This window comes from Pan troglodytes, chromosome 5 (genome assembly GCF_028858775.2).
Source record: "Pan troglodytes isolate AG18354 chromosome 5, NHGRI_mPanTro3-v2.0_pri, whole genome shotgun sequence".
Taxonomy (NCBI): Eukaryota; Metazoa; Chordata; class Mammalia; order Primates; family Hominidae; genus Pan; species Pan troglodytes.
Genome location: NC_072403.2, coordinates 145,853,817 through 145,969,048, shown reverse-complemented (window position 1 = coordinate 145,969,048; position 115,232 = coordinate 145,853,817). Strand labels below are relative to the sequence as shown.

At 41.2% G+C, this 115,232-nt stretch overlaps 1 protein-coding gene across 2 annotated transcripts; it reads left to right on the top strand.

The window, feature by feature from the left end:
* Positions 1-50,357: 50,357 nt before the first annotated feature.
* SLC2A12 (solute carrier family 2 member 12) lies at positions 50,358-112,483 on the top strand. 2 transcript variants are annotated; one of them, XM_527510.9, is made up of 5 exons: positions 50,359-50,639; positions 73,275-74,615; positions 96,032-96,154; positions 100,837-100,969; positions 111,662-112,483. In XM_527510.9, the coding sequence occupies exons 1-5, from the start codon at positions 50,537-50,539 to the stop codon at positions 111,813-111,815; spliced, it is 1,854 nt and encodes a 617-aa protein (XP_527510.2). In that variant the 5' UTR covers positions 50,359-50,536; the 3' UTR covers positions 111,816-112,483. The 2 variants fall into 2 exon arrangements, with proteins under 2 accessions (XP_016811810.2, XP_527510.2); XM_016956321.4 differs by lacking the exons at positions 96,032-96,154; positions 100,837-100,969; positions 111,662-112,483 and adding an exon at positions 86,697-88,309 and having other exon boundaries at positions 50,358-50,639.
* The last annotated feature ends 2,749 nt before the right edge of the window (positions 112,484-115,232 follow it).

Sequence of the window (115,232 nt, the reverse complement as noted above, 5' to 3'; positions counted from 1 at the left end):
CTTGGGAGGCTGAGGCAGAAGAATTGTTCTAGCCTGGGAGTTTGAGCATGCAGTGAGCCATAATCCCGCCACTGCACTTCAGCCTGGGTAACAGAGCGAAACCCTGTCTCAAAAAAATAAAAAACAAAATAAAACAAAAATAAATAAAAATTAAAACATATTTCCACAACCCCAAAACAGCTCTCAAAGATAAGTGGGTTTCTGCTCTAGAGAGCTCCCACATGGAGGCCAACAGATGCAGATGACAGCCCAAGGTAACTTCCAACTTGACCACAGGGCCCGGTGGGAATAAAAGTTAAGTTTGCTTCTCCTGAAAATGAAATGCAGCAAAGGCCTCCACTTCAGGAAAGTCTTTCCTTGGCAACAGTGAGGATTTGTTATGGCCTGCTCACTACCCATAAAGGCATCATAGGGTCTGTCTGACTGTCTGCCCAGCTTCTCCTCTCACACAGCTCTGGAGTTGGCTTCTCATTGAGACTGTTCTGTTCTATGATTTATAATTTACATTAAAAAATTTATTGGTATATAATAGCTGTACAGATTTTGGGGGTACATGTGATGTTTTGATACATGTATACAATGTGTAATGATCAAATCAGGGTAATCAGGATAGCTATCACTTCAATTATTTGTATTTTCTTTGTGTTGGGGACATAACAATTCTTATTTTTAGCTATTTTGAAATATACAATAAATTACTGTTAACTATAATTTCCCTACTGTACTATCAATTACCAGACTTATTCCTTCTATCTAAATATATTTTGGTACCCCTTAATCAACTTCTCTTTATCCCTCCCTCCCTCTTTCCTTCCCAGCTTCTGGTAACCACCATTTTACTCTCTACCTCCATGAGATCCAGGATTTAGCTCCCCCATATTAATGAGGATATGCGATATTTGTCTTTCTGTGCCTGGCTTATTTCACTTAACATAATGACCTCCAGTTCTATTCATGTTGTTGCAAATGAAGGATTTTGTTCTTTTTTGTGGCTGAATAATATTCCACTGTCTTTATCCATTCATCTGCTGATGGACACTTGGGTTGATTCCATATCTTGGCTATTGTGAGTAGGGCTGCAATAAACATGCAAGTGCCCACGGGTCTGAGAAACTTGCCGGGCAGCAATCTCGGCTGGGAACCCAACATCAAGCTGATGGATGAGACGGTGATGATCATAGGGGGCAAGATGGAGGCCACAACTTTCAAGTGGTTCATGGAGATGTGTGTCTGCGGCTACCTGGCTGTGCGGTGAGATATCTCTTTGATATACTGATTTCCTTTCTTTTGGATATATATTCAGCAGTGGGATTGATGGATCATATGGTAGGTATAGTTTTAGTTCTTTGAGGAACCTCCATACTGTTTCCCATAATAGCTGCACTACTTTACATCCCCACCAACAGTGTACAAGTGTTCCCCTGTCTCCACATTCTCACCAGCATTTGTCATTTTTTGTCTTTTTCATAATAGTCATTCTAACTAGAATGAGATGATATCTCATTGTGGTTTTGATTTGAGTTTTCCTGATGATTAGTGACACTGAGCATTTTTTATATACTTGGACATTTCTATGACTTCTTTTGAGAAATGTATTTTGCCCATTTTAATGGGATTATTATTATATTATTATTATTATTATTTTGCTATTGAGTTGTTGGAATTCCTTATATATTCCAGTTATTAATTTCTTTTTTTTCTTTTTTTGACGGAGTCTTGCTTTGTTGCCCAGGCTGGAGTGCAGTGATGCGATCTCGGCTTACTGCAAGCTCTGCCTCCCGGGTTCACGCCGTTCTCTCGCCTCAGCCTCCTGAGTAGCTGGGACTACAGGCGCCCACCACCACGCCCAGCTAATTTTTTTGTATTTTTAGTAGAGACAGTGTTTCACCATGTTAGCCAGGATGGTCTCGATCTCCTGACCTCGTGATCCACCTGCCTCGGCCTCCCAAAGTGCTGAGATTACAGGCGTGAGCCACCGCACCCGGCCCAGTTATTAATTTCTTGTCAGATGAATAGTTTGCAAATATTTTCTTACTTAAACTTGGACAGTGTGATATATATATGAAGTGTGAAGGCCCTAGGATAGGTTATTTGACATCTGAAGCATGTTTTCCCTAATCAAGAATACATGCTCCAGAAGTGGTTAGCATTTGAAACATCTAATCAGGCAGCCTCCCTGCAGAGGCTACTCCTACAGGCTTCGGTGATTTCCATCTGCACTATAAGGATTGTTTACCAGCATAAGAGCTGTTAGAATTCATTTTTTAATTGTTGAAATGAATGGTGTTCAAGTTATATGATTTGCTAAAAAATATTATGCAAGAATGGTTGCCCTTGCATGAGCTGGGATATCAGAATCCAATGAGTGCAGCTTCCCATACCTTTCAAATTTCTTGTTCTAGGGCTCCAAAGAAAACCTGATCATGCTACTTTAAAATCTCACTAGGTTAGTTCAATCTTCCTACTAAAATATTGTCACATTCAATGAAGTTTTTATGCAAGGTAGTCACAGAGCTTGTAAAAACAGATTATATAGCTGTTATTGGGCCAGCTTGCTAAAAGCTATTTGTTTGAGCCATAATTCAACCTGAAACTTGCTTTCATCATAACATATACCTGATAGTAAGGTTGTGTGGGAACACCTCTCACTCTCTACTACCTTTAGTCACTGGAGACTACTGACGTGTCCCAGCAATGATCTGTTTCTAATGGTTGGACTAGCTTAAGCCAGTTTAAATCCAGGGAAAAGGCTTGTTTTGGAAATGTATCTACACAATGTCTGAGAAAATCTATGCTACTTATTTGTATTGATGAAGCACTTTCTTTTTCCTTTCCTTTCTCAGTAGTTTATAATAAGAACTTTCTTAACTTTTGAAAATGAATGGATAACCAGGGTCACCAGGCAATTGAAGAAAACACATTCAATTCAGTAATTCTTTTGGCATTACTATGAGGATTAAGTTAGATAATGTGTGTTAAATGCTTAGTATTTATCACTTAGCACGTACTCTATAAGTGATAATTATTACTTTAGATAATTAAATGTAAAATCTGAGAAAAAGTCAATAGAGCCCCTAAAGTTTCATTTTTTTCAATAATTCTCACACAGACTCAATAAATTTTAGAAAATTCCTCCTATCTGGTAGGCACTGGGAGTATAGTTGTGAAGAACTGGCAAAGACCCCACCTTGATGAAGTAGACATCTTAGGGCAGAGGCATACCACCAACAAATAAATCCATAATATCATGGAGTGACTGGTGCTCCAAATTAACATAGGGCTGAGCTGGTTCAGGGATGGAGTGTAATGGGATGGAGTGAGGAAGGGGATGGCTGCCTTTGTTAGCATGTTTCGGGGAGCCCTGGATGTAGAAGTCACATTTAAGCAGAGGTTCTGAGTGATATGAGGAAGCAAGTCATTGCAACATCTGGGAAGAGCGCTCCAGGTGGGTAAAACAGCAAGTGCGAAGACTAAAGTGGGAATGTTCAGGCAGAGTTAGAAGTCTTGTGAGACTGGGCACAGTGTGGAAGAAGAAGGCCCAAAGAAATAAGGTCATTCCTGCCCGGTTTCTGTGCAGCCTGGAGGCCATTCTAAGGACTTTGGATGGAATCTGAAATATGAGATGGAGACATTGAGGAGTTAGAAGAGAGAAGGCTCATGATCTGGTTGACACTTATCAAAAATGAATTAGAAGACATTTCAGTAGTCCTGGGAAAGAAGATGGCAGCTTGCCTAGGGTATTAGCGGTGGTGGAGATGAAAAAGGTCAGACGAGGGCTGTATTTTGAATGCAGAGCTGTTGAGTTGTCTATGGACTGAGTTTGAGATGTGAGACAAAAGAGAAGCTAAAGATGGCTTCAACCTGAGTAATGCGATGAAAGGCCATGTGGTTTGCTAAGGATCATCCTTAGTGGGATGAGAGCACCAAGGAGCAGGCTGGGAGGACTTGAAGGCGTGTGATCGTTAAACACTAGTGTTAGATGTGTTGCAGCAGTTCTCTGTAATTAGTCTAAAAGCCCTCATGTAAGAAAAGTGACCATTCAGATTTAACAAGATTGGGATTCAGAAAAGGAGACAATGACTAGAAAATTGGATTCTAATAGAGTTAAGACAGAAACATCTGGTAACAGTTTCCCCACATCTCTGGCACTGGGGAATAGGGGTTATTAATTGAATTGCACTGTGTGTTCATTGTGATTTGTAGCATATGTATGTGACTGAGACACAGATATTAATATGGAAGCATTTCCTCCTGCTCATGACCTTCTGAGGACTTCAAGGGGCCTGCTTTACTCTTGGGCCTTTTTGGTATTGATTAGGGTAATTGATGAAGAGAAGATTTGGCAGCAGCTGAGAAAAGATAGGCAAATTTACACCGGAAAGGGCATGATCCTACAGAAAAAAATTGTAAAGTGAAGAAAGGGGAACAAGAGGCTGAGGGGAGACAAGAAACAGTGTGGGAATGTCACAGTGAATTCCGGCTCAGGGACTATGTGATCTGGGAATGGCTCGGCCATTTGTCTTCTATAATAATATTCACATTCTAGAAGCTGTTTTTAGTAATTATATGCTGCATTTTTAAAAGCATTATCCATTTTTTATTTGCTTATAGACATATGTTTCAAATCTTGGCACCATAATAAATTGGATTTGTAGAAACATGTGAACATTCAAGATAGAAATACTGCTTTAAAAAGGGTTATAACTTGAAATGACCCTCAATTAAACATATTTTAAGGTCTTAAATAATTTCAAGAAGTAAAAATTAAAACTTTAGTAAAATTTCAGACTTTCCATTATGTTTTGCTATTGTAAGATTATGAAAACAAACAGATTAATATCTTAGAAATCAGAAGTGTTCCAAAATAACCAAGAAGCTTTCTTTCATGTCTACCTTAGGAAAAAATATTAATAATAATAACAACTAATATTCACTGAGCACATATTGTGTGCCAAGCACTGTTCTGAGTATGTCTATTTTATGGATGAGAAAGCAAAGGTACAGAGAGCTTATCAAGGTCACACAGGTAGGAAACAGCACAGCCATGCATATCCGTGCTCTTAGTCTCTGCAGCAAATTGTGAAATTCTTTCAGGAAACCAATTTGAATAAAATTCATAAGAATTTTAGTTCTTAAAGAATTTTAGTTTCTCTTTTGCTTTAGTTAAAATCTCACTAGGTTAGTTAAATTCTGCTACTAAAATATTGTTACATTCAATGAACTTTTTATGCAAGGTAGTGTAAAACAAAAGCTAAAATAAAGCCTCCGCTCTCCATCCATCACTTCATTTTATAAGCTGTTATAGCAACTTCACCAGCAGATGGCAATGTTGGCTTGGAAAAGTCTCGTGAGCCCACTGCAAATGATTCAAGGGCCAGAATTTTCTGGCACTGGAGAAAAAAGGAGCTGCTTAAGGCTTTTTGAAAGAAGATTTTTGTTTTTGTTGATATAATGATACTGTTGCTTTATTATTTTATGACTTCTCTCTAACCTTCAAGCATTAGCGTTAGACTTGTAGCAAAGGAAAATTCTAGAAACCTTAAAATCACAAGATTTCTGAAACAACACTTTGGACTCATTTTATCAGAGACAAACAATGTCTGCATGACAACAGACATTAAGTATGCTTACTTGCCTTTTTTTTTTCTTTCTTTTTTGAGACAGAATCTCGCTCTGATCCCCGCTCCCCCACCACCCGGGTGGAGTGCAGTGGTGTGATGTGGGCTTACTGCAACCTCCGCCTCCTGGGTTCAAGCAATTCTCCTGCCTCAACCTCTTGAGTAGCTGGGATTACAGGTGTGCACCACCACACCCAGCTAATTTTTTATATTTTTGGTAGAGACAGGGTTTTGCCATGTTGGCCAGGCTGGTCTCAAACTCCTGACCTCAAATGATCCGCCCGCCTCGGCCTCCCAAAGTGCTGGGATTACAGGTGTGAGCCACCGCACCTGCCCTCTTACTTGTTTTTCAAAAATGAAGACAACATTTTAAATTGTAGTTACTTAAAAAGAGAAGCAAAACATGTTTTCCCCAGGACTGAAGTACTATAAGATCATAAGATTTAAAAGCTAAAAGGTAATTAGAATTTTAAGCTCATTAATTATATTGCAGTTTCACTGAAGTCGTATAAACACCATAAAATAAGATAAATAAGATCATTTAATAGAAAAAAATCCCTTAAATCATTTGTCTTATGTAACGTAAATGTCGTTTGTAAATATTTACTTGCCTGATTTTCCCAAGGTACTTGATTTTCTCGCTCACTCTATGTTTTCCATAGTAGTAGCTAAAATCACTTTTGTAATGAACAAATGTCAGCAATGCCATAAATGCTGAATATTTCAGGGAGTCCTTATATTAAAATTAAAAGAAACTTCTCTAAGCAACTTTGTTGGGGCTCAAGTACTAATTTATATGGAATTATCTGCTATTAGTGCCTGTCACGATTTTTAAAATCATGAACAAGTTTAGACAGGGAATATCTCCTTCAACTTACTAATCTCTTATAAACTGATTATACTCATTTTGAGATTAATCATTCTGAGGTTTTCATTACCTGTGTTGGTGCCACAAAATGATAAACTTGTACTGAGACTTATTAGTTCCAAACACAAATAATAAGAACCAGTAGACAATTTTCCAAAGTGGATGGCTGAAAGTTTGGCTCTGTGTGACTTAATTTGTTCATTTACTCATTCATTCCTAATTTATTTTTTTCAATAAATGCATACCAAGCACTAAGATATTAGGGCTATAGGGTTGATGAAAACTGTTAAAGTCCTGCCTTGAAGGAACTTACTTTCTAAGAGGCTTATAATAAAAGCTCAGTTTATTAACTGTAAGACATACTGTTATAGTGACATTATACTGACTACTGTAAGCAATACTCTTATTTAATCTTCATAATAAATGCATGAGTTTGGGGCTGGGTGTGGTGGCTCATGCCTGCAATCCCAGCACTTTGGGAGGCTGAGGCCAGCAGATCACCTGAGGCCAGGAGTTAGAGACCAGCCTGCACAACATGGCAAAACCCTGTCTCTACTAAAAAATACAAAAATTACCCGGGCATGGTGGCATGTGCCTGTAGTCCCAGCTACTCAGGAGGCTGAGACAGGAGAATTGCTTGAACCCAGGAGGCAGAGGTTGCAGTGAGCTGAGATTGTACCACTGCACTCCAGCCTGGGAGATAGAGCGAGACTCCATCTCAAAAGAAAAAAAAATAATAATAAAAAAAAGCATATGAGTTTGGTTCTAATTTACATCAAATGAATAAATATCAAGTAACTTGATATCTTACAGCATGATAGTTTTACCTTGGAAATGGGTGTAAAATTTATTTTTTGGTTGTCAAAAAATGCCATTTGGATAATAAGGGATTGTCTATGGTTTAGATGAAAGTGATTTGATCCATCAAAAAAATTTACTGAACAATTACTATGTGCCTAGTACTCTGCTATAAATTAGTTAAGAAATGGAAAATTATTCCCTTCCTATAAGCCACATATATTCTAGTTACATAGCTGTATTCATTTTTATTCCATTATTTAAGATGGCACCCCGTGAGAAGTCTCTGACCCATCCTCTTCCTACTTCTTATTAAAATTCTTGGGAAAAGAGTATCCAACAGAGCCAGTTACACAGGAGGTTGACAAGTGGCAGGCATGGGAGCAATGGTGCAGGGACTCAGGGTTTCAATCTGAGACCTCCTATTGAAAAAATAAATAAATAAAAAAATAAAATTCTGAGGAAAAGAGAAATATATAAAAACTTGCAGCACTGAAAATCAAGACTGGTAATATTCTAGACCCTAAGAGAAATGTTTCTTAACTCTCAGGAATGGCCTGGGTTGAAATGCCCAGGCTGTGCTGTGACACAGGAAACTGAACAGCCTTAATACCTCCCAAACCGTCTGCCCCTGTTCCAGAAATGCAAGGACTGGACTGGAAGGAAAAATGAAAACAAAAAAAACTCAGGCATCTCTTCCTCCCTGCTGTGACTGCAACTCCCAGAAGACAATTGAACTAGTAGAGAATGCATTGAATCTTGGGCTATGTAATCTCCTAAGTAAAGTACTCTAAGCAGAAAGTGCCAGCTCTGGAAGGAATCGCTTTTCATATTCTCTTTGTGTTCAGTGTCAGAGAAATAGTAGAAGAGGTAAAATACAATCCCATTGGTTCCACAGAACAAAGCTAGATGTAAGCAATTGGTTAGCTGCTAGAATTTGGGCTAGGAGCTGAGTATACTAACCTATTAAACAGTTATAGATCTAAAGAGAACATTTAACCCACATCCAATTGTCAGACAGTAAAACCAAAAACATCATCCACGCTCTGGCAAATTCCAGGTCTGTTAGGTAACCCCTCATGGGACTATGAATAGGCAAAGAAATAAGAAAACATAGTGTATCCATTAGCAAACGATGCATAGCAAGGCATAGGTTTTTCCCCAAGGCCTATCTCATGATCTTAGGGACATACAACAATAAATATTTATTCTTATAAATGTTTGAGTCAGGTAGGGTTTGGTTAATCTAGGCTGGCTCAGTTGAATATATTTCTCCATAGAGGTGAATACTTTCTAACAGTAATCTGTGATACTACACATAAACAAAAAACATGGGAGATTTTGAAAATGTATTACCGAACCAAAGAAGAGATTCCAGATATTGGAACCCCCCCCCCGCCCCCACCAAAAGCAAGCAAACAAACTAAACCCTCTAAAAAATATATAAAAATGATTATAGAATCCAGAAGAAAAATTGAGAGGTTAGAAAATGCTTTGAAATTTTCGAGAGGATTCAAAATGATATTCCTATGTAAAATAAGACCAGCAAGTTATAAGACAAAAGACTGAACAGATTTCAAAAGTGCACTAAGACAATGAAAGTAGAAAGATTATGAAATATTTTAAATGAATTTCAAAATGCAGAAATCAAATTAAAAATCCACATTTGAAGCAATAAAGAGCAGACTTGAAATTGGATAAAAATCAGTTATGATGTATAAAAGCCTTTTCATAAAGAAGAGAAGATATTAGAGAATAGATATCTATGATATGAAGTTAAGAGTTCCCCAAGAAAAACTCAAGCAGTTGAAAGAGCAAAAACTATACACATTATTGAGGAAAAAAGTTATCTGAGTTGTGTCAATGCCCTCTAGCCAAAGGCTACCGGGAGCACACTGGTAACTAAACAAGGGTGGTTTTATTGACTTTTCATAACAAAGGAGAAGTGAAATACCATACCATGCTGTGTATGGGGAACTGTGGGGCATGTCAGTAGAGGGTGTGAGAGGACTTACATGATTTTGGCTTGTGTTAGGTGATTCTGGGGAGGGTTCAAACAAGTAAGATTTTTCCCCAAGGTTGGTCTCATGATTGGGTATGTATTAGTTTCTCAGGGCTGCTGTAACAAAGTACTACAAACTGAGTGGCTTCAACAACAGAGATTTATTCTCTTAGAGTTCTGGAGGCTGGAAGCCCAAGATCAAGGTGTGGGCAGGGCCATGCCTCTGAAAGTGGTAGGAGAATATCCATCCTAAGCCTCTCTCCCAGCTTCTGGTAGTTCCTTGGTTTGTGTAGCATAACTCCAGCCTTCACATGGTGTTCTTTCTGTGCATATATGTCTGTGTCCAAATTTACCCTCCCTATAATTATGGACACCAGCCATACCGATTTAGGGACCCATCCTATAGACGAACCCATCTCAACTTAACTATTTCTGGGGCAATGACTCTATTTTGAAACAAGGTCACATTCTGCAGTCCTGAGGGTTAGGACTTCAATATATAAACTTGAGGATGAGGGGAAGGGACAGAATTCAGTGTATAACAGGTATCCTAGTGACCTTATCAAGAAAGAGAGAATAGAATGATGTCAAAGCTGTAATTGGTAAAGAAGTTGTCACTTAGCTTAGGGAGATATTCTTTCACTTTCAGGTTAGGGAGAGATTTGGTCATTTTTGTGGTTTGGAGAACGTTTCTGGTTTTGTCGGTGTTCAGGCATGATTACAGTAGAGTGGCCTTGTTATTGTCCTGATCCGTCTTGGTCACAGAATGATGTCTGTGTCTAGTGTCAGTGTTCTGTGAAATTGTTTTTGTTCAACAGAAGAGGACAAAACTTAGCCATGAGTACCATCCGTGAGTACTCGCAAAGCCAAGACCTAATTGATGGGACAGGGCCAGCTTCCTGCTCTCAGGGTTGCTTTTTACATTCTCAGTCACCTACTTTGATCCAGGGCAGATGAAGTCCAAATCACAGGACATGAATATATGGTTTCTAGGCTGAAATTTTGCTGATTAGGAGGCTTTCCAGAGAACATAGTCTCTATTTCTGTATTTGAACTCTTTTTTTTTTTTTTTTTTTTTTTTTTTGAGACGGAGTCTCGCTCTGTCGCCCAGGCTGGAGTGCAGTGGCGCGATCTCGGCTCACTGCAAGCTCCGCCTCCCGGGTTCACGCCATTCTCCTGCCTCAGCCTCCCGAGTAGCTGGGACTACAGGCACCCTCCACTACGCCCGGCAATTTTTTTTGCATTTTTAGTAGAGACGGGGTTTCACCGTGTTAGCCAGGATGGTCTCGATTTCCTGACCTCGTGATCCTCCCGCCTCGGCCTCCCAAAGTGGATTACAGGCGTGAGCCACCGCGCCCGGCGTATTTGAACTCTTTAAGACTCCAAATTTCACCCTTTTAGAACTCTCTTTTTTGTTTCCTGTTATCTCAGTAATTGAAAAAAATAAAAATAAAATATAACTCTCCTTTGAGCAGTGTGAAGTTCTTTTTCGTTTCTCCAAAACAAATACCAACCTTACCCTGGTTTCAGAATCACCAGTAGAAAGATAAACTAGAAAATGTACTTTCAAAATATATGAGGTGGTCAATCCCTATGTTTCACAGAGAGAGAAAGCCCGATTCCTTTCCACGGAGAGTCAAGGGCAGGGAGCTGCCCTTAGCTTTGCTTAGATGGATATATGGAGCTGCGGAAAGCTGGTTTCATTAAAGAAGTTCTGAATTACAGTGACAGCGAGGACTGTTTCTTTCTTGTGTTTCAGCAAGGGGGAAGGGATAGATTCTGAGTTTGGTCATTGCTGAGAAACTTTTAAATCAAAGCTGTGCAAAGCTCCAGATTTATCAATGGCCAAAGGACATATAAATCTATTCTAAATCAGGGTTTGGGGAATGAATTCTATTTTATTACTAGGTGCTGAATCAGCTGCCTTATCACATTTCTGCTATAGATTGGATAGAAATATTTCTGAAAAAGTCATCTAGTTTGATCAAGAGATTTAAAAACATGGAACATATTATGAACAATCGCAATGTTTAGGATTAAAGGAAACTTATTGTTTCTAGAGTAAATTTTATTGCTTTGTAGATGTATATCTCATATCCTCTTAAAATATGTAACTACTGTGGACTTTACTAAGCTTTAAAATTCAGTTCCCAGGCCTCTTCACTTATGTTGTAGTCCTTTCACATTACTGCTAAGAACCTGGCACCACTTTAGTAAAATGTAAAATGATGGCTTGTCTATCTGTTTAATCCCACCCCTCCTCCACTCCCTCTTCCCCAGGCCTCTAAAGAAGTTCTGTAAAAGGGCTTAGAGAAACCAAACTGCTTCTTAATCCTCTAATATGTATTAAAATAGTTCTGTGCTTAATGAGTTTAAATTCCAAAAAACAAAATAAGGTTCTACAAGTCTTAACTTTAGGCACCTCCTTCTCTTCTGGGCAAACTTTTAACTTCTTTTTTTTTTTTTTTTTGAGATGGGGTCTCACTCTGTGAGGCTGGAGTGAAGTGGCACAATCATGGCTCACTGCAACCTCCGCCTCACAGGCTCCAGCAGTCCTCCCACCTCAGCCTCCCCAGTAGCTGAGACTACAGGCACCCACCACCACACCCAGCTAAAGCTTCTTATCAGTAATTGACACATGGTCAATTCTGATTCTGGGACCAGGATGCACATTCGTTTTGCCATTGGCCTGAGTCAAATACAATTGGGATAGTTAATATTCTGTAGAAATTTTAAAAATCATACGCTATTAATAGCCTAAACCTACACATCAGCAATTTTGTACTTTGCTATGTTTTGGATAGCCTCAGCACTGAAGTAGTGTGGTGCAGCTGAAAGACTATGTCTTTGGTTTCAGTAGGCTTTCCTCCTTCACAGACTCTGTGGCCTTAAATAGCTCTTTACATACTCATGTTTCTCTCCTTTAAAGTGAGGGTGAAAAGGTAGTTTGTTAGAAGCCAATGAGATAATGGATGCCAGACATCAAATATTAGTGTTCTTCTTTTCATTTTCTTCCATTATATAATTATGAGTGCGGTATATTAGTCTTATCACAGAAAACACATATAATGCTCATTGCACTAAGCATTGTGACACACACACACACACACACGTATATAAAATTCATTTAAGTAGTCAGAGGTCATACAAAGGAAGAGGATTGAAGAACTCTTTAATTCTCCCTTTCACCAGCTCTCTTCTGCTCTTTCCATCTGCCTCTCTGATATGGTTTGGCTGTGTCCCCACCCAAATCTCATCTTAAATTCCCACATGTTGTGGGAGGAACCCAGTGGGAGGTGATTCAGTCATGGGGGTGGGTCTTTCCTGTGCTGTTCTCATGATATTGAGTAAGTCTCACAAGATCTGATGGTTTGAAAAAGGGGAGTTTCCCTGCACAAGCCTTTTCTCTTGTCTGCCACCGTGAGAGACATGACTTTCACCTTCCACCATAATTGTGAGGCCTCCCCAGCCATATGGAACTGTAAGTCCAATAAACCTCTTTCTTTTGTAAGTTGCCCAGTCTCAGGTATGTCTTTATCAGCACCATGAAAATGGACTAACATACTCTCCATCTTTCTGTCTTAGCTTCTTAGCTTTTCTCTGTTTTCATGCCTTCCCCTTTCTGCTGGAGCTTCCCAACCCTTAGTCTCAACATGGGTCCTTCTGGTCCTATGCATTCTAGGGCCTTGACTTATTCTACTGTGAAGTGGTTCTTAAATCTTGGACCTTATGGATTATACATCTTTTTTTTTTTTAATAGAGTGGACCATAATAAGTTGTCTAGTTTCTTTTAAAAAATTTCAAATAGAGAAATTACAAAAAACAAAAAACTAAGCAACTACTCTCTATCACCACTTTCATGTTTTCTGTTTGTTTGTTTGTTTGCTTCTTTGTTTTTGTTTTGTTTTGAGACAGAGTCTCACCCTGTCGCCCAGGCTGGAGTGCAATGGCGCAATCTCAGCTCACTGCAACCTCCAACTCCTGGGTTCAAGCGATTCTCATGTCTCAGCCTCCCAAGTAGCTGGGACTACAGGCGACTGCCACCATGCCCATCTATTATTTGTATTTTTAGTAGAGATGGGGTTTCACCATATTGGTCAAGCTGGTCTTGAACTCCTGACCTCAAGTGATCAGCCTGTCTAGGCCTCCCAAAGTCCTGGGATTACAGACATGAGCCACTGTGCCCGGCCCAAATTCATGTTTTTAAAAAATGATTCATATTTTAATATCAAAAAATAGTTGGAAGAACCTAATCTCAAAATAAAAGGAAGTCCTTTACATTGAATGATTTACCATTATAAAAAATTCTCTGGATAGCTTTTCTTTTTCTCAGTCTCTTTTAATCTGGTAAAAATTTGAATCCAGAGGCTGGCTTTAAAAATTACTTTCTGTTTTTCTTTATCTTTCTCTTCTTCTTCCTTTTTGTCTTTTTCCCTCACCCCTCTTATCAAAATGTATTTTCCTTGTGCTCTACTTCTTGAAAGCCTGCCTAGTGACAAGAATTAATTTAAAAAGCCAAATTTATGGTGAAAAATAGCGCAAGATGTTACTGTTCCTTTCTAAGTGTTTCTATCTGTTGACTTTTCAGCTCAAATAATAAAGATATTTTGTAAGCTCATGTCACTCAAAATTTCAGAGGTCAGATAGGATTGGTTTGATTTGTAAGTTTTTAAAGATGTTATTAAAGACCCAGCATATCTGCCTCCTCTCATTGTTCTAATCACATAAATCTGGCTCTCCCTCATGCTCATAAGATTGTGGCAAACAGTATCTGAGGGATGTTTCCTCAACCACATCCAGAGAGAAAGCCTGTCCATGGTTATATTTATCGTTATATTTTGATGCTGGCCTTTCTGGTAGCAGAACTGTTTTGAAAGCCATAGTGAGCCAAACAGATCTTTCAGCAGGCAGCTGCCTGTACCACCAGAAGTCCCACTTGCAGGGGGAACATTAAGAATTGACTGTTTTGTAATTGGCCAGAGTCCCATCTTTCCAAGACTTCTTTCTGTCAACATATAATTATTGAGTTCCTGCGCTAAGTCTTCAATGAAGCATGAGGGGAAGGACGAGTTAAACTGTATGCTGTATTTCCTCTCCATTATCAATGCTGAATTTTAAACCAAACCACCAAAATGCCTATTATTTAAATTACAAATGCTATTTTATCCTGGGGAGCAGAATAAATTATTGGAATATTTATTCGCATTTAAAAAAAATTTTGTAGGGAACCTGAAGAATGGGATTGTTTTTTCCTCCTTTCACACCCTAAGAAATTAGATTCTGACTCTGTTCTCCCTGACGTCAGGATATTTTTATTGTTGAACTAAAAACAGAAGGTAGAACATGCTCAGAGTAAGCCCTTCCCTGCCTCACCAATCCTCCAGCTTGGCTTTTGTTCCAGGAATAGAGGACCATCAAGGGAGGCCTGTACTGTGGGTGGAGGAGCCAGAACTGACCAGACAAGGATGCAGGAGTATTGGTTCCAGAACCTGAGGAGAAACTGGCATTTAGGGGGTTCATGCTGAGTGGGTCCTTGTGCCCCAAGAGGACCTAAGACCTTCCTTATGAGGTGGCTCGTAACTGATAAAGGAACTGAATACTAATAATGAATATTAATACTAATGTCAAGGGGAGTGTACTTATGTCAAGGGGAGTGTTTCCTGATGTTTCCTCCCACATGGAGGGATCTCCATGAGTCAAACACCTAATCTCTCTCCACCCATAACTGTTGGTCCTCCCAGGCAAGGAGAAGCCACTGCTCTGATGAATAGGTTGGCGGAAGGAACCAGGTCTGCACATCCCAGGTCTATTCCATTCTTCCTTGATCTCTTCTGCTATCAATTCTCCAGGCTCTGCCCTAAGGAACAAGGACTGCAGTTGCAGCCTTGGCTGGGCAGGTGAACCAGTCTATCTCTGGGGTTTGGTATTAGCAAACCATTCAGTCATCCTCCCCAGCCTAGTTTTCTCAGTATCTAAAGTGATATTTTGATCTCCACCTGCACTGTTCCCGCACCTGTCTCTCAATGGGTCCTTAACTCAAGTAGCAGAGAAAAGGAAGTGCCATGTATTGACCCCTTCAGACACCAACAACTAAGGATCATGGCCTTGGACACTGAGGTAACAATTCTTCCTGCCCACTTTGAATAAACCATTCAAGCATTCGTTTATTTATTCAACAAATATGAATTGACTGCCCGAGATGTGCTAGGCACAGTTCTCAGCAGTAGAAATATGCCAGATGGGTGTCTCAACCCCAGCAATGATATAGTGAAGACAAGATGCCTTTTATGTGTTTGGGGGGCATCATGTAAGTCCTCAGATCCCTAATGACACTCCCAAAACATGACTGAGGTATGTAATTTAGAATAAATAATACAATCGTTTGCACATATAAGTACTGTAGATCAAATTCATAACCACTACTAATAATTTAAATTTATTTAGAAAGGGTAGCTGTTCATTGAGGGAGCTAGAGGGCAGGATAGGAAGGGAAAAGATAGGACCTTTCCTTGAACTATACAGCGGTTATACGAACAACATAAAAATTGATAATCTTTTCACCCACATCTATTCTATCACATGGAGAAAAGATAGGACCTTTCCTTGAACTATACAGCGGTTATACGAACAACATAAAAATTGATAATCTTTTCACCCACATCTATTCTATCACATGGAGAAAAAAATTCTAACCTCAAGTAAACTGGGTTCAAAATGAGAAAAGTAAAATGTTAAAAACAAAAAAGGCTAAGATACATCACTCTTTTCTCTTCATACAAAAATTTTTAAAGTTATTGCACAGAAAAATAAATTCATATATGTTGATTCAACACTTGTCAGATTTAAAGTAGTCTTTAAATAACTGGATGGCCAAAATACCATATTTCTAAGAAGGCTGTGTATTAGTGTGTTCTCACACTGCTAATAAAGACATACCCAAGACTGGGTAATTTATAAAGGAAAGAGGTTTAATGGACTCACAGTTCCACGTGGCTGGGGAAGCCTCACAATCATGGCAGAAGGCGAATGAGGAGCAAAGTCATGTCTTACATGGTGGCAGGCAAGAGGACATGTGCCAGGGACCTCCCTTTTATAAAACCATCAGTTCTCATGAGACTTATTCACTATCATGAGAAAAGTATGGGAAATACCTGCTCCCATGATACAATTACCCCCTACCGCATCCCTTCCACAACATTTGGGAATTATGGGAGCTACAATTCAAGATGAGATTTGGGCAGGGACACAGCTAAACCATATCAGGAATATTAATCGGACAGAATAACAAAAACCCCATAATCTCCTTCAAGATCTTTAAATGATCTATTGCAGTCCCCATACCTTGCTTATTTCGAAAACTCTAAAGGAAAAAGATTTTGAACCACAAAATAATAAAGATTATTATTATTCTCATTTAAATTCCTTTTTTTAGAAACAGGGTCTTGCTCTGTTGCCCAGGCTGGAGTGCAGTGGGACAATCAGAGTTCACTGTAAACCTTGAACTTCTGGGCTCAAGTGATCCTCCCACCTCAGCCTCCAGAGTAGCTGGGACTACAGGCATGCACCACCATGCCCTCCTAATTTTTTTAATTTTTTGTAGAGATGGGGTCTCATTGTGTTGGCCAGACTGGTCTTGAACTCCTAGCCTGTATTAGTCAGGGTTCTCTAGAGGGACAGGACTGATAGGATAGATGTATATACGAAAGAGAGTTTATTAAGGAGTATCGACTCACACAGTCACGAGGTGAAGTTCCACAATAGGCCGTCTGCAAGCTGAGGAGCAGAGAAGCCAGTCCGAGTCCCCAAATCTCAAAAGCAGGGAAGCTAACAGTGCAGCCTTCAGTCTGTGGCAAAGGCCCGAGAGCCCCTGGCAAACCACTGGTGTAGGTCCAAGAGTCCAAAAGCTGAAGAACCTGGAGTCCAGTGATCGAGGGTATGAAGCATCCAGCACTGGAGAAAAATGGAGGCCAGAAGATTTAGCCAGTCTAGTCTTTCCATGTTCTTCTGCCCGCTTTTATTCTAGCTGTGCTGGCAGCTGATTGCATTGTGCCCACCCAGATTGAGGGTGGGTCTGCCTCTCCCAGTCCACTGACTCAAATGTTAATCTCCTTTGGCAACACCCTCACAGACACACCCAGTAACAATACTTTGCATCATTCAATCCAATCAAGTTGACACTTAATATTAACCATCACATGGCCTCAAGTAATTCTCCTGCCTCTGCCTCCCCAGGTGCTGAGATTACAGGTGTGAGCCACCACGCCTAGCTCATTTTTAATTTTTGTCTGTGACTAAAGCCATGCACCAGAAGCATTTAAAAATTATCCATTTTCTTCTCATTTACCATGTTTGCCAAATCCAAATGTGAAATGCAAGAAATAGCTTTAGTTTAGTTAAGATTTTTAAAATACGTGTAAGAAAAAGACATGTTACCATGCCAAATTTCTACCATGCTCTAATCACAGAAAGTTGGATTTAATTTACATAATAGCTATTGCAAAACTTGTTCCTTGGCAAGTAGCTCTGGCTCTCAGCAAAGTCATGAAGTGGGTAAATTCTCTTTTGGTCCACCTAATTCAAACTTCTTTTTTTGGGGAGTGGGGAACAGAGTTTTGCTCTTGCTGCACAAGCTGGAGTGCAATGGTGCAATCTCAGCTCACTGCAACCTCAGCCTCCCAGGTTCAAGCGATTCTCCTGCCTCAGCCTCCTAAATAGCTGGGATTACAGGCACCTGCCACTACACCTGACTAATTTTTATATTTTTAGTAGAGACAGGGTTTCACCATGTTGGCCATGATTGTCTCAAATTCCTGACCTCAAGTGATCCGCCCGCTTTGGCCTCCCAATGTGCTGGGATTACAGGCGTGAGCCACTGCGTCCGGCCTCCAATTCACACTTCTTAATGCCCAGGCCTCACTCCACCCACTATTCCACTGTGGTCTTCTGATTTCCCTACTAGAAAATTTCAAATTTCGGTAGATAGCTCTCTTAAAAAAAATTAATTTTAAGAATATGCAGATAAGAAATACAAGTGAGCAAAATGAGATATGAGAAGGCTTCAATATAATTCTGCATATACATCTGAATTATGATGTCACATTGGACTATACTTTGTTTACATGTCTGACTCTCACACCGGATTAATAATTCTGTAGCATAGACTCACTCTTGTTCACATTTGAATCTCCCCTCCCTAGCACAGGCCATGACACACAATAGGTGATCAATTTATTTTTGTTAATAATGAATGAAGGTTTATCACGTTTGGCAACATATTTGTTGTCCCTATTCATCTAAATTGCTACCTCTAATTCCCATTTCATCTTTTCTCAAAAGGCATTTTGAAATTGGATGAGTGAGCAGAATAGAAATGTGACTTCCATGGAGGGCAAGCAGAAAACAACTTTATTATTTCTCTTCATTGCCCTTTCAAACCTGTTCTATAAAGGTATTTTTTTCTCTGCTTGTTGGATAAAATCCAAAACAGGCCTCAAGAATCTTATAATACTCTCAGAAGATAAAAAAGACCTTCAGTTCCTTCTAGTCATATCAGCTTTATTTCAATAATCGATATATCTAGTTCCATGTAGAGCAATAAATCCAAACTTAAGTTAAGACTTCTTCCTTACCCAGTTCAGGCCTCCTCTGGGCTGGAAACTTGCAGTGGGAAAGAGGAATGTGGTAGTTTCCTTTCGATTTCCTTGATTTTCTCTTCTTTCCCAGCTGATCTGAGGCCCTAATTGAGGATGGGGTATGGAGGCTCCAAGCTGACTTTTTTCCTTTGAGTGCACTTGTGGGTTCTTCAGAGGTCTCTGTGAGACTTCACATTGCCCAGTTTTCTCATGAGGGACTCATTCTCTAGCTGAACTGTTGTAACAACCCTCACCTTCAGCACCTGACCCTTGTTCCCTTGCCCTGATACTGATGGGATCCCCTCACTCAGCTGCTCTCCTATGTAGGATTCCTTCCAGATGGATCCAGTTACAATCCTCATTGCCCATGTGGTTCATGGCAATCTCAAGCTTTTCTGCCCTCATACATGGCATCAGCTTAGCCTTTTAGCTTTGGCTCCATGCATAAGAGCCAAACACATTACCAACTCTAAGCCACACTCATCAACCTTTCCAAGTGTGTCTCCGAAGCCCTTCTCACTACACTTGGGGTAAAGGTCCCAGAGTCTCTCCCCTCCGCAATGTCTGGGGTTAGGGGGAGAAAAAGACATCAGCTTGCCAATAATTTTTTCAACATGAACTCTTACTCAATCTCAACCTCTTAACCCTTTGGTGGATGTTAGGATGGCAGAGGTTTTTGATCACCTTCTTTGCTAGCTCCATATAGGAGGCTAAGCACTTCACTTGGGAATCTGGGAACATTTACCATCTATGATTTTTGACTCAACCTTTGGAGACAGCAGTCAATATCAAGAGCAAAGGTGTCCTATATTAATATCCTATGCAAACACAAAAGGCAGGGTTCATAGTAGCCTATTGTTTCGAACCCAGACTCTTTTAAAAATATAGTGGTTAGGTTTTAGTGCAAAATGCTGAATGAGTATATGTTACCAATAAAGAAATATAGGGTGAAAACAACCACAGCAGGCAATGAATGGACTGGAGATTTTGACTGTTTCTAGAATACGGAAAGAAGATCGTGTAGTATTGAATAAGAAGACAAGCAACCTGAGTGCCTTCAAGAGAAGGCTACAGTGGAGGTGGCAGCTGTTCTCCTGTGCAAGCTCCAGGGACCCCTAAGCTCAGGATTGGCCAAAACAAAAGCAAGAGTAGGCAGCAGGCATTTAAGGCATTAAATGCTAGTGGGTACCTTGACATCTATCTTTTCTAACCCTACATTTATCAAGGAACCAGTTCTACCGTGCTTAGTCCCCAGTGTGGGGACAAAAATGACTCCATTTTGGGTGCTAATCCACCATGTTGACTTCTGACAAGCCCTAGTCTCATGAATGCCTCCTGCTTCCTACTTTATTTACCGCCCTTAGTGTAAGAAGAGGTCAAAAATGATGCTGTCACACAAGTTATGGGCTATGACGCACATGGCATTCCTGCCTGTTCTGGAGGGTTGTCTTTAATTATCTTGCTGCAACATGTCCACTCTTTCCCTATTGTATATGAGCTTTGGGTCTGGGAGGTAACTGTGTGGAAATCTATGTGTCTTGTGACCACTCAAGATCACGCTTACATCTATAAGTTTCTGCAATAAACCACCCTTTACCGACAAACTGAATTTGTCTAGTTTTGTTCTTTGATGTATTGACTCCTTTGGCATCTGGGGACCGCTTTGCATATATGGCCCTTTTAGGAACATCAGGGAAAAACCCCACAGAGGTGTGGTTTCTAAAGAAAGTCAATGACCTATGACTCTTGGGCTTAGGGCCGCAGGAGTGGATGTTGGCACACCAGAGTAAAGCTCTAGCCTTTTTGACAACAAAATTGGTCTACATGTTCCCTACAGGGCTTCCACCCCAAAGTAGATAGACCCTGTGATTCAGTGCATGTGCATGCATGCATAAGCACACACACACACACACACACACACACACACCCCACCCCCATGACAACTTGCCTGTTTCAGGAAAAGCTGTGTTGGGAGAACAGACCTATGCAGTTGCTTTGGGAAGCATAACAACCACATGCATTAGTCAGTCTAGCCCTTCATGTAGATATAAGAGACCATCAAGGATCATCAGACAATTGCCAAAGGGGTCAGGGTAAACACCAGAGGCTACAAATGGTGGAGGTTGGGAGCAAAAAGTACTTGGGACTCATGCCACCCACATCCTGTAGAGAGAGGCATGCTTGATTCAGGGAGCTGCTGAACACAAGGGTCTCCTGCTGGAGACCCTGAATTCCTGTTGCACTCCCTGTGTGTAAAGTGAGCCCAACAATGGCCTTGAATGTGAGAAATAAACATTTTGACCTCAAGTACTAAGAAGTCTGAGCTTAGGCACCAATTACCCCTGGAAAATACCAGCTTTCAGCATCTGGAGAATTGGACAGTGCCTACTACTGTGAGAAGCCGAATTCTGGTAGAAGCCATCCCAGTGGATGCAGGGCAGCACTTGAGCACATGGGAAAACTCAGGCTCTTTCTCTGGGAAACATGAGCCATCAGTCTCAACAAGCTTGTTGCCAGGTAACCAAGAGCAATTTCCCAAAATTAGTGATTGAAAGAGAAGGACCAATAGGAATAAACAGAATGACTAAATCTAGAGAAATCAAAGTTTATCCAGGGAGCCAAAGAGAATTTTTTTTTTAAGTCTAGAGAAGATATTGTGTATACCACACTCCCACAATGACATCTGCCCACCTACCTGCCTTAAGAGTAGAAGGGCAGGCAGGCGCGGTGGCTCATGCCTGTAATCCCAGCACTTTGGGAGGCCGAGGAGGGTGGATCACCTGAGGTTAGGAATTCAAGACCAGCCTGATCAACACGGTGAAACTCTGTCTCTACTAAAAATGCAAAATTAGCCAGGTATGGTGGTGCATGCCTGTAGTCCCAGCTACTTGGGAGGCTGAGGCAGAAGAATCGCTTGAGCCCGAGAGGCGGAGGTGGCAGTGAGCCGAGATCATGTCACTGCGCTCCAGCCTGGGTGACAGAGTGAGACTCCATCTAAAAAAAAAAAAAAAAAAAAGTAGAAGGGCAGAATTGTCAAAGCAGCCACACTTGAATGGTAGATCTTACCCAGCACCAAACTTCACTAATAATTCAAAGACTACAGGCAAGAACCAGACCATGGACAGATGTGGCATTTCTTTTGAGAGGAGCAGGAATCTGTCAGACTCCAGTTTAAAAAACAATATCTCTGTCTCCCTTATGAGTATACATTTTGTTTTCAGATTAACAATTGTCTTCTGAACAATGTATGTGAAATCATTGTTTTCAAAGTGTCAGTTGAAGAATCATGAGGGAGGTTCATAAATTTGGAAAGAAAAGCCATATTTCTCATAAAGGGTTGCAGCCTGCAGGTGGCCATTCTGACAGGCTGGGAAGGAAACACACTTCAAGAGAGGGGTGAAGGGAACAGGAATTTATGCTGAGTCAGTTGGCTAAGTATACATATTCAACAGGTTAAAGGAGGAGCTATGGATATTCAAGAAGAGAAGGCACAGGTGTGTGTAGTGGGAAGGCTGACACGCATGCAGCATGCATCCCATGTTCACTTTGGGGTGGACACTTAACATTTAAATATATTACAATTAGACCCTATCCATCAAAAGGTGAAGCAGAGGACAGGAAGGCCCTCTGTGTGCAGCCTCTGCTATCCACTCCATGGCCAGTGGTCTCTTATCAGGAAGGAATGTTGATCAGTTGTTCTGTCAAAACCACAACAGGGAGGGGCAGCATCAGGTGGTTGGTTTCAAAAGGACTGGTTTCTGTTTATCCCTTAGGGAAGAAAGCCTAGCAGTAGTCAGTGGAGGAGGAGCTCTAATGAGGCGTGTCCAGCATCACATTCTGTCATGACCGAGGACTTGGTTTTTAAGGTTTTTCTGGGGTCCCGTTGGCCAAGAAGGTGTCTGTTCAGTTAGCTGGGGGACTTAGAGTTTTATTTTTATTTCTCAAAGGAAGATATTTAGTTGTGTGCCATCCATTCACCAACCAGTCATGTTACATAACTCCATAAATTCTAGGCTAACTTACAATAAGCAATCTTGACTTGATTCTTCTTCTTCCTTATGAAACGGCACTGTTGTCTCGTGTAAATGCACAGGGCTTGTCATCTCACACCAAGAAGATTAAGGACACAGACACAAACAAGGAGTGATTTTAGGAGTGGAGATTTAATAGGAAAAAGAAAGAGAAAGGAGAACAGCTCTCTCTCTTGTAAGAGAGAGGGTCTCCCGAATGAGAATTCGAGCCTGGAATGGGAGTGCACCAGATTTTACAGACAGGCTTGAGGAGGTGGTGTCTGATTTACATAGGGCCCACAGAATGGTTGGACCAGGTGTAACATTTATATAGCACAGGGGGAAGGCTGGCCATCCCACCTTAATCTTATTATGCAAATGGGCTTTCCACTTGGCTGGGGCCAAGTTGTCTTCTCCTTACTGTACACGTGGCTGGCAAAGAGAAAGAAAGATGGAGCCACCAGTTTGAACATGCCTAGTCCCAGGTAGCCTTTTCCTACTTGTACAGCTGCCAGCATTCACCTGTGCAAGCTTCCAGCTTGCTTGTCTATGTCTGCAGCTCGATTTTACAGGCTGTTCTTTGTTAGAAAAGAAAATGATTTGGAGCCTGTTTTTCATTAAAAAGAAAACCTTACTGAGGACTTCCTTACCCTCACTATCTGCCTAAATAATTTTTTTTTAACTCCTATATCACTTATATTCTTTTTTTTTTTTTTTTTTTTTGGCAGAGTCTCACTCTGTTGCCTAGGCTGGAGTTTAATGGTGCAATCTTGGCTCACTGCAACCTCTGCCTTCCGGGTTCAAGTGAGTCTCCTGCCTCAGCCTTCTGAGTAGGTGGGACTGCAGACATGTGCCACCATGACTGGCTAATTTTGTAGTAGAGATGAGGTTTCACCATGTTGGCCAGACTGATCTGGAACTCCTGACCTCAAGTGATCCACCCACCTTGGTGGGATTATAGACGTGAGCCACCACACCCAGCCCCTTATATTTATTTTAGATTCTGCTGAGGAATAGCCTCAATATTTTATTTTCAGAAGGATGAATGACAGAAAACCTCTGAGCTAATGTGATATTGTGATATAATAAGAATTTATATTTTGTTCATTGTCTTTGGGTCGTGGCATAGAGCTTCTAAAATCCTTGTAATTTCCTAAGTGATAGGGCTGATGAAGGAGAATCTTTTGTTATTTATCACAAGCCCCTTTCAATTACATCTGAGTTTATGTTAATGGGGTAAGTTTCTGAGGGTGGGGCTTGGTTTGTCAAGGGAACCAACCATGTGATTAGAGGGTTGAAACTTGCAGCCCCACTCCCTGACCTTTAGGGAGGCGAGGGACTGGAGAGTGACTGAATCACCAATGACCAAGGGTTTAGCCAGTGCTGCCTATGTAAAGAAGCCTCCGTAAAAACCCAGAAGGATGGGGTCTGGAATGTTCCCAGGTTGTGGAATACATGGAGGTGCTGGGAGAATGGCATGTCTGGAGAGGCGTGAAAGCTGTGTGCCACTTTCCACATACCTTGCTTGTCCTATACTTCTCTTTCCTCTGTCCTATACTGTTCCTGAGTTGTATCTTTTTAATAAACCAGTAATCTAATAAGTAAATTGCTTTCCTGAGTTCTGTGAGCCATTCTAGCAAATAATTGAACCTGAGGAGGGGGGTTGTGGGAACCTCCAATTTATGGACCTGGACTTGAGACAGGCATGAAGTGGGGGCGGTGTTGTGGGACTGGACTCTTAACCTATGAAGTCTGCATCAATTCCAGGAAGATAGGGTCAGAACTGAATTGTCGGACACCCAATTAGTGTCTCTAAAATATTAGAGAATTGCTTGATGTGGGGAATAAAACCCACACATCTGATGTCAGAAGTGAAGAAAGAGTAGTAGTAGAGTAGTAGAGGAAAAACAGATTTCCCATTCAGCAATGCATGCCTGAAAATGCCTTTATTTTGCCTTCATGCTGGAGTAATGGTGTGGGTTGTTATATAACTCTAGGTTGTCTTAACTGATGACAGTAAATATCATTAACATATTTACAAGGAGGTCTAGTCAAGGTCAATCATGCCCCCTGGCCAATGTCCCCCCAGGGGAGATAGGCCTCATTCCTGCTGTTAACCTTTCCCTTCTTGGTTATCCTTCTTCATCTTATCATGGATAACCTATCTATGCTGCTATCTATGGTCAACCTTTTCCCTTGGATGCCAGATCCTGTTTCTTCTTATTTATTAAAGGTCATTGCTCCAGCTATTGTCCCCTTTCTCTCCTGTATCACATTATTTTTTGCTCCTTCTCTCCTGGATTATTAATGCCTGCACACAAATGTGCAATGACTTCTCCCGTCTTAAAGAATCTCTCTTTTGATCCTGCACCCTTGTCCAACACTGCCCCATGGTCTGTGTTTCTCGTAGTAGAAAAACTCCTCCAGAGAGTTGTCCATAGCTTCTGACTCTAGTTGCTCTCCTCTCATTCTCTATGGAACCCACTCTAAACAGGCTTCTACTGCTAGCATTCCACTGAAACTGTTCTTGCCAAGGTCATAATTATTCCATGTCACTAAATTCAGTGGTGAATGATCAGTCCTTATCTTTCATGACTCATCAGCAAACTATAGTTTTAACATTGTTTACCACTTCCTCTCCCTTGAAATATGTCCATTACTAGACTTCCAGGATATCACACTACTGTATTGTCATTTTCTCCTTACTTCAAAAAAAGAGGAAATCTTATGGGGCATGGATTAAAGGGTAGAAAAGTTTAAAAATGAAAACTAGGTGCATAGGTTAGGGATGAGGGAGGCGACTGGGAGACATGGGGTACAGTATATACACTCTATGGTGGCCCTTCCATGATTCCTACCTCCTGGTGTTCATACCCTTGTATAATCCCTTCTTCTTGAGTGTGGGCAGAACCTGTGACTTCTTCTTTGATGTACTTATTTATAATTGACAAATAAAATTGTATATATTTATCATGTACAACATGATGTTCTGAAATATTTAAACACTGTGGAATGTCCAAGTCAACCTATGTACTACCTCACATACTTAAGCTTTTTTGTTGACATTTAAAATGTACTCTCAGTCTTTTTTTTTTTTTTTGAGATTGAGTTTTGCTCTTATTGCCCAGGCTGGAGTACAGAGGCACGATCTTGACTCACTGCAACCTCCACCTCCCGGGTTCAAGCTATTCTCCTGCCTCAGCCTCCTGAGTGGCTGGGATTACAAGTGCCTGCCACCACGCCGGGCTAATTTTTGTATTTTTAGTAGAGACAGGGTTTCACCATGTTGGCCAGTCTTGTCTCGAACTCCTGACCGCAGGTGATCCACCCGCCTCGTCCTCCCAAAGTGCTGGGGTTACAGGCATGAGCCATCATGCCCGGCCCACTCTCAGTAATTTTTAGGAGTGCAATACATTGGTATTAACTATAGCCACTGTGTTGTATGAGAGCTCTCTTGAACATGACTTTCTTCTATTTAATGGATTGTGACAAAGATGATAGAATGTCACTTTTGTGATTATATTACATTATACAAGACCCTTTCTCACTAGAAGACAAGAACAAAGGATTCCCTTTCCTGAGCTGGCTTTGAAGAAGTGGACAGCCATGTTGATAGGCCCATCTGGGGGTGGCCTCCAGGAGCTGAGGGCAGCTGCTAGTCAATAATCTCCAATGAACTAGGGCCATTGTAGCTGTAGGGAAATAAATTCTGCCAAGCTTGGAAGCAGATTCTTCCCCAGTCAGGCCTTCATATGAAACTGCAGCCCAGGTTATATCTTCATTGCAGCCTTTTGGGACCCTCAGCAGAGGACCCAGCTAACAGAAACCATGAGACAATAAGTGTGTTTGTGTGTGTGCGCGCGCACATGTTTTTAAGCTGCTAAGTTTGTCATAATTCGTTATGCAGCAATAGATAACTAACATATGGAGGATCAACCCAAAATCTGTTCAAGGGGAGTTCCAGAAATAGAAAATAAGAAAATAAAGGAGATAAAATAGTAAACTAAATTATACAATAACATTTCTAAAGTGTAAAGAAAAATCTAACAACTCATATTGAAAAGTATTGAGAAAGATTAGTAGATGGGGAAAGATTAATATCAAGATATGAAATTTCAGAATACCATAGATAAATAAAATGGCTTAAGAGATTTTGAGAGCCAGAGCAGGGAAGGTATATCATTTTTCTAAAAGGAATGAAAATCAGGTGGGCATCCAATTTCCTGTCCTTATGGCTAGATGCTTTGTTTCAAAGTTCTGAGGAAAAGTTATTTTCAACTTAGAGTTATATGCCAACCCACATCATTACTCAAACATGAAGACAATATAAAGGTATTCTCAGACATGCATAGCTCAGAAGGTCTTCTACCAATCACTCTTCTAAAAAAGTATTGAGCATCTACTTCATCAAAACTTAAAATGAATCCAAAGAAGAAGGTATAAGAACAAGAAAGGGGAGACAAACCCATGAAGATTATGCAGCAAATCTAAAAAGCAACCTGCTCAAATTAAACAAGAAGTCAAAGATCAGTGGATTCACCTTGACAAATATCACTAAGAAGCTAAATGACATTAGTGAAAAGGTAAAGCCCTATGCTTCTCCTAGGAAAAAACAAAGGCAATTAGAAACTATAAGAAAAACAAACTTATCTAAAAGAAAGTCAGGGTTCAAATATAAAGCAATCTATTATAAAATGTGGCATAATTTTGTGCAATTGATATAGTATAAGAAAATATATTGTTGACTTTAAAATTTGGACATATTTTTTCTTCTAGTGTCACAGCTTTTAGTCACAAGTGAGTACATTTCCTTATTTATCCAACAGCGTTACTTTAGTTCTGCAGTGAATCCTAGATTTATAATCATACTATTGTAAATGCTGCATGGTGAATCCTGGTTTTAAAAATAAATATATATACATGACATGAATAAATTAATTAGAGCTAGAGTGACTAAACCCATAAAGGCTATAAACATTGAGAATATAAAAATAAATTTAGTTATAGAAGTCAGGAGGTGGTATAGTGAGAACTGGAGGCATGTTGAAAAATCCCACAGAAGAATAAAAAATAACTCCAATGAGTTAGGTGGAGAGAAGTGGGCTGATGAGGTTTGTGTAAGTGAAGGATTCAGTGGGAACAGAAATCTAGGCTTCAGTCCGCTCACCCACCCCTGTGTGTGAGGGGGCCAGCTTAAGGCTTCCTTTTCTAATTTCTACTAGGACTGGGTGAGGAGTGGAGGGGCAGCCATTCTGCATGAACCCAGAATGCAATCTTCCGTGATTCTGCCATCTTCCACCCCCAAACACTCAAGATATGTTGGGGAAAGCGTTGCTCTCTAGGTGTGGAAATCACAGAAGCCCCATTCCCTTCTTAGTTCCAGAGGAGAGCTCTTGAAAACCTCCCTCCCCTACAGCTGCGTGGGTCTTTTCAACCCTGAGCACTCACTCATTCTCTGTCCCTCTCAGGCAGCACAATTCCCCTCCAACAGCCCAGGCCTAGGCAAAACAAAAGCCAGGAGGAGGGGTGTCTTCTGGGTGCCTGGCAACGGATACTTCCTGCAGAGCCACACAAAGCGTCCCTCATGCTGGCTGGGAACACAAAGGCCAGGCTATCTTCTGGGAGGGAGGAGAGGAAAACGTACTGTAGCAGCAAGACCTAAACGCAAACTGATATTTTCAAACAGAGATCTCGCATCTTTCCCTCCCACCTCCCAAAGGATCTTTGAGTCTCTGAAAAGAAAATGTATTCCCCACCCTGATGTCCCTCCAAGAGGGCCAGGCCCCGGTTTCCCAGGATGCTCACCCCCACCACCTGAAGCCACCTGTTGGTTGGTGAGGGATCTTCTCCAGATGTCCTCAGGACCAGGCATGGGAGACAGGGTCTGCAGCAAGTGAGCCGAGTCCCAGATTGGGGAGGCAACCCCTAAGCTCACTGTGCATCTCAGTCTTGGAATCTTCTTAGTCTGGTCAAGTGCCTAAAAAGCCCCAGCTTTTGGGGAGCAGTGTTTGGTTTAAAGGCATCAGGAGAGGAAAAACGTCAATTTTTGACCAAAATAAATCTGGTCCTCTAACTAGGCCAGTACCCTCTTCCTTCTCACCATTCTCCTCCCCATTTTAGGACTTCTGTAGTTTGGAGTAAAAGGGGAAACTAAAGGAGCCAGCAAAGCCTCATTTGGAGTGTTATTTGGAGTGCCACTCCCTGCCCCTCCCTGATTTTCCAGGATCACCATAAACACACCTCATCTCCCCAATCTAGCTGCCGGTTCATCAGTGGATGCAGTCTACCATCAGAAGAGCAAAAACAAGGCCATTGTGCTTCTGTAAACCTTCAGTGGCTTGCTCTGAATCTTCCTACTAAACTGGGCTCCTGGTCTCCATTGGAACCACTGGAGGCCTCCTCCACGGTGCAGTTGCTTCACTTGGGTTCCAGGCCACTTTTTCAAGGACCAAGTGGGATTCACATCTGGGCCAGACCAGAGGGTACCCAGCCTTAAATGCTCAGCTTCCAGGCCTATGGAAGGATGTCCACATCAAGCTCCCCAAGGCCTGCACAAGGACAGTCAGGGCTTTTTGTTGCTGTGGTAAATTCCCATCTATCACAGCAAGCAAGACATGGACTACTGAAGTTAACCCATCCATGTCTAGCTCCTGTATTCATGGAAGTGAGTAATAGCTTCCTTGCCCTGCTCTTCCCACTCTCCTTCACCTGCTTTGGTGGAAAGGAGAGCCATGGGGGTGGAGAGGGAATACATAGAGTTGAGGGAGGGTGAGTGTGCAGTAGAGTGAGACACTCAGTGTTGATGAGCCCATGCCTGCTTTACACAAGCCTGGTCTACAGCTCCCAGGCCAGTTCCTTCTGTACCAAAGACTTGAATCCGAGTGTAAATACAGACCCCATCCTTTCTGAAAACCTTTTAGGTAGATGCTTAGGGAGGTGACCTTAAGTGTCTTCTGGTTTTCAGTGGACCCTAAATCCTCTTCTATTTCTAAAGTTCTCAGAGAGTCAGGTGCAGTGTCTGAGAAAGATCGTCCTAAGCAAAGACACTCAAACTGTGTCTCTGCAGAATCCATACATTGAAGTCTGATGCCCAGTACCTCAGAATGTGACCTTATTGGACATAGAATCTATATAGACACAATTAGTTAAGAAGAGGGAATCACTGGGTTAGGGTGGGTCTCTCATCCAATATGACGGACGTTCTTAAGTAGAAATTTGGAGATAGATACATGCAGGGAGAACACCATGGGGAGGTTGGAATTATGCTGCCACAAGCCAAGGAACTACCTGAAGACAGGAGAGATCTGGAAGCCTTCCTTAGCACCCTCCAAGGGAGTGTGGCTCTGCTGACACCTGGATCTTGGAATTGTAGCCCTAGAACTGTGAGACAATAAATGTCTATTTTATAAGCTGCTCAGTTTGTAGTGCTTTGTTACAACAGTCCTAAGGAAACTAATCTATCTGAGATATTTCATCAGTTGGCATCATTTCTGGACCTAATTATCTGTCACTGTGGTACCATCTACTTAATATTCACACTTCCCCCAGCCTGGAACCTGCAGTGGCTTATTTTCTGATTGATTTCCACCTTGGGCTTCCCTGACCACCAATTCCTGCTGCTTGGCCTGCAACTTCAACAGCGTGCCCACGTTGAAAGACACTGGGGCTACCCTTGCATTCCTGGAGAAGTGTTCATTTTTTAAGAGACATTCAGAATCTGAGATAGTGGCCTTAAAGATCGCCCCTGTGTCATTTCCTTTTCATGACGCTCTCCTGGGATAAATAGCAAAATCACTCCAATAAACTCAAGTAAATTTGTCTTTGGGTTTTCTGACATGTTTGTTAATATCTCACTCAGTGCTTGCCCAGGAGTCCTAAAGCATTTTACAGGTTTTTAAAAAGTGTTGTTTCAAAATCCACTGGTTTGTCCCAACTCAACACTTAAGAAAATCCTAACTCAGCCCTGTCAATCAATTCTCCAAAAGAGTTAAGGCCTTGTCAAAACAATCTATGGCATACAATTTTATGGATTTTGACCAGCCACGAATTGCCCAAGAATGCACATAAATCCTGGAACTATTCCTCTTGTGTAGTTGTTATGAATTTTGTTCCACATCATGTGGTATAAGAAATGTCACATTTCTTGAATTCCTATAAATCAACCACATAAACTCTGGTTGACAGCAAATTCAGTCTCAGCCATCTGGGGCTCTATTTCTCCCAGGTTTGCGGAATGATGTGGAGGTTTCACATGGTTCACAATGTTGAGAAGCAGCCTCTGGTCATGGATCTACAGTGGTCACGGTGGAGCTGTCTACATTACATATTTCATGGTCCCTTTATGGGGTGGTTTTGTTTCTTTGGTGCCATACTTGGGCCCAGGGATTTTTGCTGAGGTGGTAGTCATGTGCTTTGTGTCCAAGCCCCTCTAGTGCATCAGATAGCCACGGTAACCCAGGCCCTGGCACCTCCAGGGCCCCATGGGGAACACGGTTGGAGTCCTTGGGGATTGTGGTACCACAAAACCCTTAGTCTTCTACCTAAATCCTCAAAGCCCCGTTTGTCAAGGGGTTGCTTCTGACTCTTTAGCTCTAACACTGGATTGAATCGTTGTATTAGTCTGTTCTCATGCTGCTAATAAAGACATACCCAAGACTGTGTAATTTATAAAGGAAAAAGGTTTAATTGACTCACAGTTCAGCATGGCTGGGGTGGCCTCAGGAAACTTACGAACATGATGGAAGGGGAAGCAAACATGTCCTTCTTCACATGGCAGCAGCAAGGAAAAGTGCTGAGCAAAAGGGGGAAAAGCCTCTTATAAAACCATCAGATCTCGTGAGAACTCACTCACTCTCACAAGAACAGCATGGGAAAAACCCACCGTCATGATTCAATTACCTCTCACTGGGTCCCTCCCATGGCATGCGAGGATTATGGGAGCTACAATTCAAGATGAGATTTGGGTAGGGACACAGCCAAACCATATCAATCATGTCCCTCAGAATTCATGTATTCCCTAAAACTTCAGAATAAAACCATATTTATAAATTGAGTCTTTGCAGATGTAATTAGGTAAAATGTCATACTGCAGGCAGGTGGGCTCTACTCCAGTGTGACTGGCATCGTTATGAGAAGAGGAGGAGAAACAGACATAGGAGAGAAAGCCAAGTGACAACGAAGGTAGCAATTGAAGGGATGTGTCTACAAGCCAGGAAATGCCAAGGACAGCCAGCAAACACCAGAAGCGGAAAAGGCAAGGAAGGGGTCTTCCCTGGGATTTTCAGAGAGAGCAGGGCCCTTCTGACATCTTTAATCTATACTTCCAGCCTCCAGAATCATGACAGAATACATTGCAGTTGTTTTAAGACACCCAGAGTGTGGTGCGTTGTTATGCAGCCCTTGGAAACGAACACAAACCCAAGCACTGGCCTCTCTTCCCCCCGTCAGTCGGACAATCCAGAGCAATCCCACTCCATCAGTCTGGACTTTGGCAAAACAAAAGCCAGGAGGAGATGTGTTTTCTCAGCACCAGGTCACTGCTGCTTCCCATCTGCTGCTCAATGCCCCGAGGCAGGGCACACTAAGCCCTGGTTTCCCCGTGAGCCCGGGAGGGCAGCACACTCAATGTCTACATAAACTATCCATGTGGAATTTATACGATATTCATGAAGTTGATGAGGGAAAAATGTTCTTCGATGAGTCTTTATATTCAAATGTTTCAATCTCCAGATATATTTGAACCACATATGTCTGGTGCTGTCACCCACTCATGAAAGACCTGAAATCAGAAATTAAGCAAAAAATATTGCTTTGGCTACTGAAAAGTGCAAGTATGGGTCTGTGTGTTTTACTCACCAGGGGAAGGGCTGACACCCCTTCCTCAGGCACAGAGCCTACCTAATTATACAGGTGATTTTGATTTATCTGTCTTTCTTTAAAGGCCTTATGTTCCTACCTAGGTTTCAAGTGGGGACTGGGGAGTAGACAACATGGAGTACAGGAAAAAGAGGGGTGAAAAGCTGCAGTCTGTGGAGCCCTTCTGTGAGTCAGCGGGCTGGCCAGCAGGAATCACTTACAGAGGGGGAGAGAGGGCCTGCCCTCTTGAAGGAGAGAGGTCCTTCAAGGCAGGGCAGCTGCTCAACTCTCTGAGCTTTTGTCCTGAGGACCTGCACAGACCCTTGCCTTACCTCCATTTGCTTTGGCAAATCTACATCCAGTGTAGACACAGAGAACAACTTACAGCAGCTCTCAGTTCAGAGACTCAGGGCTGGCCTCATGTTACCTTCCCTGCAGCCACTCACCTGCCTCCACGTCCAGGAGCCAGCTCCTCTCACTGCTGGGCTCCCAGCAGCAGTTCCCTGGGCGAAACCTTGACCCTGATTCTTGAACCCTTCTTCTCTAAAGTCCCAAAGAATGAAACATTTCTCTCCCTTCCCACCCAGTTTCTTCCCCCAACCTTGAAATTTTCATTTGTGCTTTTCAGATCTGCCCCTTCTCAGGAAGATCATGGCAATTGCCACTTGCTGCATGGAGCTGCATCCCCAATCCAGAGGGGTTGGCCTTCTTATTTGGTGCCAGCAAGACGATGGTGTCTACTATGTGCAGCAGAGTAGACAGAGTATACTGAGTAGTCTCCTGTGATAGACACCATTGTCTTACTGGCACTATAGTACATTATTGTAGTTCCCCAGGCCAGAGTGATTTAGTCTGGTATCACACCACCTGCAAGACATCGATGGACTAGTTCAGATTGAGCCTGGTCAAATCTAGTCCAGTTTTTTTGTTTTTTTAAATACACTTTATTTTTTTGGAGTAGTTTTAGGTTCACAACAAAATCTAGCTAAAAGTACAAAGATTTTCCATATACCACCCACCCCAACTACACATGCACAATCTCTTTTATTAATCTCCCCCACCGGAGAAGTCCTTTTTTTTACAAGATGGAGTTTCGCTCTTGTTGCCCAGGCTTGAGTGCAATAGTGCAATCTCGGCTTACCGCAAACTCCGCCTCCCGGGTTCAAGCGATTCTCCTGCCTCAGCCTCCCCGGTAGCTGGGATTACAGGCATGCGCCACCATGCCCGGCTAATTTTGTATTTTTTGGTAGAAATGGGGTTTCTCCATGTTGGTCAGGCTGGTCTCGAACTCCCGACCTCAGGTGATCTGCCCGCCTCAGCCTCCCAAAGTGCTGGGATTATAGGCGTGAGCCACCACTCCCAGTCGTCCATTTGTTAACATTAGTGAGCCCACATTGATGCATCATTATCATCCAGAGTCCAGAGCTCACATTAGGGTTCACCCTTGGTGTTGTATATTTTGTGGATTTTGACAAATGTTTAAACACATGTATCCACCATTATAGTATCATCCAGAGTAGTTTCACTGCCCTAAAAATCCCCTGTGATCTGCCTTTCCATCCCACCCTCCTCCCTTGTCCCAGCAACCACTCATCCTTTTAACCTCTCCATGGTTTTACTTGATCCAGAATGTCATCTTTGGAACAATACAGTATGTAGCCTTTCCGGATTTGCTTCTTTCACTTAGCAATATGCACTTAGGGTCCCTCCATGTTTTTCATAGATTGATAGATCTAGTTGCTTTCTCACCATTTTTCAGTGTAAGTTGGGGATTGGGCCTGTTTGCTTCTCCTGCAAACTTCAGATCTCAAATTCTAACTCATAGCGAGTCTCCCTCCCTCCCTCCCTCCATCCCTTCCTTCCTTCCTTCCAGCTATAATCAATTTATTTTAGAGTAAGAATTCAAAAATGAGAATACTGTCACAGAAGATGCACATGTATGTTTTTATCTGAACTTAAAAATTTGCTGGTGGAAAATAAGTATTATTTGACATTTGGTTTGACACTGAGGCCGATTAGCATATGTAGCAGATGTTATCTACAGATTGGATCTGTAGTTCCTTGCTTTGATGCATATAATAAAGGAATATGCATTATACAGTACCTTGGAAAATATAGACTCTGCAACTATTTTAACTTATGGTAAAATATTTAGATGCCATCTTTAAAATGTGTGAAGAGGTGTGGAGTTTTTAAAGAGTTTTTTGGGGCCGGGCGCGGTGGCTCACGCCTGTAATACCAACACTTTGGGAGGCTGAGTGGGGCGGATCATGAGGTCAGGAGACCAAGACCATCCTGGCTAACACGGTGAAACCCCATCTCTACTAAAAATACAAAAAAATTAGCCGGGCATGGTGTTGGGCGCCTGTAGTCCCAGCTACTTGGGAGGTTGAGGCAGGAGAATGGCGTGAACCCAGGAGGCGGAGCTTGCAGTGAGCCGAGATCTCGCCACTGCACTCCAGCCTGGGCGACAGAGCAAGACTCCGTCTCAAAAAAAAAAAAGAGTTTTTTGGCCAGGTGTGGTGGCTCACGCTTGTAATCTCAGCATTTTGGGAGGCCGAGGTGGGTGGATCACTTGAGGCCAGGAGTTTGAGACCAGCCTGGCCAACATTGTGAAACCCTGTGTCTACCAAAAATACAAAAATTAGCCGGGGGTGGTGGTGTGTGCCTGTAATCCCAGCTACTCAGGAGGCTGAGGTAGGAGAATTGCTTGAACCAAGGAGGCGGAGGTTGCTGTGAGCCAAGACTACACCACTGTTCTCCAGCCTGGGCAACAGAGTGAGACTCCATCTCTAAAAGAAAAAAAAAGAGAGAAAAAAGAGAGTTTTTCAAGTTCTTTCATGGTGTAAATAAGCACAATGTTGAGGACTGTATTAGTCAGTGTTCTTTAGAGGGACAGAACTAATGGAATAGATATATATAAAGGGGAGTTTATTAAGTATTAACTCACATGATCACAAGGTCCCACAATAGGCTGCCTGCAGGCTGAGGAGCAAGGAGAGCCAATCCAAGTTCCAGAACTAAAGACTGGAGGCCAACGTTTGAGGGCAGGAAGCATCCAGCATGGGAGAAAGATGTAGGCTGGGAGGCTAGGCCAGTCTCTCTTTTCACATTTTTCCGCCTGCTTATATTCTTGCTGCATTGGCAGCTGATTGGATTGTGCTCACCCAGATTAAGGGTGGGTCTGCCTTTCCCAGCCCACTGACTCAAATGTTAATCTCCTTTGACAACACCCACACAGACACACCTAGGATCAATACTTTGTATCCTTCAATCCAATCAAGTTGACACGCAATATTAACCATCACAAGGACCATCAGCCAGAAGCAACTGAGAGAAGGAGCAAAGGTGACTGTATTTGACACATCAGTTACTCTTCAGGACATCATTGTATGACAACACAATATACTCACTACTCAGAGTAATCCAGAAGATATTCATTCTGGTTCCTACCTTATGTTAACTAAGGCATATTAATTAGAATAGTTAAAATAAAATTTCAGAGTGGTCATCAAAAAATTAACTCATTATCTAGTTCCCTGATGGTGGCAAATGTGAATATACTATACATTTTTAACTGCCTACTACGGTGTATAAATGTTTTGCCATGTACAGAAGAAAATGGAAAGTATCATTGAGGATAAGGAATGATAAGATTATATTTTATATTTAGTGGTGTTTGATACTCATCTTTGTCCTTTTTTTTTTTTTTTTTTGAGATGGAGTCTCGCTCTGTCTCACCCAGTCTGGAGTGCAGTGGCATGATCTCGGCTCACTTCAGCCTCCGCCTCCCGGGTACAAGCGATTCTTCTGTCTCAGCCCTCCGAGTAGGTGGATCTACAGGTGTGTGTCACCACTCCTGGCTAATTTTGTATTTTTAGTAGAGACAGAGTTTCACCACGTTGGCCAGGCTGGTATTGAACTCCTGACCTCAGGTGATCCACCCACTTAGGCTTTTGAAAGTGCTGGGATTACAGGCGTGAGCCACCGTGCCCGGCCTTTGTCCTATTCTTCACCAACCCCTCGAACTTGGACAAGCAGATTCCCTTGTCGGTCCTGTCTCAGGGTGGGGCAATGTGAGAATTGCATCTGTAGGGCCCAGGCCACAGCAGCACCTGTTCAGGTTCTGCAGCACCAGTGATACAGACTTAACTAATCTTTTTGATAATTTTAAAAATTAAAGATAACATGAAAGTAGTAATTCTACTACCTAATAGTTAGCGGTTTGCTTTGTAAACTAAAGCCACTGAGTAAGTCACTATGTGGCCAACCACTTAACCATGGAGGGGGCTCAATTTCTCTACCTGTCAAAAGGGGGCGCTGAACTAGAGTCTCTGAGGTCACTTTCAGTCCTTACATGTTGTGATTCCTAGTGATGTCATTATAAAGCTGAAGAGAAGAAATGATCAGGAATCATTTTATTTATTCAATTATGACTGCACATCAGAAAAAAAATATTTCAAAGCCCTAGGGTGGTTAGGCTGTGGGTAGAAGACTTTAGAAAAATGCAAATCTCCTCTTCCCAGAAATAGTCTTCTGGAATCCAATCAAGAAAGGTATCTGAATGTTGCGCTTCCGAAAAGTGCTCACTCTTTGATTAACATGTTTACTAACTCCTTTTCCTTAGGTTTCTTAGACTTAACAATCTTTGAACCTGGATTTTCTCTTCTTTCACTCTCAAATGTTTAATTAAGGGGTAGAAGGATCATTCTGAGAAGAGGAAAGTGCAGTTTGCATGAGATCAAATTATTATCCGTTAAGTAGATCTAGAGTTGATTGGGTTGTGGAAGGGCTTAAAATGAATTGTGATGAAGGTGAAGTTTGGGGAGAGCCTAGACTCTGATTGCTGGTGAGTTTGTTGGTGGAGCACTCGGGACAGGGTCCAGGGGAGGCCACTGCCACTGCCGAGCTGTCCAGCATGGTGGATGGGTCCCAGTTCTTCTACCTTTTTCAGAAGGCAGATATAAGGTGTTGCTTACGCCTGTCTAGCAGACATTCAGAAAGCAATAAAAAGAACTGTTTTCATCCAGCCAGTGAGTCCTAGATAGGAGCTCCAACAGTGAGGAATTTAAAAGGCTCAACTGCACATCAGAGCTTCCAGAACCCCAGAATCAGTAAGTTGTTTTGAGAACAGATTGTGAGAATACATTCATTTTCAAGTGCCCAGGATAACAGAAAAATTTTTTTTTCTTCTACCACTTTACTTCTCATCAGTAAATACCATAGATTAATGATGACTGAAGCGGCAAAGTACCTCAGCCTGTCTAGGCCACTCTATGTTGCTCTGAAGTGGGGCAAGACTCTGGAATTAGGAAAAAGTGCTTAATTGCCACTTAAAAGTACCTGTAAAGTTAGAGCAGCCAGGAAAGGGATGGAAGTACTAAAAACTGCCTCATGACATTTTCCTTTTTTTCTGTAGAAATTTTTAAGTGTTCCATTTCTTGTGAACCATCACAGGATAACGACAGCTCTAGATATCAAAAATTCCATTAAAATTTCTTCCCCAAGTGAATACCCTTCCATGTCCAGGGTAACCCCTAGTGGTGTATTCTGTGACACAGACTCTGCCTCCAATGTCAGCACAAAACAGAATAAAATAAGAATTCTGGACATAGTGAAAATATGAACCTGAAGAGGTCATTTATAACAAAAAACAAAAAAAACCCAAGTGTCCTTGCTAAACAGAATTTGGGATCTGGGAAGCTGTGAAAAGTTGGTTGTTGGATGTGATGTGATAAGAAAGTAGTCTTAGATCAAAGACTTCAGTCTTTAAGATTCACATTTAGAAAGGAAGAATCTTAGAGTCAAAGAAAGGTCAGGCACGAGTGTAATGAATATAGTCAGGCTGGAAGAGTGTCTGGTCCTTCGATAAGAATGCCTCACTTATCTTCCTCTTCGTATCACCCTGCATTGCACCAGGCACACGGTAAGCATCCAATATTTGGACGGAGGGATAAGTTTCTAAATGAACGCCTGTGCTCCCTTCGCTCTAGGGCCCAAACACACCTGGGCAGGCGTAGATAGAGTGCAAACAAGCAGCTAATAAGTCACAAAAACTGCACAGAGCAGTTGACAGGAGCAGCTCTGAGGATTCAAGTGACTCTCTCTTTCCCTAATAGACTCTGTTACCGACTTGCAGGCTCCCTCTTCTGTCCACTGCACTGGAAGCCTGCTCTTCCCTCCATCTATCAAAAGGGGGCAGCAGACAAGAGAAAATTCAGGTTCGTGGCCTACTGTGAGCTGAGCAACCCCACTCCCACGAAGGACTTAACGCAGATTTCCCAAACTGTGTTCGTTTAAACGTTAGCAGCTTTTTTTTTTTTGGGGGGGGGGGCAGGGGGGACAGGGAAATTAAGAATCCAAAATTTAAAAGTGCGAGGAAATCTACGCTAAAACTGTTTACACATGTATACAGCAAAATTTCTTAGACATGAAACTTTTTTTATGTCCTGAGAACAGCATATAATGTGAAGAATTTCTCAAAACTTTTTGAATGATGAAACAGCCTCCTCATTTTTTAATTCCACAGAATATCTATTAACATCTCAATGGTCATACAAGCTCTGCAGAAGATGAGTTTGGAAGCTCTGTCCTAGCAAGTCCCGTCCTATTTTCATGCTGAAGCTGATTCTCTCAGCTTTCCAGTATCGGCTCTCTTTCCCAACAGGGAGAGAAGAATCGCAACTTTGACAAATGCCATTTCATGGAGTAGCCTCTCTGAAGATGGAGCTTGAAGAATGGAAATATACCTCAATCCTTTACACTTCCCCTTTCTTCTCCTGGCAGCTATCTCACCACTCCTGGGAGGTAAGGGCAGCCCCCAGATTTTCACCTGGGAGTTAAAAGATCTCACCAGGGGGCTCCAGTTGTGTATGGGCCTCTATGAAATGCTGAGTCAGGCCATGCTATTGTAACTAGAGATGCCTGGACCTTTCTGGTTTTTCACCGCTGTTTCAGTTGCCAGTCTCCTGTCATATGCTGCTTCTATCCTTATTTAGAAAGGGAGAGCATGGTTTGAATGGATAAACAAATGGACTAAGCATTAACTTGATTCTCTTCTACAGTTGCTGTTGCTGTTGCCTTGGTGAACGGTTCATATTTATATAGCACCTTAATAGTTTTTAAGATGTTTTCAAATACTTCAACTGATCTTCTCTTAACTAAAATCCTTTGAGAGAGTTTATGTTAGGGAATCTTTGCACTCTGGGTAACACTAGCTAAAAATGAATTTGTTGCTTGGCCTTTGGTTCATAGAACTGAAATAAGAAGAACTGTCTCGGGGAAAAAACAGAATAGCTCAGGAGAAACATGACATAGAAACTGATAAATAGATGGTCTTTTTTGAGTTCTGCCATTGGGAATGGCTGTTCTATTCGGGTGTAGTCTAATGCTACCTCTCAAGACTGACATTTTAGGGATAGAATATCTAATTGTCATTGCAGGTAGAGAGTGGTAAACATTAATTGACAAGTACATCAAATCCGCATGCAATATGCAATCCCCCCTGCCCCGACCCTGATAAAAAAGATTACAGGAATATTGCCAAGAGGAGAAAGCTTTGCTTCTGGGCAAGCAGTTGACAGCTTTGTATGAGGCAAGTATATGTCTCCCTGTGTTAGAGATGATGAAACTGGACCTAAAGGGATTATAAGACTTGCCCAAAGTCATGGATAATAACGTTCCAACATTAGAATTTATATTCTCTTACTCCTGAACCAATATTTTTTCTCTTTCTCTTTTTTTTTTTTTTTTTTTGACACAGGGTCTCACTCTTGCCCAGGCTGGAGTGCAGTGGTGCAATCTCGGCTCATCGCAACCTCTGTCTCCCAGGCTCAAGTGATCCTCCCACCTCAGCCTCCTGAGTAGCTGGAAATACAGGCATGCACCACCACAACTGGCTAATTTTTGTATTTTTTGTAGAGATGGGGTTTCACTATGTTGTCCAGCCTGATCTTGAACTCCTGGGCTCAAGTGATCCACTTACCTCAACCTCCTAAAATGCTGGGATTACAGGTGTGAGCCACTGTGCCCTGTCCCAGCATTTTTTCTATTATTACTATATACTTCTATGGAGTCCCTTGGATGCAGCAACAGCTATCATTTACTGCAGATGACTATGGTCAGATACTGTTCTAATTACTTTCTATATATTAATTCATTTAATCATCACAAGAAGCTTATGAGATGGCTGCTATTGTTGTCCTTATCTATTAGAAAAAAGGAAACTGAGGCATTAAAGAGGTTCTAGAGCTTGTAAGTGGTACAGCCAGAATTAGAACCAAGACTAGTCCTAGAACCTACTTTCAAAAGGATGCTGTAATGAAACAACATAAGGTTGATCAGAAGTTTGATTGTGTATACCCTTTTCTTCTTCCTCCTTTTCCCCTGGATTTCTTTAAATACATATTTAGTGAGCAACTCAAGGTTTCAGACACCATGCCAAACTCTGAAGGAGTATGAACAAGGTGGTCACGACCTTGTGCTCACGGTGTTGACACACTAATAGGGAAAACAGATTAGTGAATTATCACAGCACTCTCTGTTTAATGCTCCGTCTGTGAGAGCAATATGTGCCCTGGGAGCAGAGAGGAGAGCACTTGGCCCAGCCCCGGGGGAGGGAAGGTCAGAGAAGACAGAAGTGCCTTGCAAATGGGGATGGATAGGGAGTGAGGGGGGATAGAAAAGAGGATATCAGTCAGTCCCTCAGCATAGAAGGGCAAGTGTAAAACACAGCCAGGGCCGGATGTGGTGGCTTATGCCTGTAGTCTTAGCATTCTGGGAGGCCGAGATGGGTGAATCACCTGAGGTCAGGAGTTCGAGACCAGCCTGGCCAACATGGTGAAACCCCGTCTCTATTAAAAATACAAAAAATTAGCCAGGTGTGGATGCGGTGGTGGGCACCTGTAATCCCAGCTACTTGGGAGGCTGAGGCAGAAGAATTGCTTGAATCCCAGAGGCAGGGGTTGCAGTGAGCTGAGAATCCGCCATTGCACTCCAGCCTGGGCAACAAGAGTGAAACTCTGTCAAAAAACAAACAAACAAACAAAAAACACCACAGCTAGGCCTCATAGAAAACCCAAAGCCAAGACCCTTGTCGTGGGGCCATAGAGTCCTGCTTCTGCTTCATTCTGTGAGTTTCCATTGTCTAGCACTCACCCTTCTTTTATTATGCATGTCCCTTTTGCTCCTGCTATTACAACTTCAGCTTTGGCCTGCTAGGGCCCAGACCTGAAGCCCCAGCTCATATGATCTATTGACACAAACATTCACTATGATGCTGGATACAGCAGCGTGGCCCTCTCAACTTCCATCCTGCCTTCCCTCCCACTGGAGAGATTGATTAGAAAGCTACATTTCCCAGGTTTCCTTGCAGTAGGGGTGTAGATATCAGTTAGATGCACCTGCACGAAGATGAATATGAAGGGAGTGTGTTTGTTTTCTTTTTGTTTTCCTCTTTGGGGAGTTTCTGCTATCCTAGGGAATCAGGCAGATACAAGATTTTCCTGAGGTGACATTCCAGTATCTATAGCTTCCTAGAGAATGCAGGTATGGGAGCAGAAATGGTCTGCTCTCTGGGTTTAAACAATGCATTCCTGAACTCATGGCTCCATTGGGCAGCTCAGATGTAGGAGCCCAGCTGATGAGTCAGCTCTGTATTATTCTGGGAGTCATTCCTGAATGCTTGGAATCTTTCAGGCTTTCCAATGAAAATATAAGCACCCAATTCTCTGTGCTAAATTTCTTCCTACTTGAAGTTCCTGCACTGAACTACAATCGATATAACAACCCCTAACCTAATCAGAGAGAAAAAGGATCTGAAAGAGAGGACCCTAGCCTGTCCTATCGGCTCCCTGAGCATGAGACATCTACTCCTGGTTAATTTAATTTTGCTGGAGGCTGGTGGGGGACAGGAGCGGGTGGGGAGATGGGAACCACAATAAAGTGTGAGACAAGACTGTCTAAAAGAATATCAGGTCAAGGAGGCGATGATTGGCATCTCCACCATATAGTTCATGATGGGACCAGATTGCAGAGGTCGAGTCAGGAAGTGGCAAGAGATGGACCTGGAGGGATCAGCCCATGCAAGACCCTGTGGGGCGTTTTAAGCCTCATGAAGAAATTTAGATCAACCCTAAGAACAACTAGAAGTTGGAGAAAAGTTTAAAACAACTGAAAGCCATTTAAGTTTTTAGATTTTAGAAAAAATCTTGGCACCACTGTGGAGAATGGGCTTAGGAAAGCAAGAATGCCCACAGGAAGACCTGTTAGAGGCTATTGCAGCTCTCCCCGTGGGAGATTATAAGGTGGCCCGGATTTAGAGGGTGGTAATGGGGATGAGGAGGACTGAATGGAGGTACAAGGTTTTTAGTAAACATGGTCATCTGGAAAGAACTATACTTCTCCAACATATTCTTAGGGGCAGAACCAAGTTTTGTGGGGCCTGATGTTTATAAAATTTGGGGGCTCTGTTTTAAAAAATAAGAATACAGGCCAGGTGCAGTGGCTCACACCTGTAATTCCAGCTTTTTGGGAGGCCGAGGCGGGCGGATCACGAGGTCAGGAGATGGAGACCATCCTGGCTAACATGGTGAAACCCTGTCTCTACTAAAAATACAAAAATTTGGCCGGGCATGGTGGCGGGTGACTGCAGTCCCAGCTACTTGGGAGGCTGAGGCAGGAAAATGGCGTGAACCCGGGAGCTGGCAGTAAGCCAAGATTACACCACTGCACTCCAGCCTGGGCGACAGAGTGAGACTCTGTCTCAAAAAAGAAAAAAAAAAAAAAAAAAAAAAAAAAGGTGAATATTTATTTTGATAAATTACAATTTTTAAAAAATTTAGACAGGGTCTATCTAGCTCTGCCACCCAGGCTGAGGTACAGTGGTGTGATCTCAGCTCAGTGGCATGATCTCAGCTCACTGAAACCTCTGCCTCCCAGGCTCAGGCAATCCTACTTCAGCCTCCCAAGCAGCTGGGACTACAGACATGTGCCACCATGCCTAGCTAATTTTTGTATTTTTTGTAGAGAAAGAGTTTCACCATATTGTCCAGGCTGGTTTCAAACTCCTGGGCTCAAACGATCTGTCCGTCTTGGTCTCCCAAAGTGCTGGGATTACAGGCATGAGCTATCATGCCTGGCAGTAAATTACAAATGATAAAAAGCTGCCAAGCATTACGAAAATTGCATAATCCAGGAATTACCTGATACACTTCCATAATACTTTTTTCCTTTCATTTTTTTATTGCACACATTTTGATCTTTTTTTTGTAACACAATTTTTTTGTGACATTACTTTCTATATAAAGAAAATAAAACAACCCAGTCTATCCTCTAGCATGGCCCTCTGCCATGGCCCTGGGAGCTGTAGGACAAGTTCACACTGAGAGATAGCCTCTAGCCCTGTGCTTTTCCATCTTTGTGCCACGTGAGTGATAATGTGGGATATGCACGGCATGAGATGGCATAGTGAGGAGCAAGAGAATTCCTGGAAGTCTTTTCTATACCAAGAGAGCTAGTGAGGGCTTAACTCTATATTAGTTAAGTGCTTGTGAACCATCCATGAGAAACCAAAACCAGGCCCAGTACAGTGGCTCACGCTTGTAATTCCAGCACTTTGGGAGGCCGGGGCAGGTGGATCACTTGAGGTCAGGAGTTTGAGAATGGCCTGGCCAACATGGTGAAACCTCATCTCTACTAAAAATACAAAAAAAAAAAAAATTAGCTGGGCATGGTGGTGTGCACCTGTAATCTCAGCTACTCAGGAGGCTGAGGGAGGAGAACCACTTGAACCCGGGAGGCAGAGGTTGCAGTGAGCCAAGATTGTGCCACTGCACTCCAGCCTGAGTGACAGAGTGAGACTCTGTCTAAAAAAAAAAATACAAAAAAAAATTTTTTTTCTAACTTCACTGATCTTAAGTCAGATCCCAAATATTCCATGGCCACCCTTATGTCACGTGACACAAAGGAAACAAGATGTTGCTGGCCAGGTGCAAAGCATTAGTGGTCTTAACTGATTGCAGTTATTTCATTTTAGCAAATTTTACAAAACATATCATTATATAAATGCATTGCTGGGTGCCTCCCAGGGTCTTGGAAGGGCTGGTGTGGGTGAGGGGCCCTACAGCTTAAACTTCATTAGCTTCCTGATTAATCTGCTTCTGCACACATGAAAAAGGACTTATCTAGTTGAGTCTGGTGTCATTCCTAGTTCTGGGTTTAAAGCAACAGAAACCAACTCCAACTTGGAAACTGTAGTCAAGAATAACTCCCCAAATCCTGCTTTGAGCTAAACTAGCCACCCCTGAGCACATACCTAACAGTGTATATCTAGCAACTCTGACATTAAATATTTTGGCCAGAGCCACTGCCACCATCCTCACTGGAAGGTGGGGCCTGTAGATCCTGCTACTTTGTGCTACAGCTTCTGATGCAAAATCCAGGGTGTATGAACTGCTTGGCAGAGCCTGGTCCTAAGAGAAAAGGGAGTATCAGGCCTTTCCAGCTTCTGTTTAGGAGACAGGTTCTTCCTTGCAGAGGGGGATTCCCAACACAGGAAGGATCTTCTGATCCTGGGCAGCCTAGAAGAAAATAAAAGCCCGTGACAAGCTCTCACATGTCCACCTGAGCTGAAATGTAATGAGTTCATCTTCAGAAGCTGAGCACAAGGTTTCGCATTTCAGTAAGCTTTCTGCTCCAGATTTTCCCTGAGTTATTCAGATTATTTAAACTTGGAAAGTAGTCATTTTCTGTGCAGTGCCCTCCTTATTGTCTGGCAAACAAGGGACATGTAATGAAAGCAGACCAGAGTTCCCAACCCAATAACTACTGCTTGTTGTCATGTATGATCAAGCAACTTTTTCTGACTTCATGGTATCAAAGGCAGGTTAATCTCAAGGAAAGGGTTAATCATTGAACAGCTTTTTGTTAATGCCCTCCATCCAAGGGTCATGGCAATCGGACTGAGAGAGATTTTTAAGTTAAAAATACTTTATTTGGAAGAATAGCTAATCAAAGGAAGAACAGTGCTCATTCCACGTAGCTGGGCAGTACAAAGACAGACATGGGCCAAACTAATAGATACGACGTTGGTGTGATTTAAAGGGAGATGATAATTTGAACAGCCCCATCAGTTGCCCAAATGTACCTTTGAGCAAATTAGAAAAAGCTGCCCTTTCTTCAGGTTAGTATTGTCATATTCTGGAAGATTTGCTTTATAAATAAGCAAACTTCTGCTGTCTGCAAATGAGAATGACCCACTTAGAGTTGTACTGTGTCCAAATTGCACAATGGTATATGGCAGCCCTAAGTATGAAGAAGTTTTCTTCAAATTTATATTTATTATATATACAATCTGATAGAAGCATTAAGCAAACAACTTTTAAGACAGTACTTTTTACACATGATTTACCACCTCAACCTATTAGTTATTTTCAGTTGTTCCAAGTTTCCTTCCAGTCTCTACCAATAGGCGCATATATTTTAAGAAAGTATTGTAATAGTAATGAGTATGCAACTTTCTGTATGCCACTTTGATTCTCCCACTTAAAATAATTGGAAAAACATTTTCTTGCATTGCTACATTGTCTTTCTTTTAATGATTTATCACATGTTATATCAAGTGAACATACCATAATAAATTTAACCTCACTTACTTTGTAATTTGAGGAACTTTAATCAACATGTTATAAGTGATAATATTCTACACCTAAGGAAAGAAGTCATAATGAAAACTTTCAGATAGAGAAGTTATTTAGATAGTATAAACAGTGAAATAATAAACATCCTTCCAAACAATCATACCAAGATGAATATTTTATTGCAATTAGGCTAAACAAGAAGTGAATTTGTATTTGGAATTTTTTTGTTTGCATAAAGACCATATTTTCCCATTTGTGTTTACACTGTAATGAACCATTGTAGAAGGTGCATTCCACATCAATGTGCACTGCAGGGTGCACTGCAGGGAAACAATAGGGTGTAGTGAAAAGCATTTGGGTTTTGAAATCAAATGGACTTGAACTGCTGTGCTCTGAAATGTTATGTTCTGCATAAAAAGACTTGTGCAAGAGTGCTCATAACAGTTTTACGTGTAATAGCAAAGAATTGGAAACAGCCCAGATGTCCATCAATAGGAAAATGGATAAACTGTGGTGTATTCACCCATATAACACTATTCAGCAATAAACAAAATGAACTACTAATATACATAAAAACATGGATGGATATCAAAACTATGCTCAGTGAAAGACTCCTTACACAAGGCTGCATTCTCTGTGGTTCCATTATATGAATTAAGGTTTAGAACAAGCAAAGGTAATCTATGTGGAAAAATATCAGAAAATTGGTTGCTTCCGGAGCTTTTTTGTCTCGAAAAAAAGAACCTAGTATTGAACTCTATTTAATAATATGCATTCTGAAGTATTTCAACTTACTTTGATATGTATAAAAACTAATATGGATCGACTGATGGATGGAAGAATTGTTACATATAGAGGTGAATGAGCAAGCATGGTAAAATGTCGAGTGTAGGTTTTCCTGTGGGATTCAAATTTTTATAATTCAACATTGGAAAATGTTTTGATCTTAGAAATGTTTCATAAACTTCTCGGTTTCAGTTTCTGCAAAATGGAAGTAACGGTATTTACTTCACAAGGTTTTTGTGAAGCTTTTAAAAAATTGCCATGAAAATAGGCATGCTGTATGGTAGATGTTTATGAGCCCTGTGAAGCTGCTTGTCTTTCATCCCCTCTTCCCCGCTGTGCCAGTTTATAAGTCAGGATAGGTGTTTTTGGATTTGGTAGCATTGCCTATGAGCAGTGGTCCAAAGTGATATGTGGCAAAATTATTGGGGTTATGAAGAATGAACTGTCTGCTGTCTGCTGATTATGAATTCCTTGAGTGGAGGAACAGATTTTAATAATGGAAGTGGCTCAAACTCCAGGGAAGATGGATAGCCTGTGGTTATACTTGGTCTAAAGGAATTGGCAGAAACAGAGAGGAAGGACAAAATGTCATAGGCAATCATCATATGGATTTTAACATTTAAAAACTAAATAGTTATTTAGTCACTAAAAGCTCTATTTGTGAGCACTCATTTATCTAACAAATATTTATTAAGTGTCTACTGCATGCCTGGCATTGTGCTAGGAGCTGGACGAATGTGCAAGATAGAAATAGGTGCCTGCCCTCTTGGAGCATACATTCTAGTGTTGCTAAAGTTTATTGGATTTACAGGGATCAGTCTGTTAGCCAGCAAATACTTACTGAGTATTTGCTGAGTGCCAGACACGCAGAATACTATAATAAACTAAACAAACATAGTCCATACTCTCATAGAGTTTGCAATCTAGCAGAAAAGGCAGATTTAATTGAATCAACGCATTTAACTGTATTAAATACATTATAGTGTACAAAAGGCTGGGAAGGAGAAGTACAGGGTTCGTAACAGAATTGAGGCAGAGTTTCCCCCCTCTAGTCTGGGTGAAAAAAATTTTCTCCCCTAAACTTTTCTCTGAGTTAAGAGATTGAGGTAAGTACAAACAGAGCTTGAGATAGTCAGTGGCCCAGGTCAGGTCACCAGCAGAATAAAGAACAGAATTAGGAGCACCAGGAGGTGATGTTGTCAGTTGCATTGCTGAGCATTCTTTTTGACTCCTGGTTGGCTTCCTATGCCTGTGGATCTCCTGTATGGTTTGGCTACACAAAACAGAGTGAGAACTGTTGAACTGCTTTTAACCATAGTAAAGTATTCTGGAATTAGTTTTGTCTTCTGTCTAGTCAAGCACTATAGCAAACACTCTAACACTCCCATGGGGCCAAGAAGCTGCTAGAAACACAGGTTGTGGGATCGCGAAACAAAGCAATGATACAACTAACCCATTGCAAGAACGTTTTCCCCCTAATGAGGTCATTGATTCTGAGCAGGAAGAAGTTAGAAGCCAAGAGAATATAGAGAACTTATGGGAAACATATGTGTCTCACAGATAGAAACTGGGACTCCTATATAATTATAATGCACCCTGGGAACAAATAAAATGAGTTGTTTCAAACCATGGTTGCGTTACACATTCTTTAGTGGGGACACTGATGTGTGGGATTCTGAACTTCTCACCCTCTTAATCAGAAGGGGCCTGGATTATGCCTGGAGGACTTCCATTTTCTAGCACTATCAGCAGACATACAACGGGTACATAATAAAGACTAGTTGAATTATTATAGGTTTGTTTCCATTTGCTACCTGTTTCCCTGAAAGATAAGAAAAATATAGAATTATTTAGTGACAAGCAAAGGAAATGTACAAATAAGTGAATTTAGAGCTTTGAAGTGATTCAGTTAAAATGTTGAAAAGAAGTAACAAAAATTTAGCTTCTGCTTATACAAGCACAAATTTGTTTTCCTGTCCAGAGAAATGCCTATGACTAAAAGCCATATTTCACGGCATCTTCTTAAAGTCGAGTAGGTCTGAAACCATAGGAAGCCAAGAAAATAAGAGAAGGACAAGGCTGGGAAGTTAGAATATAGGAGAGTTACAGCTTTAGACCTCCTGGATTCATAATCTCAGCTCTACCACTGATTAGCTGTGAGACTGTAGCCAAGTTACCCAACCTCTATTTCCTCTTCTATAATGTTGGTACCTGCCTCAAAGTCATCATCTGCGTTATTGCGCTTAGCACAATTTCTGGCACATAAGTGCTCCATACATGTTAGTTTTTATTCCAAATGATTTTTAAGATGATCTCAATTTCCTCTATAAGGCTTTTTTTTTTTAATAAACATGATTTGTTGAATGAATAACTGAAGGTAAAATGTCATAACCCTGTAAGACTTTTTTATAAATATGTTCACAAATCAGAAAAAGATCCTCTCTCATGACCTGATTTTGTTTGAGATTACATGACCACCACACGCACACAATGGGCCACTTAGTCTGGCCTCTCTGAGTGAGGAGTATCCTCCTCCTACCTAGGCAAACATGAAACCTAACAGAGGATTCAGTGTTAATTCGTCTCTTAAAGAGAATTCTGCATTAAGAAATGGATTACTTTGCTATAACCTCAGCATATAAAAAGTCTAAAGAATCTGCGCATTCTGAGTTTGTGTATTTTTGGTCTCAGGCTGTGATTTATCTGACAGGCCTTGGAGAGAAAGATATAGGCCTTTACCTAGATCAAAATCAGGTTGAAACAATAAAGGTATTTTATGCTTTGTGTAAGCTGGTAAATACCATGACTTTTGGAATAACAGTCTTGCTGAAAAATTGACACACTTTTCCTTCTGGTATGTCTTTGCATAAATTGTTCCTCTTTCTGCAAGATTAACTGATACCATCTGTGAGTATTCTATCCCCACTCTCAGCTTGCATTTAAATCTGCATGTTTCCTTTCTCTGCCTCTTTTCAAAGGTGCTAGAATACAAGAGCTACCCTTAGCTAATGGCCAAACACTCCGTCTGAGCTCCCTTTCTTTTAACCCCTTGCTTCCAACTCTGCATCTAAAGGCAAAAACAATCCTCTGACTCACGGCCCTCCCCCTGCCTGTGATAGGCTGCTTGGAATAGCAACAGCCTGTGTCACCGAAAAGGGCAAAGCCTTCGGAAATAGAAACAAAGTTGGTCACAAATCACATTAGCTTTGCCTGAAGTTTTTCCCCACACTCTTCTTTAGCATGCTATTATGGGGAAAGTGACCACTCCTGGGAGCGGGGGTGGTCGGGGCGGTTTGGTGGCGGGGAAGCGGCTGTAACTTCTACGTGACCATGGTACCTGTTGAAAACACGGAGGGCCCCAGTCTGCTGAACCAGAAGGGGACAGCCGTGGAGACCGAGGGCAGCGGCAGCCGGCATCCTCCCTGGGCGAGAGGTAAAGTGAGCCTGCAGTGCTCGGGTGACCGCAGAGAAGCAAGCTGTACTCATCTCCCGAGTGTACTGTCTCTTGAGTCCCGTGTGTGTGTGTGTGTGTGTGTGTGTGTGTGTGTGTGTGTGTGTGTGTGTGTGTGTATGCGCGCGCGCGCATGTGGGCGCGCTGGATGTGTGGAGAGAAGGGGACAGGGTCTGGTGGGACGTGGGACAGCTCGGAGCTGTAATGTTGTGAAGATCGAAGTCTTGGTGGAACCTTATGTGCCAAGAAAATACAGGTTACACATCCACCACTGGTATGATGGGTCCCCTTGATTGTGTTTACATAATACAATGTATGGATGTTTTTCATATTGGAACGGTCCACCGGCAAAGATAGTCTCATTTGTAAACACACACAAGCACACGCTTGCTTACACTTTTTCATTTATTGTCACAAATGGACACTGTGTAACCAGCTGACATTATAACCACTGTTTTAAAAATCAGTATTTTAAACAGGCTTCATAAAATTATTAGTTATGTAATCAATGAGAACACAAACTTCCTTTTTAAATTCCCAGCACGTTTGTGATGAATTTGAGCGTTATTCAGAGCCTGAAACGCTTGCTTTGCTGGGTTCTGCCTTCTTTAAAACTGGCCTTGCAAACTGAGGTTTGTTTGCTATGATGACCTTCTGAAGGTGAAATTCGGAAAAGTTTTAATTCATTTAATGATCTTTGATAAATCAGAGGCTGGTCTTCACTTCCACATTTACAATTCCCACAAATACATTGTACGCTTTTTGCTGCCTCTTCCTGCTCATTTAGTTTGTGCTGAAAGGAATAGAAAGTAATTGTAATATGAAATGACAACAAACACAAAAAATCTTCTCTTTCCTACTACTTTCCTCAGCTGTGTATTCTTAATCAGATATTACATTCCCAAGCAGCATACAGAAATTTCATGCAAAATCCAATACACTAAATGATACAAAAAACATCTGCCTTTCTCTTGGGAATGGTCCTAATACTGACGTTTGCCTTGTGGGTTTGTCTGATCTTGGGGAATCGAACCTGTGACCCCTAACATCGAGGTATGAAGCGGCCCTCTTCAGGAGTGGAGAAGCCCTCCATCTTCCATGTCCTGATCTCTTCTCTTGCTTTCACACTTCTCGTCAAGAATGAGGCTGGGCGTGGTGGCTCATGCCTGTAATCTCAGCACTTTGGGAGGCCAAGGTGGGCAGATCACTTGAGGCCAGGAGTTCAAGACAAGCCTGGCCAACAGAGCGGAAACCCTATCTCTACTAAAAATACAGAAAAATAAAAAAATTAGCTGGGCATAGTGGCACATGCCTGTAAGCTACTCAGGAGGCTGAGGTACAAGAATCACTTGGAGGTTACAGTGAGCTGAGATCATGACACTGCACTCCAGCCTGGGTGACAGAGTGAAACTCTGTCTAAAATAATAATAATAATAATAATAATGATAATAATAAAAGAATATCTGGGGTCATCTTTCAATATGGCCTGTCCTCTCCTATGCAGAAGTACCCTTTTCCCTAAGCACTTGCTGCTCATTGGCCCACAAGTTCCCTAAGAGCAGGCAAGGGAAACTTATATTTGGAGATAAAGGGAAAGAGTTGCAAAGTTCTTTTCTCCAAATTCCTGGGAACATGAGCTGCAGTCTAGACTGCAGAGCAAGCTGAGGTGGTGATGTTAACAAAAGGGCTCACTAAATACAGTCAGTGATAATGTCACAAAGAAGATGAAAAGAAACTGCCTAGGAAGGGCCTTTGTAGTAACCATTAAAAATGGACTGTTTATTTTGATATGGCTTTGAAGGTACAATGTGCTCTTAATAGCTTATATTGTACAAATTCACAATTATCCAGAAGAAAGATAATGTGTATTTACATTTGCAATAGTTGGTTACATGCACAAAATTCAACTTAAAGTGCAACTGTTTATGTTGTTGTAAAGAAATAATAAATGAATAAGTACCATAAATTATCTTTCAAATTTAATTTTAAATTAACTTTCATTATGTAGAAGAGAAAGCCTAAATGTTTCCTTAAAATGTCAGATGAATACAACTTTGATTTGTGCTATACATAATCTGCATTTAGATGAATGCAAACCTTTTATTTTCTACTTTTGTAAATTTTCTTAACTTATCTTAAACATCTTTTGGCACCCAAAAGCAATTATACATACATATGTATAAATGAATGCATAGTGCAGACTTGCTGTATGGTTTTCTTAAGTTACTTAAAGTCTCCATTCATTAATACTGGGATTGTATCTTCATCTATTTTATGAAGGTGTTGAGATTTAATGAGGTAATATTTGTCAAATACTCCTTTTGGCTTCTTCATATTTTCAACTTCTATAGTTTTCATTTAAGACATTCAGAGTATTTAAATTGTGCTCAACAATTATCATAATATGTCTGCATTTGAAGGTAGCAAGCTTTTCTACATTCCTAGATGGAAAAATCAAAGCACAAAGAGGAATGAGTTATATAACTCAGGACAAGGTAATTAAATCATGTGAGATACTGAAAAACAAAACAAAACCAACCCCCTAAGGTCTGCAGTTGAACTCCCTTGATGCTACTGTGCACAGTGAAAAATTCTGGCAGGTCTTTCTTGACTAACCCTCTTTAACTGAAAAGAATGCTTTGTTCCAATGACTAGAAGCTAATGAACTTAATTCATTTTCAATAAGCTATGACTCAAAGTGGTTACATTTTTAGTAAATTTTTTCAGCTTTCATGGACATGTTCCAATCCATCTTAATATAGGACAGGATTAAGCTCAGTTTGAAATTCTGGTGCCTAGAGTTGACAACAGATATAAGTGAAGTGAGATATTAGACGGATGGAGCAACTCACACAAGGGAAATCTGAGGTCAGAAGATGTGTGATCGGCCCACGGTCACACAGAGGATGGTGCAGAACTGACCCTGGTGGCCTCTAGCCCAGGAGATTCAATACTGACTTCTACTTCAGCTCCCAGGCTTCCTTTATTTCATGATCCAAACAATTGGCTGGGGACAGAGTCCTCTTAAGTTTCCCTTCACCCCCAACTGTCCAAAGGTTCAGAAACCAAGAACAATATTTACTGTATGAGTGCAAGTTGTCAGCACTGCAGAACTCTCTGGCACTGGGACCCAGAACATGAAGAACGGGACTCACGAACTCAGCTGAAAGGACTGTCCTTTATCCCCTCTGAAGATGCCACAGTCTGGAATTTAAGAAATACACGCTTCTGCTCAGCAGATGAACATTCTAAGGCAGTTGTTCTCAAAACACTTTTAAAGCTGTGAACTCCTTTTTCGTAAATGGAAGCTGGGCAGGTGGTGAGTATGTAAGATGTAACTGTAACTAAGTTCCTACTGAGTGCTGTTCTCCCGGGTTTAGCTTAAACTGGGCCCCCTGGAATTTCGTCAGGCCTGGCTTTCTCAGGCTTCGTCAGTCAGCTCTAGGGAAGATCAACTTGTAAAAGAGACGGAGGCTTGGAAACAAACTCATCCTTAGGGAAGAGAAAGTCAGGCCAACCAGCTTGAGCAGATGTCAGAGCTTTGGTTGTGAGAAGACAGATTCTAGTAAGAGGCCAGTTACCTTAGGCAGACCCAGGCATCTCAGAGTTTTTGATGCTGGGCCATTCCCATTTTTCCACACTTTCTATATATTAAAAACAATTAAGCATCAAAACCCGTGACAAAAATTATAGTGCTTTAAAAACATATGTATTTAACAAGTCAACATCTGATAACAATGATTGTGTCTACTGTGATACGTATTTCCAAGGAAATAACAGGTTTTGTTGTTGTTGTTGTTTTGTTTTTTCTGAGATGGAGTCTCGCTCTGTCACCTAGGCTGGAGCAAGATGGCGCGATCTTGGCTCACTGCAACCTCTGCCTCCCAGTTTCAAGTGATTTTCGTGCCTCAGCATCCTGGGCAGCTGGCTAATTTTTGTATTTTTAGTAGAGATGGGGTTTTACCATGCTGGCCAGGCTGGTCTCCAACTCCTAACCTCAGGTGATCCACCTACCTTGGCCTCCCAAACTGCTGGGATTACAGGTGTGATCCACAGTGCCTGGCTGGAAATGACAGGATTTTCAGACGTGTTCATATATGGAGGACCACTTGCTCTTCTGTGTGGTCATGAGACCAGATTTAAACATAAATATCTCCCCTTTCAATCCAGTCAGCGTATCTCTGTGACTGTACATTTAACCTCACTTGGAAATCACATCAAAAGTCTAGATTTGAGGCTTTTCACCACTGTGAGCACTGGGCAAATGGCTCCTCTGGGGTCTCTTGGGAAGGGAAAAGGCTGCGAACATGGTGGGAGATGTTTCTCTGCAAACTCTGGGTGCTATGCATCGTACGTGGCAGTGGTCTTGCTCCTCTCTAAGGATGTGTCACCCAGAGAGAGCAGAGAGGTTGCCACAGACCCCCTCCCAGGCTCTGAAGCAGCAGCAGACACACGCTGCAGGAAGCCTGCCCTGCCAGGGCCTGGCAGAGCCAGACCAAGCCAGCCTGAGAGCAGCCGGCCAAGAGGTTGGGCCCATCTGAGCAGGCTGAGATTAGCTGGTGCACACCAGCATGCCTGAACCAGTTTTTACAGCCATTCTGATAGGTCGGTGCCTCTGTCCTAGTTGTTAAATATTCTCAACATCACCGTTCTCTCTGTCAGATTACCAACAGTTGCTGAAGCAGCTGAGAGCCCAGGAATAGGCCTGGTGGTAGCTGATAGGACCTGAATATGAGCCCACAGGGTATCTTTCCTGTGAATTCTCAAGAGGGTGGTCTTTAGTGGTCTAGAGCTTATACTAGTTGGTAGAGACAGAACTCAAAATACACTGAATCTACCTTGGAGCAGCCGAAGGAAGCTCCCAGATTTGCATGTGTAGATAAAAGGTGAATCCACCAACTTGAAATTACAATTTTTAATTGCTGTAGGTATGTAGGATTTTATTATTCATTCAAGAATAGTTCATTTTAGAATCACGGTTTCATAGGGAGCATTTTCTCGGTACTATCTAGCCTTTGGGTTAAAAAAGTTCTGAGAGCTCTAAAGGGCCCTCCATTACTATGCAACAGTTGAAACAGCTATTTACTCAGTGTATGAGCAAGAACGGGTTATATAAGATTTTAAAATTGAATAGAGTCAGAGCTCCTTCATTCAGTATTTTTTCTCATGAACAGTCTCCCCCAGAAGGATGAGTTATTGAAAAAATTAATGCAATGGAAGCCACTTAAAAGATACCAAGTTATGGTGATGAGAAAGGAAAAGTTGGAATTGGCTCCTTCCCAAGAGGCTATTTGACCAAATATCAAATGTGGATGATTTTTCATCCCTTCTTCCCTTCAAAAGTACTCAATCTCAGTTAATGTCACTGAACGTGACATCCCCCAAAATACTTCCCAGCTGAAACTGAGTCAAATATATTACCTTTAGAGTAAATCATAAATTCAAATGTTTTTTTCTGTAGTATTTTGTTTTGTCTTTGCACACTGGTATCATTTTTCTTCCCATGTTGTAGCACACTTATTTATGCATTTGCTAAATGACTATGCCCCAGTAATACACTAATCATTCTTTTTAAAAATTTAAGACAGAGTTTTGCTCTGTCATCCAGGCTGGAGTATAGCCTCAGCTCACCGCAACCTCCACCTCCTGGGTTCAAGCAGTTTTCGTGCCTCAGCCACCCGAGAAGTTGGGATTACAGGCACTCACCACCACACCCGGCTAATTTTTTATTTTATTTTTTATTTTTTAGTAGAGACGGTTTCACCATGTTGCCCAAGCTGGTCTCGAACTCCTGGCCTCAAGCAATTCACCCGCCTCAGCCTCCCAAAGTGCTGGGATTATAGGCGTGAGGCACCGCTGCCCACCTAATTATTCTAAACAACTTAGTAGAAATAATAGTAAGACTAAAATAATTTATTACATCATTCTAGTTTTAGGAGATTTCATTATTTTTGAACAATGATTTATTTTATACTGTTTTGCCAAAATTCCACGGAGAAAAATGCAATTCTTGTTTGACTTTTAGGAATATATTTTTTAAGTAAAGCAAGTGTAATTTAATTTTAAACTGTTAAATTGTGATTGCCTTGGAAGTAGCTGTTTCTCAGACAACTCATGACTCAGGTCTGCCTGGCATCACTGGGCTCTGGAGCTGTTAGCAGTGCCCATTATTATTTTATACAAAATGTCTTGCTCCCACACACATCTCCACACTTTATGGAAGTTAGAGTTGGGAGTTATGAGTAATGCTAATTAAAAAACCATGACAGCTCAGCTTCAGATGTGCAAAGTTTTTCAAGAACAGGGGAAATGGAAGTTGTAATTAGGGTCAATTTGTGTGGTGAGAGAGCATCCTCACACTAATGAAATGTTTTATTTATATTGGGAAACTAAGCTGCAGAAACCTTCAGACAAAATCACAGGAGGAATTTTTCATGCTGCAAGCCCAATTATGTAGGTACTGCCAATTTTGAAAGCAAAGGAATTCAAGAATTTATGAAAGACACAATTGTTATGCTGGAAATAAGGTATTATTTTATTTCTGTTGCTATCAGTAAAAGACTGTTTCAAAGCTTTACCTCCGTATTATGAAGATTTTACCTTCTAGATTCAGATTAAAGGAGCTTTTGTTAAATGATTCTTGTGGGCCAAGTGGTTCTACTACTGTAATCCCTTCAGATCTTTACAGCAACCCCATGAGGCATCCCAGTTCACAGATAAGGAAACTGAGGCTAAGAACAACAGCTAACATTTACCAATCATTTACTACCAGGTACCAGGGTCTCTTCTGTCTCATTCATTCTTACAACTCTATGAAGGAGGTAATATTATTATCTTTATCTTGTGAATGAGGACACAGAGAGAAACAAACCTTAAGGGACTTATCAAAGTCTAGCCGGTAACTAATTAGGACTCTGATTCCACACTGTCCTTCACCTTCAAGCCCAGGTTCCTCCTGGAAAGAAGCAAAGGGACTTGTCCTGGGTAGCACAGATATTAGAGGACAGCACAGTGATCTGAACCTTACTTTCCTAAATCCAGTCCAGGTTTGCTCTCTTGACCCATATTACCAGCCAGCAATAATGCTTCTACTTTCCAATCTGTGAATTTGGATTCCAGTTACACTCATTTCAGGACTTGTTTGCATTCTATTTTAGTTAATTCCCTAACTTTTTATGTAACTTGTATTTTTCTATAAGATTATAAGTTTCTCGATAAAATATATATTTCATGCACCTATCAGAGCTCTGAGCTGACTGATAGTGCTTGGAAAGTTCTGTGCAATTCATAATAGGTAGGAATCATGCCTTTTTCTCTGTATTTCCAGCCTACACATGAGGGATCACATCCATGTGGCACAAGTACCACCTTCTAGTGCCATTAAATCCAGATGTAACCTAGGAAACATCTCAACACGATGCTGCCAGCAACCACGAAGGCTGATTGCAATAGCCGTTGATGAAACTTGCCTGCCAGACAGTGCTGGCACATAGTACATGCTTAATTGTTGAAGGAGTCAATGAGTAAAGAAGCGATTGCTGAACTAAAGAGCATTTTACTTCTGCAAATACATATTGGGCACCTACTACATGAGAGGCACAGTGCTGGATGCTTCAGGGTTAAAAAAAATGTATCTAAGACATTATTCTTTTTTTTTTTTTTTTTTTTTAGACGGAGTTTCACTCTTGTTGTCCAGGCTGGAGTGTAGTGGCGCTATCTCGGCTCACTGCAACCTCCACCTCCTGGGTTCAAGCGATTCTCCTGCCTCAGCCTCCCAAGTAGCTGGGATTACAGATGCCCACCACCACATCCTGCTAATTTTTGTATTTTTAGTAGAGATGGGGTTTCATCATGTTGGCCAGGCTGGTCTCAAACTCCTGACCTCAAGTGATCCACCCACCTCGGCCTCCCAAAGTGTTGGGATTACAGGCGTGAAGCCACTGTGTCCAGCCCTTTATTCTTGTCTGTAGGTTTTACCAACTTATCAAAAAAATAAAAATCGAACTAACTGCAAGATAACCATTCAGCAAATACTGAGTGGATAGTAGGAATCAGATATGATGCCAGACCCTGGAGTCTGGTGAGAAACGAAAGGCATCCTCACAGTGCAGGTGCTTACTGCCAATTAGTGGAGAGCGATGAGGGATCAGGAATCCTTTGATGGAGGAGATGGCTTGATATTATACATGTATTATGTGTAATATCTATGATAGCAAAGGGGGAAGTTCAGCCAGTCCCTGGAGACTCCTGGAAGACAGGATAGCTAAGTTGAGCCGAGCACGTGTAACTGAGGCCAGTAGTTTTACAGAGCATTCTAAGGAGGGAAAATAGCTTGAACATGTTTGGAGAAGAGAGAATGGCACATTCAGGGAGCTTCAAATACTTCGGAATTCTGGGAGCACAGAGTTCAAAGCAGGGAAAGAGGATGACAAAGGAATCTGAAGCTGGCAGCAGGCACAGCTTCCTTAGCTTACAAAGGATGTCACAAAACTTTTGTGAACTAAGTACCATGAAAACAGGAATTCTTGGGAAGGAGACCGTATTAATTTAGAGACATCAAGAAAATTTCTTTTCTTTTCTTTTTTTTTTTGGCGGGGGACAGAGTCTCGCTCTGTCGCCAGGCTAGGGTGCAGTGGTGTGATCTCGGCTCACTGCAACCTCTGCCTCCCGGGTTCAAGCGATTCTTCTGCCTCAGCCTCCCAAACAGCTGGGACTACAGGCACATGCCACCACACCCGGCTAATTTTTGTATTTTTACTAGAGACGGGGTTTTACCATGTTACCCAGATGGTCTCGATCTCTTGCCCTGGTGATCCGCCCATCTCGGCCTCCCAAAGTGCTGGGATTGCACACGTGAGCCACTGCACCTGGCCTGAGAAATCAAGAAAATTTCTAAAAGTGATGGTAGTGGTGACAGAAGTGGGAGTTTTAGAAATCCTCATTTACATGTCTCCAAATTCTACAGCTTTATGGTGTCACCATTCTTTTAATTTTAAAATAAAAATAGTTGCAGGCCCCTTATGGTTAAATCCACATGCCTCCTTTCTCCCCACCAGCCTCCCATCCAAACACACAGAGTACACTTCAGGAGTTTCGTGGTTCTGATCACCCTCCTGCACCAACTTCCTGCTTTTTCTGGGTCCTTGCCCTCCACTTCCAGCAACTGGTCTTTTCTCTTATCCCTGCTCCAATCCATTCTTAGATGACAGCATCCCCCTTTCCTTCATATTCTTGAATCCCATTCATATAAGCTCTTTGTAGATTTTTACTAAGAATTTGAAGAGTGCTGTAGTGCAACTGAATATTAGGTAGGCCCATCCTGAAAATTCTCTTGTCAAATCCACCATAAGGAGTTTCTTTTTTGGGGTGTGTGTGTGTGTTTGGTTTTTGTTTTGTTTTGTTTTGTTTTGAGACAGAGTGTTACTCTGTCGCCCAGGCTGGGGTGCAGTGGCACAATCACAGCTCACTGCAGGCTTGATGTTTTAGGTTCAAGCAATTCTGCCTCAGCCACCCAAGTAGCTGGGATTACACGTGCACGCCACCACACTCAGCTAATTTTTTTCTATTTTTAATAGAGACAGAGTCTTACTATGTTGCTCAGGCTGGTCTCAGACTCCTGGGCTCAAGCAGTCCTCCCACTTCTGCCTCCCAAAGTGCTGGGATTACAGGTGTGAGCCACCTAACCCAGCCAGGAGTTTCTTGTAAATCAACTTTTAAAAAATCCTCAGGCTTCTTGTCACACTGAGCTCTTCGTGTCTCTCCCTTTCCCCATTCCCCACAACTCGACAACTTGTCCTGACCTTTTCTTCTACTTTTTTTTTTTCTATTTCTGGGCTCTCTTAGCCTTTCATTCTCTCTTTCTCTTTCTCTGTCTCACTCTCTTTCTCATCAGAATCCCTCCTTTGTATTCGATAGAGCACTTTAGCCTTTTCTCTCTCCCTCTCGCTCTCTCCCATAGGCCACCTGTCCATTATCAACATGATAACGGTGAGCTTAACCCTTAGTGTTCAGGTGGCCATTCAGGTATTAATTTTAGTAAATTGCTCTTCCTAAAAGGACCTTCATCCACAGCCTTCACAATATAGTTTATGTTCTTCCCATTTCATTTCCCTAATTAAATAATTTAAAAAGCACTACTGGTGATTCTCAACCATTATTGAGTGCAGCAACTCCTTTTAAAATATAAAAACAACTTCAAATCCTCACAAAATTGTCTTCGCAGTTTTATATTTATTGATTAGAAAATATAGAGTGAGAGAAAGTTGCTATGTACTCACTAGCACACTGAATTTTTTAAAAAACAACTTTCCATCCCATTTATATACATTTGAAATTGAGAAGTACAGATACATCTTTTACTATTTTTTCAACATTAAATAATCTTCAGTGGACTGGGGATCCTTTCGGAGATGTCGGTTTTCAAATGTCCATGGCTCACCAAGGCTCACACACATTGAGCATCCCCTTCCTGGAGACGCCAGGGGACTCTAGGAAAGACAGCTGCGGGTTTATTCTCCAGGTTCCCTCCCTCTTTACCATCTATCATCGAAAATCTCCACAAAAATGCAGACAGAAGTGCAAAATCACCACAGCATTGAAAGCCCGAATATTTGTCAATGAGTTAGGATTTAACAGTAAATAAAATGGGGAGCCTAATGTATAAGATTGGGCTGTAAAATGTTGGATTCCCGTAGACTGCCGCTGTGCATCCTCATTTGACAGAGATGGAACCTTCACCAAGCAAGGAAGGGAAAGAGCTCCTCAGACCCTCAGAGCTGCTTTCTCTGAGGGTCAGAATTTCTTGCCCTAACACCTGATTCTTCCAATCCCATCCCCCATCCTGTCATTATCACTTCCCTTTCTCTCTCTCTCTCTCTCTCTCTTTTTTTGTTTGACACAACTTGCTTTGTTGCCCTGGCTGAAGGGCAGAGGTAAAATCATAGCTTACTGCAGTCTTGAACTTCTGGCCACAAGCAATCCTCCTGCCTTGCCTCCCAAAGCACTGGGATTACAGGTGTGAGCCACTGTGCCTTGTCGTTTCTCTTTCTGTATCTCTTCAGGGACTCCAATTTCCATGATTTCAACAACTCTGGGCTGGATAGGCAAGACAGTGACTCACTGCATTTTGAAATATGAAACTAGTGTTAAGAAGAGACAAAGACTTTCAGAGCCACTGGAGCAATGCACTCTAGAAGTTTGTTTTGCACCCACTGTTTTTGACAAGTAAAGAAATACAGACTGCTTTAAATAATCCAGGAATGATCTCCCTCATTTATAATCAGGGGACCAAAAAGTGGAAGAAAAAAAAATTAAAAAGTTCCTTTCTTGGTTCAATGGAACCACACCAGAAAAATAACATACAGACATCAGAAAGTTGGCCAGCAGCTGTGCACATCAATTGCACCTCCAGTGCAAAAGACCTGAGAGGAGTTTCTAACTGCAACCAGGTGGCTAGAATAAGGTGTGTCAGACGCTGAATATACCACAGCCATTCCAACTCCCCTCTGATTTTCTACTTTTCCTACATGGGTAACTAAAAGATTCAGATACGCACTTGTCAATCCCTCTCACAGCCAAGTTTGACCAGTCATCCACTGGCTCTGGTCAATGAGATATTAAGTAAGTCTTCCAGGTTGCTTCTTAAAAGTTTTCCTCCTGATAAAAGGAGAGAGCCACAGGAGGATAAATCCTTGTCCCAAGCCTCCTTCTATTGTCTCCTGCCTATGGATGTGGTTGTGAGGGAATGTAATTCCTGGACCTGCGGCAGCCACCTTGCACATATGGTGACAAGCCAGGGGACAACAGACAATCCTTTGAGGAAACGGTAACAGGAGGATGGGTACAGTGTGAGTCTTTGGAGACACCAAACCCAACTTGGTCTTTTAGTTAATTAAGCAATAAATGCCACTATGATGTAAGCTTCTGTTTATCAGGGCTTGGGGTTCTTGCAGTCTGTGTTAGGCTGTTCTTGCATTGCTATAAAGAAATACCTGAGACCTGGCGTGGTGGCTCACACCTGTAATCCCAGCACTTTGGGAGGCTGAGGTGGGAGGATCACTTGAGCTCCGAAGTTCGAGACCAGCCTGAGCAACATGACGAAACCCCATCTCTATCAAAAATACAAAAATTGGCCAGGTGTGGTGGCGTGCACCTGTAGTCCCAGCTACTCAGAAGGCTGAGGTGGGAGGATCACTTACTTGAGCCTGGGAGGTGTGGAGGTTGCAGTGAGCTGAGATCGCACCACTGCACTCCAGCCTGGGTGACAGAGAGAGACCCTGTCTCAAAAAAAACAAAAAACAAAAAACAACAACCTGAGATTGGATAATTTATTTTTTAAAAAGAGGCTTTACTGGCTTACCATTCTGCAGGTTATTCAGGAAGCATAGTGACATCTGCTTCTGGGGAGGCCTCAAGAAGCCTCCAATCATGGCAGAAGTCAAAGGGGGAGCAGGTACATCACATTGTGAAAACTGGAGTGAGAGAGAAAGAGTGGGGTGGAGGGAGAGGGGCCACACACTTTTAAACCACTAGATCTTATCTGAATTCAGAGTCAGAACTCACTTATCACCAAGCAGATGGCCCAAGCCATTCATAAGGGCCCCCATGACCCAAACACTTCCCACCAGGCCCCACCTCCAACATTCGGGATTAGAATTCAATATGAGAGTTGGTGGGAATATACATTAAAACAATATCACAGTCTTGGAATGGGACATCAATTGTGATTTTAAAAAAAACTGTATCACAGTCAAAAATATCATAACTGATTTAGGGGCTAGGTGAAACAATGCTGCAAATCTAGTTATTGGCAAGTATGTTTCAAATACAGAGGAAAAGGATGCATTCTAAGATTTCTATTTATAGGAAACATAAATAAATTATGGAAAGCATCTGATTTCTGTTCTCAATATAGTTTTTTAAGATAGACTCTGTGGCAAAAGATATAAACCACATCTCATGATAAGAATAAACTGAGGTGAAGATAGAGCTTGCTGAGAACTGAGATGCAAATAGATCAATGACGTGTAGAGTGGAAGGGAATGAAACTGCAACAGCAGAATCATCATCTGAAATCTGTGATGTGGAGGATGAATATGAGAAGTTCTTCTAGGATGCAGATGAAAAGGATGAGAAGCTAGAGATGAAAGAGGAAATGAATATATTAAACTAACATATAAATAACTGTGTCTAAACAAATAGACAAAAATATTAGAGGAAATCTTTCCTGAATGGAAAAAGAACTCAACAAGTAGCAGACAAATTTAGAAGAAAATGCACGACTTATCCTGGTGAAAGTTTTGAATTGAAGAAAGGAAGAAAGGAGGCTGGGTGCGATAGCTCACGCCTGTAATCCCAGCACTTTGGGAGGCCAAGGTGGGTGGATCACCAGAGGTCAAGAGTCCAAGACCAGCCTGGCCAACATGGTGAAACCCTGTCTCCACTAAAGGTATAAAAATTAGCCAGGCGTGGTGATAGGCGCCTGTAATCCCAGCTACTCAGAAGGCTGAGGCAGGAGAATTGCTTGAACCCAGGGACAGAGGTTGCAGTGAGCTGAGATTGTGCCACTGCACTCCAGCCTGGGCGAAAGAGCGAGAATTTGTAAAAAAAAAAAAAAAAAAGGAAAGAAAAGAAGAAAGGATAAAAGGAAGAGCAGAAAGAAGCCAGGTGCGGTGGCTCACGTCTATAATCCCAGCACTTTGGGAGGCCAGAAGCAGGTGGATCACTTGAGGCCAGGTGTGCAAGATCAGCCTTGCCAACATGGTGAAGCCCTGTCTCTACTAAAAATACAAAAATAGGGGGTGTGGTGGCTCACACCTGTAATCCCAGCTATTCGGATGGTTGAGAAAGGAGAATCACTTGAACCTGGGAGGCAGAGGTTGCAGTGAGCCGAGATCGCACCACTACACTCCAGCCTGGGCACCAGAGAGAGACTCCATCTCAAAAAAAAAAAAAAAAAGCAGAAAGAAAAAGAATGAAAGTAATACACATAATCAGGCAGAAAAAGTGAACCACAAATCAAAGCACAGGGGAGTACTAACATGCAAATTTGAATAGTGTCTCCTCTTAATAACTCCTCAGCCAATAGGAGTGGAAGAATATTAGTTTCAGGAAAGGATGTCTGTGAAATTGCTACTAAATCAAACCCAGGGTTGGAAAACTAACAAAGAAAGATCGCAACATTTCTATATTTTTTCCGTAGAAAATTCAAATAATAATAGGTGTTGAGAGAAGCCAAAGTTCCTTTTTGTCTGAGTTTCACTGTGTGCTGAGGAGAGGATCAGGGTGCAGGGGAGGGGTGGGAGATAATGGCTAGATAAGCCTTGTACCCAGTATTTGTCACTACAGGCGTGGCCATGCAGGGTCCAATGCCAAGGAGCAGCATGTTGGACATTTGGTGGGCTGGAAACACCACACCAGAACTCTCCCTGGGACATGCCCTCTGGGAGGTTATAGGAGGTGAGCCTTCTGCTAAGCTCCTGCATCTCCTTCCTGGGGCATCCTGTAACCTCTACTGAGCACTGGCCCCCATGATACAGACACTCCTGCTCCCAACATGCTCCCAGTCTAAGGCAGGATACAAACCTAGTGAAATATAATCCAGGGTGCTGTAAAATCTTGGACGTAAAGGCAAGAGAGAGAAGGGAGAGTAAAGCTAACCTGGCCAGGTGTAGTGGCTCATGCCTGTAATCCCACTTTGGGATGCCGAGACAGGCAGATCACGGGGTCACGAGATCGAGACCATCCAGGCCAACATGGTGAAATCCCGTCTCTACTAAAAATACAAAAATTACCCGGGTGTGGTGGTGCATGCCTATAGTCCCAGCTACTCCGGACGCTGAGGCAGGAGAATCGCTTGAAACTGGGAGGTGGAGAGTAAGCCGAGATCACGCCACTGCACTCCAGCCTGGCAACAGAGCCAGACTCCGTCTAAAAAAAACCCAAAAACAAAAGCAAAAAAAAAGCTAACCCAAAAGGGTAAGCCTATGGAGGAGGGGATATTGGAGCTGGCCCTTTAAAAATGAATAGGAGGAGGCCAAGGAAGGAGCATCACTTGAACCTGGGAGGCAGAGGTTGCAGTGAGCCGAAATCGCGCCACTGCACTCCAGCCTGGGCGACAGAGTGACACTTCTTCTCAAAAAAAAAAAAAAAAAAAAATTGAATCGAGTTTCCCTGGGCTGTGAAGGAAGGCAAACGACCCTGTGGTGAAGGGAATAGCCTGAGTCTCAGCACAAACCTGGGAAAGAACACAGAAGATTCTGGAAACAGCTAGTGGTGTAGATGGGCTGGAGAGTTGGTGCCTGGAGAATGTTATGGAACCTGAAGACCTGGTCCACTGAAACAGGGCTGCTAAATACTCTGTCTGAACAACTAGAGAACAATTCCACACATAGGGCTGAAGTTTAATAAAATATAAATATAGTTGTGACAATAAAACACTTTATGGTCCCTGAAATGGTGCTATATCAGCTAGCTAAACATAGCGCTAAAACCTTCATAGAAATCCTAATGGATTGCTATTCAGTTGCTAAATATTTATATGAAGATAAAGTTCTAGATGCTAACCATTATATAACACTACAGATTAACCATAGTCTGTTGATATAATTGTGGGGAGTAGAGGTGTAAGGATCAGTATTCTGGAGTGTTGTTTTCATTCATTCATTCATTCACTCGACAAACATTGAGTATTTACTTTGTGCCAGAAGGCTAGGGGTGAAAGGACAGGTCTCAGAAAGGCAGGGTTCTTGCCTTCAAGGAACCTCCAGTCTAATAGTGAAGACACACAGGTCAATCAAAGAGTGCCTTAAAATGAGATGGACTCTGAACACACATTCTGTGCATAGTGGGCACACACGGACCGGGGGCAAGATAACGCTGAGGACTGAGGAGTGGGCTTCAGAAGTGAGGTGGTAGTAGAGATGACTATTGAAAGATGAGTTGGGAACAAAGGCATTCAGGGAGGAAGAGCACAGGAAGGGCAGGCCATAGCCGCAAGGCCATTTTTGGACAACTGCAAGTTTTTCTTGAACAAAATATGAAGTGGCGGTGGGGGGGCCTTTTAAATTTGTAAAGTATTCACAGTTGGTCAAGCTATATAATTACCTGGCTGCCTGCCAAAAAAAGAAAAAAGAAAACACCTGTGTGTGCATGCTTTTCAGCTGGCTGTAGGATTTAGTCAGCTGGCAAGTGTTTATTGCGTGCCCATTATGTCCATATGCAATAAAAGGCATATGGGGAAGAAAGAGAAGAAGAAAGCAGGCAGAAACTCAAATATTGTGAAAAATGGATTGTTTCGTCTTGAGTGCCAGCTACAGTTGTGGTTTCATCTGACTCACTGACCAGCAGACAATGCAGCTATTGTGGTGGTGGCTGGTGCTGCAGTCTCGTGGCGCCCTTGGTGCTCTTGCGCTGCGGGTCTCAGCACCTGTTTGCATAAAGCTGCTTGATTGAATCACAGCTTTGATAGGAACAGTTTTACTTTATCACCTTAATAAAGAATTGTCATTGCATCAAAAGGCAAACTGGAGATCTTCCTCCTACTGCTGCTGCTGAACTTCTAGCAAAGCAGTGTGGAGACAGAAAGGTGTGATGCCTTTCCTCACTCATCAGGGTCACAGCTAACACTCCTATCACAGGAGACAGAGTGACAAGAGAAAAGCATAACAAATTTAGTTAATCAAAGTTTGATGTGACATGGGAGGCTTTCAAAATGAAGATCTAAAGACTCAGGGAAAAATGTCTGATTTTATGCTTAGGTTTGATGAAGAAAGGATGGGCGTGTAGAAATGTGATTGAACAAAAGGGTATGAGTTAATAGTAATAAACTGAAACAGAAACCCAGCAAGGCCTGTCCAGATTTTTTGGGCCTCACTGTGTGGCATTTCTTCCTCCTGGGCAGAGGGCAGGACTCCCATGAAATAAGGTTTTCAAGGGAAAAGGGAGAGAGTGACCTTTTTAGGTTTTATGATTTGCTTTGGGGCAGAGTGGTTCTGGTTTCTGTGACCCACCTTGGGGAAAGGAATTCTGTTTTCCATGACTTGCTTCAGGGGAAAATGGGAGAGGGTCAGAAAGACCTTGTTTCTGGCTGATATCCTACAGCCAGCTGAAAAGCATGCACACACAGTTTTTTTTTTTTTTTTTTGTCAGGCAGCCAGCGGCCTTTCCTATGTTCCTACGTCTAGTTCAAAGTACTCAGCACACCAATGTGCCGTACTTTGGGGTATCTTATTCCAAGCCCCAACAGCAGGAAGAAGACAGGATAGGCATAACAAAACTGCCTATGGGGTACCACTTACAAGTCTCCAGGTAGTTTCCACTTCTGTGATGTCCACAAAAAGCCAAGAATTCCCCATGGCACTTTTTGGGAGAACTGGGGTGTAAAGGAAGGGCCCCTGTGAAGCAAAGCCATGAGCAAAATGACTGGGAATGCTCTACTTCATCATTATTAAAGGCAGACTGACTTGAAAGCTGGGTATTTTTTGGAAAAGCGCTAATTGTGAATCCTCATCTTACTCTGTCCTTCACCACTGACAACTTCTCCTCAGTCCACGTGGCTGCCCAAACTCTCACCTCTGTGTGTAGACAAACACAAACCCCACCTTCCTGCCAGTGCTTCAACCCACATTCTGATCTCTTGCTTCCTGTTCACTGCCAGATTTCTTAGAAAAAGGTATCTCTACTTTCCAGCATCCACAGGATACCATCTTGCTCTTGTCATGGCTAACCAACACACAAGAAAAACCCACTCCTTATGCCTCTCTTCGTAAAGTAGCACCAGGAAAACTTCCTGTGATGGAAGTCTTGAAGTATCAGAGTCACAATCTCAGAAGCACTAAGGACTAGCCTTATACAGTGAATTAGAATTCAAAACCCCAAATGGAAAGGCTGAGGATCAAACGGCAGTCCTAAATATCAGTAGTAAGGGAAGGGGAAAAGCTAGTTTGGGGCAGTATCCCTTAAAGCGTATAATAGGGAAGATATTAAAATTCAGACAACTGAGACCACAGCTAAATTCTGTAACATATAACTCCATGTTGGTAAGCCCTCCATGTGGGACTAGGGTTCTAGAATGATCTTGTACAAGGTTTTAACCTCTTAAAGGCAAATTGCCCAGAGACAGGAAGATAGAAAGATGGATAGCAAGAAAGAGATATATGTTATCACATAGAAAATTGTAAAAGGTTTTTATGATTCATATAAAAATAATTCCTTAATGTCTCTGAAGAATTATACTCCATGGGTTTCAAGGGGAACGTTGACAAACTGGGATGGCTTCCAGACCCTTTGCACATATTCCCATTTGTCAGTGTGCTATGAGTCCTGGCCCGAGAAACCAGGCAAATGATCTAAGTCCAGAAAGCAGCAGAAGAGGTTGGGTCCCTCTTCTGTCAGGAGCTCTTTCCTCCAGACAGAGAAGCTAGCACTTAGCAAACCACTTCAGGCTCTCTAAGGTAAGATAATGGAGCACAAAAGGAAGGGACTCCTGCATCTCAAGGCATCTTTCTCATTGTAGGGACACAGTATTTTCCATCTCATGAAAGAGGAAAACAAGAAAGGAAGAGGAGAAGTACAGGGTGGTAAGGACAATCTTCTTCTGCTATTAAAGCAGTTATGGCATTGATTTCCCTGCATCCTTAACTCCGCAGCCCCAGGTGCCCTCTGTCACACCACATGCCCTTCCCAGGTCCTTCACTCAGTCTGGCCTCCCAGGTGGTCCATTCTCCAAATTCACTTATTTCTCCAATCAGAATATCAGAGACCAGTCCTCAATTGCCAAAACACATACACTAATCAACACAGCAAACATAGAAAAAATGAACAATGACAAGTAGAGATAAGAATAATACAATATTCTTATCCAAATGTGAAGATTTGACCTTCTTCTCCTTGTGGTAGAGGAATTCATTGTTGAGGATTTTAAGATCACATAGGAAAAAGAATATGGAAACCGTGGACATGAATGAACCTGTAAGAGAGTACTTTAAAGTCATTTTGCATGCCAAAAAAATCAAACAGCACACAAAATTAATAAATAATAGGTAATAAAGATATCATCAGAATGTTAAGTTTTTTGGCCCCATTATACTTGGAACACAATGAAAAGTCCTCACTGTGACTGACAAGGCCGTACTTGAAGTGCCCCCTCTGTACTTATCCAAATTCACTTTAAGCCCTTTCCGTCCTACCTCTCCAGGCACACAATGTGCCCCACATGTTATATGCTGGCCATCTGACAGTTCCTAAAACATAATGAGAACTTTCCTGTCCTAAGGCCTTGGAAATTACTTTCTCCTGGGCCTGAAATACTCTTCCCTCTGTTGCTTTTTTGTTTTGTTTTGTTTCTATTTTGACAAGTTGGAAACATATAACAAACATCTGTGTTCCTACCACCAAAAATTAAGTTATTTATATATATAATATATGTAATATATTAAATATACATTATATATAAATAATATATAATTTATATATATTTCTATATATAGATATAAATAATATATAAATTATATATAATATATATTATATATATTATATATATAATTATATAATATATATTATATATATTATATATATAATATATATAATATATATAGCAGTGAAACAGAACAAATGTGGTATCAGAGCCACAATCTCAGAAGCACTAAGGACTAGCCTTATGCAGTGAATTAGAATTCAAAACCCCAAAAGGACAGGCTGAGGATCAAACAGTAGTCCTAAGTATCAGTAGTAAAGGAAGTGGGAAAGCTAGTTTGGGGCAGTGTCCCTTAAAGCATATAATAGGGAAGATATTAAAATTCAGACAACTGAGACCATAGCTAAATTCTGTAGCATATAACTCCATGTTGGTATATATGCTATATATATATAGCAGTGAAACAGAACAAATATATATATATATATATATATATATATATATATATATATATATATATATATTTCTCCCTGTACCCAGGTAAATGCCTGCCATGTAACAGTGCCAAATATTTTGTTTTCTGATTAGCTAGATAAATTGCTGATTTAATTTCAGTTTACTGGGTTTTTTTCAAAATGCTCATAAATTTGCTTTATTTCTTGTGGATTATTGCACCTTTATTTGCTCCTCCATCTAAATATTCAGTGCTTTTTTCCCCTTATTTTTGGGGCTGCCAATTACCGTAGCCTACCAGGATCCTGGAGATGGAAAATACCTTGAGTATTTGTGGTAGAGCTTTAGATCACCTTTATTTGACCTGCTTATTTCACTAGAGCTGAATAGCATTTTTAACTATACCCTCCCCCAACCCCAAAAAGGCAGCCTTAGCTCAGCCTATGAAAACCGTGTGTGTAATCACATTTCTAACATTTGACTTACACCTCAGTTCTGATTCTTCTCCATCTCCTTTGCTGGCACTAGTCTTCTAAATATTGGCATTGCCTAGGTCCCAGTCTTGATCATACTTTTCCTTTTCCCCTATTTTATCTTCCTAAGTGATCTCACCCATTCCTGTGGCTTTAAATACCAAATGTGTGCTGCTGGCTTCCAAATACATACGTCCAGGCTTGACCTACCTTTAAGCTCCAAATCTGTATACCCAATCCCCTACTTAACATTTTTACCTGAATGTCTTACAGGTAAAATAAATAAACCATTTCACTAAGTCCAAAATGAAACTTTTGATTTTTGCCTCTCCTCTTATCACCACTCACAACCAGTTCTATTCCTAATCTTCCCTATGTTGGTATGTTGCGCTACACAGTATATAGTACAATGCCCTCTACATCTCTCAATGAGTGTTGGCCCCATATAGTACTGTATTGAGTATATGGAATATTGTAAAATCACCCACCCACCTGCTCAAGCCACAGAGCCATCCTGGGTTCTGACCCATTTCTTAGCCCCCATCTCCAATTCTTGAACAAGTGTAATTTTTTTTGTTTGTTTGTTTTTTGTTTTTTGGCTTTTTGTGAGATGGAGTCTTGCTCTGTTGCCCAGGGTGGAATGCAGTGGCATGATCTCAACTCACTGCAACCTCTGCCTCCTGGGTTCAAGTGATTCTCCTGCCTCAGCCACCGGAGTAGCTGGGACTACAGGCATGAACCATCATGCCCAGCTATTTTTGTACTTTTAATAGTGATGGGGTTTTTGCCATGTTGGCCAGGCTGGTCTTGAACACCTGACCTCAGGAGATCCACCCACCTCACCCTCCCAAAGTGCTGGGATTACAGGTGTGAGCCACCACATCCAGCCCTGAACAAGTGTAGTGGTTTTTAGCTCCAAAATAAGTCTTGAATCTGCCTACTTATCTCCAGTTCCACTCTTAACACCCGAGTCTAAGCTACCATTATCTCTTGTCCAAACCAAGGCAACAAACTCCTCCCTGCTACCAGTCTTGCCAGTCTTGCCTTTTGAAGAACTAATCTCTACATAGCAGTGAAGGTGTACTTTATAAATAAGAAACCTATAGCGTCAATGCCCTCTACAGCTCTCAGTGGGTGTTGGCTCCATTATACTTGGAACACAATGAAAAGTCATCACTGTGACCGACAAGGCCCTACTTGAAGTGCACCCTCTGTACTTATCCAAATTCATTTTAAGCCCTTTCCATCCTACCGCTCCAGGCTCACAATGTGCCCCACATGTTATATGTTGGCCATCTGACAGTTCCTAAAACATAATGAGAACTTTCCTGTCCTAAGGCCTTGGAAATTACTTTCTCCTGGGCCTGAAATACTCTTCCCTCTGTTGCTTTTTTGTTTCGTTTTATTTCTATTTTGACAAGTTGCAAACATATAACAAACATCTGTGTTCCTACCACCAAAAATTAATAGTTACTAACTTTTTGACATTTTTCCTTGGATTTGAACATTAACAAAAGAACAATATAAAGGTAAATTCTCCTTGTTCTGCCTGTGTTCCATCCCCCTTTGTCCTTACTCAGAATGAGTAAGGGATATTGCTGGTTCCTTACACTACATACATTTCTTCCTTCCTTCTGTTTAGCAAAACCTTGACTTTGTTAAGGCATTCACACACTGCTCACTCCCACCTCCACCCTCTGCCCCAACACCCTCATGTGTTCAGCAGAGGCCATTTGCAGCACGACTGTGGCCCAGGAGATAAGAGGGCAAGTTTCCTGGAGGCTGTGTTTCATTTTGACCCAGGCTATCCAGCAAGGAGCCTGTAGCACTTCTAGAGGCTCCTATCCTCTCTCTCCTGCCCTCAAAGATTTGCCTTTAGAGAACTGGAATGGGACCAAAGAGTCAGGCTCTTTGAATTTCTGTTCCACTGCCAAGGCATGAACCAAATGATATTCTTGTTTGTTCAGTCTTCATCATGTGTCATCTGCTTATCTCAACATCACTGTCTGATCTAAACCAAAAACATCAACATCATAAATAGAAGGAAACTGGACTTCCTACATGTCTCCATGCCTATCCTCCCAAAAAAGAAAGAAAAATGATTTCTCCTTCTATATCAAATCATTTTTTGGTTAGTGTATTATTTTATCATAATTGTGTGTTCGTTTAAACCCAGTGCTATGAAAGACTTCTACAAGGTTAAATCTCCGCTCAAATACAAAATGTTTAAAATCTCAACTGAGAACTGACCTCCCTGTCTCTTCTCTCTGCTTGCAGGCTGCGGCATGTTTACCTTCCTGTCATCTGTCACTGCTGCTGTCAGTGGCCTCCTGGTGGGTTATGAACTTGGGATCATCTCTGGGGCTCTTCTTCAGATCAAAACCTTATTAGCCCTGAGCTGCCATGAGCAGGAAATGGTTGTGAGCTCCCTCGTCATTGGAGCCCTCCTTGCCTCACTCACCGGAGGGGTCCTGATAGACAGATATGGAAGAAGGACAGCAATCATCTTGTCATCCTGCCTGCTTGGACTCGGAAGCTTAGTCTTGATCCTCAGTTTATCCTACACGGTTCTTATAGTGGGACGCATTGCCATAGGGGTCTCCATCTCCCTCTCTTCCATTGCCACTTGTGTTTACATCGCAGAGATTGCTCCTCAACACAGAAGAGGCCTTCTTGTGTCACTGAATGAGCTGATGATTGTCATCGGCATTCTTTCTGCCTATATTTCAAATTACGCATTTGCCAATGTTTTCCATGGCTGGAAGTACATGTTTGGTCTTGTGATTCCCTTGGGAGTTTTGCAAGCAATTGCAATGTATTTTCTTCCTCCAAGCCCTCGGTTTCTGGTGATGAAAGGACAAGAGGGAGCTGCTAGCAAGGTTCTTGGAAGGTTAAGAGCACTCTCAGATACAACTGAGGAACTCACTGTGATCAAATCCTCCCTGAAAGATGAATATCAGTATAGTTTTTGGGATCTGTTTCGTTCAAAAGACAACATGCGGACCCGAATAATGATAGGACTAACACTAGTATTTTTTGTACAAATCACTGGCCAACCAAACATATTGTTCTATGCATCAACTGTTTTGAAGTCAGTTGGATTTCAAAGCAATGAGGCAGCTAGCCTCGCCTCCACTGGGGTTGGAGTCGTCAAGGTCATTAGCACCATCCCTGCCACTCTTCTTGTAGACCATGTCGGCAGCAAAACATTCCTCTGCATTGGCTCCTCTGTGATGGCAGCTTCGTTGGTGACCATGGGCATCGTAAATCTCAACATCCACATGAACTTCACCAATATCTGCAGAAGCCACAATTCTATCAACCAGTCCTTGGATGAGTCTGTGATTTATGGACCAGGAAACCTGTCAGCCAACAACAATACTCTCAGAGACCACTTTAAAGGGATTTCTTCCCATAGCAGAAGCTCACTCATGCCCCTGAGAAATGATGTGGATAAGAGAGGGGAGACGACCTCAGCATCCTTGCTAAATGCTGGATTAAGCCACACTGAGTACCAGATAGTCACAGACCCTGGGGACGTCCCAGCTTTTTTGAAATGGCTGTCCTTAGCCAGCTTGCTTGTTTATGTTGCTGCTTTTTCAATTGGTCTAGGACCAAGTAAGTACTTTATTCTTTAATGTATTGCTTTTGACCAGCCAGAGCATCCTACTGCTATAGTACCTCATGAACATAAGTGCTAGAAGGAAGACAAGGATAACATTGGTCATCTGATGTTCCTTCTAATGCAGAAAGTATGCTTGGCTTATATCTGCTTCTGAAAAGTACAGGGCTAGTATTCAACTGAAAGATAAGTTTCCCATTATCTGTCACATGAGGATACTTTAATTCCCATTAATTGAGGATGAACCAGACCTGGAAAGATATTTATTGCCCAAGGGAATTACATTGCTTTATGAAAGCAAAATTTGCTTTCATAAAATGGGTAACATTTTCCTCTATATCATCTCTGAGTTTCTTCCTATGTAGAAGGAAAAAAATCAAGGGTTTAGATTTTCTTAAAGACACAATAGTGGATGCATTCCAGTGATAGTAAAGAAGGAAGACATTATGAGCTGAGAAGGAGGATGTATTATTATTATTTTTTTGAGTACATCTTATTCACTAGAGTAGCCTCCCATGGCACTTTACTCTTGTCCATTAAACAGAAGCATGAAAGTCTAGTTGCTATCATTCAACATAATACAATTTACAAGGACATAGCTATGAGGTTTTATTTTATATAACTAGTCTGCTCTAATGACAAAGTATAAACACCTCTCTTGGGCAAACTCTTTTAGAGATGGATTTACTAGAATAGGCTGTTTGTTGTAGTTCTCTTGTCTATTAGCCTCACATCTAAAGCCTGAATGTCTCTGTAGGGAGGCTGTGAAGGGTCTTTTGTACACCTCACTAGAAAAAAAAAGGAGGACTTAAAAGCTTAAAGGTAGCCTCTATTACCCCCACCTCCTACCCCTTTCCTCTCTCTCTCTTTCTCTTTTATTCCTCTCCTTCCTTTCTCTTTCTTTCTAAGTCTCTCCCTCTCTATCACAAAGTTGGTTTTGAAACTTGTTGACAAGGATCAAGGAGGCAAACAAATTGGCTCAAATAATGGGAAGCATTGGAGGTTCAGGCCAATAAGAAGGTATAGGCTATGCTGAAGAAGGAATTTCATGGGGAGATGTAGGGCTCTGGTTCTAGGTACTGGACAGGGTTTCTGGAAAGAAGGCCATGTAGGGGCTTGCTTTAGTCATCCACTGCTAACTCATTAACTATTAATTCAAGCAATATGTATTGAGTGATGAATTTTTTTCATAACCAGGAACTATGCTAAATATTGGGGAAAGGATAATGAACAAGACAGACACTGTCCCTATCTTCAGGGAGATTGTAGGTGAATGGACTGAGCTATACTCTCTGTATCTGCCTCCTTCTGGTCAGCAACCAGCAGGTTTGGCCTGCTTAATCTCAATTAATAACTAGACTTGCACATGGCTGATATGTCCTCTCCTGCTCTAACTCCACCTCCTCATTTTTCAGCTTCTAATTCCACTTCTAAGGGCACTCAGTTTCTAGATATTGATTTGTTCAAATTCCAAAGAGAGAGAGAGAAGGGTTAGGTGAAATCTGATTGACGCTGCTCTTTGCTGTGCCAAGTGAGAGATGGAAGTTCAGGCCTAAACAGCTGTGGCAAGATTGGGTCATGGTCCAAGACATGGAAGACCAAGACATGGCCCTTCCTCTGCACTGTGAGTAGACATATTTCCTGCTATAAGGCTGCTTGGGCGGATAGAGTAAACATTACAATACCACCAGCCTCTGATGACTCAGACCTGCTCCTGAACCTTAAACCTGCTTTTTAAGACTTAACAATGATAATTACCATTAATGAACAGTTTCCCGGAAACAGATTTCTACCATTATTTTGGGGTTCAATTATCTTGAGTGTATACCTATGAGATACTTATATGGCTACTATGACACTTTAAGCTAATGAAATTTGAGCTAACATCTTATTTTCATTTTTATTATTTTCTTTATTTTATTTTTATTACATTTTTATTTCAAGAAACTCTTCAAAGCAGGACAAGATATAGGTGCAGTCTTGTACCAAGGAACACCTTAGATTTGGGTATGAAACTTCTCTATGTTAACAAGTACAATAAGCTTTGCTCATTTGATAAACTTCAGGTGGTAGTTACTGTTCCATTGGTTTCTTCTGCTAGCATCTCTTGTCCTTCTTGTATATTCAACATAAAACTAAAAGTATTTCCTTTGTACATCAATTTTCTTGGTCCAATTTTTTGAAATGTCAAGATTAGCTAAGAGTCTAAGAAAAAGCCACAAAAAAAGGAAGGGATACCCTCTTCTTTCTAATTCAGAAAACCTCTCAGGTTAAAAGGGTATATGTCATGGCACATATTATGATATGAGATCAATATGAGAGACATTGATCTTAGGCCTCCTGAACCAACCTACTCATGGTTAGAGTCCTTTCAATCTCATGCCACCCATCTCTCTTTAGTTTTGGGGTAATTTTGAAAAATGCAGCAAATCTTCCAGTCTCTAACACATCATTTGATACCTTATTGTATTAGAGCAAGAGTTCTCCTTTTCAGAAAACCAAATTAGATTTTAGAAAAAATTACTGGAGGCTGGGAGTGGTGGCTCATGCCTGTAATCCCAACACTTTGGGAGGCCGAGGCTGGTGGATTACTTGAAGTTAGGAGTTCAAGACCAGCCTGGCCAACATGGTGAAAACCCCGTCTCTACTAAAAATACAAAAAACAGCTAGGCATTGTGGCACACAGTTGTAATCCCAGCTACCCAGGAGGCTGAGGCAGGAGAATCTCTTGAACCTGGGAGGCAGAGGTTGCAGTGAGCATTGCACTCCAGCCTAGGCAACAGAGTGAGACCCTGTCTCCAAAAAAAGAAAACAAAACAACAAAAAAGAAAACATTCTGTCGGCTGGTTGTCTTTCAATAACATTCTATGCTAATTTTTTAAAAATATGGTTTAAGCTTTAGATTCCACTAATATTTATTGACACCTAGTATGTCAAATACTGTGCTAGGCAGTTTTTACGTACTTTGCAGTACTTCATTTTACCTTCAAAACAAGCCTGATAAGAAAGGATATTCACTGCATTTTACAAATGAAGATACTGAGTCTCAGAGAAATTAAGTGACTTGCTGAAATAAATGAAAACATGTTTTATCTTCTGAAATTCAACATTAATCTCAAGTCTAAGACAGGAATAGGCAGTCCTGTGTTGATCTTAAGGGTAAATGTTAATTATTTTTAGTTCATTCTTCTCCTTGAAAGTCCACTAGGAGGAAAAATGAATAAAAATAGTGTACCATTGTCCATCCATCAGGATACTAATGGACCATTGTGCATTTTGCAAAATAGAGAAATAGTCTCTGCTTTTCTGAAGCTCTGCTAAGTAAGTGAACATGTACTTTTTATAAGGCTGAGATATAGGATGAAAGAGAAGAAGGGTAATAACAAGAAGAGAGTTTTTGCTGTGCATTTACTTTCATAACTGAATGTATTGAGAAAATGTTGAATGTAGAATTCAAGCTCAGCAGATGTAACAAGGCCCAAAATAACAATGGCTTAAACAAATTAGAAGTTTCTTTCTCTCTTACTTAATAGCTGGAGTTGGGTAGTTCTGGGTGTTGTGGAGGTGCCCAGGGTCAGACACCTGAAGTCTATAGTTTTTCTATACATTATTTAATTCTGGTTTCTAGTCTATCATGATGACCATTTATATAAGATACATTTAAAAATCTCACGCATATTAAGATGCATTTAAAAATCTCATCATCATTTACTAAGAGCTAGTGGTCCCTTGGAAATAAGTAAAAATGCACGAGTGCAGTCAACTAAAGGGAGATTGGGTATAGTAGGGCCTGGGTAATCTGTAGACAGCCTGAGCAATTGCAGCAGGGAATTAGGACTGCTGTGAGTGATACAGTAAATCATTTCCTATAGGGATTTGGTATCGCACAATTGTAGGAGAAGCTGAGAACACAAAGGTCTAGAAGGGGACAATTGGGGAAAAAGGAAAAATTTATTAATCAAGGCACAGAGGGAAGCTGGTGAAGAAGTATGTGGAAGACTGCGGTCTTGGCATCTGGTGGTGGCCTTCTGAAGCTTCTGCTTGGCAGCAGTGCAGGCCAGAGGAAAAGCTGGACTCAAAGCAGAGGGAAGCAGAGACGACTCACTGAATCCGGTAGACAAACTGGAATCCATGGGAGGAAACTGCAGCACGCATGTCTTTCGCCACATCACTCCAGTGAGGCAGGCGACCTGCAGAAAAACTGCTGCCTTCTCCCAGAGCCCAGTCTAGTGCTTGGAGAAGTTGTAGGAAGAGATCTGGCCAAACTCGCTGGGCCCCCACTCCAACAAGGGGAACCAGTGATCGGCAGCAGGGTGCACGAGCTGCGGTGGTGGCTAGGGCCCGGCACCAATGCCTCAAGCACAGCACTGTAGGGTCACTTTGGCCTTCCAAATCATGCAAATTTCTCTTCTTTCCAACCCTAATCCAGAGCTACCCAGGGGAAGGGAACTCTGGGAAATGTCCTTCTAGCTTAGCTAAGCAACACAGCACAAAATCATCACAGTAACAGACTCTGGCCTAAGAGAGAATACACGTGACTGTGGGGGAAAAAATTTCAAAAGGTCAAGGGCCCTAAATTCAGTCCATTGCTGTGATAGACTTTAAAAATCAAAATGTTAATTATTCAAATATATGACTAGCTTCCATTCCATCTAAAATAAGAGGTGAGGTCATTTCATTAAGGTCTCCTCGCCTTCTGTTTCTTTAGCTATAAAACTGAAAAACACATTTGCTAATGCATTATAAAGGCTTTCATGCTTGTTTTCTCAGGAACGTTAATTATCTCCCTTGAGCTGATGACTCTCGCTTATTTCCAGTTCCATCGTCTCACATGATTTCTAGCTCCTTTTTTCCCAATGAGTACTAAACTTTTCCCCCTCCATGCTTCACTGTCAGCCAAACACAACAACCCCAAAGCTGAATTCCTTTTCCTCTTGTACCAGGGTTCTTTACCACTTCCATTCCCTTTCCAGAGGGCAGTCACTCTTCCTGCCACTCGGAGCGATGCTCTGGGGCTTTTTCTCAGTTCAGTCAATCATCACAATGGCTCTTGCTTTTATGGTTTCCTTCCTATATCTGCCATCCTATGCTACCTCTTATCATCTCGTTGTCAGATTACTGGGATACCCTTCCAGAAGTCATTGTCTATTCCAGGCCCTTCTCACACCCATCCATCCTCCAGACCACTGTCAACCTAAAATGAGTGACCAACTCTCCGAAGCAAAGAGTTTAATAGGGAATAGCGGGGGTGTTGCAAACTTGTGATATGCATGCTGTGATGGTTCATAGACATATCTGGGGGTTGGGGCAAAGGGGGAGCTTTGAAAGACAAAAAGAATTCCACATAGACTGTAACCAAAGGTTACAAAGACCAAAGGTAACAGGAGTTTGTTACAGGAGTTGGCATTAGCTTATTGGTTGGTTGAGACAGACTTACTAGGCAAGTGTCCTTGTGTAAACAGATTGTTTGGAATACTGCAGTCTTGAGGGATTTCCTTGCAATAAGTCCTGTTACAGGAAAATCATGTAGTACGTGCAGAAATCTGTGATAAGAGCTCCTTCTTTCTTGCCCTCCTGACTCCATTTTGTTTGTGTTTTAGCATAAGTGACTCCATTTTGGTATTGGCAACTTTCACACCAGTATTCCTTAAATACCATTTTCCTCATGTCATCAATGTTTACAAATCTTCAAAGCTTTCCTCTTTTCTTCCACGACATACAGGTCAAATGGCTTTCCAGATGAAAAGGAGATTAGAAATGATCTGGGGCAACATTTTTCTTTTCTTTTCTTTTCTTTTTTGAGATGGAGTTTCACTCTTGTCACCTAGGCTGGAGTGCAACGGTGTGATCTCGGCTCACTGCAACCTCTGCCTCCCGGGTTCAAGAGATTCTCCTGCCTCAGCCTCCCAAGTAGCTGGGATTATAGGCACCTGCCACCATGCCCAGCTAATTTTTGTATTTTTAGTAGAGACGGGGTTTCGCCATGTTGGCCAGGCTGGTCTTGAACTCCTGACCTCAAGTGATCTACCCACCTCGGCCTCCCAAAGTGCTGGGATTACAGGCATGAGCCATTCAATAGAAAACAAGTAAAAGAAATTCTGGGAGATTGAGGGCACACAGATTTGGGAATAGAACCCTAGGTACCTGAAAGCTAATCCATGTTCTTTCTGCTTCTATATCACCTATGTTTGAGGCAAAACCTCTGGTTTTTCAAGACCCTCCATTATCTCACCCAGCTCTATCAGGGTGTCTGCAGGACCATAGGGCCACGATTTACTTGTAGTCTAAGTCTCGTGCTCCAGGGCCACCATAGACTCCACATAACGGACAAAGTGAATGATGCTCCCTGGGGTTGTGCAATGAGGCAACACTTTATCAGTGTGGGTTTATTCCCCACTGCTCCACACCCAAGTCAATATACACAAAGCACTTGTTGTGGCCTCTTCCTTCCGCCTCTGCTCTATCCAGATCCTTCCTCTTTTTGAAGTTAAATGAAAGCTTTATCTCCTCTTTGAATCCACTCCATTTTTTAGAGGTCTTTATTTGTATGAACTATTAGTGTGTTTCTAGAGTAATTCAGTTCTGGGCTACCAAGGGTGTAAATTTAAAATCAGAAAACCTCTGTTCTAATCCCAGCTCTTCTACTTACTGGTGGTGTGACCTTTATGTGATTTTTCTTCTCTAAGCTATTTCTAATCTATGTAATGGGCATAGTAATATCTGTCCTATCTCCTAGAGTACAGGTGCACATCAGATGATCTAATGTATATGAGAGTGCTTTAGATGCTGTAAAGTATGAGAGTATGATATAATGTAAGTTACAATGTGAGAACACATCTTAGTCCTTAGCAATAGGGTATTACTTCTGTATGTTTATTTTGGTTTATTAACCAGAATGTAGTTATAGACTGTAAGCATTTTGAAGGAAGAAACATCTCATATTTTTTCTTTCTGTCCCTGTAAGTGAGCACAGCATGAGTCTGTTTAAAAATCATGCTGGTTTATTTACCTTTGTGTTTTTAAGCAGGAAGAAGGAAAAGGAATTAAAAATACGATGCAGACATAGGAAAAATGTCAAATTGGGCTTCTTTACTTGTGTAAAGATCTGGCTAGTGGGCAGGCTAGGAACTAAGTAAGCTAGAAATACTAGGCTGCCAAAAAAACTCCTGTTCCTGCCAGACAGCATCACGAGGCTTTTTGCAGAACAATCCATCACTTGGGCATGATTTTTAAAAAATATCTTTCTGATTTTGGCTGTAAGAAAAGATGCAGGAGATTTAGTAGTGTTAAGAAACAATTAGCGGGAGATATTTAGGCATTTCTTTGTTAAGGCATACATAGTTATTCGAGAATTTTGGACACAATATCTAAAAGTTGTTCTGGATGCTTTTTGGATCCTCTGCTTTTTGCTACAACATGGAGAAGAGGGGCTTCGGAGAACTGCTTAGACCAGAAGCAATGCCAACGAGTTGGAGAATCTCAGGGTTGAAGGAAGTTTGGATCTAGGAAAAGGAAATACTTCTTACATCTCATGGACTGTCCAATTTACAACTGCAGGTGCAAGGACTGGCCTGGGTAATCACACATGAGGCTTGGAGTAATGCTGTCAGAGGCAGGAATCCAAATCACATCTAAAGAGAACAGTCATTTCACATTCTTATCTTGAGGCTATGGATTCTCCTCGTGTTTTTAAAAGAGACCCAAATAATTCTCCATTTTTTTTCTTGCTAAGAGTCAATCCTTTACATCCATATTCACATTTTAGTTTCTTTTTCTTTTCTAAAGAAAATATCCTGTAGTAATTTCATTTCAATCCCCAATTGTATTCTAGAGCATTGGTATAAACTATATAAACTAGTTGGAGTTTAAAGAAGATTTTTATTAGGAACAAGCTTTTCATACCAGATCTTGAATGCATTACCAAACTTATTAAGCTGATGTGATTAGTGCTCAGGTATTTAGAGAGTTTATTGCTTGTAATACAAACAAATCCTTTGTGTAAATAGAGGTATGAAGGAAAAGTACTTGCTGTTCTAAAGTAACATTGAAAGCAAGATTAAACCATCCTTATTAGACCTTCTTAAATATGGATTGGCTTAGAACAACATTCCTTAATTGTGTTAGATCACAGCATGATTTTCTTCTGCCAGGAAAGTGTTTCTATTCTTAGGTTAAAGTGGATGCCCCACGTCATTTTACTTTCTGGTCCCCTGTTCCCCTAACTGTAAAATAATTGGGTTGCCCCAGAATTTAGAATCCAGGAGGGGTACTCATGTAATCTTACATACTTTTTTTTTTTTTTTTTTTGAGATGGAATCTCACTCTGTTGCCCAGGCTGGAGTGCAGTGGCTCGATCTCGGCTCACTGCAATCTCCGCCTCCTGAGTCCAAGCGATTCTCCTGCCTCAGCCTCCTGAGTAGCTGGGATTACAGTTGTGCACTACCACCATGCCTGGTTAATTTTTGTAGTTTTAGTAGAGACGGGGTTTTACCATATTGGCCAGGCTGGTCTTGAACACCTGACCTCAAGTGATCCACCTGCCTTGGCCTCCCAAAGTGCTGGAATTATAGGCATGAGCCATTGCGCCCAACATCTTATGTACTTCTAGAATGCACTTAAAATATTATTCTAAGAAGGGGTCCATAGGCTTCACCAGCCTACCGAAGAGGTTCATGGCCCCAGAGAGGCTAAGAGCCCCTCCCTTCCATTTTTCTGTAGCTAATATTAAAACCCTTATGTCAAACAAAATCAGGATATATACTTATTAAACACTCTGTTGTCCATAACTTATCTTTCACTTCAAATATGTTCAAAATCTTACCTCGACTCCCCACTGTTTCTGGGGTGCTCTTGATCATCACTTCAGCTCCCTTTAATAACAGAATTTTTCTAACATGGTTCAAGCTTTCACAACATAGAATCACAGATTCTTGACATTGTGAAGACACAGAACAACGTGAAGATTTTTGTATTCATGCTTCACAAGTAAAGTCAAGATGAGCCAAAACCCAAGGCATAATGTTATTATTTCATGAGTTCATCTGAGGTGACACTTGTGTAGAAACCCAGCCCTCCTTAAAATAGCCACTGAAACTCCGGAAAATATATGTGACTGTTTTTTTTATAATAATTATTAGGACTTTTTATCCAAAAATTCATATGCCCATAAATTAATTAATTAACCTCTTCTTTCATCTCATGATGAATAACTTTTCACTTTGAGCAGATGGAAGGCATGTTTCCCAAGGTCACATATGAAGTTAGGTGATAAAGCTGCGACTGTCATCCTTCAGCTACCTTTGTATTCACATATTCAAGTGACAGATGACACCAAATAACCTCCCCTGATCTCTTCTACCAACTCTGAGGACTCAAATGGGCAGAAATTCCAGCCAGAAAACATCTTGGAGTGAGGAAGAGGAGAAGATAGAGAAGTGGTAGGGATTCATTGATTCACTCACACATCCAGCACATGTGTCTTGCTCACCCACAACATGGCAGGCACAGTACCAGGTGCTGGAGATCCACATCTTATTTTCACGAACCAGTGATGGGGACAGACGAAAAGAAAAAAAAAAAAATGAATACACCCATGATACAGTTTCAGGAGACAGAAGTGTTAAAATTTAGGTGGAGGTAAGAGTGATAAAGAAAAATAAAAGAGGGTAAGTGAAAGGGCATGCTTGGAGGAGGGTTATTTCCGATATGATAGTGACAGAAGACATTTCTGAGGTGGTAACATTTGGGCCAACGTTTGTATGAAGAAGGCAGTGTGACAATCTTGGAGGAGGGGGTCTTGAAGCAGGGCTAATGGCAGGTCAGATGGCTTCGAGGACATGAGCTTGAAGGGTGAGGAGAGCTGCAAGAAAGCCATTGTGTTTGAATGTGGACCAGGCTTTGGTATTGGACTGCCTGGCCTCGAATCCAGCACCACCATGCAGGACTTAGGGCAAGTCCATTGATCTCTCTAGCTTTCAGTTTTATCTAGAAAACAGGGCAATTGTATCCACTTGATGGCCTGTCGAGTTAAATGAAGGAATCTGTATAAAGTGCCCCTAGTTCAGTGCATGGTTTGTGGCATGGACTTAGTACACTTAGTCATTAGTGTTATTAAATGTCTGGCTGTGGTCTAGACATGAGGTGAACAGTTCTGATAATGCCAGCACTGACTTCAACAGGCATTTTGCTTAAGTCACTCTGGGACACACAGGATGTGCTTCAAGCCCTTTATTGATTTACGATGCTGTGGTCTTCTTTCCCTCCCTCTACACATAAATCCAGCTGAGTCAGGACCACAGAGACCGGATTGTGGCTTTGAGAAACATAGTTCAATCCTAGGTCACCTGCAGTCCAGAGGGCTTCCTAGGAAACCAGACAGGTTTTACAGAGAATCATGAAGCTTTGGTGAAAGATGAAAGGTGAGATATAGGCTGAGAAACATACAAATGTCCACTCTTCTTTTTTTTTTTTTTTTTTCTTTTGAGACAGTCTCTCTCTCTGTTGCCCAGGCTGGAGTGCAGTGGCACGATCTCGGCTCACTGCAAGCTCCGCCTTCCAGGTTCACGCCATTCTCCTGCCTCAGCGTCCCGAGTAGCTGGGACTACAGGCGCCCGCCACCACGCCTGGCTAATTTTTTTTGTATTTTTAGTAGAGACGGGGTTTCATCGTGTTCGCCAAGGTGGTCTCGATCTCCTGACCTTGTGATCCGCCCGCCTCAGCCTCCCAAAGTGCTGGGATTACAGGCGTGAGTCACCGTGCCCGGCCTAAATGTCCACTCTTCTAAGTTGGTGCAACGAATTTAGACTATATATCCTGTGCAAACATCAACTCTGCCCTGTTCACATTGGCTTCTCCAGGCCTAACATGGCACCTGGCCTACAACTGGGGCTCAATAAATATTTGTTGGATGAATCAAAAAATTCTTTCTAGAACTCTTTCAGCTTCCATAATTAAGGGGGAGCTCCCTAGTCTGGGACTGGATATCTTGATGTCCTCTGGTATGACTCTGACCCAATATCCAGGGAATGAGAGGTGAATGTGGCTTGTGTGGAACCTCACACACATTTGGCCAAAAATTATTTCTGAGTAAAGCTACTAAATTGAGTATGCAAGGCCATCTGCAATATTTGGTGACTGAAAAAGTTTCATGTTTTAGATTCACTAAAATGAAGGCCATTTAAAAAAATGTACAGTGTTAGACAAAATTTATTTTAAGTTTTTCCATGTTTTTCTCCAAATATGAGACCCAGCTTCCTCTGAGAAAAAGATTGAGAATAGCCCATCCAAGGTAGGATAATTATTCCTACCTTGGTTTCATGTAATTGAATGTATTTAAACTTGACTCTTTACCAAAAAGATTGGAGGAAATTCCTTCATGGTTTTCCTAAGAGAAATATGTGACAATCTAAACCTGGAATTTGGGAGGGAAGTGTTTTTGCTTACCTAATTAAACATTAGAGGTTATAGAAATATTTCAATAGATTATCTCAGCCTTAAGAATCACATTAAATCTCTCAGATGTGAATGGGCAATCTAAAGTTGATAATAGTACTAAAAGATCTTTGTAGAAAAATCATACCATAGCCACAAGTAATCAAACTGTTGATAACTATAAGGGGCTGAGATTTTACCCCACTTGCAAGCTAACAAGTTAGCTTGTCACAGTTTAATGATGTTGACAAAAAACACAAGACTCCTTGGTCAGAGACAAAGGGCAGTTTATTATCCATAGCAAAGCAATAGCTAGAATATCAACAAGTTAACCTGTCACAGTTTAATGATGTTGACAAAAAACACAAGATTCCTTGGTCAGAGACAAAGGGCAGTTTATTATCTATAGCAAAGCAATAGCCAGAATATCAACACTTGCCCAGGTTCTCCTAGCCCCAGTACAGGTCAACATGAAGGGGGCCAGATGACACCTGCACATAATTTTTTTTTTTGAGGGAACACCCCAGCCTAGCAAACCCACATTTTTCATAATAGAGAGTAAGCTACCCGGTCTTCCCTGGATGGAGACATTATCTTATTTATTTATTTATTTATTTATTTATTTATTCTTTTGTTATTTTTTCTAGGAGATGTTATCTTTATCGGACAGTCAACAAACTTGCCCTCTGCTCCAGAGGGTGACACTATCTCTATCTCCAAGACTATTTATTATGCAGCCTACAACAAGGCTATTACACAAACAGCCTTGGAAAGACAGCCTAGAGCAAAGACAGTCAGTGCCTTTTCCCATAAGACATGAAGAAATGTGAGAGACCTACGGAGAACTGGCTCCCAACCCAAATATCCTAAAACTCAAATGTCTTTTTTTCTATTCAAAACAACAAACTAGAATTTTGAAAAACTCAAAGACCATAGAGCCTAGCTTTTTTCTCTGTTTGGTTTTATGGAGCTGAACCAGCCTATTGGAGGGTGGGTATCAATGTTGGAAGCATGAGTCATCTGTCGTAAAATTTAAACTTAGATTTAAACAAATAACTCTGGCTCTTAAAAATTTTGTTCATTGGATATTTGCACAGCTAAAGATTATGACAGCTCCAAGGATGTGGAGCAGCAGGTTCTAATTTGGAAGTTTACCTAGTGGCTTCATTTCAAGACCTACTGGGTTTAAGGCAAAGAGGCTGACATTGCAGAAGCACAGGTGTTTCAAAAAAGATTCTGGTATTCTTCAGATTTCCTCCAAGGCTCCAGGTCCCTAACACGCAGAACCACCACAGTCAAAGGCTTTTTCTCTGCTCATCTTCCTCTTCCACCATTCTTATGGGATAATTACATATCTTCAGAGAAAAGGCAATTTCAGACATTGTTATTTTTTGAACAGGAGAGGGTTATTTATTTTTTAAATATATATTTATTTCCAACTTTTAAGTTCAGGGGTACATGTGCAGGATGTGGAGGTTTGTTACATAGGTAAACGTGTGCCATGGTCGTTTGCTGCACAGATCAACCCACCACCTAGGTATTAAGCCCAGCATCCATTTGCTATTCTCCCTGATGCTCTCCCTCCCCCCACACACTCCTTCGACAGGCCCCAGTGTGTGTGTTGGTCCCCATCCCCCACATGTTTCCAACAGTGTAAAAGTGTTAACAGGAGAGTTTTATTATTAAATGTAGCCATTATACAATAATAGTCATGTGAGTTTATGTTGTGCATCTACCTTTAAGATCTTTCAAATCTTGTTTTTCCCTTTAAATCTTAAATTTCAGTTATCACCAATATTTACACAAACACTGTTCCTTTTTCTCAACTAATTAAGTCAAAGGTCATTTAGAGTGATGGGAATGGTGAATTATTATATGGAAAACAGCATCCATGTGGTTCTGTATTAACTTTGCATCCAAACAACCAGGAAAAACTTAAAGAACTAGGTGCACTTAGCTAATTAAATTCTGTTTTCCCCTCGGAGTTAGATGATGCAGCAGCAGTATCTAATAGAACTAGAGTTTAAAACTACATTTTTGTAGCATAACCACAGCAAGAAGTACAGCAAAATGACACCATCAGTCCTGTCACCATGGGCAACTGCTCACATAATACGTCAGTGTTTAACTTATCTCTCAGTCTATACTCCAATTACAGTTCTATGACCTTGAAAATGATAAATATTGGACTGTAAAAGATGTTAAAGTGTCAGGCTAAGGTTTTAATACTATCTTAATAAACACAAGTATTCACGTGTTACTTTACTGTTTTCCATGACTCAGTGTTAAGGATTTTTCAAGGATAATTTGCAACATTTAAAACTATAATACATTCCTAATTAAAGTATCAATAATGAAAAATGTACAACATCAAATATGATCTCCGAAGCCATGACATTCAAGTTGTAGTACAAACTAGAAAAGACTAATTTCTTGCAGCTCCTTCCTTTTTGGCTTGGCATTTTGAACTTTTAGTTCAGTGGTCTGCAAATTGGGGTATGCAGGCTCCGGGGTAGGGGTTCCCAACTCCTGGACCATGGACTGGACCAGTACAGGTCTGTGGCCTGTTAGGAACCCGGCTGCACAGCAGGAGGTGAGCTATGGGTGAGCAAGTGAAGCTGAGCTCTACCTCCTGTCTAATCAGCTGCAGCATTAGGGTCTCATAGGTGGGCAAACCCTAGTGTGAACTGCCCATGCGAGGGATGTAGGTTGCATGCTCCTTATGAGAATCTAATGATAAACGTCATGTACTTGAATCATCCCGAAACCATACCCCCTGCCCTCCGTCTGTGGAAAAATTGTCTTCCACGAAACCAGTCCCTGGTGCCAAAAAGGTTGGGGACCACTGCTCTAGGGAGTTTACTTTCTGAAGCACACTCCTTCCATGATAATTCAAAGCAAATCAATTTCCAGAGATTCAGGTTCAAAAAAATCTGTTTCTTGATATTTCTCCTTCCCCATCTCCCCAGTTATAACTGTTCTCCCACTTAAAAGAAAGCACACTTGTTACTACCAGAAATATTATTTTGATACATGTTCAAAATTGTAAAAACCTAAGAATGCTAGTCAAAAAGACAACTGGAAATGTTGGTGTAGCTGTTCAAAAATGAGTCTAAAGCCTAGATAATCATCATTTTATAAGTCAAGCTATTTCCAATAATTTGCTTTCAACAAAAAATAAAGGATCATCTAATCAAGTTATCAGCACTATATTATTACAAATAACTTCTGTTACTTAAAGAATTAAGTGACATTGCTATTACAAAATTTTTTCAACTCCCCATATTTTAATTAATCTTGAGAACAATAATTTTCATCCATTTAAAAAGTAGAAATGTATCATGTTATTCTAGAAATAAGTGACATTCAACCACAGATACCAAATAAAGAAAAAAACTCCCCATCCATCTCATTGAGAGGTATTTCCAATATATTTTCATTTTTCCTGTTTAACAATCATTTCTAAAATATGTAAGATATTTCTATAATTTTGATCCATTTATAGTAATTATTATGCTAATAGCTTAATTCAGACAGATTCTTAGAAGCTCTTAGAGTAAATAAAAAAATTTCAATTTAAAGTCATATTTTAAAACATTATTATTATTATTAATATTATTGTTTGAGACAGAATTTCACTCTTGTCACCCAGGCTGGAGTGCAATGATGCAACCTCCACCTCCACCTCCACCTCCCGGGTTCAAGCAATTCTTGTGCCTCAGTCTCCCAAGTAGCTAGGATTACAGGCATGAGCCACCATGCCCGGCCTAAGGTCATAGTTTTTTTGAGAGATGTATGATGGGATGATCAATAAAAGACTTTCCAGCTTAAAATTGCAGTACAGTAGAGTAAAATACTAAGTTCAAGTGAAAAAGAAACAATGTAAACTTTCTATTAAATACCTTGTTCTTATACTATTTATTTATTTACTTTCTAAGAGACAGGGTCTTGCTCTGTTGCCTAGGCTGGAGTGTAATGGTGTGATTGATCATAGCTCACTGCATCTTCAAACTTCTGGGTTCAAGCCATCGTCCTGCCTATGCCTCCTGAGTAGCTAGGACTACAGGCATGCACCACCATTCCCGGCTATATTTTTTAAAATTTTTTGTAGAGACAGAGTCTAGTTATGTTGCCCAGGCTTTTCCCAAACTTCTGGCCTCAAGGGATCCTCCTTCCTCAGCCTCCCAAAGCAATGGAATTGTAGGAGTGGGCCACTGCACTGGCCTGTTCCTAAATTTTTTAAATGGATGACAATGGCTATCAAATAGGTATGGTATTTGAGTTCCACAGGAAACATTTAAAAGAGTAATATAACTATTCTACTTTAAATGTTAGAATTTAAATACAATATAAATTGCATCCTTTGCTATTATTTAAATTTATGGTGAAAAAATGTTAGCTGTTGGCTTATAAATTAAAGAAAATAGTTATTAAAATTCCAGGCCACACAAGCAAGAGAGTTTGAAGACTACTGCCATAGTTCTCTCTTATCCCCAATTGGTGCCTGCTCACAAAAGAGTTCCATTTTTAACTCCAGCATTCATTATTGAGGCTTATTCCATTTAGTCCAATTTCCCTTAGTATATTTTTTTGAAAAATCATTTCAGTTGGTTTTGACTAGAAATCTTTAGGATAGAAAGATTAGAGAACATTGAGCCTTTATTTAATTGCGTTTTTTAGTTTGTAATTTAAGTAATCCAAGATAATATTCTTGAAAAAGTATTTCTTTTACAAAAGGCCATGAGTGGATATGACTCAGGGAGACTGAGAATACAAAAAAGAACAAGAAATTAAAGCAACCACATCACTGCCAATGTTGGGGATGCTATGCTACAGTGGGGTTTATTTATTTATTATTTATTTATTTTGGGGGAGACAGCCTAGCTCTGTCTCCCAGGCTGGAGTGCCGTGGTGTGATCTCGGCTCACTGCAACTTCCACCTCCTGGGCTCAAGCAATTCTCCTGCCTTAGCTTCCCAGGTAGCTGGGACTACAGGCTTGTCTACCACGCTTGTCTAATTTTTTGTATTTTTAGTAGAGATGAGGTTTCACAATGCTGGCCAGGCTGGTCTCAAACTCCTGAGCTTAGGTGATCTGCCCACCTCGGGCTCCCAAAGTGCTGGAATTACAGGAATAAGCCACTGCCCCTGGCCTATTTTTATTTTATTTATTTATTTTTTTGAGACAGGGTCTCACTCTGACACTTGGGCTGTAGTGCAGTGGCGTGATCATAGCTCACTGCAGCCTCGATCTCCTGTTAATAACTTAATTCAGAAAAACTCTTGGAAGCTCTTAGAGTAAATAAAAAGAAATTTCAATTTAAGATCATATTTTTAATTTGATTTTAAAATTCAAAGATCACTCACTGCAGCCTCAATCTTCCTGCCTCAGCCTCCTGGGTAGCTGAGACTACAGGCACACATCACCACACCTGGCTAATTTTTGTATTTTTTTATAGAGACGAGGTTTCACCACATTGTCCAGGCTGGTCTCAAACTCCTGGGCTCAAGCAATCCACCTGCCTCGACCTCCCAAAGTGCTAGGATTACAGGAGTGAACCATCACACCTGGTCGTATACTTATTTTTAAAGAACCCAATTTTTCCACTTAGGCAACTTATGAGGCCAGAATTTAAACATCTGGTTGGAAGGGATGGGCACAGTCCCTCTCAAATTCACATTTGAATTACTCCTTTACAGTCAGAGAGGTAGGTGTGCCGCTTACAAAGGCAATAAAAACCAAGGATTTTTCACTCCTACAAAGTATAGGGCATGGCTCCTTTGCAAATCAAGTCGTTGAAAACTCTGCAGTCTGAGTGTAGAGCTTCCTCCAAATTGTTAGGAGTTCTCTGGCAAGACTTTCAAGACCTCTGTGAGCCTTTCAAACCCTGCGCTAGCATGCCAGGTGGTTTAGGAAGGACTCAAGCCAAACAGAAAGTGTGCCTGGAGAGCTGTAGAATTTAAATCTGAAGGCATAGAAGGTTAAATGACAGTTTCTGTGGGAAAAACTGGGGCAGGAACCTGAAATAGGTAGGAGGGGGAAACACACAAGTGTCAGGGCTGACATTTCCATTGAATACCCCTATGAATCCAAGTCCATGTCCTCAACCGGAGACAGAGAGACTTCAACGAACTTGCCCTTCATGATCTTTTTATGACACTCTGTGTAGCCATAAGCACGCTGTCTGTGGATTTCATCTGGATCAGGCAAGTTCTGATAGGCAGCCTTGATGATTTAATACCATGTGAAATATGAGTTTCATATCTGTAAACAATCACCACATCTCCGCCCCCCCACAAGTCCAAAACTTCCTCCATTATTGCAACATAGACAAGACCTTCAAGATTCGTGCAGACCCTGACATTTGTAAGAGTACGAATTGCTGAGGCGGTCCTCAAACGATGGGATTGAAAGTGGAGTAATAGGAGTCAAGGAGAATAATTTTAGTGCCTGCTGAACTCCAGTGGCTGCGCTCACTGTAGAAGAGTTCACTGTGTCTCTGTTACGAGTGCTCTGTGGATTCCTGATGCGCAAATAGGACAATGTGCATCCCCTTTTGGCCTGTCATCGGGGTAGGGAATAAAGAAGATTCCCAGAGAGAGCCACTACTTTTTTGCTGTGGTAGTGAAAGGGAGCCCTCCCCTGTGGCAATAATTTAATTTTCCTTGGGGAGAAATTGGGCCATCTCATTGGGAAAAGGAATTAGTGGTTTTAAGAAAACTCCCACCTGTTATTATAAACATAAACACATCAAATCCCCATGTAATGATTCATACCTCTTATGAATGAATAAGAGTTTCAGTCCTTACTTATGAACTGAAACTGAGTTTCTCCACTGCTTCTGCTTTAGGTATTGAAAGCATCTTTCCAGAGAACATCAAGGTTGGTGAGATTCTGGCACTGTCTTGCTTCTAGGTCAGCCATGGAAAGACTCTGACCCTTTCAGTGAGTCTATCTTGCTGCACATGATACTTTCAGATTTGTATTTCCCTCTCTCTGGAGCTGAAAACCTGTGATTTTACAATCTGGAATCATTGTTTAAATAATATTCTCTCTTTATTGGGGTGAGGGACAAGGTCTCACTCTGTTGCTCAGGCTAGAGTGCAGTGGTATGATCATAGCTCAGGGCAGCCTTGATCTCCTGGGCTCATGTGATCCTCCTGCCTCAGCCTCCCAAGTAGTTGGGACTACGGGCATGTGCCACCACACCTGGCTTATTTTATTTTATTTTATTTTATTTTATTTATTATTTTAAGTAGAGACAAGGTTTCGCTATGTTGCGCAGGCTGGTGTGTAACTACTGAGCTCAAGCAATCCTCTCACCTCAGCCTCCCAAAGTGCTGGGATTACAGGCTCAATATTCTTATTTTTAACTTGACAGGCTCCACATTGGGAGGTTGAGCCATCCTTGTCAAATTGTCAAAACATTTGTCAATTTTTGTGACATCCAGTTTGTCAATATTAGATAAACCAAGCCATCAATTCTTTAATTCCTTCATTCAATCAAAAAAGAAGTAGACTCTTTCAGCAACAATACAGTTATTTTTGGAAGCATCAGGTGTAGGGCTTGCTTGACAAGTTTCCTTTCGAACAGAGACTGAGGGAAGCCTCTTTTTCAATATTCAACTCACTGCTCACTGACTGGTGAAACTACTGGAGGACTTGGCTTAGCTGCTATATTGAATGAATATCTAGGACAGGCTTGCAATGTGGATCTCGAGTTTTTCTAGACAAGCCCCTGGCAGTTCAGACTGAGCACATACAACTGGTGTTTTGTGCAACTGTCCCATCTTCTTGTTGGCGAGGTCCACTTTCTATCACAGTAGGATCAACTCATTTTCATTTGAGGCCAAGGTGGTTCTGATGAGCCCAGCAATGATTCTCCCCAAACCTTACTAAATAATCAAGGCCGCCATGATGAAAGATGGGGAGGGGAAGAAGGAGGTTTGAAAGGTGATGAGGTGAAGATGGAAGCTGGAACAAGAAACTCTGAGCTATCTCCTCTACTAAAAGAAAATGAGAGTGCCCTTTACCCCACTTCCTCCTCATGGCTATTAAAGCAAATGGTTGTAGGGACCCTCAGCTTCACCTGGCCAGCATCGAATACCCATGCCAGGAAAGGGTATAGGGAGGTTGGTCCGTGGCATATATTATTTAGCTTCAAAATCGGATTTATATAATTTTATCTTGCATTTGTCCAAGGACAGGTCTTCATTACAAAGGCTTCACCAGAATTATGCAGATATCAGTCTACTCAGAGCTGGATCTTCAGTCTTGCAAAGCTCAAGACAGGGTTACCTGAGCACTAGACTGGTCTCATTAAAAGTAAAGCGATTCCACCAACGATATAATCTGCAAGAATATAGTGAAGGTCTTTTAGCATGGAGAGGGGCAGGGGAAGACAGGTGAGGTGAGAGTGTGGCAGACATGCGGTTTCCTAGTTTTGAATTCCCCATTAATAAGAACAACAATAATAATTACACTACTTTTTATTATAATTATCTTCCATGCATGAAAGGTAACCCTGTATAGATTCACTTGGAGAATATAAGAAAAAAATAGATTTTTTCCAGTCTTCTGCAATCCAATTTAGTTTTTTCTTCTTTTAAAGCAGCAAATTTACACCCAGCAGATGTTTTTTCTACAGGGCATAATCTTGTCAGGAGAGGCAAATTTTAAGTTAGAGGCATGGCTGACTGCTGGATTCTGGCATAGGCAGCCCAGGTGGTTGCTGGCCAGAGCGGCCTCTCCCTGGCTTCTAGTTTCTTCTTCCCATCCCCTCTTCTGGGATAAAATTATGTAATTGCTTGATAAATCAGAGCTGGTCTTCTGAAACACAGTGAATCAGCCAACAGTGAGCCTGAGCTGGGGCGGGGCCAAAGGCCTTCTTTCCACTGAATCAAAGATGCTTACACTTGACATGTATTTATTAATTAATAAATATTTATTGAGTCACTATCGAGAAAGCACAATGATAAAAAAGCATGAATTCCAGAGACTACTAGGGATAATGCCACGTTTGTCACTTACGTGCTCTGTGACCTTGGCAAGTTAACTCTTCCAAGCCTCAGTTTCCTCTTTGATAAAAGAGGTATCGTAATAGTTCCCACCTTGTAGGGGTTTGTGAGGATCAAATGAGATGAGGTTGTAAAAATGTTTGTAAAAGCCCACAGTAAGAACTCCTGGCTGTTTTTTATTAGGCAAACTGGGTTTGATAGGCTGTGAGCAGAAGACAAGTTAATTTGCTCCTTTACTGCCCCATCTGATCCCATCAGGCAAGCCCCATAATGTTCCCTGTCACTCTCAGATAATAAAAAGTCCTCTGATGAGTTTTGGTGCCAATAAGACTCTCCTTCTAGAAATTCAAATGTTTAGTCTGGTACAATAATCAAATCTTGGAGCTCTATTTAATTTAGAACTTCTCTCCATCCAGCTTGCTTCAGGCCAGGATGCCCAAGTCGGAGAAGGGAGAGTAGCCGGCTTCCTCATGCCCACCTGGCTCCATTTCCTACCCACTCATTAGCTGTGATTTCTGACTCCTCCAAGGTCAGGGGGAGAGAGCTGAGGAAACAGCCCAGTCCTACAGCAGGTACACCTGGGCTCTGGCACTGAGGCTTCTGTGCTTGGCAGATGTCCAGAGCTGGCTCTCTTGTTGCTGCCAGGCATGTGGCCCCCACCTCTGCCCCTGCGGTTTGCATTTCTTGGGCCTGTGTCAGATACCAGCACCTCATGCCCCTCACCCTATGCGTGGGGACCATGGCCCAGCTCTCCTAATGTTTCTGTGAATCCTTTCTTCCTTGGCTGGAGGTGAGGAGGCAGCACGTCCCTTTACTGTCCTGTTCTGCTGAGGTAGGAAATGGCCCTGCTTCCCAACCACAAATCCCGGCAGGACGAGGGCAGGGAGAGATCAGGGTGCTGGCACTCAGATTCAATGGGTTTTTGCTAAATGTGCTGTCCGCCACCCACTCTTCCCTTTCTTCTAGTGCCCTGGCTAGTGCTCAGCGAGATCTTTCCTGGTGGGATCAGAGGACGAGCCATGGCTTTAACTTCTAGCATGAACTGGGGCATCAATCTCCTCATCTCGCTGACATTTTTGACTGTAACCGGTAAGAAGTCTTTGTTTTCCTCTAATGTCTTTGGTCCTCGTAGGACAAATGTTAGGGAATCACACCCACCTAAAGACCATTTTTTTGTGGAAATTTTCAAACACACTTAGAAGGAGAACAGCCATGACCCTGAAGTGACCGTGACCCAATTTACACAGTTTTGAATGTAAATCTATTTATAACCCCACCTGCTCTTCCCCTATCCAATTATTTTGAGTCACATCCCATATGCAATGTTGTTTTTTCTGTAAAATTTCAGCATAGACCTTTAAAAGACATTCAAAAATATATAACTACAATGTCATTATCACACTTAAAGATATAATCATCCCTTAGTATCAAACACCTAGTCTGTGTTCACGTTCTAATTGTCTTATAATTGTTTTTTATACATGATTTGAATCATGACCCAAATACATAACTTACAAGTCACTGAAATATGTCATAATTTGTAGGTTTTGTCTCCATCTCCTCCATCTCCTCATCCCCACTATACCTTATATTTTTAAGAAATTAAAAATCTATTAAAAAACAAATGATTTATTTCATAGAATTTTCCAGTCTGAATTTTGTTGATTATAGTCATGTCACGTGCTCCTCTCTGTTTCTCTGTTTTTTTTTTTTTTGTTTTTTTTTTCTGTTTTTTTCCGACAGTCTCTCTCTGTTGCCCAGGCTGGAGTGCAGTGGCATGAGGCATGATCTCGGCTCACTGTAACCTCCGGCCCCTGGGTTGAAATGATTCTCTTGCCTCAGCCTCTGGAGCAGCTGGGATTACAGGCACACAGCATCACACCCAGCTAATTTTTGTATTTTTAGTAGAGACAGGGATTCCACCATGTTGGCCAGACTGGTCTTAAACTCCTGACCCCAAGTGATCCACACACCTCAGCTTCCCAAAGTGCTGGGATTACAGGCATGAGCCACCACGCCTAGCCCTCCTCTCTGTCTTTTATGTTTCTTGTAAATTGCTATTAGATTTAGATAGAGGCTTGAGGAGAAAGAGAAACCAATCCACAATAACAAAAGTCATGTTTAGGTGTCAGGCAGAATTGCTTGTAATAATAACAAACTTTTATTTTCAAAAGGGATCTCATCAAATTTAAGGATAGAGAGCAGCAGAAGGGAGATTCTTTTTTTTTTTTTTTTTTTTAAGACAGAGTCTCACTCTCTTGCCCAGGCTGGAGTGCAGTGGTGTGATCTCGGCTCACCACAACCTCCATCTCCCAGGTTCAAGTGATTCTCTTACCTCAGCCTCCCAAGTAGCTGGGACTACAGGTGCGCACCACCAAGCCTGGCTAATTTTTTTGTATTTTTAGTAGAGATGGGGTTTCACTTTGTTGACTCAGGCTGGTCTCGAACTCCTGACCTCGTGATCCACCTGCTTCAGCCTCCCGAAGTGCTGGGATTACAGGCGTAAGCCACTGTGCCTGGCAGGGAGATTCTATAATAAGGTCAGGCTCATTGTTACTTCCACTGAAGCCTGAAATTCAACTGCATTGTATAGAAAATTTGAGGATCCCTATGTCGGAAATAAGGCAAGGCATAAAAAAATGTTACAAGCAAAACAAAAAATGGCTGTTTGTGTGTTCCATTCAGCAGCCCTATCTAAAGGAACCACAAATTAGATTTATATATTATAATAAAATAACCCAATATTAGGGATCAAATCAGAAACAGAAGCATTCACCTTGTTTTCCTAGCTCCAACTTGTAAACATGAAGAAAGTAAGAAGGGAAACCCTTTGGGGATTACAAAGAATGATAGAGCTAAAATAAATAAATAAAGCCTAAATTTATTAAAAAAAAAAAAAGATAGAGGCTTGAGGAGATTTACATGTCATTTGTTGGTGAACTCTGTGGCAGCTGCTGCCGTGTGAACTGCCAACAGGAGGCACATGAGGTCTGGTTGTCTCGCTGTTTGTCATTGTCGGCCTCCTTTGATGATCATTTCCCAGACCTACTCATTATATCATTCCTTCTCCATTTTTATCTGAAATACCTCTCTAAAGAGAAATTTCTTCTCATTAGCTATTTGGCTATCCTGAAGTGTGGATCATATAAGAAAGGTAAAATACGTGCTTGAAACTTTCTCTTTATTTTCTAGTTTTCAAAATAATGTGGCAGTTCCCCAGTATCCACGAAAACTGACCAATGAGTCGGTTTCTCTTTATTTCATATATAGATGAGGAACATGCAGCATGACTACAATCAAGAAAATCCAGACTGTGGGAAATTCTATGAAACAAATAACCTAATTTCTTCATTTCATATATATTGTCTTTCTAGATACAATTTTCAAAAATGGATGTTTGCTGAAAAACATGCATATATATAAACACATATATACACATATACACACACATAGATACATATATATTTAGTATATCCACTTTTGGAAATTAACCTTTGGGGTTACTATTTAAGCGTGGTTTGGGTTTTTATATAAAATTTTCAAATGTTCCTATCCTACCTTTTGTGAAATAGCTCAAGATTAAAGGAAACAAAGAAACTGGTCCTACTCAGATCACACACATAAACACATGCCCTCCACCTTCACATGTGCACACACGTACTCAACACACACACACCCTCCATCTGCTATTTGATGTGGAGAAAGAGAAATATAAAAGAAAAAATGGAATTGATGAGGGATGGAAAAGATGACACACATCTCTGGGAGGGCTACAGCTAATACACTGGAGGAGCTAGTGAAGCTTTAGAAGTTCTGTATGGGCTTTTAGAACAAATGTTAGGAAAACAGATCCACTTAAAAACAAAAAGCCTAGAATGATCTAAAACCTTTAGATGACATTTAATTGGAATGCTTGACATTTCCTACTTATTTTCAAAAATAAATTTTCCAAGTGTGGGATACAGGGATCTAAAAGATGTGAGGTTCTACTTGGCAGCAAGCCCTTAAATACCAACATTTTTTATGCAATTTCAGCTGTATCAATACAAGCAGACTGTTCCAGATAGACAAATGTACTCTGCAGTGATCGTGACACAATTGTAGTATTGCATTCAGCTCTGAGTAAAATATCTCGAGAGGGCCATTTAAAAATTGCAGTGTGTTCACTGAAGGAGGGCAACCTGAATGGCGAGGGCAGTAACCTATGCTGTGGGAAGAATGGTTGAAGAGTTCAGGATGTTTGACTTGGACAAGGGGATTCTCAGAGAAGGGCTGAGGTGCATTCAAATATTTGAATGGCTGTCATGGAGAAGGGGTGGGGAGAGCTGATTCAATGTGTGTCCTTCCACAGGACAAAGCACAGCCTCTGAAAGGCAGATTTGGGATCTAAGCAAGGAATAACTTTTTAGCAGATGCAACTATTTCACAGGGCAGTAAGAGGCTTCGTGAAATGGTGAGCTTCCTGTTACTCAAAGTGCTCAAACAAAACTGGGGACAATTTGATGAGACAGCCTTTAGGGTTTTGACAATTTCTATATTCTGGTTTTAAGCTTCAGAGAAGGAAGGAGACCCAATTCTACAAGGACTTTATTAAGCAATCAGTTGGGCAATACCCTGTGCCAGCTAGAAAAGCAGAGAGAGACAGGAGTTTAATTAAAATTGCCAAAAGAACTGCAGTGCGGTTCCTCCTTCCTGCTTCTCCCAACCTCAGCACAACTCACTGACAAGTAGTTACTATGCTTCGATTCTTTCATGCTGCATTTACAAACAGTGCCTCAGTACACAAGTGCTCAGTCAGTTTTCCTGCCTGACCAACTGTGGTTTGTGGCTGCAGCTGTTAAAGGCTATTTGTAAAATCTTGTTGTTCGTAGTTGACTACTCCTTGCCACACTAGACATTCTGCTGCTGAGTCAGGGGCCGCCACAATGCAAATGGCAGACTCAAGTGCATTGTGGGGGCCACTGCTCACCACTGAATGTGCCTTGACTTGGTCCGTGACTACAAAGGGACTGTATCTTTGGCTGGAAGTGGTCAGAGGAAAAACTAGGTTTGCAGATGAGAGTCATCAGAATCTTGAGGATCCTGCTTCTTGTGATGCATCTTGGCAAGTTGATGGCTTTTACTGGATCCATGATCACTTTTTTCTCTGAACCCAGGAAGAAACATTACAAATACACTGCAAGCTATTAAAAATGATGAAATATTGCCAGCATGAAATGATTTATTCACATCAGAGCAAAGAAGGGTGAGCTCATTCCAAGAAAAATCCATCTGTACAAATGTCATTAAAAATGTCCACCATTGGGAATGATAGCAAGAGGGGGAAAAAATTGTCCACCGAACAGAAACTAAACTGCTACCATGGCGATTCCCAAGAGGGGAACTGTGGAGGGGGAGAAGAGAGATTTTACCTTCTACGTCATATGTTTCCATGTTATTTGAGGTTCCTTTTTTGCATGTGCTTTTTTATATTAATAAAGACACTTTGCCATTTTGAAACAGAAAGACATGCTCACCAAGAAGATGACATTGGGTGTAAATTGTGATAGTTACAAGACTGCTATTTACTTCAACAGAGAAAACTAAGGTAGTCTGTAAAAGTAACACCTTCAGAGCTGGCTACATTTTAAATTTGCGATTTCTATTTTCCTGGATACTGCTGGCATGTTTGAAAATACATATGGTGTTATGTATGCCCTAAGTGGCTGTTCACAAATGGGATCAAAGCTACACAAAACACATTTCTAATCAATTTCTTTTGTCCTTTATAGATCTTATTGGCCTGCCATGGGTGTGCTTTATATATACGATCATGAGTCTAGCATCCCTGCTTTTTGTTGTTATGTTTATACCTGAGACAAAGGGGTGCTCTTTGGAACAAATATCAATGGAGCTAGCAAAAGTGTAAGTATTACATGCATTGGTTTCTGAACAATACTCTTTGGTCAAAAGTGCAGCTTTTATATACAGCAAAGGAATAATATCTGAAATTATTAGATATTATTAGATTAGGACATTCCCTTTAGCGTAACACTATGTCTCAGTGCATAATTCCAATTTCCCTGCTTTGTCTTTAATTTGGGTGATTCAGCTAAGGAAGAATAACCATTTCTTCCCAATGAATGAAGCTTTTTTTTTTTTTCAAACTACAAAGTGAATGTATTTGATTGGCAAGTGCGAATTTTCACTTATCAATGAAATATTGTACTGAATTTGAATAAAACCTTTACAATTGGAATGTTTTTTAACATGTTAGCCTTTTATAATTATCATCAAACTGTAATGCTATTATTCATTACTATGACCAACCAATATGTACGTACAAGGTTACAAGTTTTTTCCTTTTATACGAAACAAAAACAAAAATACATCATTGTAATTAAAAAGCATTAAACCATATTTTCCTTTTTCGTAATGTAATAATTTTTACTAGAACAAAGTTTAATATTTTCACTGTCTGCATTTCTTTTCTGAAAAAGAAACTGTTATTATTGTTGTTTTACTTGATTTTTTCCTGAAACTAATTTTGTTGTACAGAGGATGTGAATCTTCTGTGCTACTGATTAAAACTATCTCATTTAAAAAACAGTTTATTTCCGTAGGTTTTTGGGGAACAGGTGATATTTGGTTACAGAGTAAGTTCTTTAGTGGCGATCGTGAGATTTTGGTGCACCCATCACCGGAGCAGTATACATTGAACTCAATTTGTAGTCTTTTATCCCTCACCACCCCCCAATGCTTCCCCCACCCAGTCCCCAACCAACGGGTGAACATTTTAAAGCTCTACTCAGTAACCATCTCAGAACTTCTTCCGCCTCTCTAGCTCCCCCCAACAGGTTTTCTTTGTTTGGGGTTTGGGGTGGGTCCTGGAAATGTAGATATACCATGTTCACACCGGGCTAGGAACTTGGGTCTCAGCCTTTCCATCTCTATCAGACTTATAGCTCCTTCTCTGTGCCCTAAACACTTGCTAAGGCTAAGATTAGCAGAAAAACTCTCAGGCTTAACCATCTACCGTTGTTCTAAATATTGCACATTTAAGGTAATTTTAAGAAAGATAAGTTTCTTGTATGAATAGGCTTTTAGAAAACTGGTTTAAAAAATTTCACCAGGAGAGATTGTTTAAACAATTTAACTTAGAAGTGAAACATTTAATTTAGAAGTGAGTGGCAGAAAATTCCCTTTCCTTTCTTAGTAGCTCTAATTGCCAAAACCATGTCCTGGGGGAAGAGGTGAGACATAGGGGCTAAGAATGAAGCAGAACTTGTTACTCTTCCTAGGATTACATCATTCCATTTAGAAATGCAGGGATACTTATTGTTGGGTTTTAATATAATGGGAGGAAACTACATTTTCACAATTTGTGATTTTCTTTTAAAAATACTTTGAAAACAGTAGAGAAAAATGTATGATTACAGATATTGTGGGCATAGCGATTCTTCAGCTTTTACTTGAAGGAAGAATAAACCTGATAGGTGAATTGTTAGTAGGTATATGTGTGCATGTGTATTTATATTGAACTAACCATTAATCCTGGCTTATTGGGGGTATAGTAAGTAGGATTGTGGAAAATTTTCACTTTGTGCTTTATACACTTTTAGATGGTCTAAATTTTAAAATATTTTACTTTAGAAAAAGCAGAAAAAAATTCTCCCAGTTTAAGCTTAAGGTAAATATCAAATTATAAGGCTAATTTTTTTTGATACAGATGAGGCCCTGTTTTCAAAAAAATAAAATGAAAATGATTCATTTACAATGGGAAATAAAATTGTGAGGAAGGCTGGCTATATCCTTGGACTAACTAACGCATTGCCTGGCTCTATCCAAGTGGAGGTTAAAATGATTGGATTTCTCGGTGAGCATTAGACTCTGAATAAGGCTATCAATTACAAACACGATTTAAATAATCAATGGCCTCAGACTTTGATAAGCCAATGTATCCACCTGTAAACTGGCAACATTCCTCATGGATTCAGGTTTTTCCATAACTGAGATGCCAGGACACCGATGACTTCCAAATCTATTGGTACTCCTCCATTTCTCATCCTTCCTTATGCCTGTTTCACATCAATTATCCATTGCTGCATAACAAAGCATCCCAAATGTTGCAGCTGAAAACAACTATTTCCCATGATTCTTTGGTTTGGCTGGGTGGTGCCTCTGCTTGTTTTGCCTGGGCTCACTCACATGTCTCCCTGGGCAGGAGGGCCCACAATCACATGGGACTTGATCACATAGGTGGCAGTAGGTGCTGGCTGTCAATGGGGAGCTTCAGTCCTCCCCAGTGGCTTCTCATCCTTGAGGAGGCAAAGTGGCTTCCTCACATGTCAAACTCAGGGCAACTTTCCAAGGTAGTGAAGGCAGAAAGAAGCTGCAAGTCTCTCTGAGGTTTACATCAGGAAGACACACATCACTTTGACCACTTTCTATTGTCAGCACAAGTCCTGAGGCCAGCCCAGATACAACAGGTGAAGAAAGAGACCTAACCTCTTGATGAGATGAAGGGCAAAGAATTTCTGATCACATTTAATCTATCACACCTACTCTTTCTTGAAGTTCTTTTAGCTCATGTGAAACAATCTTCTTTCCTGGAGGGCCTCCTAGCTCACGGCTCTAATCTCCTGATTTCTCCTTCTGTTCCTACATTTTAACTAACTTTGAAGATTCAGCTCTACATCCTTATGCTTTCAGACCCAACTCAAGTACTCATCCTCGAAGCCCTGAGTAGCTCTAGCCCTGGAGAGTAATCCTTTGTCCTAGATTTTCAATATCTTCTAGCCCTCTTTACTTCTATACTGCGTTGGCTAGAACTCTTGTGGTTTCATCTTGTTAATTAATAAAGTTTTAGTTTCCAGGAATGCTCTGTCCATTATCTTTCTTATGTAACTCCTACAATGCCTACCTAGCTTAATATTGATTTCTGGTAGATGATTAAAAAGTATCCACTGTTCAATTTTATAACTTGTTTTGTTGGCTTCATGGTAAATCCACTTTGTGTATATGCACCTTTGAACTACTCATCTACTAACTCAGGGAGCAAAATTCCTTTAAACATTTTGTGGCTGGGTGTAGTGGCTCACCTCTGTAATCCCAGCACTCTGGGAGGACAGGGCAGGCAGAACGCTTGAAACCAGGAGTTTGAGACCAGCCTGAAAACATGGCGAAACCCCATCTCTACCAAAAACACAAAATATTAGCTGGGCATGGTGGCTTGCGCCTGTAGTCCCAGCCACTCAGGAAGCTGAGGTAGGAGGATCATCTGAGCCTGGGAAGTCGAGGCTGCAGTGAGCTGTGATTGCACCACTGCATTCAGCCTGGGTGACAGAGTGAGACCCTGTCTCAAAAGCACACACACACAGAAAGTAAAATTTTGTGAATTATTGTGAACAAAAATAACTGAAAAATTGAGGCAGGGAGAAAGTAGCAATTAATTAATTGAATGAAACTATATAGGCCTCCCTTACTATCACAACCCGTTGTACTCTCTTAAAAAAGTCAAACTTGAAAGCAGAATGTTCTGTATAAGATTAAGGACTTTCAAATCCTTTTTTTCATATAGGGTTGTCAGATTGTATCAAATTGCAAACCAAATGAAAATTCAATGACAGAACTTAAGAAAATCTAATCTTTCTTTCTAGTAGGCTTCCAGAATAAGATATTCCTTAAGAACATATGATGTGGGTATCTAAAACCCAACAGAACTTATTAATTCAGAATTTGGGGTGGGGAAAGAATCTGTCTAAATTATTAAAATTCTGACTTAGGAAATGTTTTTGAAAGAATCACATTTCTGTTACTTTTGAGTCATGCAGTTACTCAAACTTAAATCCAGACCCTCTCCAAGAAAGTTATAAATTGCAAATTAGGAGAGGACCAAAAGCCAAAGGTACTGTTGACCTCTAAACAGACTATAGGAGAACTGCAAGGTTTGTAATGAAGAACAAAAATAAAGGCAATTATGAAAGATGAGATGGCAAAACAATTTTACATTTTAAAGTCATTACAGCAGTAGTAATCCCTACTAGCTATAAACCATGAGGAAGCCCAGTACTGAGGACAAAAAGGAAAAGGTGCTTTTAGAATTTTTTTTTCAACATTTATTTTAGAATCAGAGGCTACATGTGCAGGTTTGTTACAAAGGTTTACTGCATGATGCTGAGGTTTGGAGTATGAATGACTCTGTCACCCAGGTAGTGAACATAGTACCCAACAGGTAGTTTTCTAGCCCTTGCCCACCTCCATCTCTCTCCTCTCCAGTCGTCTCAGTGTCTATTTTTGCCTCTTTATGTCCATGAGTACCCAATGTTTAGCTCCCACTTATAAGTGAGAACAAACAGTACTTGCTTTTCTGTTTCTACATTAGTTCACTTAAGAAAATGGCCTCCAGCTCCATCTGTATTGCTACAAATGATTTCGTTCTTTTTGACGGCTGTGTAGTATTCCACGGTGTATATATACCACATTTTCTTTATCCAATCCACTGCTCATGGACACCTGGGTTGATTCCACATGTTTGCTATTATGAATAGTGATGCAATGAACGTATGGGTTCATGTGTCCTTTTGGTAAAATGATTCATTTTCCTTTGGGTATATACTCAGTAATAAGATTGCTGTGTCACATAGTAGGTTAACTTTTTTTTGAGATGGAGTCTCGCTCTGTTGCCCCTAGGCTGGAGTGCAGTGACATGAGCTCAGCTCACTGTAAGCTCCGCCTCCCAGGTTAACACCATTCTCCTGCCTCAGCCTCCCAAGTAGCTGGGATTCCAGGCGCCTGCTGCCACGCCCGGCTTTTTTTTTTTTTTTTTTTTTTTTTTTGTATTTTTAGTAGAGACGGGGTTTCACCGTGTTAGCCAGGATTGTCTCGATCTCCTGACCTCGTGATCTGCCCGCCTTTGCCTCCTGGTTAACTTCTATTCATGCAATACTAGTGAGCCAGAGGCTTTTCTGAGCTGAACCAACAGGTTGGCAAAAGCTTTTAAAATGACAATGTGAGCAGCCTGGCTTATGTAAATTGACCAAAGTATCTAAAGGGTATACGTTAAACAAGGTTTCCAACAGAGAAATGTCAGAGACAAAAAAATACAGTAAGTTATCAAATTAGTTAAGGAAATGCGAGGTGGTAGAAAGCCCATGGAACCTGCTTGTGCACAGAAGCTGAGGTGAACTTGAAGAATGAGGAAGGACACTGCTGAGTTAAGAGAGCCTTCATGAATTTACAAGTTAATAAAACAATGAATCAACTTTTGTCACCAAGGTAACAGTCCTGATGTAGAAATCCCAATGTCTATTTCTAAGAAAGGAAACTACAATATCAAGTTAACTTCAAACATGATACTACGCATTGCTTAGCATTTTCCTCTACATTTGGAGCTGGGTTCTACCCCTATTTCTAAAAAGCTGAAAAAACAAATATTCTTCCAAGGATGTTAAGTTTCTTATAAAATAAACAGTGACTCAGCTGAGAGGTCAGAAAAGATTTCTGCAATAATGTAATTTGAAAATATTTTATTTTGAACTTCTGCCTTGCAAGCTACAAACTCAAAATGGGATGTAATGTTTGCCATATTTGCTGTTTCAGCTGTGATTTACTTTTCCCCCCAGCTTAAGTGGGCACAAATGGAGAAAGCAAACAAGTTAATGTTTTGTAAATATTTCAGTTCTGAGGCAAACTTACTTTTCACTTTTAGCAGTTAATTTGATGTGGCCATTTCTTCATTCATCCATCCATCCAATTCATTTATTCAACAAATATTTATCGAGCATCTACTATGTGCCAGGCACTGATCTAGGTTCTACAATAACATTATCAGCGAGTACAATCACCATGAGATTTCCAGTATACTGATTAGACAGTAAGTGACTAAAGGACTACTTTCAACTGGGCGGATCTGAGAAGGCTATTCTGAGAGGTAACATTTAAGATAAAACCTGGGTAATAAAGAGCCAACCTTGGAAGATAGAGGAGTAAATCCAGGCAGAAAAAACAGATAGTGCAAAGGCTAAGTCAGAAACACACTTGACTTGTTCCAGAAATGGAAAGAAGGCTGTAATCTTTGACAATGAGTTAGGAAGTAGGTAGAGACTAGTGTGCAGGGCTTTGCAGGCTGAGTGAAGAGTTTGGTTTCATTCTAATTGCAGTGGAAGCTACTGAAGGATTTTAAGCAGGGCAGTGACATGATCTGATTTACACTTTAAAGTGTGCCATAGTAAGTGTCTGCAGCCATCCAGCTGAAGGAGGCTGGGAAAGCATGCGATTCTAGTGCTGGGTCTCTTTTTCCATCATGACCACGGACCTTAAGTGGCCTTCAATCACATGTGGCAATCACACATATCCCTAGTCAATTAACTTTGCTTCTCTCCTAGACACATGTTCCAGATCACTTTCTCTCCGGAAACCTCCTCATTTCCTCATTTCTCACTGATGGCCTTGCTTCTGACTTCACTGAGAAAATGGACATAATCAGGGGGAAACTTCCACCCCTTCCACATACACAACCATTCCTCCAGGGCCTATGTAGGAATGCAGTCCTTCCTATGAGAGCCCCCTTCACACCCTCTCTCCTCTCTCCCTTCTCCGGCACATTCTCCAGCAATTCTCCCAGCTCACTGCTGCATCATCTGCATCTTTACCTACTCCTCATCAGCACAGAAACCTGCTGTGATTCTTTCTCCATCTTTTTAAAAACAAAACAAAACAAAACAAAAGGTCTTTTTGTGCCACTTTTCTCTCCAGCTTTTGCCCTATTTCTTGGGTACTATTTATAGCCAAGTTTTTCTAAAGCGTTGTCTATATTCGCTGTCATCACTTGTGCTTCTGCTCTTCCCATTCTCACGAAGCTGCTCCAGTGAGACCGTTATGGCCACTCCGCTCCTGAAATTGCTTTTTAACATCCCAATTACCTCCATGTTGGTTAACTCTGTGGTCAATTCTCACTCCTCATCTTAGATTATCCCCAGCATTTGACTGGAGATAGTGCGTTTGGCTGGGGATAGTCCTTCCTGAAATGCTTGCCTCACATCCTTCTGCGACCCGTCCCCTGGTTATCTCTTACCTATGGGTCTCTATTCCTCTGCTTCCTCTCTTAAAGTTGGTGTGCCCTGGGGCTTAGTCCCCTGACCACTTCTCTATCACCCTCACCAGCCAGTTGATCTCAGTCAATGTTAGTTTCTTTTTTGTTTGTTTGAGATGGAGTCTCGCTCTGTCACCCAGGTTGGAGTGCCATCTCGGCTCAATGCAAGCTCTGCCTCCCAGGTTCACGCCATTCTCCTGCCTCAGCCTCCCGAGTAGCTGGGACTACAGGTGCCCGCCACCACGCCTGGCTAATTTTTTTGTATTTTTAGTAGAGACGGGGTTTCACCATGTTAGCCAGGATGGTCTCGATCTCCTGACCTCGTGATCCACCCACCTAGGCCTCCTGAAGTGCTGGGATTACAGGCGTGAGCCACCGCGTCCAGCCAGTTTTATAGTTTTTATCTCATTGATATGCCAGGGTCTGAAATTTATGTCTCTAGCTATCTCTCTAGAATTCAAGGCTTGTTTATTCAACTGCTTACTCTACATGTCTTTCCAAATGTCTAACAGATACCTAATACCTCACATGCCCTAAATTGAACCTGTGATGTTCTCAAACCTATTCTACTCACTGCCTTACCCACCTCAGTTGATGTCAATGTTATCCTACTACTTTGGCCACAAACTTTGGAGTCTTTCCTCTTTCTCACATACTCCACATTCAGTCTATCAGGAAGTTGTGTTGGCTCTTACTTCAAAATATATCCAGAGCCTGAACACCTTCACGGCTGCCCTGGTCTGAGTCACCATGATCTCCATCCTGAATTACTGCAATACCCACTTACTGGTCCCCATTTCTGCCTTTGTCCCCTCCCATCAGTTCTCTACACAGTGGCCAGAATGACCCCTTAAAATGCAATCAAGGTATTCTTTTGCTCCAATCCTCCAGTGGCTCTCCAGCAAGAGCAGAAGCCTTCCAATGCCCTTCCAGCCCTGCACAGCCTGCTAATCTCCCCTTCTTCTCTCACAGCCACACAGGCCAGAGGCTGCATCCCAGACACATCAGGCATGCTCAAGGCTCCAGATCGTGGCACTTGTTTTCTCTGCCTCGAATTCTCTTATCCTAGATATCCACCTGTCTTGCTGCTTCACCTCCATCAGACTTTTCCTGTCCCTCTATTTCAAATCCCAATTGTGTAGCCAACTCTGCACCCACTTTCCAATCCTTCAGTTTTAACCAAAGCAGAAACACTACATTTTACTTGGTCTACTGTCTATCTCTTCCTGCTATATTTAAATTCCATGAAGCCAGGGAATTTTGTTCACTGTTGTTTCCCAACACTTGGAACAATTCCTTGGCATATAATCGAAGCTCGGCATTGAATAGATGAAAAAACATGAATGAAACGGATACAAGAATAAGGTAATGAAGTAGTCAGGATGACACTGCAAGTTTTAGCTGAGAAACTGGGCAGATGGTGAGATGCGGAAGCCTGAGAGAGGACTAGGTTTCAGGGCTCAGGACAGAATAGAGCTCGGATTTGGAGATATTGTGAGATGTCCATTAGACATCAAATAGACACATTAGTAGTAGGCAGTTGGATACGTAAGTCTGAAATTTGGAGACTCTAGGGGTTAGAGTCAAATGTGGGTGGCCATCAGCTTATAAGTGGTATTTAAGTCCTGAAGCCAGATAAGCTTATCTGGTCAGAGAACAGAGAGAGAAGGGACTAGGCCCAGTTTTGTGCCAAACTTAGAGACCGAGCAAAGAAGAGAGTGTTAAAAGGGACTGAAAAGAAGCCAACAGTGAGGCTGGAGGAAAGCCAGAAGTGTTGTAGGAAGGTGGGACTGGAGAGGCCAAGCACAAAGACAGATGTAACCACAGGCTCAGTGGAATGAGAGGACAGAAGCTGACTGATGTGGTTGGAGGACAAAATGGAAGTGAAGTGAAGAAGCAACAGTCCACTCCTTGCATCAATTTTGCTGTGAAGGGGAACAGAAAAGCAGGATGGTCACGCCCTAGACTCATTTCCAATCACTGCTTCATTCACAAGCATTCCACTCACCCTCTAACCACTCATCTCTCCAGCTCACTTCCTCAAGTACTGGCACTTCAACAAGTCTTCAGCCCCATGACGACCTGGAGGCCCATGCTCTCCCTTCCTTCCTTACCCTGCTTCCTACTTTCCATGGCCCACCAAGGCCACTTCTTTGCATTTCCCCTTCTCCCTTTACTCTCTTCTCTCTCCCTCCATCACTCAGGCAAACCTTAACTCTGACCAAGTCAACTCTTAGTTTATTTTAACCCTGCATTCAAGGAGCTAAACCTGGCTGAATCAAACACACAACTATGCTGATCAGCCTTGTTTTAACCTTATGAACATAAATCTCAAGTAGATCTTGAGGAATACCCTGCAATATACCACATTTCCCTGGTGAGTTGACGTTCCTACTTTCGAAGATGATTACTTCACACCAATACTTTTCCCAAGCCTCCAGGACCCCCTCCCACTTCTTCACTCTAATTATTTTGCTTTTTAGTTCACTGAGAAAATAAATTGAGACCACCTTGTCCTCCTGCCACAAGATCTTCTAACCTACCTACATCTATGCCCACACACACTGCCTTGTTGCAAAGGCCAGTGCTTCCATTTGTACACTGACTGCATCAATTTCCCCCTCCTATGGGATTATCATCACGCACACACACACAAAGCTGCAGTATTTCCCATCCTGAAAAAATACCTTCCTCAGATTTCTCTCCAGATACCAACCGTTTCCCTGCCCCAGCTTCTCAGGTCTCTGGGATTCTCTGCAGGAGTTCCCTCCCTAACTTCATTCCATTTTCTGATCATCGTCACTGCTTTAGAGAGATGCCACCTGTATAATACAGTCTGTCCTCTCCCACCCAACTAAACCCTTTTTTCTCCTTCCCCGTTTATTTCTCATTTGCACTTTTACTACTTCAAGTTATAAGCTCGTCTCCCCTCTAAAATCTAAGTAAGCTCCTTGAAAACAGAAGTCTTTATCTACTCAACCCATACTACCTACATATTGTGGCCACTCAAATCATCGGTTAAATTACAGAAAAAGGTATTTGAAAAGGGAGGTTCAAAGGCAGCTCTTCATTTTTAGTAAAGGTAAAATACAATAGCATCTTTTTATGCTGATGGGAAGAATCCTGTAGAAAAATTTGTTAATGCAGGAGTAAGGGATAACGTAGAAGATAGAAGAGATATAAATATAGGCACATTGCTGGAGTTTGAGAAATGGAAAAAAATAAGGTCTGGGATGAAACCTCCACTGGTTCTCTGTATGTAATACTATCCTTGGAATCCTTCCCCACAGAGCTGACTGCTGGGATTGTATTCTGAGAAGACACCGTTACCCCTTGCATGAGATTGACCAAAGTCTGTGGCATACTGAATTTCATGATGCAGCAGGATTCCTAATAAAAATGTGTATTTATTTTTGCATAGCTAAAACATTAAAGCCCCAGGGTGGTTTAAAAAATAATAGCCTACACATTTTTTTCATGTAAACTAAGAATGACATTTTCATTAGTGCCTCTTTCTCTTTCAGGAACTATGTGAAAAACAACATTTGTTTTATGAGTCATCACCAAGAAGAATTAGTGCCAAAACAGCCTCAAAAAAGAAAACCCCAGGAGCAGCTCTTGGAGTGTAACAAGCTGTGTGGTAGGGGCCAATCCAGGCAGCTTTCTCCAGAGACCTAATGGCCTCAACACCTTCTGAACGTGGATAGTGCCAGAACACTTAGGAGGGTGTCTTTGGACCAATGCATAGTTGCGACTCCTGTGCTCTCTTTTCAGTGTCATGGAACTGGTTTTGAAGAGACACTCTGAAATGATAAAGACAGCCTTTAATCCCCCTCCTCCCCAGAAGGAACCTCAAAAGGTAGATGAGGTACAAGGTCCTAAGTGATCTCTTTTTCTGAGCAGGATATCAGGTTAAAAAAAAAAAAGTTACTGGCTGGTTTAATACTTTCTACCTTCTTCACAGAGCAGCCTTTGAATAGACTATGTCCTAGTGAAGACATCAACCTCTGCCTTAAGCTATGTATCTATGGAGGCCAGTCGCAGCTTTATTATGCAGACACACAAGTGGTCTGGACATGAGCGTACAGTTTCTGCCTACCAAGACACTACTTGCACTGGATCTTACGCAAAAAAGAACCAGAACACACAGTGTGGACAACTGCCCATATATTCTATCTAGATTAGGAGAGGGTCCTGGCTAGGATTTTAGTGTAATTCCTAGTTACATTCAACAAGTATAAAGATTATAGAGCTTATTTTATGAACTATAAACTATAATTTAATGCAAAATATCCTTTTATGAATTTCATGTTAATATTGTGAAATATTAAAATAATTCCGCAATAGTTGAGAAAAATGAGCATTTTTTTCCATTTTTAAAAAATGCATAGAAAAGACAATTTTAAAATCCTGGGACCATATTTATTTAGAAGTAGCTGTTAGTAAAACATTAGAAAAGGAGTCAGGCCATTAGGTTATTTATCCAAATCTCTAAGCAATTAGGTTGAAGTTACTAAGCCAAGCCTAGAAAAGCTGCCTCCTTGTAAGGCTTTCATGACAATGTATAGTAATCCACAGTGTCCTGCAATTCTTCACACTCCTCAGGAATATCACTACCTCAGGTTACGGTACACAGGCTATAATTGACGATGACGTTCAGATAACTGAAGACACAATAAATGACATTCAGACATCAGGACAATTCCCTCATGTTCTTTTCTATGATGGCCACCTGTACCAGCAACGTGGGTTTCACCCACACAACGACGAACTGTTCTCTTACTTCTCCAGTTGATTTTAAAGACTTGTTAAGAGGTCTTACTAATAAAATTTGGGTATGATAGAAAATCCACAATCAAATCTTGAACCAAATAACATATTAAATTACTAATATTTAAGTGATGGAAGACACACAAAAAACTTAAAAGCACGAACAACCTAACTTGAAAAAGAATTTTAAAATATGATTAACCTGAAGAAAAGAGAATCCTAAGAGCCAAAGCTCCTTTTTATTTAGCTTGGAATTTTCCTATTGGTTCCTAACAAACTGTCCCAATGTCATATAAGGAAACATGATCTACTACATTCCTTTATAACAATGTGGAGAGACTATAAACCTATGTAAGTAGTAAAACTATATCAGAGACTCAGGAGACTGACTAAAAGGCCTGGATCTGCAGTGTATTATCTGTATAAAAATTGGCAGGGGGAAGCTAAAAGGAAAGGAGATTGGAGATCTCAATTCTATCATGGTGTATTTCATACGCAAATCAGAGCATGCATTGTTTTTTGTTTTTGGAAAAGAGAAGGGAAGTGTGTTCTGCCCCATGTTTCCTTCTGTGTTTATAGTTCAAACTCTATATATACTTCAGGTATTTTTTGTTTAGCCCTTCATTATAAATGGGCAGGAAATTGTTTATCAACCTAGCCAGTTTATTACTAGTGACCTTGACTTCAGTATCTTGAGCATTCTTTTATATTTTTCTTTTATTATCCTGAGTCTGTAACTAAACAATTTTGTCTTCAAATTTTTATCCAATATCCATTGCACCATACCAAATCAAGCTTTTTGATTTTCAAAAATAAAAAGGGGGAAATACTTACAACTTGTACATATATATTCAGTTTTTATTTATAAAAAAAATTTACAGTACTTATGGAGAGCCAGCAGAAGACATCAGAGCACTCACTTCTTCCCATCTTTGTTAAGGTTAGCGAATTACCCAGGGACACTGTTAGGTGAGGCTCATTCGGCAGCCCTGAAAACAAACCTGGTCACACTGTCTTTACCCTCTCCCTTCAGATAAAGCACTTCGATTATCTATTGATTTGCCCAGTTTTCAAGTCATGCGAATACTAAAAAGGTTACATCATCTGGATCTGTACCTTGGCTATATAAGCATGTTTTCCCCCTATTCTATGTTTCTTTTTTTGGTGAACATTGCAAAACAGGAGGTGACTTATTACTGTTAATTAAAACTAAATGAAAAATGTCAAGTCTTTAAAACAGTGAGCTTGTAACTCTTTCATGTAATTTTATTCTCTATGAATTTGGCTATCCTACTGAATCTTAAAATAAAAGGAAATAAACACTTTTTTTTAAAAAAAAAGGAAAAATAAAAGTCTAAAAATCTCAATGAAATATTTCACAAGAAGGAAAAATGTAAGTTAGCCTTTGCTTTCCACTTTGGAATAAGCAGGAGGTTAGGGAAGGCAATGAGAAGAAAAAAGATAAAAATAATATGTGTTGTTCAGTGCAGTGCCTAAGCTAGGTTTTCAAGATTTTATAATACAGTAAGGAAAATGTACTATATATGGAGGTTAGGATGTTGCAATTTTTCCACAAAGGTTTAAAAACATTTTGGAAATACAAGTTTTTATGGAACATTGTGTTGGAATATTGTCCCCATTAAGTTTCTCCTGAGAAGCTAATTGGACTCTCCACTCAGCTTTATTTCTAGGTATAATCACTGTTGGTTACACTAAACTCCTAAACCTAAATGACAGGGCACAACTACAGCTTGATCCTGTATTACCACATCGGGGCTCCTGGGTGAGCCAGAGACACTGTTTCATAAATGCATATTTATTATAACTTTAAGAGTAGCAATCTCATATACTGAATAGTCACTCTTTAACTCCATTAAATAAGATACAGCAAGGAGAAGGACAGTATCACACAAAATGGCTTTCAAATTCAAGTGGGGCTATTTGATAATTACATTGTGGCACAGAGGCAGCTTATGGGCACTTCTTGTTAAAACATCTCCATGTTACCAACTTCTGACAAGACTCTTAGTATAGGCTTGGGCACCAACCCAAGATTAAAGTCAAGAACCTCAATCACTTCTCTACAACTACAGGTGTTGAGTCTTTCCAGAAAAACAAAGGTCCAAATGAGGCACCATTCATCACAGCTTCTTTCTCATTTCCATCTAGTGGGTAAGAGGTTTCTCTTCTTAAAACTACAATTTCTTAACCTTTACAAGTTATTTAACATTTTCTATCATATTAAATTAGCAACATAAAACATTATCCTTTATCTATAAACTTCTAGTCTGGTTCCCTAGAGTTTATATACACGTTTTTATTTCT

What these genes read in the sequence shown, in the direction of transcription:
- SLC2A12 (XM_527510.9), top strand. Translation starts at nt 50,537, where the DNA reads ATGGTACCTGTTGAAAACACGGAGGGCCCCAGTCTGCTGAACCAGAAG. An exon ending in TTCAATTGGTCTAGGACCAA is followed by an intron (nt 74,616 to 96,031) that starts GTAAGTACTTTA and finishes CCTTTCTTCTAG; the next exon opens with TGCCCTGGCTAGTGCTCAGC. An exon ending in GACATTTTTGACTGTAACCG is followed by an intron (nt 96,155 to 100,836) that starts GTAAGAAGTCTT and finishes TGTCCTTTATAG; the next exon opens with ATCTTATTGGCCTGCCATGG.